Below are 144,179 nucleotides of genomic sequence, written 5' to 3' on the forward strand. Positions count from 1 at the left end.
AAGTGTTAACTTAGCTGCAAACCAAATGGCACCATATCCAATCACTTTTTATGCCATCCAAACCTGGGTTTCTCAGTTAAGAGTTCCCTGGAGGTTGACAGAGTTTTTGAAAGAGATCAGGATTTGGATGCATTTGTATGCATGAAAAGTATTCCAAGACTTCCTCTGGAATGAGAAAGGTTCGTCTAAACCAGGCATGTCCAAAGTCTGGCCCAGGGGCCAATTGTGGCCCCTGTTCAAATTTCCACTGGCCCTTCCTCCAGGCCTCCCGCCCTCCCTCCCTTGCTTCCTTCCTTCCTTCCTCTCTTCATTCCTTCCTTTCTTCTTGGGGATCAGAGAAAAGGTGCACCCCTTAGAGGCCGAGCACCTGCCTGGCTTCCCCCTTCCCTCCCTCCTTTCCTTATTCACCCCACCTTCATCCTATGTCACCACCCCACATTTTCCAAAAGGGCTGCTCCCCGCTGAGGCTCCTCTCTTGGGATGAAAAGGGGAGAGCCAGGGGGCAACTATAAGACCCCTCTCCGCCACAATCAAAACCCTCCCAACAGATGCCATACTGCCTCTGATTAAAAACTTCCAGAGAAGGAGGCTCCACCAGACCCCGAGGCAGCATATGCCACTCTCTGAAGTGACTTGAAAGCACACAGCAACAACAATCCTAATTAACTTGACTCTCTCATCAGCCAAAAGCAGGTCCACACTTCCCACTGAAAGACTAGTATGTTCACATTGCTTAAAATTATATTGTTCTTTCATTAGGTTTTTTTTTTTTTTGCACTACAAATTTAACATATGCAGTGTGCATAGGAATGCGTTCATGCTTTTTTCAAACTATAGTCTGGTCCCTCAACAGGCTGAGGAACCATGAATTGGCCCTCAGCTTTAAAAGTTTGGACACTAAACCAACAAAGAGTTCTAGAAAAGTGCAACCATTTACCATTTTTATGACATGCTAGTTGGCCTTAATATAAGCAATGCCTGACTTTGCTGTTCATTTCTGTGACACCAAGGTTGTACCATTTCTGGTGCCCTTTTCTGAGTTGAAGATCTCTATTGCCATAGTTAGAGCATGGAAAGAACCCAGAATCTATCAGATGCTTCCTGGAGGATTCTGGTAGCTGCAGTCCAAAAAGAGAGAGCACAAACATTCAAGATTCTACTTGTACTGTGAGACATCCTAAAAGTGAACCACAGTAACTCAGCAATTACGTGCTTATGTGAGCTCGGGGCTGCACTGAGAAAGGTGTTTGGGTTGTGAATATATTAGAGCTTCAGCAACGTTGCCCTTGATTGTGGATGATTCAGCTGCCTCAGCTAGACAGTCTGGTTCCAGCATCACCCCCTCTTTTTTTGTCCACCTGTGCCTATGAAGGAGTAGCCCCAGAACAGCTGCTGCCCTCATGCAACGCAATATCTAATATGACTCATCCCTCACAAAGGCCTGGATCACCATATGTCCCTTGCTTCCCATGCTACACAGAGTTCATTCAAAGCTGGATTCTGCAATAAAGCTGTTCCTCCTTGGCATTAACAATAGCTTTATCTCCTCAGTTATTAACTATGCTGGCTGAATTGTTCAGAAAGCTTCTCCTTCACTTGACCTGGTGCTTCCCAGTCTTGTGGACTCACGTAGGGATTGGACCAGTGGTTCTCAACCTTCCTAATGCTGCGACCCCTTAATACCATTCCTTATGCTGTGGTGACCCACAACTATAACATTATTTTTGTTGAGACATCATAACTGTAATTTTGCTATTGTTATGAATAGTAATGTAAGTATCTGATATGCAGGATGTATTTTCATTCATTGGACCAAAATTTGGCACAAATACCCGATATGTCCTAATTTGAATATTGGTGGGGTTGGGGGGGGTTGATTTTGTCATTTGGGAGTTGTTGCTGCTGGGATTTATAGTTAACCTACGACCAAAGAACTCCACCAATGATGGAATTGAACCAGACTTGGCACACAGAACTCCCATGATGAACAGAAAATACTGGAAGGATTTGGTGGGCATTGACCTTGAGTTTTGGAGTTGCAGTTCACCTACATCCAGAGAGCACTGTAGACTCCACACAACAATGGATCTGGACCAAACTTAGCACAAATGCACAATATGCCCAAATTTGAACACTGGTGGAGTTTGGGGGAAAATAGATCTTGACATTTGGGAGTTGTAGTTGCTGTGATTTATAGTTCACCTACAATCAAAGAGCCCCTTGAACCCTGCCAACAATACTTTCCACACAGAAGCCCCATGACCAACAGAAAATAATGGGGGGATTTGAGTTCCTAAGACCATCAGAAATATTATTTTCTGATGATCTTTGGCAGCCCCTCGGAAATCCCCCTCGCGGCCCCCACAGGGGTCCCGAGCCCCAGGTTGAGAAACTAGAAAGTCTACTCAGTGCCACCAACTCTTACAGCTTTTCCCCACAAGTTCCAAGTGATTCTCTAGTAATAATTCAGGAGACTCGCTGTAGCTGTTCTGATGTCCATTCCAGGTTTTCTTTTGGGGAGGAAAAGAATTGTGCCCACATGCCAAATAAGTTTTAAGTTGGCCTACTGAACTGTGAGTGAATGGGGAGCTGCTCATGTTAAATTGCACTGGATACTTCCTTACACAAGCATTTTAGAGGAACTGTTGGTTTCAGGACCTAGTGCCTTTTCTCCAGCCATCAGAGCAAGGGGAGAAGGAATCTCAGAGCAAAAGCACTGCTGAGAAAAGTGATGTTTGCATGTGTATTATGTGCATTGGAGCATTTTTTTTAGTGAATGAAATACTTTGTGAGCCTGGTTGATATTCAACCTATGGCTGACAGTTAATGTATCATACTTAATGGCATTACCCAGCCCCCCTTGTAAAATCACCAGGGCCTGTCTCTTGTAATATTACATGGGGTCATCCTTAGGATTAGTGTCCAGTTTTTCATTCCTAACTCTCAAGGCCTGGGAGCATCCTGACCTGGCACCCCTAGCTGTGTTAGTTCTGGTAATTACATACTGGACTGTTTTTCCCCTTGCTTGCTTGGGTGATCATTGACAAACATGATTACTTTCTTGGATGATTGTACTGTAATGGTCCAATCCAAAATGCTATCCTTTGTCTACCTTCTTATTTTGCAATAATGTGTACAAGTTAGATAGCAGGGGTGTGGAATGTTACCCACCAAGTCCATTGGGCAGCAACTCTCATGAGCCCTATCAAGAAAAGCCAATGGTAAGGGACAGTGAGAGTTGCAGTCCCATATCACCAGGAGGACCACATGTTCATGACCCCTGATTTACATTATCATTTATAGTAGAAACCAAGTCATCTTCTGGTATCACCAAGGGAAGTCTCAAAAAAGTAACAATATGGAATGACTCTGCATAAAAGTGGTAGCAGCTACCCTTCCCCACTTGAAATCGTTCAAGATTTGCCATATTTTGGGTCAATTATTAATCACAATAGTGACTTTAGTCAAGAAATCAGAAGACTAGGGCTTGAAAGAGCAGTCATGAAAAAACCAGACAAGAACCTGAAATGTAAAAATTTATCATTGAACACTAATGTTAGGATTGTTCATCCCATCGTATTTTCCATTTCTATATATGTTGTGAAAGATGAGCCATGAAGAAAGTGCATAGGAAGAGAATGAACGTATTTGCTGTGTAATGAGTTCTGTAGATACTATGATAAAAAGACAAATAAATGAGTCCTAGACAAAATCAAGCTTGAATTCTTCCTAGAAGTCTTGATGACTAAGCTGAGGATGTTCAACTTTGGACATAACATGAGAAGACATGCCAAACAATCAGGCTTAGTAAGATAGAACACAGCAGAAAAAGAGGAAGACTGCATTTCAAATAGATTGACCCAGTTAAGGAAGCCACATTGCAAGACCTGAGCAGTGTAGTTGATGATAAGAGGTCTGGGGGGGGGGGGGGTCTCATTCATAGGACTAAAATAAATTGAGGTTGACTTGACAGCAGTTAGCAACAAATAAGTATTATTATTGTTGTTGTTGTTGTTGTTATTATTATTATTATTATTATTATTATTATTATTATTATTATATACACAACAAAATTAGTACACAGCAAACAAGATCACATGTCGGACACTTCCCAAGCAGATCCTAGTAGGGTGGTTTTTTGCAATTGACAGATGGTAATTTTGTCAGTGTTGAATGTTTTCAAGTGCTGGCCAAAGTCTTCAAGATCATCACTGGGACCACCTTTACTGGCTTGTGCCAGAGTCTTTGCAGTTTGATCTTTAAATCCTCTTATTGTGTAAGCCTTTCTAGTTGCTTCTCATCAATCCTGCTGTCATCTGGGATTGCAACATATTATTATTATTATTATTATTATTATTATTATTATTATTATTATTATTCTCCACTTTATCTCCCCAAAGGGGACTCATATCTGTCCATCTGTTTCTCTATCATCTGACATCTATTTTTAACACAAGGATTCCCTATCCCCCATTAGCAGGTCCTGCTGCCACACCCTCTGCTTAGAGGAGCAGTCACTTTGAAGTAACTTCAAAGGAGATGCCAAGGCTGCAGGTTCTTTCAGTGCAGCATGACCATTTCATTGTCTCATGTTTTAAAACCTGATTGCTTGTGACCAAATAAAAAGGGCCTAGGTTTCCCTTTTTTTCCTTCTTTTTGCATTGTTGACACTGATTCTCTAGCTTAGCAATAGCACTAGAGACGTATTTTGTGGATCAGCTTATCTGATCAAGGGCATCTGCTGCACTTCCACTGCTATTACAGGAGGAACTAAAAGCTATTTACTTAATCCCCAAATGACTTCATTCCACTCTATGACCCTTCAAAGACCCACACTCTCTTAAACATTGATTGAAGAGGGCTTGGAGACATTTTACTAAGAAGTGGGGAGGCTAATCATAATGAGTGCCTCATATCTTTCGGAAAATGGTGATGCTTCCGGGATTTTAATATTTTTTCTGAGAAAGTCTTGGTTCTTTATTTCTGTGGGGTTTCTTAATATCAGGAGCGACTTGAGAAATTGCAAGGCACTTCTGGTGTGAGAGAATTGGTCATCTGCCAGGATGTTGCCCAGGGGACACCCGGATGTTTTTGATGTTTTACGATCCTTGTGGGAGGCTTCTCTCATGTCCCCACATGGGGAGCTGGAGCTGACAGAGGGAGCTCATCTGTGCTCTCTCCAAATTCGAACAAACAACCTTCATGTCAGCAACCCAACCTTCATGTCAGCAGTCCTGCCGGCACAAGGGTTTAGCCCATTGCAAGGCACTTCTGGTGTGAGAGAATAGGTCATCTGCAAAGACGTTGCCTAGGGGACACCCGGATGTTTTTGATGTTTTATGATCCTTGAGGGAGGCTTCTCTCATGTCCCCACCTGGGGAGCTGGAGCGGACAGAGGGAGCTCATCTGTGCTCTCCCCAGATTCGAACAAGCAACCTTCATGTCAGCAACCCAACCTTCAAGTCAGCAGTCCTGCCGGCACAAGGGTTTAGCCCACTGCGCCACCGGGGGCTCTATATATTTCTGTGGTAAAGATAGGGTTGTTAAATGTAATGATCCAAAGTATTTTTATTTGTTACATTTATAAGAATGTATTAGTTACATTTGTATCCCACAATTCCTCTGATCTCAAGGCAGACTTTGTGCTCCCCCCCCCCCCCCAATTTATTACCAGAAGTAATGGGTAGATTAGGCTGAGCTAGACGGAGACTGGCAAAGGTCATCCTGTGAACCTGGCTCTGCCAAGTCTCAGCCCAACACCTTAACTATTGCACCATAGCTATTGCTAGAATCAGACAGGAGTTTGCAAAACTTGCACTTTTACCTAATATGTTCCTTTGGTCCTCAAGTTGCCCTTCCATGGACTGTGTGTGCAAAGCTGAGAGCTTTACTGCATGCACAGGGAGCATGAAAATGTTCACCTGCAGCTCCTCTTTATTTTGAGATCAACCATCATTTTTTGCCCATGAGGAAAAGAGGATTGTGCATCTGCTGTGTATGTGTGTGTCTTCAAGTTAGCTCCTGACTTATAGTGACACATAAACTGAATAGGCATTTTTAAAGGAAGAAATATTCTGAGGTGGTTTTGCCAGTTCCTTCCTCTGAAATATAGCTTACAGCACCTGGTATTCACTGGTGGTCTCCCATCCAAGTACTAACCAGGGTTGACCAGTATTAACCAACCATTAACCAGGCTATAAGGTATTTAGATCTCACTATTAATCCTCTTCTGGCAAATAACTACTTCCTGGGGCTAAGTCTCATGGTGGTCTGGACATGCCATGGTGCTGGCCTTTTCTGTGACTAATACCTTAAAGCCTAAACTCACTGCCTTTTGCACCTTTTCCTGTGGTATCTGCTATGGGGTGGGGAAAACCCTCTAGTGACACTTTGCCCAGATTTCCTAAATAGGACTTATTCACTATTTGAACTCTTTAAGTGTATAGGCCTGGATTTCTTTCTGTGATGAGAATAAACAGTCTGCTCTGCTATAGAATCCCCCTTTTAAAACTTTGCTTATTCCTTATCTTCTTACAATAGATTTTGTAATCAAAGCTATTTGGCCTGACTATACATATCTGCCTGACCAATATTATTTCTACTGTTTTCCAGATGATAAATAATAGTTTCTATTCTATCAGGAACACTTTAAATTCACCAAGATTTTGGATACAGCACTAGCTAAAAAGCTAACCCGTTCCCTCTAGTCTCTCAAGGATACGTTTTAAGCAGCTTAAGTTTGACTATAAAAACAAAAATACACTTAACCTGCTCTTTACCCTACTGAATGGTTGTTTAAGGCAATGGGTTAAAGAATTACTTAAGTCTCAAATTATCATCTATTCTACTTCACAAACACCGACGTCAATATTCACCTAATCATGGCTATGAGGAGGTCCCATTATGTCCCATTATGTCTCAGCGTGCCTGATGAAGTCTCAAAGATTGTCAAAGTTTTTTTTTAAATAAAAAAAGAATAAAATGTGAAGTGGCTTTAAAACTTGGACATTATTTTTACCCATTCCTTACTGGTATGAGAGTGTTCTACTCAAGGCAAAGCATACCTTTTAACTGACCTGAATTGAAATGAACAGTCCAGATTAATTCTTTGCTCCATTTTTTCAACTGCATTTTAAATTTCTCAGGGCCCTTAAGATAATCCACAATATCTGCTTTGAACTGGGTTATCTGAGTCCATACTACAATATAATCTAGTTCAATTTGGATTATATACAGCTGTGTGGAAGGGGCCTCAGTTTCTCTTTTCACTTTGTTTTGGGTTTACTTCCATTGGTACAAACTGAATTCAAAGCACAAAACACAAATAACTCAGCAGAGGGAGGAGTGAAGGGAGGAAGGGATGTATTATTACCCTTCCCAGTAGGCTCAGGCAAAAGCAAATTCCTGCAGGCTCTCCTAGCTAGTATGTTCTTGCCTATTAATAATATTTATTTGCCATCTTGACTTCACTTTGATGTTGCATGCCCACATGTGCCCCATTTGTATCTCTGAATTGCAGACAGAGCCGGCCCTAGGTATTTTTCAAGTGTAGGCGAACAGAATTTTGGCGCCCCCCCCCCCCCCAACCAATCACTGAAAAATAAAAGCGTTGGATAAGCGAAAATGTTGGATAATAAGGAAGGATAAAGGAAAAGCCTATAAAACATCAAATTACATTATGATTTTACAAATCAGTGACAGCTAACTCCTCCCAAAAAAAGATTCTCCCAGGCAAGAAGAAGCCAGGCCTTGAAGCCACAAGGCCATTAAATGCTAATCAAGGTGATTAATTACAACATTCACACCTGCTTCAAAGAAAAGTTCTTTCTCCCACCCTGGGCCTTCTACAGATATATAAACCCCACATACCTAGCTTCCAAGTTCCTACAGACCTCACAATCTCTGAAGGCCCCAAAGGTGGGCTCGCGTGGTGCGAAGGTGGGTCCGCGCCGGCCGGAAGGCCCAGCACGGGACCGGGAGGCCCAGCGCGGCCGCCGGAAGGCCCGAAAGAGAAGGAGGCGGAGAGTGGTGCCCTCCTCCCAGGACGATGGCGCCCCCGGGATGATGGCGCCACAGGCAAGTGCCTATTGCGCCTTATGGTTGGACCGCCTCTGATTGCAGAAGAATATATGACGGCACTAGTGCAACATTATTGCATCTAAAGTCACTTAGTTATGCATTCTAAATGTTTATGTCAAAAGAAAAAAAGTTAAAAAGTTGAATATTTTGTGAATATCATGTGCCAGTTAAGTCAATTTCAGTTCTAGGTTGCAGCACAAGAAAATGCGGAAAAGTCAAAGGGTTAACATGTGAGTTAACAATTCTGCAAGGCCTTATGCTATATTATTCATACTTTTTAAAAGCATCCTAAAACTGTTCACTTCTGTTTTTAAGTGGACATATCAGTAAGATTCTTACATGGAACATGGTGCAGAATTGTATCAGGACCCCACACAGATTACATGACACTATCCTCTCCAAACATCTGCATCAGAGAAACAACATGAACAACAACAAATTAAAATGTAATTAAATCTATCTAGTGTAAACACAGATCTGATTTCTAAATGATTAAGTCATGGTCTGAAGGTAAGATTTCCGCTGTCCTTTTGAGGATCATTGGAACTATTGAAGCCTATGACAGAATGGATTTCCCATAACTGGTGACTCAAAACACACTTCCACTAGAGAATTCTATGGATGGTCTTGTGTTGGGAACCATTAGCTGTCCTCTTCGATTGTAATTCTGCATTAGTCATTCAGGAGTCAGCTGATTCATACTCAGCCAGATTCAGATTAGTACAGCATTTCCAGACAGAAGACTCCTCATTGCTATCAGTTAGAAGACACTGTGCAGCTATTGTGTCCTTGTGCCTTCACAGATTTTCCACAGTAGGCAAAAAACAAAAACAGATATTTTCCTAATTAAGTTAAACAACAAGAACAGAAAAAGAGATGGAAAAATAAAGGCTAGTTTTGGAGGATGAGAAAAATCAGAAGCCCCTATAAAATGATTCACTGAGCAGGGGAACGGCATAATAAAAGTCTTGCCTATAGCTTGTTTAATAGTCCACATGTTATCCAGCATTTCTGACATATTTCAGGGATTGCAATAAAAAGCCATAAGAAAACTAATGTAAGCGAAAAAAGTGATAGCATGGACTGATTTAAGTTTTTGCATGATTAGAGTCAAGGCCGACCCATGACTTTTTTCCTGTCTGAAATGGAAATCAAAATACAGTAGAGTCTCACTTATCCAACGTAAACGGGCCAGCAGAACGTTGGATAAGCGAATATGTTGGATAAGAAGGAGGCATTAAGGAAAAGCCTATTAAACATCAAATTAGGTTATGATTTCACAAATTAAGCACCAAAACATCATGTTATACAACAAATTTGATAGAAAAGGTAGTTCAATACACAGTAAGGTTATGTTGTAATTACTGTATTTACGAATTTAGCACCAAAATATCACGATATATTGAAAGCATTGTCTACAAAAATGCGTTGGATAATCCAGAACGTTGGATAAGCGAGTGTTGGATAAGTGAGACTCTACTGTACCTAAAATCAACCATGTCTTTGGGACACGAGGAAACAGCCCTTCTTTTCCCTGGAAGTAACAATAATAAACAATGAAATGATCAAGACTTTACTGCACTTTCATGACAGCCTTGAGAATTACTATTACAAATAGGCCTAAAAGTATACCACATACCATACTATGAACATTGTATTGCCTTGATATTGATATGCAATACTTAAAAGCAAATAAAGACAAACTTAACTTAAGGTACAATAGAGTCTCACTTATCCAACATTCTGTATTATCTAATGCAGCCTGCCTTTGGTGTTTTTGGTGTCAAATTTTCAATACACTGTAATGTTTTGGTGCTAAATACAGTAATTACTACATAATGTTATCATGCATTGAACAGCCTTTTCTGTCAATTTGTTGTGAAACATGATGTTTTGGTGCTTAATTTGTAAAATAAAGTGAGACTCTACAATGACACTGTTTTACTATATTATAAAAAACAGATTTAATGTGTAGTTGAAAGCTTTCATGGCTGGAATGACTGGGTTGCTGTGAGTTTTCCAGGCTATATGACAAAGTTCCAGAAGCATCCTCTCCTGATGTTTCACCCACATCTATGGCAGGCATCCTCAGAGGTTGTGAGGTCTGTTGGAAATTTGGTAAGGGAGGTTTATTTATCTGTGGAAGGTCCAGGGTGGGAGAAAGAACTTTTGTCTGTTGGAGGCAAGTGTGAATGTTGCAATTCATCACCTTGATCAGCATTGAATAGCCTTTCAGCTTCAAAGTCTGGCTGATTATTGCCTGGGGGAATCCTTTGTTGGGCAGTGTTAGCTAGCCCTGATTGTTTGATGTCTGGGATTCCCCTGTTTTCAGAATGTTGTTCATTAATTACTATCCTGATTTTAGAGTTGTTTAATACTGGCCAGATTTTGTTCATTTTCATGGTTTCTTCCTTTCTGTTGAAATTGTCCACATGCTTGTGGACAGGGACATAGCCAGAAAAAAATGTTGGGGTGGGGGTGGGGGGTTGAATCTTTTTTGTGTGTATGTGAATTATGAAGAGTAGTTCCATAATGCAAAATAATTTAGAAATCAGGCTCCATCGATAAACTTCAGTGGACACTCAAGACAGATAAACTTGGATACTCATGGGGATTTGGTTAATCAGTTAAAAGTCATGAGTAACCAGGTTTTTTAAAAAAAACTGAAAAAAAAGGGGGGGGAAGGTTAGGGGTTCAAACTACAGCCCTGCTTGTGGATTTCAATGGCTTCTCTGTGTAGCCTGACAATAGTGGTTGCTAGTGTGGTCCAGCATTCCTGTGTTCTCACTTGGCTAATTTCCAACAGACCTCACAACCTCTGAGGATGCCTGCCATAGATGTGGGTGAAACGTCAGGAGCGAATGCTTCTGGAACATGGCCATACAGCCTAGGACACTCACAGCAACCCAGCTTTAATTTAAATTATTATTTCTTTGATTTTTTTGCCCGTTGCATGAGATTTCTGGTTAACTGAGAGTCAGGAGCCTCCAGTGGCATAGTGGTTTAAAGCCTCGTGACTTGAAGGTTGGGTTGCTGACCTGAAGGCTGCCAGGTTCGAATCCCACCCGGGGAGAGTGTGGATGAGCTCCCTCTATCAGCTCCAGCTCCATGGGGGACATGAGAGAAGCCTCCCAGAAGGATGGTAAAAACCTCAAAACATCCAGGCGTCCCCTGGGTAACGTCCTTGCAGACGGCCAATTCTCTCACTCCAGAAGAGGCTCAAATTGCTCCTGACAGAAAAAACAAACAAACTGAGAGTCTACTCTGTGTGTGTTTGTTTTTGTATATCATCAATATCTAGATTATATATATATTCAGCCTTGAGCGAACTGAATTGGATCTCTATTTTATACTCTCAGCCTTTTCTGGTTTGGTGACTTTTTTTTGGTCTTTTGTTGTTGGCTCATCGCAAATGCCATGAAAAACAAGTCCCTTTGCAAGCTGAGGAATGTCAAAGTGTTGGCTATGTGTAGTGTGTAGAGAACATAGGAGTGATCAGAAGGGTGATGGGTGGGAGAAGGAGGTGGTCTGGGATGGAGGAGGCCACCAGGATGGGTCTGGGGTGGGGAGAAAGAGAAGTCGGGGCAGAAGAAGAGGAAGCGAGGCACCGGGCCTTGCTGGTCAGCCTTCTTGCAGCAGCCAGCCATCCTTCCTCCCCCCCCCCCTCCCCCCCCCCAGCTTTGCAGCCGGGAGACCTCTCAGTGGAGGTTGTTTGAGGGGAGGCTGCCAGATTGACAGTGCCAATGGGCAACGCACACAGCCTGCGAGAGAGGAGTCGGCCGGCGGGTGGGAGAGCGCTGGCGGAGGGTTGGTCACACGGAGATTGAATTACAGTTGAATTAGATCAGAGCTGTGGGAAACAGCACCTCCTAAACACACACAGTCTGGGCAGGCAGGGAGGGAGGGGGAGGAGGCGGCCAAGAGGGAGAGGGAGGGAGGGAAGCGCACAGAAGCCAGGGAGCTGCCTTCTCCCCCGCAGCCTTCCCAGAGCCCCTGGGATCCTTTTCCGCTTTGAGCTTGGGAAGGAAAAAATTAAAGCAGGCCAAAGGCAGGGCAGGACGTGCGGCACACAAAACCTTTGAAGGGAGGGCGGGCGGGAGGGAGGGAGGGGGGAAAGCCTCCACTGAAGGGAAACCATCACGAGGAAACAGGATGGGAAAGGACTCCCTGCTGCAAAGGTCAGCCTTCAAGGGGACCCCTTTCCAACTGGGGTGGTTTGCAGCCTTTTGCTCAGGGGCATCTACACACTGACCATTGGATGCAGTTTCAAAGTGGTATTGAAGATAATTACAAACGAAATCCTGGCGCCAGTTTGATTTCACAAACCACACCACACATTAAGAGCATTTGTTTACCCTTTTTGGGGAGTTTGTTATCTAAGGACCCCCCAGTGACAGAGTGGGTAAAACCACTGAGCTGACCAAAAGGTAGGTAAGGTAAAGGTTTTCCCCTGACGTTAAGTTCAGTCATGTCTGACTCTGGGGGTTGGTGCTCATCTCCGAAGAGCCGGCGTTTTCCGTAGACACCTCCAAGGTCATGTGGCCGGCATGACTGCATGGAGCGCCGTTACCTTCCCGTCGGAGTGGTACCTATTGATCTACTCACATTTGCATGTTTTCAAACTGCTAGGTTGGCAGAAGCTGGAGCTAACAGTGGGCACTCACTCCGCTCCCGGGATTTGAACCTGCGACCTTTCGGTCTGCAAGTTCAGCAGCTCAGTGCTTTAACACACTGTGCCACCAGGGCTCCTTTGACCAAAAGATAGGCAGTTTAAATCTGGGAAGCAGGGTGAGCTCCTGCTGTTAGCCCCAGCTTCTGTCAACCTAGCAGTTTGAAATTATGCAAATGTGAGTAGATCAATAGGTACTGCTTTGGCAGGAAGGTAACGGTGCACCATGCAGTCAAGCCAGCCACATGACCTAGGAGGCGTCTATGGACAACTTAAACTTTAACTTCAGCTTAAAAATGGAGATGAGCTCCAACCCACAAAGTCAGACACGACTAGACTTAATTTCAGGGGGAAACCTTTACCTTTACCTTATTATCTAGCTGTAGCAGTTTGAAACTAGCTTCAAATTGCATTACATGGTCCATGAGTAGAGTTTCTTTCTTTTCCCTTTCTGTCCCAACTGTTCTCCTTCATCCACTTGTGGTGCCAAAGGATTGTTTGCATTTATGCCTCCAGAATATCTCATGGATCTGTACACATGGAGGACAGTGAAAGAACAGGTAGCCAAATCCTTAACATCCTTCTGGTCAGATTACCCTTCTTTCTGCTATATCACAATGGGTGCATCTGCACTGCAGAAGGATGCACTTTGGCCCCACTTTAACTGCCATGGCTCAATGCTATGGAATCCTGGGAGCTGCGGGTTTACAAGGTCTCTAGCTTTTCCTGCCAAAGAGTGCTGGTGTCTCATTGAACTTACTATTCCACTATTCCATAGCATTGAGCAATTAAAATGATGTCAAGCTGAATTCATTCTACAGTGTAGATAGAAGCGCCCATTGAGATGCAGTAGAAAGAAAGGTCATCTGAGAAGAGGGATGTTCGGGATTTGGCTACCTGTTATTTGACTGTACAGATATTCTGGAGACAAAAATGCATACAAATGTTCGGCCTGAAAGATGTAAAGGCAGTATTATTTTGCTTCATTATTAAGTAAGCAGGGGAAGAGGGAAGCTTTGCAAGTCCACAAAGAGAGGGCAAAAAGTCAGTTGGCGTCAAAAGGCACTGGCCCAGCAGGAATGAGGACGGGATTTCCAGGAGACAGCGGGGCAGCATTTGTTTCCTCGGCTGGCACCAAAGCGCTGGCTTGGGATGAAGCGCACAATGCATGGCATTCTCTGGGGCAATTGCACCTCGGCGCCTTAGAAATGAGCGTCTCTCTTTCAGTGTCACTTTGCAAGGCACTGGGGAGGGAGAGGGAGAAAGGGAGAGAATGCACCACACAGAGTCAGAAGGAAACAAAGTTCCCTCCTGCCATTCCCCCCTCCCTTTAATCTCCTGGGTTTGTCCATGCCTTTGTGGGCAGGGATGAGAACCTGACCTCTAAACCCTTGTTAACAGCATATTGGGTTTGTTTTCTTATTATGCAACCCACTTTCAGGACAATCCTTCTTTATTTGACTTCCAGTTGCCTTAGCTTGGCAAGGATGCATTTGTTCTCCCTCCCCCAATCTTTAAAGATTCCCTTGTGCAAAAGGCTAAGGCACTGCTGTCAGGTGCAAGATTGATTCAGTTGAGCCAGTTTGACCAAACTCAATCTAAATGTGACCAGATTCAGTCTCATAAGAGTCTGAATCTACATCTAGGCTTGTTTGGTAATCATAGTTTTTAAAAGCTTGAATCAGAGAGTTGGAAGAGACTACAAGGGACATCTGGTCCAACCCCCTGCCATGCAGGAACAACCAAAGTACTCCAGACAGATGACTATACAGCTTCTGTTTAAATATGTCCAGAGAAGGAGACACACTCTAAAGCAACATATTCCACTATCAAACATCTCTGACTATCAGGAAATTCTACCTAATGTTTTTGTTGTTGTGCATGTCTATTTGCTTATAGCAGTGTTTCCCAACCTTTTTTTGACCAGTTTTTTGGCCCACTTGGACCAGGGGTGTTGATTCAGAAAATTGCATTGGATAGATAGATCATCAGCTCTAGTTTCTGATACAGAACATATGCCATCCAGTAGTCACCATCTGCTCACTCATAGAAAACCTTATTTAATAATCTAGAGCTGATGTGGTCTATCCAATGCAATGGTTAGCTCTGCAGAAAGAACAAGAAATAAAATAAATGAAATAAAATAAATAAAAAGGAAGGAAGTTTGCAGACTGAATTTTTGTTCTTGACCCACAGGTTGGGCTTACAGGTAATGCTTACTGGCATTCCCTTGCTTCATCACTGGTATCTCACTCCTGGTAACCCCCAATTCCTGATTATCAGGATTGCAAGTTCTTCTTTTAGTTAGGTCACCTGTGTTTACAAGCAGTCCAGGAAAACATTTGAGAGATGCACCTAGGCTGGTGGAAGACAGTTCCTATGTTTATTCAGAATGCATGCAGTCTGAACTTGGAAATCAGTCAAAATAATAAAATTAAGACCAGTTAAAAGTTTACCTACTAAAAAGATGAATGCATATAAACCATGTTGCACATGAAAGGCCCTTGGTCTCAACTTTCAGAAGCTTGCTGAAACAGAAAATCCTTCCCTTACTTACAAAAGGATAGCAAGGAGTATGATCACCTATCCTCTCTAGTACGGGATCTCCAAAGCTTGAAAACAGCCACAAAGAAGGCTTTCCATCTGAGATGGGCTTCTCTGGGAGATCTCATGCTATCTTTTCAGGGATGGCAATCATGCAGTCTTCTAGAGGTGGTTGGGTTGCATATTCTCACCAGCGCTACTCAGCACAGTTAGTGGCAAAGAAGTGAAGTCTAAAGTTTGTAGGGTTTTCTGATTTCGATCTCTATTTACTTGTAGGTACTACCAGTATGGACAGGATTTAGAGTCACAGAATCAAAGACTTGGAAGAGACCATCCAGCTCAACCCTTTGACATAAAGTAATATATAATCAAAGGACTTCCGCCAGATAGCCATTCAGTCCCTGCTAAAAAAAAAAATCTCCGAAGAAGGAGACTCCACCACACTCCAGGGGTCTTCTGTTAGCAAAAGGTTGTATTGTAACATTGAGCCATGGCTCCTTGTTGTCCCATGAGTCAGACTTCCATTGTGGCAGAAGTTTACATTTTTGTCTTGAATGATAACTCTTGTTGTTGACAAGCACTGTGTGCTCTTGCTAGGGTGGTCATGAAATGCAGGACTTGTGACCAAATGGGACAGAGGAACACTTTACAGGAAAGTATGACTAAACCAATTTCCACATTTACGGAGGCATTCGCCTCTCTCTGTTTCTTTGTGTGCATGGAGTTAAAGGGATAGGAAAGCCCACAGCTCAGTTTATTTAAAGTTGAGCCATGTGTAAATCGGAGATGGAATTCAGGCCTTTGATGTGAGGGAAGACTGAAATGGGGCCTGTGAGAGGAGATTATCTGCTCTATATTATAATGCTGCAAAGTCGGTTGCTTGTTTCCTTTGCAAGCAGAAAAGGATACTCCTGGAAGCATGTTTAGTCCATAACCCACCAGCGCTTGTGCACACTTGGCCTTCGAGGCTGGCAGCCTGATGACATCAGGAAAATATGAGGGTCTTCCAGCTGCTTGGCCGACTCCAGATCATATATCTCATTTGGAAAACTCAGACCAGGTGTTCCTCCTTCCTAAAAAATGCAGAATGGAAGGGTCTGGGTTGGTAACCTTGTTAGAATAGCTGCCTTATGAAAGCACCATCAGAACTGTACATAAATACAATATGGGTCTATGTTTGGGGGGGGGGGGGTTGGAAGAAAACAGGTGTGAGGAGTTCAATGATAATGGTTTAATTATAATTGCTTCCCCAAAGAATCCAGGATAACAAGGATCTTTGTTCCCTTCAGGCCAAAATCCTGTTAGTTCCAGACTATCTGACTGACTGTTTCTCCCGATATGAGCCTGGGAGCCACAGAAGAAGCCTTCTCACAATCCTGTCACCTCCACAGGTGCAGATGGTGGGAACACAAGAAAGGGCTTTCTCAGTGGCTATCCCAACATTTTGGGAATCTCTCCCTTTGGAGGCTCAAATGATTGCTCTCCTTTCTGTCCTTCTGTTGGAAGGCAAACACTTTTAGAACTGAAGGCATTTATCAAAGGCCTGTATTATTGTAAATTTCATTGTGTATTGGTATAATAATAATAAGGGATCTGCACGCATCATCCGAAAATACATCACACAGTCCTAGACACTTGGGAAGTGTTCGACTTGTGATTTTGTGATACAAAATCCAGCATATCTATCTTGTTTGCTGTGTCATAATAAAATAATAATAATAATAATAATAATAATAATAATAATAATAATAACAATAATAATAATAAATTCTACCCCGTCACCATCTTCCAAAAGGGACTTGGGTGGTTTAAAAGGCACTCGTAATGTAACAATACATATGGTGCAATAAATATAGATACATCTATATCAAAGGAAAACAGAATTCAAATCATCAGTATATAAAACAATACCACAGTAAAATCAATCAACCCTAAAATACACATTGATAAAATGTTACGGTAATTATAGACATAAAATGAATAACAACCAACCATTTAAAAATATGATTCATATTTTATGATGGGATTAATTTTACTTTTTGTATGTTTTTAATTGTAATCTTTTACATTTACAAGCAACCTTTGAATTACAGTCTTAGGAAAAAAGTGGGATATACCTGATGATGATGATGATGATGATGTAAATGGGTCATATGTGTGGATCACAATTGAACTAATGTATTTCTGAGGGAGCTCCCGATGGTGCAACGGGTTAAACTGCTGAGCTGCTGAACTTGCTGACCAAAAGGTCGGCAGTTTGAATCCGGGGAGCAGAGTGAGCTCCCACTGTTAGTCCCAGCTTCTGCCAATCTAGCAGTTCAAAAACATGCAAATGTGAGTAGGTAACAGTGCTCTATGTAGTCATGCCAGTTACATGACCTTGGAGGTGTCTACAGACAATGCTGGCTCTTCAGCTTAGAAATGGAGATGAGCACCAATCCCCAGAATCAGACACAACTAGGGGAAAACCTTTATCTTTACCTATCTCTGAGGGGAAATGATAAGAAGGGGATTTCATTCGTCAAAGCACTCCCATTTGTTTCCCCTCGAAGATAGGCCAGTTGTCAACATCTGAATTGCCTCTCACTCTGTCCCTTCCCCACCAGTAAACAACAGTATTGGTGCCTGCAAAGGACTAGATATTAGCCTATTGCCCATTCATAAAAAGGGAGGTGGACACAAATCTGTCTGGGCATAGCATTATATTCTACTTGTCTGATGCAGGATCTCAACCTAAATGATGTTACAATGCAAAACAAGTGAGAAATGAAGTTGTTTTCAGTCACTGAACAGAAAGCAGAGTGTGTTTACTGTCACAGTTGCCACTGAACCTAGTAGCACTGGGGTGGACAACTGGCATGGATTTCATGCCAACTATCTGTCCAAGTAGGCTCTGTCAGCTATGCAGAATGCAAAAGAAAAAAAATGAGGGCAGCCAGATCTTCCATTTTGTGAAAACTTGGTATTTTTTTTATACCAAATAGGACATAAGAACATGTGCTACTTATTTAACAAAGTTAATTGTCTCTTCTGGTGGCTTTCTGAACAAGAAATTTGGGTTGAAAAAGGTGCCCAGAAGGTGCTGGATGGGATGGGGGTGCAAAACCAACTATGATGGGGTGGGGCAGGGACACCTTTTACTATTATCCTGCTACTTCTCATTAGGACTTGCATCCTGTATAGGCCTTATGTACAGCATCCCTGTGTGGGATTTTTTTAGTTCCTGCTCTACTGCTGGGACTTACAAAAAACTCACTGTTATCCTCCAGGGAGATAATGTCTTCCCAGACTCTGACCTGTGGCTGCCAGGAATGATGAAGAAGGAGGTTCACAAATTGTGACACTTTCCCTCTATTCATTTCTTGTTGTGTGCTTTCAAGTAATTTCCGACTTATGGAGATCCCATCATGGGGTTCTCTTGGCAAGATTTGGTGGGGGAGTTGCCTTTGCCTCCCTCTGAGATTGAAAGTGTATGACTTGTCCAGTAGATTTTCATGGCTGAACAGTGATTTGAACCTTGGACTTTGGGGGCCCTGGTCAAACATTCAGACCATACAGGCTCTTCACTCAGCACACAGATTGCTATAAAAATAGTTTCCTGAAGGAACAAAGGATGGAAAATATTGTCATAAACCATTTGATTAATTTAGGTCCTGACTTTTTTCTTCAAAGAGCTTTGGTTTTAACAGTCTCTACTCTCTCCTGCATACTGCATATGGATATGGTGATATTTGATTGAACAGATGAGCATTTAAAAATGGCTTAAATTGGTTTTATATATTTTTCCATGGCCAAGTTTTCAAAGCAATATGATGAAGGGAGGGGAATCCTTCTCAGAAGAGAAACATATTCAACTTCTTTCTGCAGCAGGTTGCTAAAGAACAAATGGTGACAGCTGTTGGAAGGAGATCAGAAGTCTGGAATGTTAGAAGCTGATCCAGCTGGAGCGGATTAGCGAAATGTGTGGAGGTGAAGCAGTCAAAGGTGAGCCATAAATTAATTTTATTACATGCACAGTGGCGTGACAACTTACTGTACTCTCTTTCTTATGTGGAAAACAAAGGCAGACCAAGACCGAAATCCCACTGCTAGTCTCCACTGCGGTGAATGGGCTGTATCTGTGCCATTGACATAATTGTTGACTTATTGTTCATAACTTTATTCAGGGAGTCTAATGTGTTTGGGACTAAATTAGGCTAAAAGAAATCCTCATCCTGAGGTTGACATCACCAAAGGTTGGCATATTTTCTTCCTCCTGGGCAGATTCCTGGATTTTGAATTCCTATTTAGCTATGATAGAAAATCGGTAGAGGAAGTTTTTTCTTCTTCTTCTCATGACATTTGTATGTTGGGAAAAACTAACTGATGAATTGCTGTGCAGCTGTTAAAAACACAGGAACCCAGTTCCATAAAAAGCAGGCAATTTTAATCTGACCCAATGAAACATAACTGTTTACTAGTGGAGGGGTAACTATGGAATTACGACAATGTCAACCTTATTGATGGACCGCAATTATATTTTCGGTAAGCCTTAAATGGTTTTGGACCCCTTCACACTACACAGTTATAGCACTGTCATTCCAGTTTAAGTACTATGGTTTCATGAGATGAAATTCTGGGCTTTTTAGTTTGGTGAGGTACTAGGGCTGTGTGGCAGGGATGTCTAAATATTCCTCCTAAAACTGAACGTCCCAGGATTCTGTAGGATGGAGACATAGCAGTTGATGTGAAATCCTAGTGTCATAATTGTATATGTGAAATGGCCCCAAGATGTATTTTACCTCTCTTTGTTCCTGCTCTACTTAACCAAAAAGGAGAATGGCCCCTGGCTGCCCAAATGTCCTTCCAGACTATCTTAATTGACAACAGTAGCACTAACAATATTGGAGACAAAATGCAGGCCTTTGTCTTCATTGTTGCCTTGTGTGATTTTAACATCTTTGCCGGATGAAGAACCCTGAGAAGCTTTGAAAGCTTGCATAATGTATTATGTGCATTTTAGCAACTCCCTCCCCCTCCCAGAAGTATCACCGATTTGTGGGAAATAACAGCAATTGTTGTATGGTGGGAAATTCCCTGGAAAAATATTAAAACTGGAATTTCTCCTCTTCTTTACTCAAGAGATTCTCATTTGCTTCAAGGGAGAGAACAGTGGAATTTTATAGTATATCTGTAATAAATGCTTCATTTTAAAAAATCCAGAGCTACAGCATAAGTGAGGGGAAATGGCATACAGTGTTCCCTCACTTAACGCGGGGATTACGTTCCTGGACCACCCACAATAAGTGAAAATCCGCGAAGTAGGGACGCTAGGCTTCTCCTTAGGAAGGAAGTAGAAAGAGAGAGGGAGGGAGGGAGGAAGGAAGAGAAGAAGGGAAGAAAGAGGCAGGGGAACATGGCGCCGCCTCCTTCTCCTCCCAATACCGTTTGGGCTCCTTTGCCTGCACCCGACATATTTTTATTTTTTAAAAATTTTAAAATATTATTTTAGTGTTTATTAAAAAACTGAAACAGCAAGTCCGCAAAAAGCGAACTGCAAAGTAGTGAGGGAACACTGTCCACATCTTATCAGCAGTGATTCAGCTACGTCACTTCTGATCTTTGGAGCTGTGCAGCTTTTATCTCTGAGTGCTTCTATCCTTTAATTATGATCTGTCTCCATTTGCGTATTTTCTTCGTATTTTAATCCATCCCATTCCACATCCAGTTTTACAGAGCTGATCCTAGTATTAGGCTGAATAGTGCTGGCTGCTGGCTGGGAAGTGAGTGGGAAAGTGAACACTTTCCAGGTTTTTATTAGCTTTATAGGAGCTATCCAAGGTATCAAACCTAGGAACTCCTCTAAGACCTAGAAGAAAACTACTCCCTGTCATTTAGACTGAAGCGACTGTTCTAGGTGGTAGCTGGTTGGAACAAAGACCAGCTGTGAAATTTTGGAGAACAGAGCACTTGGTCACATCTGCAGCACAAGCTAAGCAAAGATGTTAATATGAATGGCTGGGTTTATCTGAAACAAAACAACATTATTCCTAATCTGAACAGCGAATGCAGCTCAAACCACCACATCACACTGGTTCCATGTCTAATTTTGGTACTCTGACTATAAATCCATCATATCATCAGAAGCATTCCTGACTATATGATTTTGGACACTAAGCAACGTTGATCCTGTTTATTTTTGGACAGAAGACCACCAGGAATTTCCAAGGCTGGCTGAAAAAGAATCCCGGGCAGCTTGTGGTAATATATAAGGTTAGATGGGCCAATACTGGGCTAGATGGATCAGTGGTCTGACTCATTACAGAACAGCTTTCTAAGTATCTGTGACAATACTAATTTTTCCTGATGGGAAGGGAAACTTTCTGTCTACTACTGGTATTAGTCTGGGAGTGTTTTATCTGGGAGCCAGCATGATATAATGGTATAGCATTGGACTAGGGTTCTGCAAGATCTACTGTAGTTCAGCCACACAAACCCAAGCGGATGACCTTGGGCAAATCACACCATCTCAGCCTTACAAGGTGGTGAGAACAAACCTCCGCTGAATCATTCTTGGGGAGAAAACCTTGTGGTAGGTTTGCTTAGGGCAAGTGTAAGTCAGAAACAACTGAAATACATTCAACAAGAAATGCCTTGTTTAGTTTCTTGTATAACAGAATTAGCATTTTTTTCTGCATGCAGACATGTACATATGCCTCTCTATGTAAACATGCATGCATATATATCTTTGGGTTCTAGTCTTAGGAGAAAAGCGGGGTATAAATCATCATCACCATCACCATCACCATCCCATCATTCCTATTGCCTCCATTTGAAGCAGTCTAGGACTGTATGTTGTTGTTGTTGTTGTTGTTGTTGTTCTGAGCCTTCACATTGTTTCTAACATATGGCAACTCTAAGGAAACCTTATCATGGGGGTGGGCTTTGTGTGTATTTGTTTCTTGGCAAAGTTTGTTCAGAAGGGTTTCCTTTACAACAGGCATGGGCAATCTTGGGCCTTACAGGTGTTTTGGACTTCAACTCCTTCTGGCTGTTAGAAATTGTGGGAGTTGAAGTCCAAAACACCCGGAGGGCCCAAGTTTTCCCATGACTGCTTTACAATGTCACCCAGTGGCTTTCCATGACTGAGCAGGGATTCAAACTTTAGTCTCCGAGTCACAGCCTTCACTCAAACCACCACACCACACTGGCTCCAGGCCTAATTATTAGACCACACAAATTATAATCATGTCCCAAACAACCAGATGTTTTAACAAGATCAATAGGAAAAAGGTGCATGAGTGGAGAAAATTTTGCATAAACCCTCCAGGGTCATGTGTCCAAAAGAAATGCAATAAATGCAAGAATCAGAAACAAGATTTAAAAAGTAATTAGGAAAAATTAATTTATTAAAAATTCCATCAGTCTGTTTGGCTGTTCTGTCAGAGGAAAGGGACAAGGTAGGAGAAACGGCTTCTTCAGTTTTCTCACTTGTGATTTGATAAAAACTATCACATTTCAGGCCCACAGTCTTTCTATTCTCTATCAAAAAAAGAGTGGGGGCAGTCCAGTTTTAATATGAATGTCTTGACTTGGCTCCAACCTTTTGCACTAACAGAGTACAGGCTTTTGTGTCTAGGATTCAGCATAACTTCATGTCAGTTCAGATCCTTCTTTTTGTTAAACAGGTATCTTTACCATAATTTGCTTGACATCTGATTTTTTTTCTTTTCTAGTAAATACCACATACTGAGTGTGCAGTCTCTACTTAATACTATATTCTGTTCCCATTTGTGGCTATTTTTCCTTTTAAGTACTAAAATTACTAGCTTTCGTAAATGCCAATAACCTTAGCCATGGTCATTTGGACAAACCTTACAATCCCTTTCATCCTGGCCTTTGTTCCATTTTTTCTTCTTCACTGGGGTTTAAACTTTTCAAAATGTGTTTTAACCTGCTTTAGGATATTCTTTCCTATTTATTGGGTTGCCAGCAACAGGCATCTCTTTTAAACTTGTTCCCTGATTTGGATAGATTTGCCACTATTTTAGATTTCAGGGCATCTCTCACTCAGAAAATGAACATATAGAATAAAAAGGAATTTAGCTTTAATCTGCTGTAAAATAACTTATAATTTATAATATTGGTGGCACTTTTGTCAGTGAACCAATCAGTCTGAACCTTAAAGCAGTAGTGAAAGACTGAATCCTCAAAACAGATTAGGTGTCTTCAATAGTTCATTTAAAATATGGATTAAAACCTGGAGTGGAATTGGTGCTCCACTGACATAGAAGCCATAGGATACTACTAATAGAAAGCTCACAAAATCAAAGCTAAATTTAGGAAATTAACAGAGTAATCTTACACAAGATAATACAGAAGTAATTTGCACTGGTTTCAATTAATCATAGTCCCATGTAAGAAGATACAGGATTTCAATCTACAGCTGCTATTCTAAACATGCAACCTATGAAATAATTCCTATTGAAGACAGTCATATTTCAGTTTAACAATGAGAAAATTCTCACTGGACATTCACACTTTTTCATTCAAATGTCCTCATGAAACTAAAAGGCAATTAATAAATGCTGAAAGTAAGAAAGAAAATAAAAGTTGGAATTAGATTAGAATTAGAAATTCTAATCCTTTTTAGAATTAGAATTAGAAAAGCCTTTTTAGCATCTCTCAGTATACAAATAAATCTTTCCAGAATCTCTCAATAATGCAGCAATGGGCAACCTGGGGCCTTTCCATCATGTAACTGTCTAAGACCACCGCCATGTATTTCGAAAACAGAAACTGCTTCCCCTGAGATATATCATCCCTTGGGATGTAAATCTTTAAATGTCTCATCCTCACATATGCTAAATAATTCGTATTCCCCCGCATTATTGCCCTGATATTTAACCTTCTGGAAGCATTGCCCAAAATTATTCTGCAAAGAAAATAATGGCCTTTTAAAGCATATAACAAGTGAACCTGAAAATAAAACATGTATTCTAAACACAGAACAGAGTGTTCTGTCCAGGAAACCCCTTTCTGCAAAGACATGAAAAAGCATATGTTATTCTTTGTAGAATAATTCCTACTCAGCACTTCGAGATGTTGACAACCAGGAGAAAATTCAACAAAACTCTCATTGGTTTACTTTTCTTCCAGAAGGGCTTTCCGGACTCTTGGGAGGTGGGAAGGAATGATTGCAAATATTCCTTCTATTTCTAATTATCTCTGATCAAGGGAAGGGTTTGGAGTTTCCTGATTGTTCTGTTTCTCTGTGTATGTCACATCCTCCCATATGCCTTCCTCCTGTGATTGGAAGACATTCTCTTCTCCAGAAGCAAACCCTGGAAGTTGTTCTTCCCAGAGAACCAGCTCTGATCTGTCCAATATGCCCTCATCACCCTGAAGGGTACACTTGGCCCTCCACATTTGTGGATCTGATATTTGCATATTTGATTATTTGCAAATTTGATAAATATGCTATCTCTAGGAATTACTAGATCCTCCAGGGCAACTCTATGGTCAACCAGAAGGTCTGCAGGAGGACCTAGAGATTCCTAGGGAGAACACTTCTCCAGGCATTCTGAACTGGAGGATTTAGATGCTTCACTTTCACAGATATCCTGCACATTTGCCCCAGGGAATGTGGAGGACTGACTTTCAGTTCTAGCAGACAACCAACTTCTGTTTGTTGTAGGCACCATTCCCCACATGCTGACACAATATATTTTCCTTTGATATTGGGAAATCAAATCCCCAAATTATGCAATATATAACATTATATAAAATAGAAACCACAAAATTTAGAGAGCCTGAGCCTTTTGTCTTGTATAAACCTTGTGTATAAATTGTCTCTGGAATGTTGTCTGGTTGCACCCAAGACCCTTGTCTAAATTTCCATAAGACGAGGGGAAATTACGCAATGGGTGTATGTCAGAGCTCTCTGGGTCCATGTCCTGTTCCCATTGATAAGATCGGGGCTATCTATGGGAAAGATCTGGCACCCATGACCCAAACTAGCTTCATCTATTAGGGTGGGCATCATCCCCATATATCCATTGTGTATTAATCCTGCTGCTAATCCAGAGCTAATCCTTAAAACCCATCAAACAGTCATTACATATTACTATATCACATTCCTTTGGGATCATGCCCATTAAATGGACTGACACTTCAAATAATCCAATGACAGTTTATTAAATTTCCCACCATACAAAGAGCGAATCAGTAAAAACTTCTGATGGAGCCCAGAGCCAACCAAGGCATGAATTGTAGCTGAATAGTTTTCAGCCAGTCAGAAGCTGGCATGGGTTTCTTGAATAACTGTCAGATAAAATAAAAATGCTCTGCATTTTCAATTTTTATGTCAGTACTTTGGAGTGCTTTCTGCTCTGATATCCTTTAGTGAGAATAAACCTTTGCTTTTGCTTTCTACCCCATCCATGCCTTATTTGGCCTTCTGGACAAGCTGGACATGTTGGGCTTCTGAACCCATGGTTTTAGCAACACCTCTGTTCTCTAAACTGCTGTCAGGCATGTTGGAAAATGTTGCTCCATTGCCAGAACTCCAGGAAGGATTGTATACCAATTTGATTGGCTTCTGGGCGTGGAATAATGAGCACGGTGGCAGCAACATCTTACCCTTTGCCTGAGGCAACAAAATGTCTTAATAGTCTCTCCAGCTATTAATCAGAGGAGGTAAAAAAACTTCATAATATATGAATAGTCCGACTTACATGCAATTTATGCAAATGGTAGGTTACTTGTAAAACTGTGTTTGGACTGGGTGGCTTCAAATTGCCGGCCGGGATTACAGAATGTAGTTCTCCCCAATACAGAAACTTTCCACTGTACTACAATCCCAATTCCAAAATCATTGTATCACCTGAGATGAAAACTCTATTTTGGTCCATCTTTCTCTTGAGTTACTTCCTGTGGTTTAAACTGGCTGCAGTCTCAACAGGAGACCAAGTTGTTGTTACTGGTGTTGTTTCTTTTCTCTTCTTACAATCAGAATATGAGGCTTTCATCTGGAGCACTATAGAGAGAGGAAGTCTTTGAAAAAATCCTCTTTGCTAAAATAAACTGAGCGTGGGTGGAGAAGTATATCTGTCTGTATCTTTAATTGTTTTCACAAGGAAGGCTGCCTCACTCTTCTGGCTTGTAGGATTTGCTGGCTAATACCAATCAACAAACTGGTGTTTCAGGAGGGGGAAGGGAGAGGAAAAGCAGAGGGATGGCTCTGCTTTCCTGGAGCCCGCCAGGAAGGGATCTCTCTGCTTTTGCATCAGTTTTCTGCCTCCCAGCTCACCACTGGCTCCAGCTAATTAGTACACATGATGGGAATAGGAAACAAAGGCCCAAACAATGCTAGCGTGGGAATACGGCATAAACGGCAATTACACCCCTCCTCGGATAAATGAATGAATGAATGAATAAATAAATAAATACAGCCCACAAAAGGCTGCAACCTGCAAGTCAGTCATTTGGGAATTATCTCATAGGCTTTGATTGGATTACAGCAGGCCTTTGGTATCTGCTGCAGTTTGGACCCAGGACAACACCCTCCACTGTGGATACAAAAAACTGTGGATGCTCAGGACCCATTATATAAAATGGTGTAGCAGATGTTTGGATTTTTAAAAAAAATTCAAGCTGTGTATAGTTGAGCATGTGGATTGTGAAGGGAATGCATTTAGGACTATGACTGACACATTTCCTCAACTCCCTTGGAGATTTCTGGCCACAGCAGGCCACAGAAGTCACATTTCCTAAATGTCCTGAAATAGGCTGGACACACCTGCCTGCCATGCCAAGGTGTCCTTTGGCTAATTCCATTTTAAGCTTTTAGATAGGCAAAAACTATGCAAATGTATTTTCTTTTAAACATTTGCCACTTTTGCTGGGGGAAAAAGGATGAAAGAGAGCAAACTTCTACAGAGACAACTGAAAGTCAATACAAGTGCTGCCAAACTACATACGAGAGCTTGCCTTCTCCCGTAGCTTCATGCAATCTCTCAGAGGAGACCCCTGGCAGATTAAACTCATTGGCTATGGTGGAGCTGCTCTGTGATGCATAACAGCCTCTGCTGACCCCAAGGGAAGTATTATTCATAATAACAATCTAGAGCATTTCTGCAAAAGTCATTATGGTGGTGTTTGAGCACAACGGATTTATAGTTTCATATTTGTGCATGAGTTCTGAGACAAGTCAAAGCAGAGCATGTTCAGAGGGGATTTTTTTTAAAAAATCTGAAATCGTCCAGCTGTTTGTTTACTTACGTTTTTTAAACCATCTGTGCTGTCCTTCCATAGAAATCCCCAAAATAAAAATCAGTATATATTTTAGACTGTGATATTCTTCTCCAACGCTTCTTCCCCATGTCATTTGAAGTACACTACGGTTGTGAGATTTTGAAGGCGAGTTGAACATTTTTCAACATTTTCAACATTCAACATTTTTCATGTTCAAACATCTTGCAAATGTTTATTGCTACAATAATTTGAGGGAATGTTGCTACTATTAAACCAGTTTAAAGCTGTTTCTTTAAGTCCAAAGCAGATATAGCCTTGCCTTAGATCCCTCTCCCATAACACTATTCCTCCCTGGAGATAAAATTCAGAGTAGTCTGTTTCAAGGAAATGAACGGGCATTATTTTTTTAAGAAACATTTTACTGTCAAAACAATTTAATGTAGTTAACCTCTGCAACATGGCATGTGATGAGCAGCACAATAGTTTTGTCTAACTTTTAAATCTAATTTCATACACCGTTCAGATAATTAGCATCCCTGACCTTACAGTGAAAACATGGGCCATAGGGATTCCCCTCCAATTTGACTCTGAACCATTCAATGGCCTAGTATACGACTGCACTATTGTCAATAACATTTTGTTGTTGCTGTTATTATTCGATTACATCCTGAGCTTCCCCCAGCACTGAAATCCAACATGGCTCACAGAAGTTAAAGAAAAAACAATGCAAGAGAGTTGCAAAAAGAGTTGCAAAGAGAGAGGTTATAACAGACATGGACAAACTTCGGCCCTCCAGGTGTTTTAGACTGCAGTAGGCTGTTAGGAATTGTGGGAGTTGTAGTCCAAAACACCTGGAAAGCTGAAGTTTGCCCATACCTGTGTTATGACATGTATAAAGTTACCATTAAAAATGTACAGTAATTAAAATCAATTAACAGAGAATTAGCAGAATAAAAAGGCCAACATTTTCTCCTGACATTCAGTCAAGTCGTGTGCAACTCTGGGGGTTGGTGCTCATCTCCATTTCTAAGCCAAAGCGCCGGCATTGTTCATAGACGCCCCCAAGGTCATGTGGCCGGCATGACTGTATAGAGTGCCGTTACCTTCCCACCAGAGCAGTAGCTATTGATCTACTCACATTTGCATGTTTTTGAACTGCTAGGTTGGCAGAAGCTGGGGCTAACAGAGGGAGCTCATCCCGGTCCCTGAATTCGAACCACCGACTTTTCAGTCAGCAAGTTTAGCAGCTCAGTAGTATAATCTGCTGTGCTACCATGGGCTGCTAATTAGCAGAATAACCCATCCTAAAATAGCACATTAATAAGCCTTATAGTCAGTTCATAAAACGCCTTTGGAAAGTTGGAGCAGAAGAGTTTGACTTCCCAATGGCATGACTAGGAGCCCATTCACACTATAAATGACCTCTGTATCTGCTGGGAATACATTACTGACCTTACAGTGAAAACAGAAAACCATAATCCACCAGAAGTCCCCTTTGGTCCCCTCTCACATTTCCACCAAATGAACCTGAGAAGGTGAAAGCATATCAAATCAACTAGCTTTAATCCCAGCAATCCTGAACATGCTGTTACCACTAGTCTGTCTGTGGTATTGTAAGGGTTGCTGTGTATTTGACCTGTTCTGTTTTGTTCTGTTCTACACAGGCCATTAAACAACCACAACTCCCTACATTCATTCGAATTTCCTGCTGGGAGAAGGAGTTCCAGAAGCTTTACCTTGTCTGGAGGAAAGTGAGTAAGCAGCCACAATGATTTCCCAGGATTTAGGATGACAGGTTGACAGGGTAATGTTTCCCCGCTGTTGCTCCTTGGGGGAATTTTTTCCCAGAGTATTCAGAGTTAACTGAGCAGACCTAAAGGTCAACAGGAGTGGGTTTCCTGTTTAGGGTGCCTCATTCAGTGTTATTTTGACTAGATCATGCATCTACTTACAGGAGAAGGAAATGGAGAACGGCAGGAAATGCATCCAAAAATAAATACCAAACCCCCAGATAATGAGCATGTAAGAAAAAGAAGCTTCTTGATGCTGATAAAAATAAATTGTGGGACAGCATTTCAGAGCTAGCATGGTGGGGTGGTTTGAGTGCTGGACAATGGGTAAATCTACAATGGAGAATCAATGCAGTTTGACATCAGTTTAACTGCTATGGATCAATGCTATAGAATTTTAGTTTGGTGAGCACTAGAACTATTTGACAGAGAAGGCTGAAAACCTTGTAAAATGACCCCGTCCCAATGATTACATAGCATTGAGCCATGGTAGTTTAAGTGGTGTCAGATTGCATTAAATCTACAGTGTAGATGCACCCTAGGATGCCAAGATGGAATCTATACAAACTAAATAATTTGTTCTTACCTCAGTCCCAGTCACATTCCTCTTCTTACTATATTCCTGTAATGTAACAGCAAACCATTTATATTAAGAGAAAATTACAAACAAGAGGGGTCAAGAATGCAGAGCATAAAAAACAAGCCAAGAGACACAGATAATATTTGGGGAAGTGTTATCCTCCTTGCCCAAACACCAGACGGCTTGGGTTTCCCTGTGGGGATCTTTCATAATTCCCAAAAGAGGGGCAACCAGACTACATCCACACTGTGCCTACTATTCAGTCATTCTTGCAACAGAGCAGAATGAGTCATTTACTCTCAAACTGGTTACTGAATCATATCAAGAAAGAGCGACATTAAAGGATTATTTCCAGTATAAAAATAATTCCCAATGATTCTACAGCAGAACAACATTGGGAGAGCCATGGTGGAATTAATTCACCACGGCAATGGCATAACTGTATCTTCTGATGATCACATAAATATAGAAACCATACAGCTTTCCAGACACTCTTGGATTGCAAGGGATGCAAATCTAGATGGCTGCATGATTTCGTCTCTAAGGATCAGGAAGTAGAACACCCCTTTAAGCAACACATACATTGTTGTGGGTTTGCTTTATTTTTAGAACTGTTATTCCATGTGCACCACTTTCCTCACAGTAAAAAAAATAAACAAATTGACTTTTTGCTTGGACCCTGGATCAGTTTTGGTTCCTTTACATCCATTTATGAATCTGCCTACAGGTTCTTCCACATAGCCCTATAACCCAGAATATCAAGGCAGAATAACCCACAATATCTGCTTTGAACTGGGTTATCGGAGTCCACACTGCCATATACCCCAGTTTAAAGCAGATAATGTGGGATGTGTGAAAGGGGTCTATGTTCAGTAACTACGACAACCCAGAGGCTCATAGAGTTAAAGGGACCACAAGGGCCAGCTAATCCAGTGCACTGTCATGTAGGCATAGATGGCTATAATGCACACCCTGAGAGATGGCCAAACACCAGTGCAAGCCCCAGTTTAGTGATACACACACTAGGGAAAGAGCTATTCCTACTGTTTCATCAAATTAATATATTTCCAGAACTTTCCTAAACTCAGATTCTCTTCATATTGTTAAGATTGCCTGATAGATAGTGCCATTTACATATTCAAAAACTCTGGATGTGTTTAGTTTCCCTCTCATTTCCCAAAGTGCACATTTATCCGTTTTTAAATGTCTCATCTCTCCTCACTAGTTGCACTACTGTACTGCACCAAGGGGCCCATATCTCTGTATTTTCTTCCTGTTGTGGAGAATTGTTCTGTATAACAATACTACTGAAAATGCTGGCTCATGGACCAGTGCTGATCCATGAACATACCTGCTATATCCTTGAATACTGCTTTTGATCATTTGGATCCCTGTGTTTTCTGAAGGGAATTGTGCAGGCATGCTATTACACTACAATAATAATAATAATAACAACAATAATAATAATAATAATAGGTTTTTTCTTGGTTTTTTTATGGCTCACGAACGGGACCCTGAAGAAGGAGACAGAAGGCCTGATCCTTGCAGCCCAGGAGCAAGCCATCAGAACAAATGCAATTAAGGCCAAGATCGAAAAATCAGCTGATGACCCAAAATGCAGACTGTGCAAGGAAACCGATGAAACCATTGATCATCTCCTCAGCTGCTGTAAGAAAATCACACAGACAGACTACAAACAGAGGCACAACTACGTGGCCCAAATGATTCATTGGAACTTATGCCTCAAGTACCACCTCCCAGCAGCAAAGAACTGGTGGGATCACAAACCTGCAAAAGTATTGGAAAATGAGCACGCAAAGATACTGTGGGACTTCCGAATCCAGACTGACAAAGTTCTGGAACACAATACACCAGACATCACAGTTGTGGGGGAAAAAAGGTTTGGATCATTGATGTCGCCATCCCAGGTGACAGTCGCATTGACGAAAAACAACAGGAAAAACTCAGCCGCTATCAGGACCTCAAGATTGAATTTCAGAGAGACTGGCAGAAACCAGTGCAGGTGGTCCCGGTGTGATGGGCACACTGGGTGCCGTGCCAAAAGATCTCAGCCAGCATCTGGAAACCATAGAAATTGACAAAATTACGATCTGCCAACTGCAAAAGGCCACCCTGCTGGGATCTGTGCACATCATCCAAAAATATATCACACAGTCATAGACACTTGGGAAGTGTTCGACTTGTGATTTTGTGATATGAAATCCAGCATATCTATCTTGTTTGCTGTGTCATAATAAAATAATAGGTTTTATTCATACTCCGTCCCCTCTTTCCGAAGGGACTCAGATTCTATGTTGTTGCTGTGTGTCTACAAGTTGTTTCCAACTTCTATAAACCCTAAATTGATCCTTTCACGGGGTGTCCTTGGCAAGATTGGTTCAGAGGGGCTTTGTCTTGCCTTCCTTTGAGGCTGAGAGTGTGTGACTTGGTGAAGGTCACCTAGTTTGTTTCCCTGCCCAACCCTGTTTTTTGTTCCCTATAGAACCCCCTTTAAAAAAAGAAAACCCTTTCCAGTTGTTTTCACCTTTGGAAATAAAGAATTATTTCTGACCTTGGAAGGGGTGTATGTGTGTCAGGTGTTAAAATGAACAATCATGCCCTTTAAGGTAGCTTCCTCTGTCCTTGTGCTTACCTAAAGGTCCCAGGTAATCCTTCCATTCAATACCCCATGTGATTCATCTGCAAGTACTTAAACAGCATGCCTGCATGTTAGTTGTCCCAATGAATTCCTTTTGAACTGCTTAAAAAGAGTATAAAGAATCTCAAAGGTCCCCTAAGGTCAAGTAGAGCACAAAGCACAGAAACCAGATGTGTACACTTAAACTGATAATTGCAGTTCCCATATAGATATTAGGACTTGAGGGACCTGTAACTTTCCAGGTTTAAAGAAACTACTATTCTGATGATTCTTCATGTTGTTTGGCTGGAGAAATTTGTGGCTCAAAATGTGGAGATCCAGATGTGCTGTATGTGACATTAAAACCATACATGCCCAACTCATTTAGGATTTCTAGAAATTAAGCATATTTACGTCAAAACAAGGAGCCCCTGATAGCAAAGTGGGTTAAACCCTTGTGCCGGCAGGACTGCTGACTGACAGGTTAGTGATCTGAGTCTGGGGAGAGTGGGTGAGCTCCCTCTGTCAGCTCCAGCTTCCCATGTGGGGACATGAGAGAAGCCTCCCACAAGGATAGTAAAACATCAAAAATCCGGACATCCCCTGGGTAACGTCCTTGAAGACGGCCAATTCTCTCAAACCAGAAGTGACTTGCAGTTTATCAAGACGCTCCTGACATGAAAAAAAAAGTCAAAACATGACTATCAGTGTGGCTGGTGACTTCTAGGTCCATGAAACGGTAAATACATCCCAGATTTAGGTATATGCATGCACAAATAGTTTTTGTATCTTGGAAAGTTCATTTAAGGTTCAAACGAAAACTCAAAGCAAGTTCAGCATCCCTTGGGCATGGAAGCTATCAACTGCCATTCTTGCCAGCCCTGTCGGCTAAATGCCGACAGGGATAGTATTACAGGGCCAAGGAAATTGCTGGACTAAAAAAAAGAAAAGAAACAAAAGAACCAAACTTATAATTGTCATTGTGGGGGAGGTGTGTGGGAATGGGGACATCCCTCAATATGAATTTTGCTCTTTCCCATGTCAACTTTTCTTCAGTGCCCAAATCTCTAGCATTGCAGTGAAACACTGGCAACTATTCACACCGAAAATACTCACATTTGCTAGTTTTGCATTCCCTTGGTTTGCTTTGCCTGCCTCTTTTTAGATGCATATGTATGTCTTATTAACAACAAGCTGCTACAGATATGTGTATCGGAAGATTACTTTACTCTAGAATTCTTGCAAGTTGACAGTGACACCACTTTAACTGCCATATTGCAACGCCATGGAATCACAGGAGTTGTAGTTTTACAAGATTTTTAGCCTTGGATTGCTGTGAGTTTTCTGGGCTGTATGACCATGTTCCAGAAGCATTCTCTCCTGATGTTTCACCCACATCTATGGCAGGCATCCTTAGAGGTTGTGAGGTGTTGGAAACTAGGTAGGTGAAGTTTATTTATCTGTGGAATGTTCAGGGTGGTAGAAAGAACTCTTGTCTGTTGCAGGCCAGTGTGGATGTTGCAATTAATCACCTTGATTAGCACTGAAAAGCATTGCAGATTCAATGCCTGGCTGATTCCTGCCTGGGGGGAATCCTTTTTTTGAGAGGTGTTAGCTGGCCCTGATTGTTTCCTCTCTGGAATTCCTGTTTTCAGAGTGTTGCTCTTTATTTACTGTTCTGATTTTAGAATTTTTAAAATACTGGTAACCAGATTATGTTCATTTTCATGGTTTTTAGGAGAATTCCTTCCTTACTTGGGCGATCCCTCGTAGCTTGAGGATGATGGACCTCCAAGTGTGGTGTCTTGGCAGTGGATGTGTGGGTGGCTGAGGAGACCTATTCTTGTCAGGGAAATTCCAGACATGAAATAATCAAGGCCAGCTAACACCTCCCAACAAAGGATTCCCACAGGAAGGAATCAGCCAGGTTTTGAAGTTGCAAGGCTTTTCAATGCTAATCAAGGTGATGAATTGCAACATTTACACTTGCCTCCAACAGACAAGAGTTCTTTCTCCCACCCTGGATCTTCCACAGGTATATAAACCTCCCTTGCCTTGTTTCCAATATATCTCACAACCTCTGCGAATGCCTGCCATAGATGTGGGCGAAACGTCAGGAGAGAATGCTTCTGGAACATGGCCGTACAGCCTGGAAAACTCAAAGCAATCCAAACTACTGTACTTCCTCCTTTACGGGTTTGAAACTGCATTAAATGATCAGTGCAGATACAGTAGCAGAAATTTCCCCTCCTTTTGTGAGCTGCCAGTAAAATACATGTACACGTGTTCTTGGTTGACTGGACTCTATCCGGATCCCGCAGGGAGAGCTGGAGGAGCCAGGGGGCCCTTTCTCTCCCCGCCCCAAACCGGAGCCGCGGCTCTTTGTGCGTCCGTCGAGACAAGCCCAGAGCCGCCTTTCCCCGCTCCGCCCGGCGCCCAGGGGAGGTTCACACGCGGCGGCCGCCGCTCCCGCACACCCCGCGCAGCAGCAGCAGCACCAGCGCCGCCGCCTCCTTCCCTCCTTGGCCGCCGGCCGGGCACAGAGCGACTTTCCCACGGCCGCCGGGCCACGCGTGCGCCGCTCCCCGCTCCCCGCTTGGCCCCGCGCCCAGACGAGGCGCGGTGGGAGAGCAGCCCCACCGCTTCGAACGTTCAGGCGGCCTCCCCCAGGCGCGTCGTAGCCAATCGGGAGCGGCGGGGGCTGAAAGACTCCTCCCCTTCTCCTCGGGTCGGACGCCGATTGGTTCCCGGCGGAGGGGGCTTAGCCAACCACGAAGCCTGCCGCTGCAAATGGCTATGCGGAGTCCTCCGTGGCCGGGAGCGCCTGGCGCGCCTCTTCGCCCGCTCCTCCTCCGGGTAAGAGGCGACGGCGAGTGGGGCTGCTCTCCCGAGGCCAGAGGCAGGAGGAAGGGCAGGGGCCTCGCCACCCACCCGCTCCTCCACCCGCGCCCCACGCGCCTCACGGCCACTCCCAGTGGCTTCCCCGTGTTATTCCGGATCGTGGCCCCGGGACCCGGGAGCATGAAGCGGACTCACCCGGATTACAGCTCGTCGGACAGCGAGGAGCTCGACGAGCCCATCGAGGTGGAGAAGGAGAGCGCCGACGAGAATGGGTGAGCCGCGCCTGAGTGGAAATCCCCCCAAATCCGGCATTCCCAGCCTGGGGGACACAGTTCACTCTCGGTGGGTTGTTGTGAGTTTTCCGGGCTGTATGGCCATGTTCCAGAAGCATTCTCTCCTGACGTTCCGCCCGCATCTATGGCAGGCATCCTCAGAGGTTGTGCGGCCTGTTGGAAACTAGGCAAGTGGGGTTTATATATCTGTGGAATGTCCCGGGTGGGAGAAAGAACTCTTGCCTGTTGGAGGCAGGTGTGAATGTTGCAATTGACCACCTTGATTAGCATCGAATAGCCTTGCAGCTTCAAGGTCTGGCTTCTTACTGCCTGGGGGAATCCTTTGTTGGGAGGCGTTAAGGAACATGAAAGGCACTGCAGACTAACTCAACCAGAGCTGCCAGCCCTAGCAGAGCGCTTGATGAACCAACCAATATTATTTGAGGACACCGAAATGCTGGACCACTTTAACAATCACCATGTCAGACTATGTAGAGAAGCCACTGAAATCCACAAGCATGTGCACAGTTTCAACAGAAAGAAGGAAACCATGAAAATGAACGAAATCTGGCTACCAGTTTTACAAAAAACTCTAAAATCAAGACAGTAAATAAAGAACAACAGTCAGAGAACATAGGAATTCCAGACAAGGAACAATCAGGGCCAGTTAACACCTCCCAACAAAGGATCCCCCCCCCAGGTAGGAATCAGCCAGACCTTGAAACTGAAAGGCCATTCAGTACTAATCAAGGTGGCCAATTGCAACATTAACACTTGCCTCAGGCAGACAAGCTTTCTCCGACCCTGGACATTATTCCACAGATATATATACACCCCACTTGACTAGTCTCCATCAGACCTCACAACCTCTGAGGATGCCTGCCATAGATATGGGTGAAACGTCAGGAGAGAATGCTTCTGAAACATGGCCATACAGCCTGGAAAACTCACAACAACCCAACTCAAAATATTGTTTCTTTGGGGGTTTTTGCTGGTTGCTAAGAGAGTGCCGGTTGCTTGGGTTCTGGTTAACGGAGAGTCTACTGTGTTGTGTAAAGCTACCTTAAAGTGATACAGTGTGAATCAAGAAATGATCGTTGAGACTTGCATCCCATCTTCAAGATACCTTGTTATGCATATAGATGCAAATATAGGTATTCTAAAATCCAGAAAGATCCAAAATCCAAAACACTTATGGACCCAAGTATTTTAGATAAGCAACACTCAACTTGTACTTCTAGATGACTTGGATTCAGTGGTGTGTTAACACATTGGTAAATTCAACTGCTTTATTGCGTCTGCTCTAGTTGAGATTAACAGTAGGATCCAGGCTGTTATGCACGCCATAATCATCAGTTCTGTTTTCCTTCATATTAGAGGAAACCCAATTGAAACCCTCATAAATATAAATATGAAAAGGATTGCACAGAGTGTTCCTAATATCACTGTGCTCTGTATCTTGCCTCCACTTGAGAATCAATTCTGTTTAGTTTATTTCTTAGTGAAGATGGGAGTCAAATATGCTTGCAGGTTGCAGCCCTCTTTGAATTGAGTATGTGTATCCTTGGTCAGACCAGAATAGCTTGGGATGGACTAGTTAGTGCCGGACGGAGTCATAGTATGGTTGCAGGAAGATGCTCTGCACATGCTCAAGGCAACCTCTTTTTAAGATGCAGAATTTTATTACCTTCCTAGAGGTAGTAGAGATAGATGGCAGTGGGAAAATGGGTCTGCTTCCTGGCAATGAAGAAAGCACTTTAGGACCTGTTTCCTATGTTGCATTTGTGGTACTGTCTTCATCTGGGAATTGCTGGCAACAGAAGACTCTGAATATTTCCTTGGCCCTGTTCAATAGACATCTTTCCCCTTGCTGCCTGTTCTGTTAGGATCTCTGCACTGACCCTTTCCTCACTTTTTGCTGATTTCAGAAATTTGAGCTCTGCTCCGGGTTCAATGTCTCCGACCACTACTTCTCAGATCCTGGCTAGGAAAAGGCGCCGAGGAGTAAGTCTTATTTTGTTTTGCTGAAACTTTCCTCTTTCTTTCCCTTTGAAAAAAATGTTTTCCTTGGGAGGGAAGTCAAATATCCTTTTTTTCCTTCTAGATTATTGAGAAACGACGCAGGGATCGTATCAACAACAGCTTATCTGAGCTGAGGAGGCTAGTGCCTAGTGCTTTTGAAAAACAGGTAATTTTTTTTAGGGGAGTTGAAGAAAGTAGATGGTATTGGGGTGCTTGCAATGCACTTGGACCATACAGGCAAGTCCTTGAGTTAAAAACATCAGACTTATAAACAACTCACAGTTATGAACAGGGGTGGGACAACAGGAAGTGAGAGAAATCTACTCCTTGGAAGTAGATTTCACTCCTGGAAGAGTTCTCATGGGGAAAAGGGGTCTCCACTGAAACATTCCCACCAATCTTTGTTTCCACAACAATCCAAATTTTCCAAAAATTCAATTATCACAAGGAGAGAAAGTGAGGTGCAATTTTTTGAACAGGGCACAGACAGCAAAACAAACACCACATGGTTGTTAACTCTTTCCTATGTTATCCAAAGCTAATATATATAGTTTTTTTGGCTGGAGTTACCTTTAAGAAATGTACATGATCTGACTTACAAATAAATTCAATTGAAGAATAGACCTGTTGAATCTATCTTGTTTGTAACTTGGGAATTGCTGTGTTGGGTTACCTCCCTCCCCACTTTTTCATTTTCTGTTTGGCTATTTTTGTACTCATGTTCATCTCTCCAATCTTAGGGATCAGCCAAACTGGAGAAGGCTGAAATCTTGCAAATGACTGTGGATCATCTAAAAATGTTGCACACAGCAGGAGGGAAAGGTAATGTTTCCTATTTGGTGTGGCACTTAGTTCTGCATGTTGACTTTTGGGATTCTTTTGGAAAATGGCTCTTTATAAACTAAAGTAACAGCTTTCTTGAAGGAGGAGATAGCAATAGACATGGGCATGTGTCAACTTTTTAATGGGCGATCAGAGAAAAGTTAAGAGTTGCGCATGCCCAGTATATGTGCAGTATGTAGCAACTGGTGGCTCTCATGCAGTTGGGACAATGAGTCCACATTCACTTTCCATTCCAACTTCAAAAGAGCCAAATCTATTTTGGGGCTAATGTTCAGCACCTTGAATAATTCCATTATAGATAGGATGAAAAACCATAATAGATTCAGGTCGCTTCCACACAGCTGAATAAAATCCCACATTTTGTGCTTTGAACTGGAATATATGGCAGTGGTCAGAGCAGATATTGTGGGATTTTCTGCCTTGATATTCTGGGTTATATGGCTGTGTGGAAGAGCCCTCACTGCTTCTCATACATTGGAGATAGCAGTCACTGTTAGCTGAAACGCTCACTAATGGTTGATGAAGAACAACAAAAACTAGAATTGCTGTGTGAGAGAGAGAACACAAATAAAATGGAAAATCCTGGAAGTTAACATAGCTGGGTTGTTAGAACTTTGAAAAGGGGCACCCAACCTGTTGCAGTTTCAATTTATAATGCCAGAATGGTAAAGGATCAGGAAGATATATTAGAAATGTAGCTCCATTATGTATATTTTTTGCTTGCTAAAGTTGGGAAATCACAGCCTGCTTCCTCCAGAGCAATTTGTAATAAGCTAAGAATTTTATTCCAAGTATATATAGCTTAGGTTTTACTGTAAGTGTATATAGTGCTTCCCGTGTATTTTTCACAGGTTAGAATGATCTGTAAGGTGAACACATTCTCAGCCACATCTATAATGTGTTTCCTGAGGAGTTGCAACTGATACTATTCTTTTCCCCATAGGGGACTGTAACATATTGAGAGATGTAAGAATAATAAAAAAGAAAGTGTATATATTTTCATGGCTTGAGGACTGAATCTCTAAAAATCTCAGGAAGGCTCTGTAATATGATACAGAGGCCCCATGTGTAATCTCTGGCATTTTAGGTGAGGCTAGAAAAGAATCCAGACTGGAAAGTGTTGCTCAGTGTTAATGTCAAGAACACTTGAAAGGATGGGTAAATGGTCTTACTCAGTGTAAGCCCACTTCCTAAGAGAGAGAGAGAGAGAGAGATGTGTTCTTATGGAAGGATTCATTCTTTGCATACAGAACAGTGCAATTCCCAGTATATCCACTTAATAGACAGTCAAGGCTGAGAAAGACCTGTAGTAGCCTGACAGTTTAGAAAGTTACTGCCAAGTTTCAGAGCAGGGTGACTGGGAGAGGAGAAGAAGATCTGTTGGACTACAGCGGCCTGAACCTCCAAGCAATGACCATGATGCCTGCGGATTTCAGGAGTTCAGTTCCCAAATAATTCTGTAGTCTACACTCTGCTATTCAGTTAGAACAGAATTGTTCTAACTGAAGCTGTGATCTGACTTAATTCAAGGTGGTCTCATCTGAATGAACAGTTTGCTGTTATGTAGTGTTCTTTTTTAAAATTAATGATCTGTGGGGACAAACCGAATGGTATCAATGGGGGGAAGTTTGTTGACTTGCTTCCTTTGTTGGATTTGGGTTCAATTTCTGGTTAGAAATGGGAACCCTAAAAATCATAGAGTTGAAAGAGAGCACAAGGACTGTATGATACAACTCTATTTGACCCTGTTCACCCATTTCTCTGAATGACTTTGGATCTCAGGCCAAAAAGATGCTTCTCACCAACCGTTGACTTGTCAGATGGGGAGAGTTATAGCTACCCAACAGAGGAAGATGGTCAAGAGATAATGATAGAACTTATATATCCATCTTGAAGGCATCCTTTTCTTGTTCTTTTCTCCTAGGCTATTTTGATGCTCATGCTCTTGCTATGGACTATCGGAGTCTAGGTTTTCGAGAGTGCTTGGCCGAAGTAGCCCGCTACCTGAGCATAATTGAGGGCCTGGACACCGCTGATCCTCTCCGCGTCCGCCTTGTGTCTCACCTGAATAATTATGCCTCCCAGCGGGAAGCAGCAAGCAGCACACACCCAGCACTTGGACAGATCCCGTGGGGCAGTGCCTTTGGACATCACCCCCACATCTCCCACTCGTTGCTCCTGCCTCAGAACGGGCACACGGGCACAAATGGGTCTGCCTCTTCTCCAGAAGGCCACCATCCCACCAGAAGCTCTGCTCCACATGCCGAGTCATCTTCGCTGAGAGCGCCCCCTAATGGCAGCATAGGGCCGATGCTTCCCGTGGTCACGTCTGCTTCTAAACTCTCCCCTCCTTTGCTATCTTCCATGGCTTCTTTGTCTGCATTTCCTTTTTCTTTCAGCTCCTTCCATCTCCTGTCTCCTAGTGCTCTCAGTCCATCCACGTCAGTGCAGCCAGCCAACCTTGGCAAACCCTACAGACCTTGGGGGACTGAGATTGGTGCCTTCTAGCAGGGTGGAGCGGGTTCGCATGCGTGTAAATATCCAGCTGAGCTGGAGCATTTCCAACTTCAGTCTTGAACTCTCTTAACCCTTTGATGTAAAAGGTACAATTTCACTTTTAACAGAGTGTACAGAAAGAGAGACAGAGCAAAAGAGTATTTTCACTGTTTGTTTTAGCATATTTTAAAAACAAATTCCAGACATTTATCGAGATCTTTACATCACAATAGACTATTACTTTTTTTCAAATAGAGTTGTGGTGACTGGTTTGTTATGTTAGTGGTATTTTTCTCGAGCGACCCAATTTATTGAGAATCTTGGCTTTCTAAAATAATAATAATAGTAGACTCTTTTAAAAAAAAGAGCAATGGAGCCTTAACCATTTTTTTCCCTGTTTTTGTCTTCTTGTGATTCTGATGTGTTTTTCATGGAGGAAAATCTTTTAAAAACTGTATTTTCAGTTTTGTGTTTTGGAGCAAAAGCGTTGACAAATCAGCTGGACCTGCTTTATATAAGAGGTGGGAATACATATCCTTTCTGTGACTAGTGCAGTAGTTAATCTTGATTTTGCTTCCCTCTCTGTTCTGTAATGGGAGCAGATCTGTTTCCTGTGCCAAATTGATGTTCTCTGCCATGGGGATGGAAATGCCTGCAATGATCACAGAAAGGTGACAATTAATGTCCTAATTCTAGGAGTGTGTTCACGTTTACTCCAGATTTTGACACACTGGGCTGCATTTAAGTTTAGCAATACAGTCCTGTGTCTACTCTGAAGTAAGTCCTGTTGTTTTTAGTAGACCTATACCTATGGCCCCTTCCACACAGCTGTATAAAATCCACATTGAACTAGATTATATGGCAGTATGAACTCAGATAACCCAGTTCAAAGCAGATAATGTGGATTATTTGCCTTGATTATCTGGGTTATATGGCTGTGTGGAAGGGCTTTAAGTACAGGACTGTAACATAAATTAACACAACCCCCATGTATGTATATAGATCACTGGGAGGTCAGTTGATCATCATTAACTTACCCATTGGTTTCATTGGAAACTATATTAAACTTAGTTTCAACCTGTTTCCTCTTATTGTCCTGTACTTCATTTAGTTTTAATTTTAGGATACATTGTGAGTGAGGGCTACCAGGTTTCAGTCCAGGCAACAGGGGTTGTATCCAATCTGAGTTTGATGTAATTGGTCCCACTGAAATCAGTGGGTTTTAAATTAGGCCAAGACATAATTTTTCACATTACTTTCAATAAGTATCTTATTCGGTTTGTCTCCCAAGTTTTCTACATCTTTCCTTTTAAACATACAACATCAAGTACCTGTCTTCTGCAAATTCTTGATTGAACATGGAAATGAAATCTTATCCACAAGAATGTGAGAATGGAGGTGGTTGAATTATATAGGGAGCCCTATGTGTGGAGGAAGTCAACTTCTTTGCCTCCAGCTTTGTTGGTACATTTGAAATGCATATTCTGAGGGCTGCAAGTTAGTACTCTTCAGTAAAGCACAAACATGCACAACTGTTGGATTCTCAAACAGATTTTCATCATTATCATCTCTCTCTCCTACCCTCTCGTTTCCCCTCCAATATGCTTCAAATGGTTCCTGAATTATCTTGAATGGATTGGGATCACTCAAGGGCGGAGAGAGATTCTGCCCCATCAGAGGTGGACTCAATTGGATATAACCTTTTTTGTAACCAAAAATAAAAGATTGTGAATCACCTTATAACGTGCCATTATTTTCCCAATTGTGATCCCCTTTTACATAATTATTTTTTAATATTTAGGATTTTATCTTGGAGTAATCCACTACGTGCAACAAAATGTCTAGGATAATGCAAAGGTGATACCTCGATTTGGACAGGGTTCTTGTATATATGTTTTGGGCTTGTTTTTGAAAAACGTACTCTAAAGATGTTCCCATCAGATTGTGATCAGTTTTGTATTTTGTTTCTAATAAAAGGATGAGGACAACAAAACTGAATACTAGGTTTCTCTGGCGATACAAAAGTAAAGAATATGCAGTTTTCAACAACTTATGATAGACAACCATGTGTTTCTGCTTCCTTAAATGTGTTACTGTTTAGTAAACAATATGTCTTATTCTAATTATTCTGTTAAATTCTGATATTTTCTTATGAATCCATCTTTCAAGATATGTGAGAATTAAGATTCCCTTTAAAAATAATATGATCGTCCAGTTCTGTAATTGAAAAATCATTATTTGCTGTATACTATTCACACACATTTATTTATTTATTACAATATTTATATCCTGCCCTACTCACCCAATAGGGGACTCAGGGCGGCTTACAATAAAACACATATATAAAATTGTACAATACATTGTGAATCAATTAAAAAGTTACTAAATTACATCAGACATTCATAAAAACACTTATAAAATACAGATGGGCATGTTTGAGTCTAAAAAACTGGGTCTGTCAATTGAGTTCCAGCATACATAATAATAATTAGTGCTGCTAATTGTTATTCGAAAGCCTGGCCCCACAGCCAAGTTTTAACTTTCCTACAGAAAGATAGGAGGGAGGGAGCCTGCCTGACTTCACTGGGGAGGGCGTTCCATAGGCGGGGAGCCACTACTGAAAAGGCCCTGTCTCTCGTCCCCGCCAGCTTGGGGACTAGCTTGGGGACCCGGCAGTTATTTGAGAAAGGCATTGTTTGCCTGTCTTCCAAGTGTAGTCTAAATCCAATGTCAGCTGGGTTCAGTGGGTGCGGGTGAACTAAAATTCCCATATGCAAGTCACATCGTCCATGGTCCATCTGACTCCAAACAGCGCTAGGAGGTAGAGTGGGTTATGGGGGCTCTATGTGCCAAGTTTGGTCTTGATCAGTCATTGGTGGGGGTCATGGTGGTCTCGGGAAGTGAGTGAAGATACTGCAAGTCCCATAATCCATGGTCCAAACTGTTCCAAAATGCACCAGGATATAGATATAGATTGTGATGCCCCATCAGCACTGACTATTTAATGCAGTGTCAAACCAGTATTGAAGAAAGTGGTTTCACTGTGCAGATGATTACATAGGAAATCCTTGAACCAGCTTGAGGCCTGAATAGTGATCACACACACCACAGAGCACTGATGCGCATTTAGGACTTCCTTTTGTGTACTTTTGTGGGTGTTTGCTATCTGGCCCACAACTGTATTAAAAGGCTAGTGTCAATGGGACCTCAGAAGTACGTTTGAGCATACAGGATGATCCCACCTACATCTGATAAAATATGACCTCCCTATGATTTGAACCGGCATCCTTCAGGTCAGCAACCCAACCTTCAAGTCGGCAGTCCTGCCAGCACAAGGGTTGCAGGCAATATGGCTATCTTCAAACAGAAGATAATTTTAAAGAGAAGATTGTCCTCCATAAAGAGTTCTTTTGCTTGAAGTACTTCAAGCACTAAAGTTTAGGCACTGTAACTGGATCCTTGAAGCTCATAGTTAACAGTTAATATCCACCTTTCACATCCAGATAGGAGTGTGAGTAGGCAGACAATGTTTCCCATTGATAAGATTTATATTTTTATTAGTGATTCCAATTATTGTGTGTGCAACAAGTGCATGATACAGTTGCATTTCAAAGGTAACTTTGAATCAAAGAATCATAGAGTTGGAAGAGACCTCATGGGCCATCCAGTCCAACCCCCTGCCAAGAAGCAGGAAAATCGCATTCAAAGCACCCCCGACAGATAACCATCCAGCCTCTGCTTAAAAGCCTCCAAAGAAGGAGCCTCCACAATGCATACAATGAATGACTTCATTGTGTGCAATGAATAACAGATTTAGCTATTTTGAATGTATGCTTTAACTATATTTTTAAGTCATTGAGTGGATTTTTCAAGTATCACACCAATCTATCAATTCCATGTTTAAGATAATGGAAACATATCGAGCAGCTTAATTAATTAATTAATTAATTAAAAACATTTTTACCCCACCTTTCTCACCCGAGGGGACTCAAGGTGGCTTACAACACCTGGCAAGATTCAGTGCCAAACAATCAATAAAATTAACAACACATTTAAAACCATTAACAGTAATCAGTAAAAATACATTATACATACATTAAAAAGCATTAAATAATAAATCTACCTGCCTCCAATTTTCTTGGTAATATCAGTAGTTAAGATTTACTAGTATGTGAGCGCACATTGCAAATAATTATATGTAGAAAACAACTTCTCAGACTTTGACTTATACATATACATGAGCAAACATCCTCTTTTTTCCCATTGGGAGCAAGAGCACCCTATTTTCAGAAAAATGCATCCAACCTTTTGCTATGCTTCTTAATTCTTCTACCGTGTGATCTTAGCCTTTGTGAAGAAAGATTAAGTTTCAGCTCCAGGTGTTTTCTTACTACTTGAACTCTCAGAAGCTGTAAAACCTTTTGCTCAGAGAAAGAAGAATTTAACCACATCTGTACTGATCAATTTTGAAACTGGGTATAAGGAAGCAATTGGACAAATCCTTGAGAGGTAACAAGAAAAGTCATTCAAAGCAGCTGCCTTAAAGTTTATTAATCATAAAGTGTGGGTGAATTAAAGTTGAAACAGTTTATTAATGTATAACACTTGATAAAAGCACAGATGTGATCTTAGTTGGAAACTGGGCAGAAAAAAAATCTTTCTGGTGCAATTGGTCTTGATCATATTAATAGGATCTGTGCTCAAGTCTGTAGGATTGGGGATTTAATGGTAGATAATGGAACTGCTTTCTCCCTTTCCCATGCATAGCTGATATTCTGAGAAAGACAATTTCAGCGCCACATAAGAGGCAACACAAGTGCTAATTAGAGCAGGGACATATGCTATGCACACTCTTTAGAAAACTTCGAAAGTATAATGAGCTGTGATCCTTCTCGGCTTCCACCTCTGATCTCATTGTTCTTAGAGGGAGCAAGCTGTAGGACTTGAGGGCACTCAAAGGGTGAACACTTGTGTTTATAGTGTAACAAGCAGCCCTGCACTAGGCTAATTATCTTCTCCTATTGCCCAGGGCATGAAAGACAGTTATTCTTCTTGTCCATTGTATTGGCAACTCAGGTTCTCACTGCTAACCTAAGTGACATGTCCTGCTCAATCTAATTCCAGGGCAAGGGTACCTCTGATCTCAAGCTACTTGCTAGAATGCTGGAGGCCAAGGGGAGGAAAATGCCAGATAAATACAACCAAACACTAGCATATGGCCATTAGTGAGTTTCCTGAGAGGCAGTGAAGATTGTGTAGAGAGTTTACTTTGCTCTCCCAGTTGTATCCTATGTGTGCTCAGCTTTATACAATGACTCATGGCCTTTTATGTGCTGCTCCAAAGGCAGTTGTGATAAATGGGGAGAAAAGCTTCCACTCACAGTTCTCTGGAGAAAAATGGGACTGGGGGGAGGGGGATAAATGAACAAAAATATTATTAGCTAATGTTTGCTCTGTGGTTTAAAAAAAGCAAGCTGCTGAAATGATATTCAGACAGTTGAAGCAACATCGTTAGTTCTCTCTTCTGAATCTAGATAGTATCATGAATTGAGAAATATTTATATCTGTATTGCAAAAAGTTTTAACACCATCACCAGTCTTCAATTACTAAAATGTGCAGATGGCTACTATGAATTTGGCCTAAGTAACTTTCAGGTTGCTTAATCTCACATTTAATGTGATTGGATGTGTAGAGCAGATCAATTGAAACCAACGAGACTTACCTCAGTCATGGAGATATTAACTGACATAATCTCTCATTGATTTCAATGGCTTTTCCCTAATGATAACTAAGGGTGCATCTATACTGTAGAATTGATAAAGTTCAATACTACTTTAACTGCCATGGTTCAATGGTATGGAATCATGAGAGTTGTAATTTAGTGAAGCACCAGCACTATTTGGCAGAGAAGGCTAAATACTTTGCACCCTCTATCAAGCTACCACTGGTAAGCTTACAATTTGCACCCTCCCCCAATGTTGTTGTTATATGTCTTCAAGTCATTTCCACATTATGATGATCCTAAGATAAATGTTCCTTGACAACATTTGCTCAAAGGGTTTTTTCCCCCTTGCCTTTCTCTTAGATTGAGATAATATGACTTGTCCAAGGTCACCCAGTGGGTTTCCATGGTTAAGTGGGATTTGGCCCCTGATCTTTATCACCATAGTTCAACTCTCAGATGTCGACACCACACTGTCCCTTTAAAATCTATAGTGAGTAGCAAGTGGGCCATGGACTACTAAGAAACCTATGTACAAAGCAAAGCCCTCTTAGGAATTATCACTCAGAAGGATACTAAATGATCAAGCATGAAAACATCAAGACAGCAGTTGTTAAGCCTTCCCAGAAATAATAAAGACTGTCTGCAACCTCTCTTTTGTGCATTTATTGGGAGTAAATTATACTGTACAATTGCAGGGACTTTATAAATACCCATTGCATTTGTAAAAGTTTTCATGTTTAAGAATGCTTCTGTGATCATGGATTAGAGAAGTAATTTGCCTTTCTTCTGCAAGTATCTGCAAGTAGGTCAAATGAACGGGAACCTGTCTGGCAATTTTGACTCCCCCCCCCCCAACCAAAAAACAACAACTAGTTACAGGATCCTCGAGTTCACATACAGTGTTTCGGGGGAAATGTAGCCAGCATTCTTGTGTGTTAAAAATAGTTGTTCTTTGTATTAATTTGTTAAGGAAAACATCAATTAAGTTTGAACAATGTCCTTTACATCATATTGATGCCTTGCTGTCTGTAGAGTCTCTCTTTGAATTTTCTTTGGGCATTATTGCATCGTCTTTTTAAAGGAAGCTATCAACAACAAGAGGAAATCCCGTACTAGTACTGAATGGTCCTTATTCAAAAGCAACTTCCCTTCTGGTGGGAAGCATATGTAGTCAGCACAACACTTCATGAAAGAGATGGATTACTAAAGAAGGAGCTGGTCAGATTTTCAGTCGGGTGTGGGGGAAATGCACTGTTATTGTGTATAAGTATTGCCCCATAGTTATTTTCAGTGAAAGTTATTCTCCCATTGGTATCTTCCCTACCAAAAGATCAGCATTAAGGACTAGGAGGAGGAAGCTGGACTTCCTTAAAAACCATAACTCATGCATTTAATTTCATCATCATCATTATTGTTGTTCCTTGCCAGCAAGGCGATTTATGGTGATCCTGTAAACGAGAGATTTCCAAGAGCTCCAGTCTTCAATCACCCGGCTCTGGTCTCACAAACTCAGGGCTGTGGCTTCCCCAACTGAAGCCAGGTTTAGTGTATTTTTTTTCTTTTCCTCTGGAGCCTTTCACTTTACTGAACATTAGAGTCTCCATAATTATTACATTCCTGCATTAAAAATTTTAGGGTTCCTAGAACAGTATAAGGATTAAAAACTATGTTGCCATTAATGCTGAACTTATGGCTATAAAATATTATAACATTAATGATGGACATTAAATTGCTATAATTTAATAACTGCCATTGGGTTAAAATCCAGAAGGGGGAGGCCAACCACATTGATAGCCCTGATTACAAGGGACATGCGAGAAGACCTTCTCAGTAGCTCTCTCAGGTTCGGGAATTACCTCTTCAGAGAGGCTGGACTGGCACTTTTCATGGTATTCTGCTACAGGCAGGCAAGTTTTTCTTTTTAGATAGAGCTTTGATAACTAACTGCCCATGAGAAAAGGGCATTTTAAGTAGTTGGCATTCTGTATTGCCTTTCAGCACCATAGCCTAGAGTTACAGATCCATAACTGCTCCATATTCATTAACATTAAATAGTCACAATCATGGTACTAAATATCCTCCAAAACTTATTTCACTAGATAGCAACCTCACCAAGAAATGGACATCTGGACAACTGGGGCACAGGAATACATATACACTTTCACCCACTTCCCCCCAATGGGTAAGGCAGTGACAAAGAATGAAGATAGGGGTCTTTCTTCTAAATGTAACACCCTTGCTCTCTGACAGGAATGTAAATATTATGTTATTATGTTATTATTATGTTCTTGTGTCCCAATTGAACAGATCCTCATCTCTTGGTAGACTTGCTACATGGTAAGGTATGTTGGGGGGCGGCTTGGGTCAGAAGACATTGGAGTAGAACCCCCATATCCACAGAGAGTACATTCCTGAACTTCATGGATGGTAGCAAATCCTATTATTTTGGATGGAACAAACTATAAAGGTATTGAGAAGAAAGTGTAGTTTGTACACCAGGCATAAGCAAATATAGTCCCTTCTACACAGTTGTATAAAATGCACATTATCTGCTTTGAACTGGATTATATGGCAGTGTAGAGTAAGACAACCCAGTTCAAAGCAGACAATATGGACTTTCTGCTTTGATAACTAGGATTATCTGGCAGTGTAGAAGGGGTCTAAGTGAAATCATGGGTAAGTGAACCTGCATACATTAGTTTCATGGACAGGAAGGTCACATTGTATTTACGTAAAGCATCCATGCAACAGTACATACTCATACATCACTAAGTGAAAGAGAATACTGTCAAATGTTATCAAAACATTTAGTTATTTAATTTTTAATCTTCTAATTGTCTGGTTTGCTTTTTAAAAAAATCTTATTTTGGAATTGTTTTTAATTTTATTTAAAAGCCAAAATCCATTAGTTCAGTTACAAATATACAGTCTGGAGGTAAACATTGTGGCTGTTTTATACTCACTACCCCTTCGTTAGATGACCAATGGGGCCATGAAAGCCCTTCCAATGCCCTTCAGGGGACTAGGGGACATTTTCACCACATTTGGGCAAAATATCCTTTCTTTGTGGGATGTGTGGCAGGGGGTACAGCCCTCCAATGTCTCTTGGGGGCCAACACATCCCTCAAGCCTTTGACAACTGCCTATTCATTTGCTAGACTACGGTTTCTTAATTCCTTCTTTCCTGTTCACAGTTATCTTTTTTGCACTGCAGTGCAAGGAATAACTTGAACCTACTGCTGCTGAGTTTTCAATAAAAGGAAGAAGAAACTATCATGTTCTAGAGATATGCCCTATTAGTTGTTCAGGCTGTCATACTTAAATATAATTATTTCACCAAATGGCCTAGCCTCCGGTGGCGCAATGAGCTGCTGTTTTGAAGATTGGGTTGCTGATCTGAAGATGGAGCCCCGATGGCATAGTGGATTAAAGCCTTGTGACTTGAAGGTTGGGTTGCTGATCTGAAAACTGCCAGGTTCGAATCCAACCCGGGGAGAGCGCGGATGAGCTCCCTCTGTCAGCTCCAGCTCCATGCAGGGACATGAGAGAAGCCTCTCACAAGGATGATAAAAACATCAAAACATCCGGGCGTCCCCTGGGCAATGTCCTTGCAGACGTCCAATTCTCTCACACCAGAAGTGACTTGCAGTTTCTCAAGTCGCTCCTGACACACAAAAAAAATATCTGAAGATATTTCTGAAAATATCTGAGATATATCTGAAAATATCTGAGGATGAGCTCCCTCTGTCAGCTCCAGCTCCATGTGAGAACATGAGAGAAGCCTCCCAAAAGGATGGTAAAAAATTGCAGCGACTTGCAGCTTCTCAAGTCACTCTTGACACGAAGAAAAAAAAACCCAAATGGCTGGCTCACATCTCGGTCCACACTGACTCTAAAGCTCAATGGCTGGATTTGAACTTTGGTTGAGGGACCCTCATCCTCACTTCATAATTTCAGCTTGTCTACTCAGTATCCAAACTTGCCATGCTACTTTCGCTGTGTGGACTGCCTTATGGTAAGTCCTTTAAGATTTATGGAGAATAATTTCCCAACAATTTAATACACTACCAGTCAGTTTTTGAAAACAATAGCCCAATTTGGAAAATAAATTGCTAAGAAGTACAAGACAAATGCAGTTGAAGTTTCTCCTCCAAAGTACCCTTGAAAGATTCTATAGATTTTTTTTAAAACCCTGTAATGGAGGATTTTGTTTTTGTCCCAGAGTATGATGTATAGCTTTTGAATTCAATATCAGAAGGATTGGCTTTTGTACAGTTTCTTGTGTGTGACTTAAACAGGTTTTAGCAGTCAGCCTCCTGTGGTTTAAAGCAGTATCTTACACTTTAATGATGCCTGAGCAGTTTAAACGAAGTGTTATACTGTTATTTATGCTACCTTATCCCCTTGTGTCTTTCCCTGAACCTATCTGTTTCTGTGCTGAAGTAGCATACCTGAATTCTTAGGCACTAGTTTTCTTTAAAACAGGAGAAAGCTTTAGGCAAACAAAATGACACATATTTGGGTCACCCCTCACCTTTTCCTTTCTCTCTCCTCCTTTTCTCTAGTGGCCATTAAGACCCTCTTGTCACAGAAGGGTTTCAAATAAAGGAAACCCCTTTCTGACTGGCTGATTGCTTACAACTGTTTGAGTGTGTATACTCCAATGCTATAGGCTATGGGACTCAGCCAGCATGATAAACACTAGTGCTTTGTACAAAGGGAGTGGGGCTGGAATTGTGTTTGCAAGACTGTGAGCCCAAAGCAACAGTGAGAATTCTGAAGCTGCTGCTGGATTTTTAAAGCAAAGGGGATCAGGCAAGGGGAATGCAACTTCTGTTCTCATCTTACCAGCTTCTTATAATGGCTACACAGCATGAGAACAACCTGATGTCAACACTTGCTCTGAGTAAGGTTTGTGAGAGCACTATTCAGCTGCTAGATACAATGGATCAGGATATTGCATCCTGTTCTGACCTCAGAGCAATCAACTTGTCAGGGAAGGCAGTAGTGATACTGCAGTGATCCTAAGTGAAAGTCATCGTTTATTTTGTGTTTGTTCAGTCTATCCCTTCACCACTGGTATCATTCATAGCAGTGCTCAGCTTGGCAATGACTGGCGAACCTGAGGAGAAGAAGGGGGAAAATGTGATCCTGATCTGAATTTGTGTAGGGAAACTATATAGTCACCAATATGATCTCAGTGCAGTATATTACAAATAGATGTGATCCAAGGCAGCTCTGGGGCTGAATACTCTGAACTGTGCCTGATTTATTTTGCTGGTGTAGACAACTATGGAGTTTCTATAGCCCATAAGAATCTTCCTGAGCATTTCTAATCCACCATCCACATCCTTAAATTTGTGTGAAAATCTGATTTTTATGTCGTACCATGATAAGGCCATTTTAATAGTAGTCCCATAGGTGTAGAAACACCCCCCTCCCAAGAAGCCATTGTTGCATCTTTAGAGGAAATCCTTTCTGTTCTCTAAAGGTTTTTAAGGATAATCCTATACTGGAGTCAGGCCCGTAGCCAGGATTTTGATTACCGGTGGGGGGGGGGGGGAGGGGGTGGCTGAGTCTGAGTGAGAGAGAATCTACTCTAGCAAACCTTTTATATCGTTATCTTAATATCCCCGTGCATATGGAATATATTGAGCATGGTGATTAACAAAATATTTTGAATACTTTTTGACTTATTTTTTACTTTACAGCAGCAGTCTACTTTTCTTCTCCCTGGCCATTTTGTCAATTACTTTTTCTGGTTTGATAGTGATGCCCCGATGAATGGGGATCTGGACTAAACTTGGCACACAGAGCCAATGCACCCAACTGTGCATAGATGCAGGGATTGGGGAAAGATTGCCCTTTTTCAAATGGGAGTCCAGGAAGGCAGCCGACGGGCTCGACGCACTCCACTCCCAGCCACGAGTGTGGTGAGACTTCAATGCACAGTCGCGAAGGCCTGCCAAGTGCATGAGTGCGAAGGCCTATTGTGGCCTCTGAATAGTCTGTGATGCGGTGGCATCCTCTTTGGCGCCTGGGCTGTCGGTGCATTGCCCTTCCTCTCTCGGCACCGAAGGCTGAAACCAGGGGCACCAAAAAGGAAAGAGAGTGCGCCGAGGCCCCAGGCGTGGACAAGGATGCCACCGTGCCACATACCAGTAAGGCCTTCTCATGGACCACCCTGAGAATTTTGTTTTGGGGGGGGGGGGGGCTGAAGCCTCTCAAGCCACTCCTCCAGCTACATGCCTGACTGGGGTATATTTCAACATTTGAAAGAAATTCAGCAGTTTATTACTGTTCTATTATTTTACTTTGAAAGACAATCCTTTATTTTTTATTAAAAGATCCCCAAACTAAGGCCCATAGGCTGGATGCAACCCTCCAAGGTCATTTACCTGGCCCCCACCCTCAGTTTTAGATTTAGGCACACAACAACAATCCTAATTAACTTGACTATTTCATTGGCCAGAAGCAGGCCCACACTTCCCATTGAAATCCTGATAGGTTTATGTTGGTTAAAATTGTTTTTATTTTTAAATATTGTATTGTTCTTTCATTGTTGTTGTTTTGGGGTTTTTTTGCACTACAAATAAGACATGTGCAGTGTGCATAGGAATTTGTTCTTTTTTTTTTCAAATGATAATTCGGCTCTTCAACAGTCTGAAGGATTATGAACTGGCCCTCTGCTTAAAAATTCGAGGACCCCTGGTCTGGAGAGTCTTCAAGGAATATATCTGTTATGGTTGAGCCTCATGGCTCTACTACTGGGAGACGTGGGCGTAAGACTCCTCGAGAGTCAGATACTCTCGAGGAGCGAGAAAGGAAGCGGCTGCGAGATATCTTTGCAGAACCATCTGACGAGGATTCTTTTGAGGGGTTTACTGAGAGAATGGAGGAAGAGATGGTTAGCTCGGAAGAGGATGACATGGAATGGACTCGTGTAAGGGAGGATTTGGGTGCCACTGGCAATGATAGTATGGAAGGCGATTGGGGACCTTCAGGATTAGACCCGTGGACAAGCTGGAGGGATGGGACGGGATCCACAGCTGGGGATGCTGTGGGGCGTAGTCAAAGGTGTTCCAGTTCTGATGAGGAAAGTGATGAGGAAACGCCCGGGCTAAGGAGAACAGCTGATAGCGATGAGGACTTGTAACTGGCATAAAATGGGGCTTGGGAGCAATAGCAAATTGCGTTGGGCAAGGTAATCTGGACGAACGCTTGGGATCTGTGTGGGAAGTTTTCCTGAAGACGGGTGTGTTTCGTTTGCTGACTACGTAAGTTATCCTGGACATTGGGCTCAGACGGCGGGAGGAATTGTGTGGGGTTTTGTTGTGCAACCTCTGCTTAATCTTAATAGCTTTGACCTTCCGTCGTCTTCTTGACGGACGCCATTGTGATGACCCATGGGCCTTGTAGTCCTGCTCAGGACATTGTAATTCCTGATGAAGATGAAAACTTGGGTTTTTTACCTTCCCAGTCTGAACTGGATTCCTCTCAGCCAGATCTTTCCCAGGCAGATCTGGGAACCTTGCACCTGCAAGAAAGTTGTCTCCCAGAAGTATGTCAAACAAGCCCAGAGCCTACTTCTCCCGTGTTCTTGCGCCGGGAGTTTTGTAAACAACAGAGAAGTTTGGAATCAGCTTCGCGCAGGAGTGCGAGGATTGCAGCTAAGAATGTGGCCAATTAAGACTGCTTCTCGTGAGAATCTTTGGGGAGTCTCACATCTGGTCTCAGAGTTTAGCTTTCGGTTCTGATTCCCAGAGAACTGCTTCGGCGGGAAAGTTAGACTCTATTTAGGTGTTTTACCCGCGTAGTAACTTCGCGGAGTCAATTCGTCAGCCTACGGAGCGAGTTGTGTCTGGACAGCGCGCTCCGATTCAAGCCTCGCTCCTGCTCAAGCCTTGCCTTGCTATCCAGCCTTCGCCTTGCTTCCCAGCCTTTGTTTATCTACGGACTTTGCCTTGTTTCCCAGGATCAATCCTTGCCTTGTTCCACGGATTTTATCAAGTTATTCCACGGACCTTGTTCTTGTTCTTAGTTACCTTGTTCCACGTTCAAGCCTTGTTTCAAGTATCAAGTTAATTCCTAGCCTCGCTCAAGTTTCATGGACTAAAGGACCTTGTCATCTCCCCTCACTTTGCTTGGCAAAGTGAGTGTTTCGGTTATTGGATTACAACTTTGGACCTTAATATTTCTTATTGGACATTGCTTTTTTGGACTAATTCTGACCTTTCCTGAAAGGTCTAATTCTGGACTATTTTCTACACTTGTTTTTATTAACTTTATATATTCCTTCAATAAAGATATAGATAGATTCTGGCCTCTGTGTATGGTTATTGGTGCTCTGCAGCCTGGGTCGTGACAGCCATCTGCTTACTCTGGACTTACGGACTACGGCCTCGGATTCTCCTACCTGTGTCTATCGTTGGAACTGGTGAACTACAAACGTCTGCATCTGCCTTATGACCTTCGGAACGGATTGGGACTTCGCTGACTGCTTCTGCCCTCGTCTGCTGTGTTTGTATCGGGAATTTGCCTGCTGTGTGGAGGAGTAACCTCTAAGTTACTCAAACATAGCTCTTGGCAGCAGAGAAGCATCTGCTGCCAATTAGTTGCATTCCTTTGAACTTTTTGTTCACCAGCTTCTGTTTGTTTATTCCCAGGTTGAAGCAAGCTGTTTTGATTTAACCCGGATTAAACTCCGGTTTAATCCGGTTTATCTTTTGAACGTTTTTCTTGTCTCTTTTTACTTTTAAGGCCAGTGTTTGCCTAGCCCTTGTCTTTTACGGGCATTTTTGGTTCTGTAACTCCAATAAACTTTGTTATCTTTTATCTTGTGGCGTTCTGTCTTTGACAGATTGCCCAACGCCATAAAAAAAAAAGTTTTTCTGTAGAAGTTAATTACGTCAAGAAGACGATGGAGGAGTTAAAGGCTCGTTTTGATCAATTACAGGCTGCTTTTTACGCTGCGCAAGCAGCACAGCCAGCTAAAGGACATGTTATGACTCCCGAACGCTTTGATGGGTCTAGGAGCAAACTGCCAACTTTTTTGGCACAAATTAAACTTTATTTTCCCAGCTTAGTGCACAAGCTTTTCCTACGGACACTAGCAAGGTGGCATTTATTTTGAGTTTGTTGACTGGTCCTGCAGGACAATGGGCCACTAATTTGATTTTGGGAAATGACCCAGTCAAGGACAATTTGAGTGATTTCAAAAAACTACTAACTGACACTTTTGGGGATCCCCTCCGTACGGAGAATGCTAGTTGGGCTCTGTATCGGTTGAAACAGGGAAAGGGGACTGTTTTGGATTATTTAAATAAGTTTAATTCGTACCGTCATCAGTTAGACTGGGGGGAAAATGCATTTATGCTTTTGTTTACTGCTGGTTTAAATGATTACCTCCAGGACGAATTGGCACGCTTGGAGCCAGCGGAAAATTGGGATGCCTTAATATCTAAAGTGTTGCGTTTGGACGCCAGGTTCGAGTCCCGTAAACAATCTAGAGCAATGTGTGCGCCACCTATGTTTGAATCTAAGGCACCTGTGGTAAAAGGGGACGAGCCTATGGAACTCGGGGTGTTTAAAAAACTGTCTATAGCAGAAAAGAACCGTAGGAGACAACTGGGGTTGTGTTTGTATTGTGGAAATGCTGGGCATTTCGCCAGAAATTGTAATGTAAAACCTTCCCAGCTTTCGGGAAAAGGCCAGCCCTAGTGTGACGTGAGTCCAACGCATTAGGGCTTTTAAAGCAGTCAACTGAGGGGAAGAAACATGTCTTTGTACCCATTTCGTTATCTGTTGGGGGAAAAGAACTTGTTTCTACTTTGGCACTGCTGGACTCAGGGGCTACGGTCTCATATGTGGATATTGAATTTGCTAGGAAGCATGGCATTCCTGTAGTGCGTAAAGCATGCGACGTATGGGTGGAAGGAGCGGATGGGAGACTATTGGAGACTGGGGTGGTTAACCATGAGACCTCAGAAATAATGTGGGAAGTACAGGGAGTAACGGGAACGTTTGTTTGGGATATTACGAGCTTACCCAGATACGATGTGATCCTGGGAATGGATTGGCTAGCTTTAGTAAATCCACAAGTGGACTGGGTGATGCGTAAGATAACTTTTAGGAGGCAGGAATGTTTTACTCTAAACCCTACTCAGCCTGATATGGAGGGAGTGCCTGCTGAGTATGGGGAATTCTCAGACGTATTCTGTAAAAAGGAAGCGGATAAGCTACCGCCGCATAGACCATACGATTGCGCCATTAGACTAGCGGAAGGTGCAAAATTGCCAGCAGGAAGGTTGTACGCCTTGACAGTACCAGAAAGGCAAGCTTTAAGAGAGTTCCTCGATGAGAACTTAGCTAAGGGGTTCATTCGCCCATCTAGCTCTCCAACTGCTGCTCCTGTGTTCTTTGTTGCCAAAAAGACAGGGGACCTCAGGTTGGTTTGTGATTACCGGGTCCTTAACAAACACACCATTCGGGATAGGTACCCGCTACCTTTAATCTCGGAATTACTATCGAGGGTGCAAGGGGCTAAGGTTTTTACCAAGCTTGACCTGCGGGGGGCGTATAACTTGATTAGAATACGGGAAGGTGATGAATGGAAGACGGCATTTAACACGTGTTTCGGATGCCACGAGTTCCGTGTAATGCCTTTCGGACTTTGCAATGCGCCTGCGGTCTTCCAGAGGTTCATAAACGATGTATTTAGAGACTTAATTGACCAATTTGTGGTGATTTATTTGGATGATATCTTAATTTTTTCTAAGGATGAAAGAGAACATCGTCAGCATGTTAAGCAGGTACTACATCGTCTGCGGGCTAATGGGCTTTTCGCTAAGGCTTCTAAATGCGTTTTTCATGTACCTGAAGTTGAGTTCCTAGGTCATGTAGTTTCAGGAAGGGAACTCAAAATGGATCCACATAAAGTTGACGCAGTCAACTCATGGCAAGAGCTCAAGACTAAGAAAGATGTTCAGAGGTTCTTAGGATTCGCTAATTACTACCGGGAGTTTATCCCAAACTTTGCCAAACTCACGGTACCTTTAACGCAGCTCCTGCGTAAGAAACAGCCATTTGTGTGGGGGCGGGAAGCTCACGATGCGTTTTTACAATTAAAGTCTAGCTTTCAGGCAGACAATATACTAATACATCCAGATGTGGACAAACCGTTCGTAGTAGAAGCAGACGCTTCTAGCTACGCGTTGGGGGCTGTATTGTCTCAAAGAGATTCATCAGGGACTTTGCGTCCCTGTGGATTTTACTCTCGGCAACTAACACCATTTGAGCAAAACTATACCATATGGGAGAAAGAATTATTGGCGATCAAGGTGGCGTTTGAGGTGTGGCGGCACTGGCTAGAGGGGGCGCGGCACCAAATCGTGGTCAGGTCTGATCACAAGAATTTGGAACATTTGCAAACGGCCAAGAAGTTAAACCAACGTCAAATCCGATGGGCTTTGTTTTTCTCCAGGTTTAATTTCAAAGTTCAATTCGTGGAAGGAAAGGCAAACTTGCGGGCCGATGCATTGTCCCGCAAGCCTGAGTTTAAGACTAATGAGCAGGTAGTGTGCCAGACCATTTTGCCTACTGCCTCTTTATGTGTTGTGGAAAATGAGATCGGGTTACATGATCAAATAATAGAGGCTCAGAAAGAAGATGTTTGGACTCAAGAGCAACTGATGCTGTTGTCAGCAGGGAATCGTACAATACTGCCTCACTTGCAAGATCAGAATGGAGTATTGGTACGCAGGGGACAGGTCTATGTACCGGTGGGGGCACTCAGGTTGGAGGTTATTAGAGCCCACCATGACGAACCCATGGCTGGGCATTTTGGCAGATTTAAGACCGTGCAGCTCATCACCAGGAACTACTGGTGGCCCAAGATGCGGCAAGACATTCTTCGCTTTTGTGATAGCTGCGCTGTTTGCCAGCAGAGTAAGACGCCTGTTGGGCGCCCTAGAGGGTTGTTGTCATCTCTGCCTGTTCCTGAGAGACCATGGCAAATTATTTCCATGGATTTCATTTCTGATTTGCCTAAGTCTGGGGGTTACACATGTATTTGGGTGGTGGTGGATTTATTTTCTAAACTGGCTCATTTTATTCCTTGTTCGACCATTCCGGCGGCCCCTACATTGGCTTTATTGTTTACCAAACACATTTATCGTTTGCACGGAGCTCCTGAGGTGATTATTTCTGATAGGGCTCCACAATTTGTGTCACGCTTTTGGAGACACTTCCATGAGTGTTTAGGTACTAAATTGAACGTCTCCTCAGCGTTTCATCCACAAACGGATGGTCAATCGGAAAGGGTTAATGGGTTGTTGGAGCAATATTTACGTTGTTTTTGTTTAGATCAACCCACTGCTTGGGTAAAATGGCTACCGGTGGCTGAGTTCGCCTACAACAACGCTGTGCACACGTCTAGTCAGCATACTCCATTTGAACTGACTTATGGTTTTCACCCGCGGGGAGGTGTGGCGCCGTCAACCAATGTGGTTTCCTCTGACCCGGTGTACCGTTCCTCTGAAATGGCTGCGTTGCATGATGTTGCCCGTCGTTTACTATTGGAAGCCAAGGCAACGCAAAAGACTCAGGCCGACCGTCATAGGCAGGCAGGGGAAGAGTTGGAAGAAGGAGATTTAGTGTGGTTATCTTCTAAGTACATTAAACAGGCTGGGGGAAAGTTTGCGCCACGGTATTTGGGACCCTTTCCTATTGTTAAAAAGATTTCTTCCGTAGCATTTCGTTTGCGTTTACCTTCTACTTTTAAAATCCATCCAGTTTTCCATCGTTCTCTGTTAAAGTTAGATACCTCCAGTCGTCGTGGTGCTGTAGCGGAGGACATCACTGCCGTCTCTCCGCCTTCGGAGGAGGAGGCCTTTGTGAGAGGGGATAGTGTTATGGTTGAGCCTCATGGCTCTACTACTGGGAGACGTGGGCGTAAGACTCCTCGAGAGTCAGATACTCTCGAGGAGCGAGAAAGGAAGCGGCTGCGAGATATCTTTGCAGAACCATCTGACGAGGATTCTTTTGAGGGGTTTACTGAGAGAATGGAGGAAGAGATGGTTAGCTCGGAAGAGGATGACATGGAATGGACTCGTGTAAGGGAGGATTTGGGTGCCACTGGCAATGATAGTATGGAAGGCGATTGGGGACCTTCAGGATTAGACCCGTGGACAAGCTGGAGGGATGGGACGGGATCCACAGCTGGGGATGCTGTGGGGCGTAGTCAAAGGTGTTCCAGTTCTGATGAGGAAAGTGATGAGGAAACGCCCGGGCTAAGGAGAACAGCTGATAGCGATGAGGACTTGTAACTAGCATAAAATGGGGTTTGGGAGCAATAGCAAATTGCGTTGGGCAAGGTAATCTGGACGAACGCTTGGGATCTGTGTGGGAAGTTTTCCTGAAGACGGGTGTGTTTCGTTTGCTGACTACGTAAGTTATCCTGGACATTGGGCTCAGACGGCGGGAGGAATTGTGTGGGGTTTTGTTGTGCAACCTCTGCTTAATCTTAATAGCTTTGACCTTCCGTCGTCTTCTTGACGGACGCCATCTGCTTACTCTGGACTTACGGACTACGGCCTCGGATTCTCCTACCTGTGTCTATCGTTGGAACTGGTGAACTACAAACGTCTGCATCTGCCTTACGACCTTCGGAACGGATTGGGACTTCGCTGACTGCTTCTGCCCTCGTCTGCTGTGTTTGTATCGGGAATTTGCCTGCTGTGTGGAGGAGTAACCTCTAAGTTACTCAAACATAGCTCTTGGCAGCAGAGAAGCATCTGCTGCCAATTAGTTGCATTCCTTTGAACTTTTTGTTCACCAGCTTCTGTTTGTTTATTCCCAGGTTGAAGCAAGCTGTTTTGATTTAACCCGGATTAAACTCCGGTTTAATCCGGTTTATCTTTTGAACGTTTTTCTTGTCTCTTTTTACTTTTAAGGCCAGTGTTTGCCTAGCCCTTGTCTTTTACGGGCATTTTTGGTTCTGTAACTCCAATAAACTTTGTTATCTTTTATCTTGTGGCGTTCTGTCTTTGACAATATCTGTGTGTCTTTTGCACCACACATATGTCTCAGAAGGTCAGAAGGTGTGCCGTACAAAAGGCACACCAAGGTACATGGCAAACTTGGATATTTGTAATATGATGAGTTCATATTCAGACAGCTCACCAGAGGTGATTTATATGATGGCGAACACATACTCATTTCAGAAAGGGAGAGAGTACTTAGAAAAAATGTGGACAGAATGGCAGGATCCACCTGCCACTGTTGCTATGAGCTGACCCAGGCTGACAATGTGTTGCAATTATGGATCTGTAACTACTCTATATCCAGTAAGACAATGTAGTCTTACTGAATACAGTAAGTGCTCTACAAACCTGTCTTAACAGCCTTCAGTTGCATTGAGTAAAGGAGGCCTGTTCAGAAAGTAACTGGGAGGTGAGGAAGGTGATGTTTCCAATTCACTCCCACAGCAAACTAGACTGGTTTCTGTTCACAGTCCCTACAAAGTCTCTAATTTAGGCAATACATGGACCATGAAAATCTCCAAATACTCAATTTTTGGGCAGCAGCAACTGGAAATGGCAGAGTTATGTTCCCTTGTTGGGCAGCTAATTAGATTTTCTCATCAAACCTCTCAAAGAAGTGATCTCTAGTGCAAAGGGGAATTGTGACAGGGATTCTGCTTCTGATTATTGCATGGGAGATTGCTCACCAGAGGGATGGGTGGAACAGTAAGTTAGTTGCTTCCAAATCATCTTGGAAATAGATTCCTGAATTGCAGTCACTATAGCCTGGTAAATGGGATTGGGTTGAGAGGTTAGGCCAAAATACATAACACAAGTATATAATTACAGTAGTTAATGCACTGTAAGTGCCTTAGTGAATTCTGGCCAATGTACTGACTGCCTTTTTCTTTCACACTCATTTTCTTGCAAAGCTTTCCAAGCATGAAAAAAGAGAAGCACTGATGAATAATGAACAACATATAAAAATGAACAATGGGAATGAATAAGTGGGCACAGACATAAAAAAGGAGGCGAATATGGGATAAAAGGCAATTTTGACAAAACACCATGAATCATAGAATCACAGAATCGTCGAGTTGGAAGAGACCTCATGGGCCATCCAATCCAACCCCCTGCAAGAAGCAGGAAAATCTCATTCAAAGCACCCCTGATAGATGGCCATCCAGCCTCTGCTTCAAAGCCTCCAAAGAAGGAGCCTCCACCACACTCGGGGGGGGGGGGGGCAGAGAATTCCACTGCCAAACAGCTCTCACAGTGAAGAAGTTCTTCCTAATGTTCAAGTGGAATCTACTTTCCTGTAGTTTGAAGCCATGAGCCAAAGAAATAGCAATATTCTGGAAAGCATGGCAGTTGATGGACTGTGGGCGTATTATAATATTCATCTCCAGGATGGATATTAATACATAGTTAGAAATATGTGATCGACACAAAACAGACTCACATGTTTTAAGGTATTTTGTATTTGAGGTCATAATAATTGAAAGTGTACAAAAGATAAAGAAAACTTTCCAAAGGTGTCTTTCTTGAATGAAGCACTAATCTCATAAAACACACACACGACCTTGCAGTATGTTGCCAGACTAGTATCAGTCTGCCAACATATGATAACATGGGGACGAAGAGGGAAAGGAGGGATAGAACAGAAACATTGAAGGAACAGCTGTCCAGAACAGATGCCTTTCCCTTCCATGCATGGGTCCAGCCCATATATGAGATGTAACTCATCTTGACAACAAATCTAAACAGGAAAGCGGTTCTTGCAAACAGTTGATTTTGTTGAAATTATTCACATCACAGATAAATGTGAGTTGATCCATCACGTGGCTTTTCACAGCAACTCTTATTTCAGCTTCAGTTCTCTCAAACTACATTACCTGAGAAAGAACTTTTCCAGTATGTGTTAAACTCAAGCCCAGCTGTGCCATGTTGTTACTAGTAGGTCACCAAGCATGCATTGAACACACTACAGCACACAAAGTTTAATGAGCTTCAGTGCAGTGCTTCATTGTTGTTCTGGTCTCTGAGAGGGGCTTTGAATGACAGGTTTATTTTGTTCTCTACTGGTTCTTTTATTAGAGCACCGCTGAAGCTTTATTTCTAACTGCATGAGCAGTAAAGTAGTTCAGACAGTGTTTAATGGGATGCCTGCTTTTCGATGATAGGAAGACAGGAAAATAAATTAATGGACGTAGGGAAGGTTTAAGAATCCTATGCTGATTTGCATGCTATATTGAACAAAAAACACAATTTTTTTGGACTTCCCAGAATCTTCCACTAAGCATAGTCAATAGACCAGACCAAGCATTAATTTGAGGGGCACATGCCCTATGCTACACAAATCCTGTGGCCCCTTGTCATACACAACTATCTACAAAGTGAGGTAAGAAAAAAATATTCTGGAATTACATTTTTATAAAATTTCTGAAAACCTGTGAGTGTGGGAGATGACTGATCACCTTCCCATTTGCATGTCTTTTTGCTACTGATGTGCCTGGTATTTGCTCATGAATATAACATGTGAAAAAGCATGTATATTTAAATCAAGTGTGCAGAGACTGAAAATATGGGGTCATTTCCTAGAACTACCGAGTGGCTGCATAATCTTGCATTTGATCTTATGTTGGTAAGTCTTTTTGATTATATAGAAGACTTTGCATGGTGTTACAGGCAGGATAGATGGGAAGAGGAACCCATGGAGAAGAGTGTTATTGCATTAATATGCTTTCTGGAAGCTTCCCATGTGTTTCTAATTGGTTAGCGTGGGAAAAGAATGTGGATCTATTAACATATGTTTGTCACATTAAGCATTGCTGTTTTTAGGTATGTACTTAAGCTGCTCAGGACAGTCCGATTGTGCTCATCCATATCTATTAATGTGAGTGTTAAACTTGTTCTTCTTTTACAAGGAGGAGGGGAATTCCAAAGTGGTACAAAGTTTATTTTTAGTTAATGATATACTTTATTCGATTGTCATTTCATATTTCTTTGTAATATATTGAGGATTCTGGAGACAAACATACTTCTGGAGAGCACATCTATTAATACTTCCTTTGGTCAAACCACAAAAGGACAGTCAGAACATAAGAATGATTCAGATTTAATCTGTTACTACTGTCTGTACTTAACAATTCTTTCTTCTGCCTTATTGCCTATCATTTCTCTTTCCACTTGTTTAATGATCCAGTGTTGCCCTCTGGTGCCGAGAAAGGATTTTACAAATTTTTAATCAGAAAAGACTCACTGTGTCTGTTGTTGAAGGCTTTCATGGCCGGGATCACAGGGTTGTTGTATGTTTTCCAGGCTGTATGGCCATGTTACGGAACATGGCCATACAGCCCGGATAACATACAACCACTCACTTTGTCTGTCTGTCTGTTTTCAAATGGCTATTAATACACACAACACTGATCACGTGACTGCTTTTATTAGCAAAATCCAGATCCTTAAATAGCTTCAGTTTTCTGTAAGATGGGCTGGCTCATAAATTGGTCAGTGGCTAAAATTGCCTTTCCTGGCTGGGTAATGCTTAGATATGCTGAACTATAGAAAAATCAGCAGTGCTCTGCTAAATTAGCCCATTGTTCTTTTTATAGCGCAATATTACCACCTCAAACTGGCATAAGCTTTCCAGGCTTCAGGCAAGAATTATTCATGGTCTTTCCTTGGAAAAACTGGTGTCTCCCATTCAAGCACCAATGAAGCATAGATCTGTTTAGCTTCTAACTCATTGGTTCCCAGTCTTTTTTTGACCAGGGCCCACTTGAACAGGGACCACTTTGACCAGGGACCACTCTCCAACATTAGTATCAAAAGGGTTACGAATCCGTTTTTGGTCAAGTTTAGATTCGGTTTGCTTATTTGGGGTGCTGATTCAGAAAACTTCATTGGGTAGACCATATCAGCTCAAGTTTCTGTTACTGAACATATGCCATCCTATAGTCTCCATCTGCTCACCCAGAGAAATCATATTTAAAAATTTAGAGTTGATGTGGCCTATCCAATGCAATTTTCTGAGCCAGGACCCCAAGTAACTCCAAGAATGGGCCTAAAAATGAAGACACAAAGAAAAAATTCTGCTCTTTGGAAAGGAGTGGAAATAAAATAAGTAAAATAAAATAAAATAAAATAAAGAGGAAGGAGATTTGGGGACCAGGTTTTCGTTCTCATGGCCCACTGCTGGGCCACAGCCCATGTTCTAAATGATATCTCCCCCCACAATATTTCACAGAGGGAAACTGGGATGCACATGGCCAAGCATTATCAGAGTACAGTCAAGATGCCAAAGGTTATTAATGAGAAAGAACACACATGCTAAGAGAAGCTATGGCAAATATATTATTTTGCATGGCAAACCACTTTACTATATGAGTCACCTATTGAATCTAAAATGAGTGCATGTTTGCCATCTCATTGTCATTTGTGAGAATTAAACCTGTCAGAAGGTGAAATCAAATGATATGTTTAGCTCGTTTTAAGAACTGTGCCCTCAGGTGGTGAAAGGCATCTCTCTGTTATAGCATTTGCTTGTCCGATCCTATATATTTTGTGATTGTTCTCTCGAAGAATATACAGTTGATCAATAAGGCAGATATTTTGAGATAATCTTATTGTGGGAAAGCATTATCGGAAATGATATTCCCTTTTATAGCCAGTATCCTGCCAGTGGCCCATGCAAGCATATATCCACCTTACACTTACGCAGGTTTTTGTTAGGCCAGCTTTTTTTTCCGTGTCAGGAGCAACTTGAGAAACCAGTCGCTTCTGGTCATTGAAGATGTTGGTATTATCTTACTCTTTCTGCAATGTTCAAAGCTTCCATAGGATTCATTACTTCACTGATGCAGAGCAGAGGGGATTGGGGAACTGGAGCAGAACTGATAATATCATGCATTGAGATCTATAAAGGACCCCTCCAGGTCTCAGTGGAAGCAATCCATGTTCTGTGTCTGGCTGTTGTAACATGACCATTGAATGCACTGGACATGGTGAGGCAGTTCTTTGGAATCTCAAATTTGTCTCTATGAATCTTTTAATTTTGCATTTGCCCACCTTAATCTTCTATGTGTCTTTCCCGCACTAGCTTGTCATTTACTGCCTGCTGTCTTGACATTGCCCACGGTTATTCTTGTTAGATATATGTGGAAGAAAGGTGGTCTGGGTCACCACAAGAAAGGCAGAAAATTGTCTGGGAGACCTTTGAGGTAGGAACAGATCACAGGATTGCTAGCCGCTTTCACAGTAGGCAGGGAATGCTTAGGGCATTACAGCAATGTCAGCTTGTTCAAGTGCATGAAAAGGCAGCACTAAGTGATTTTCATCATGACAAAGGTAGAGAGGTTGCACTGGGCTCTGGTCAAAATTACAGAATCAGGTTCCAAAATGAACTGGGAACCCCATGCATAACCTAGTGAATAATGAATGTACCCTTCATAGAGCTTACTGGTAGTTTCCTTCTCATTCTACACATCTTTCTCATCCTTTACTGTGTTTACGGTGCTTATTTTAATCTTTTTTTTTCTGTGCATGTTAATATATGTATTGCATAGAAATACATGTTAATTTATGTATTTTACATAATTTTTATAATGATGTGTTTTTAATTGTGTTGTTATTCGCCTCAAGCATCAAGGTGAGGTGGACAAGAAATAAAATGACGACGACGACGATGATGATGATGATGATGATGGAAACCCAATCACTTTGGGTAGAAGTCTGACCAGTATGCAGTGTCTGGCAAAAAGACAGACCTGATTTGAAATCATAGTATCTCTGCAACCACAAAACACCCATGAATGAAACTCTTAGCACTTGAAAAGGTGGGTCTTAGGGTTTCAAATGATTACTGCTAGATGTCTTTCCCAGCACACAAATAGCCCTAGTTATTCTCAAGATTTTCCACTCACAGTGTTATTTTTTTTAGATTTGTTTCTGGCTCAGAATGGTTTGCAAAACTTGATAACTTGATAACTCATTAAACCGTTTGTTTTTGGAATTGCATCCATCATTTTGAAACACCCTGTATAACTTCATTTTGGTCAATACAATTTTATCTGAACAAAATGCAAATCAAAAGCCTTTTAAATAAAATGAAATATAATAAATTTAAGAAATTAAATTAAATAGCAAGATGCAAAGAAAGAGGCTTTTGTTTGTGCATATCTACCAGTAAATCTATATTCTCATCAGTTATAACAATGTACTTATTTAATCTATAAGCCTCCCTTTCTGCCAGAGCAGGCATTCAAGAAATGGTCTTTTAGAAACAACTCAAAAGCAAATAGATACGAATAGATTAAAAACACAACAAAAGACAACAAATCCAGCCAGTAAAAGCCCTCTCAACAGCAGAACATGCCAAGTTTGTTTAGAGCTTAGAAAACTTACATTTCTTTCAGCTAAAATATGTGTAGGGCCAAAAAGTAACTTTTTAAAGCCCGCCTTTCTAGAATAAAAAGACATCTGACTGCCAGCAGAAGACCAAAGTGGCTAATAGAAATGATATTGACCCAGATAGCTCACTCTTTTGACACCAATGAGAAATGATCCATGTCCTTTGCTCCTTGATATCCATTACACTGGGAGGAGAATTCAGGTAAGAAAACAAGGCCACTCTTTTTTTCAGTTCACAGAACCCCAATTCTTTATTAATCACAGCTTGCTCACAATGACATACAGAAAAGTAGCACTAATGAAGAGTAGAATATGCAGGCAGCAATTTCCAGAGGGGTTCAAGACAACTTCTGACTGGCAGCAATTTGGGGGCGAATATAAGTGTTGATTTTGGCGAGACTGGACTTGGCACAAGCACCCTGGCTAGTCACCCCTGCTGCTTTCCTGTCCTCCTCACTCTAGGCATCTTTTAAAAACCAGGCAGAACAGACGAACACTGGAGAGGTCAGCAGGATTACAACCAGCTGATTGAGTCCCGATGAAAAATACTACACACAGCATCATACACCATATTAAAACAGAGCAGCTTAAGGCTGGAAGCCTACCCGCAAAGATCCACCTCTTGGTCCCCACCGATTTCAGCCACTGCAGACAGGACTATGGCCTAAGATAAACAGAACAGGTCACACTATCTATACCTATCAGCTCCTTGACTTGAATTAAAGAATTTCTCAAGCAGTGAATTTTAAACTGGCAAACCCGAGTCATTTGGGAACAGAAATGTTTTAAAAGTAGTATCTATTTTGGCCCAGATAGAATGGCTCATTCTTGATTTCATGTGAGAAAGAAAGAAAATCCGAAATTGCTACTGTTTACTTTTTTTTTGTCAATGGCATTTGTTTTGAAAGACAGAAACATTTTTTTCCTTTTGTAGATAGAAGAAATGCTTACCGTGAATACCATTTGCAATGCTAGGTGTATTTATTGAGATATAAGTCCCTCTGGGTTCAGCAAGGAAGACATCAATAAATAGCCCTCCTCTGCATGAATACCCAGGTGTAAATTCCATTTAACTCAGTGGGACTTTTGTAGAGACACATAGCAAAAGTGCAATGCACCTTTTCTTTTGGTAAAGTATAGAACCACGGCTATCTCAAAATTATGATTGCTTAATGTTCTAAGGCTGTATTTCCAAGACCAGTGTCAAGCCACAATGCCTATACATTTGCTTGTTATCGAAAGGAAGCATTATATTGATTTGCAAAGCTTTCTAGGACATTAGGCAATGACTGGACTTTAGCACCATAGACCTTCTTACTGACTTGGTTGTTCAGCTGGAATGAATATCGCTCAGTTTGGATTTTTGCTGCAGGGAACTTCATAGCAAAGTTCTAACAAATTCAACTGAACGGAAAGAAAGACAACATCAAAAGCCTGTTACAGGACATGTAAAGATTATGAAATAACTTGCATAATGCAATACTTGTATTTTTTAACAAAAATGTAAGTATTTACAAAATAAGATCCAAGTTTTATTTTTTAAACATCAAGCAAATCATTCTGCAAAGTCTGCATTGTTTTAATTTTTTTGTTTTGTTTTTATTGATTCATTTTTTTTAAACCATGTCATACATTTCCCATACTAGTATCTCATGATCTGTAATAATATAAGCAGAGGAGTTTGGGGGATGATGGGAACTGATCCCACTCTCTCTGCTGCTGGGCTCAGCCAGACAGTTCCACCTGGAGCTCCTTGTTTCGACGGACCTCTGCAGCGTGCCTCTCCTGTGGGATGGGGTGGGGAGGAAGGAGAGTCAAGAACAAATTTAACATTATCCCTGCTGTCATTTCCCAGAAAAACACAGCAAAATGAAAACTGGAAAAAGAAGCACATTTGGTATTCATGTATCTTAGTGTAGAAAGGGCAGAGCCTGAGAAACTTCATAGAATCATAAAATAATAGGGCTGGAAGAGACCACATGGGCCATCTAGTCCAACCCCCTGCCATGCAGGAAAAGCACAAAGTATCCCTGACAAATGGCCATCCAGCTTCTGTTTAAAAAATGCCAAGGAAGGAGCTTCCACCACACTCCGAGGCAGAAAGTTCCACTGTTGAACAGCTCGGATAGTCAGGAAGTTCTTCCTAATGTTCAGGTGGAATCTCATTTCCTATAATTTGAACCCATTGCTCCTAGTCCTAGTTTCAAGGGCAGCAGAAAAGTCTGCTCCCTCTTCCTTATGACACCCTTTCACATATTGTATTTATATGTGGCTATCATGTCTCCTCCCAACCTTTTCTTTGCAGGATAAACATACCCAGTTTTTTAAGACGTTCCTCATAGGGCATAGTCTCCAGACCTTTGATCATTTTAGTCGCCCTTCTCTGGACACCTTCCAGCTTGTTAATATCTCTTTTGAACTGTGGTGCCCAGAATTGGACACAGTATTCCAGGTGAGGTCTCACCAAAGCAGAATACAAAGGCACCATGACTTCCCTCGATCTAGACTTCTTGTTTAGACAGCTACTCCTAGAATCATCCAACCAGCTTATTTATTATTTATTTATTTACAGCATTTATATTCCGCCCTTCTCACCCCGAAGGGGACTCAGGGCGGATCACATTACACATATAGGCAAACATTCAATGCCTTTTAACATAGAACAAAGACAAGACAAACATAGGCTCCGAGCGGGCCTCGAACCCATGACCTCCTGGTCAGAGTGATTCATTGCAGCTGGTTGCAGCTGGCTTGCTCTCCAGCCTGCGCCACAGCCCGGGTCCATGTCTACTTTGTTGTTGTGTCCCTTCAAGTTGTTTTTGACTTATGGTGACCGTAAGGGGAATCTATGATCAGATTTTCTGGGTCTGAGAGTGTGTGACACATCCAAGATCACCCAGTCAGTCTCCATGTCTGAGTGGGGAACCTGCTCTTCAGAGTCCAATGCTCAAACCATTACAACACACTTAACAAATACACAGAAATCCCTTCCCAAACTTTATGTGAAATGCATAAATGTTGGCAAATAGAATCCACCTGTACAGGAAAGCATCTCCCTTCCTTCTCTCATCTAGGTCTTGCATTTCATCAAATATTTGTAATCCTGGGTGTTCTGGAAAATGTCTGAACAGACTAGGGCCTCTCCCACAGTGTCTAGTTTGTATACATCTATCAATTCTTTTAGACTGACACTCTTAGAAATGGCCCAGTTGGTTTAAGACTTCTAGGAACTAAAGTAAAAAAATAGATAAATTCAATTGGGCAAAATTGGGATGGGCCAATATCTTGTTCTGATGCCATGCCAAACTGTTACAGGTTTGTTATTTTTTTTGCTTCACCTAAAAGGAAGTGACAACTCATCTGATCTCAGCTGAGTGCATGTCTGTTACGTTGGATTCCTTTTACACCACTTTTGAGTCAAACAGGGCAGCAGACATTTTGCCCAGGCTTAGCTATCTTTGCCTGATGCTCATTTCTGCTTTTATACTTAGGTGTGCACATCTAAAAGCAAGTTATACTGAGGATGGGCATTTGCCCCAGAGGCATGTGTGCTCTCCCAGCCTCTCTAATCCCATATTGTGTTGTATTTGCTGTTAGCTGCCTTGGGTCCCTATATTAGAAGAAAAGTGGAATAAAAATAAAATAAAAATAAATAAATCCCAGAGGGAAAAGTGCTCCAGAAATGGCAAATTGCACTCCTTTATACCTTTGGGTGCCCAATTTGCTATTTGCATGTGATTTCCCTTTCCCAAGCTGCCTTTTAGGGCACAAAATGTTTATCTAGTTACTTAAAAAAGCTTTTTTTGGGTCAAAAATAGGTCAGAGAAAGTTAGGTTTCACAGAAATCTCAATACACACCCCCAAGGCTACATGGGTATGACTAGACACCTCTCCCACAAGATTGGGCTTTGGAGGGAAAGCACGATCAGGCAAGATCCACAATAGGGTTTAATTGGTTCCAAGACCAACAGAGGTTACCCATTTCTGAACTACTCCTTCTCCCTGCCCACCCTGTCTCAGCTTGGTTACCTTCTCCTGAAGACGTTCAACAAGGGCAGCAAGGTTAGCTTCACGGTTTTCTTTGATCTGTTCCATTTTCATTACCAGTTTTTCCTCTGCCATTTTGCTGAAGTTGTTGTTCTCCTCCAGAGCCTTCTGAAGAACTTCTCGTTCATGTTCTCTCTTTTCTGCCAGTTGTTTCAGCACCTGGGCCTCCTGGGACTATGGCATGTGGAAATAAAAGAGATCAACAGCTGTGCCCAGTTTGAAATAGCATTCAGGCATTTGAAAGAATAGAATTTACATGGCTTTTATCTCAAGGGATTGTATCCACTGGTGCAGCTATGGGAAGCGTGGGTTTGGACAAAATGAGGGCATTGCCCTCTATATGAATTCTGTCCACACTAAATGCACCAAGTTCTGAAGAACAACATGAACCCAGACATAGTCAGAGGCCTAATTCTGAGCTTGAAACAATGGTATTATGTTAAACAGTATAAGAACTCTGCTGCAGCCTATGACAAATGAATTGCTGCTTTCAGAGGTTTTGGAAGAGCTAATTCACACTTGTTCTTACAAAGGTGAACAAAGTCTTACAAAAACTTTGTTTTTTATCTGAGTACATATTTTAAACTAAGAGATTTCAAGGGAGTGTGTATCTTTTGGGCAACTGAAATTTCAGCTTTAAAGAAACAACCATCCTCTGCTAACCAGATATATTTTTGCAGAAGCATGTTTTTATCCTTGGCAGTTTAAAGACATTAGTTTTTCAGTTGAACAGCTGAATTACCTGTATGCCATTACATGAATGCTTATGAATATCACTTGCTCAAAGGGTTGACTTCTAACAAGGTCATGCTTTTCTTGATTAGTGGTTTTCTAAAAGTGGCCTCCACATGTTCATGGACATTCACATTTGCTAAACGGCTATATCATCATTTTTACCTTTTCAATAAGGCTATGATTGCCATTTATTTCTAAAAGGATATGTATCCAGAGATTGAGTGTAGTTATTTCCAATAAAGGGGATTTCCAATAAAGGGGAACCCCGGGGACATATTTTGCTCATCTCTGCTATAGATCTTTCAATAATTTATTAGATTGGTGCTGATGAACCAATATTCTGCCATAATTTTTTTTAGGGGCAATGGTTTGAGTGTTGGACCAAGATTCTGAAGAACCAGAGTTTTTAATCCCTGCTCATCCCTGGAAAACCACTGAATGACCTTGAACAAGTTATATTTTCTCAGCCTTAGAGGAAAGCAAGTCAAACCACATATGAAGAAATCTTGGCCAAAAAAAACCATGATAGGTTTAAGAGTCAGTAACAACTTGAAGACATACAACAACAAAATTTCCTCTAAACATCTTATGATGTGAGCTTTTTAATAAATATGTGCTTGGGAACAAGTTGTATATTTACATTAATCTCAGGTTATTTTAACAGCATGTTTATATGCAGAGGCGGTCCAACCATAAGGCGAAATAGGCATTTGCCTGTGGCGCCATCGTCCCGGGGGCACCATCGTCCTGGGAGGAGGGCACCACTCTCCACCTCCTTCTCTTTCGGGCCTTCCAGCAGCCGCGCTGGGCCTTCCGGCCAACGCAGACCCACCTTCGCACCACGCAAGCCCACCTTTGGGGCCTTCAGAGATTGTGAGGTCTGTAGGAACTTGGAAGCTAGGTATGTGGGGTTTATATATCTGTAGAAGGTCCAGGGTGGGAGAAAGAACTTTTCTTTGAAGCAGGTGTGAATGTTGTAATTAATCACCTTGATTAGCATTTAATGGCCCTGTGGCTTCAAGGCCTGGCTTCTTCTTGCCTGGGAGAATCTTTTTTTGGGAGGAGTTAGCTGTCCCTGATTGTTTACTGTCTGGATTTCTTCTGTTTTCAGAGTGTTGTTCTTTATTTATTGTCCTGATTTTAGAGGGTTTTTTTTAATACTGAGGGCTATCTGGCTTATCTAAGTCCACACTGCCCTATATCCCTGTTCAATGTTTAGTGCTAAATTTGCAAATATAGTAATTCCTACATAACATTACCATGTATTGAACTGCTTTTTCTATTGATTTGTTGTAAAACATGATGTTTTGGTGCTTAATTTTTAAAATCATAATGTAATTTGATGTTTTATAGGCTTTTCCTTTATACTTCCTTATTATCCAACATTTTCGCTTATCCAATGCTTTTATTTTTCAGTGATTGGTTTGGGGGGGCGCCAAAATTCTGTTCGCCTACACTTGAAAAATACCTAGGGCCGGCTCTGTTTATATGGCATGAAAGAAGTCTGAAAAGTTAAAATTCCCTTAAAATGGCCTCAGGAAATCAAAACTTTAATTTGTCCCAGTATTTTGGGCATTGGTTTTGTTTTGTTTTAAAAATCTGGCTTCAAACCTCTAAGTTACGGGAAACTGTCTTTCTTAACAATTATTTTAAACTAATGAGAAATCATAGCCTAATTTTTGAGTTTTAGAAAGCTCTGCTTTAGGATGTTGATAGACCAAATGTTTTTAAGAGGAAGGGCAAAGATGGCACAGTAAACGGCATAATGGACTTCCCTTCTGATGATTAAGACTTGTACTTGTAGATAATTAATGCCAAATTAGACATGATGGTGGCACAGTGCATTAAAGCACTGAGCTGCTGAACTTGCGGACCAAAAGGTCCCAGGTTCAAATCCCAGGAACAGAATGAGCACTCGCTGTTAGCCCCAGCTCCTGCCAACCTTGCAGTTCGAAAACATGCAAATGTGAGTAGATTAATAGGTACCGCTCCGATGGGAAGATAATGGCGTTCCATGCAATCATGCCGGCCACATGACCTTGGAGATGTCTATGGACAATGCAGGCTCTTCAGTTTAGAAATGGTGATGAGCACCAACCCCCAGAGTCAGTTACGACTGGACCTAACGTCAGGGGAAAACCTTTACCTTTACCTTAGACATGATGCTAATTATGTGCCTTCAGCTAACGTACATGGTTTCTTTTGTCATTCAAATAATAGTTGCAGGGAAATCTAGGTACCCTTGGGACCAGAGTTTAGAAGTATTATTTTTCTGGATTACAACTCCCAGAACCCTCCAGACATCATGGCCACTGGGTCACAACTTGGGTGCTTTGGTCCTCTAGAGCAAGGGTTCTCAAACTTTTTCAGCCACAGAGCCCACAAGAGTTTTTCATGGAGCCCCAAGAAATGTTATACTGTATATATATATATAAAATGTATACATATCAGGCATGGTCAAACTTTTTGATCAACCCCCTTCTGCCATGCAGGAAAAGCACAATCAAAGCACCCCCTGAGCAGTGGGAAGGAAATAGGGTTTTGGAAGCAAGGAAGGATCTGGGTGGCAAGGAAAGCTAGGAATAAAGGCTTTTGGTGGCAAGAGGGCGGAGGGGGAAAAGGCTTTTGGTGATGAGGGAGGTGCGGGGAGGAGAAGGAGCAGGAAAGTGGAGGGAAAGCATGGAGGGGAGGAGGAGGAAGGAGGAGGAAACTGCGGTGGAGTCCCTCAGTATGTTTCGTGAAGTCCCAAGGGCTCCACAGAGCACACTTTGGGAACCACGGCTCTAGAGAAAAACAGATATGACAAGTACACCAAAAAGTTTTCTCAGACTGTCTTATTTTAAGACCTTGTTTTTCTTTGGCATTCACAGACCAGACAAGGAGGACTGGGAAATGCTGCTCACCTCCTGTATCAAGACTTTTTGCCATAATTATGTGGGAACCTCTTTTGCATGTAATCCTCCTGGTAAGTAACATTAACCAGTATGAAATACATGGTGTTCAGCGAATAGCTGACAGCATGAATATTTAATATATTAATCATTATCCTCCATTCTATGGGATGCTAAGCAGCAGGGATTTACCCAATTATATTTCACACAAATGCAAAGTCATTAATAGGTTTACATCAATTTCTGTGCCATAATCCGAAAACTATTAGGAATATGCTTCCCTTTGGAATATAATTTTCATATTAATGTCCTGATTAAAGATGATTCCACTGTGCAACTTGATTTTGGGTTTTAAGACCTTGGAAGCTGGTACTGGTAGCCATGTTAGCTCCCTCCTTCACTAGTAAATAACATTTGCTGCTCACTTATTAGATAAGAGATTATTCTGTTCATTCTGTTGTTCATGCTCAGGAAGTAACAGTCACACTTCTTCCTGCTTTGGCCACTGTGCTTTTGGATTTAAATAAATTATTTTTGCAATTATGATGCCTGAGAAATGATAGGCATATCAGAATTCCATGCTAGTATACAGATCATTGTAGTTGTGTGTATGTGAGGTCAGGCTGTCTGTCAACTTATGGTGCCCACATGAATTTCATAGGATTTTCTTGGGCAAGGAATATTCAGAAGAGCCTGTTCCTTTATCTCAAATACAGCCTACAGCATCTGGTATTCTTTGGTGGTTCTCCATCCAAATACTAATCAAAGCTGACCATGCTTAGCTTTCAGAATCAGTGAGAGGCTTCCATGACTCCAATCCACCCACCTTCCTTGTTTCTTACTGATTGCCAAAGATATAAAGGGATTCTGTCCACTGCACACTTGTTGTCCCTCTACATTTGTGGGTTTAACTTTTGTGGATTTGATTATTCACAGATTTGATCAATATGGCCTTTCTATGAATCTCTAGGTCCTCCAGCATGACTCTATGCCAACCTCCACTGGAAGTTGAGCATAGAGTTGTGTTCGAGGATCTAGAGCAGGGGTCCCCAAACTAAGGCCCGGGGGCCGGATGCGGCCCTCCAAGGCCATTTACCTGGCCCCCACCCTCAGTTTTAGACTTAGGCTCGCCCAAAGTCTGAAATGACTTGAAGGCACAACAACAACAATCCTACTTGATTATCTCATTGGCCAGAAGCAGGCCCACACTTCCCACTGAAATCCTGATAAGTCTACAGTATGTTGGTTAAAATTATTTTTATTTTTAAATATTGTATTGTTCTTTCATTTACTAATATTGTAAATGAATAACATGGTAATAATATATTGTGTATACACATAATATTGATAATAATATTATAATGTAATACAATATAATATTTATTTATTTATTACAGTATTTCTACCCCGCCCTTCTCACCCAATAGGGGACTCAGGGCGGCTAATACAATATAATAATATTGTATAATATAATAATATTAATTATATATTATATATTAAATGTAATATTACTAATAATATTACGGTATAATGGTATAGTACAATATAGTAATATATAATGTTAATATTGTGCTATGCTAATAATATAATATATTGTATGTACATACAACTTGAGTCCCCTTTGGGGTGAGAGAGGGTGGGGTATAAATGTAGTAAATAAATAATAAGTAATTGTTGCTGGGTTGTTGTTGTTGTTGTTGTTGTTTTTTGCACTACAAATAAGACATGTGCAGTGAGCATAGGAATTTGTTCCTTTGTTCCATGAATCGGCCCTCCACTTAAAAAGTTTGAGGACCCCTGATCTAGAGCAATGGTTTCCAAAGTGGGCACTACCGCCCCCTGGTGGGTGCTGTAGTGATCCAGGGGGGCAATGATGGCCACAGGTGCATTTGGGGCGATGAATAACTGTAAGGGGGCAGTGAAAGCATAAAAGAAAGAAGAGAAGATTTTAAAAAATTGATTTATGTAACGCTTAATTTTTCTTCAAACAACGTACTGTACGTTGGCTCGGTTCCCGCATACTCCCTCACTTGCATTGAGGCACTGCTACTTTTCACATTGTGCCACTAAATTAATATTAATATTAATATTAATTTCCAAGGGGCGCTGAGTAATGTTTTTTTCTGGAAAGGGGGCGGTAGGCCAAATAAGTTTGGGAACCACTGATCTAGAGATTCCTAGATGTTCCCTTTGACCATAGAGGCACACTGGAAGACCTAGACATTTCTAGAGAGGTGTTTTCTCAGGTAAAAACATTAGCAGATTTTCATTCGGAGGTTTTCCTCCTTTCAGGGGGGGTCCTGTGCCCCTAGCCCCAGCAAATATGGACTGTACCTTATGGCAAACAAAGACTGTTTTTATTCCAGCATCCTCCAAATTCCCATGATAAGTCTTCTGCCCACCATCATTTTCTACTCATATTTATCCACACAGCTATTCCCCCTGAAATCATGTGGTAAGTCATTTTCAAAGGTGCTTTTAACCTGCCATAACTCGTGATAAAGGCCTAACATGTTGTTATTATTATTATTTTTTGCCAGGCTTGGCAAGAGGTGCTCAGTGATGGTTGCAGATTTCTTGTCACAAAGGTGGTAAACCTGTTCTGGGTTTTAGTACAAAAAGCAACACAAACAAATAAGTAAAGCAAGTTATTAGCCAGGAAAGAGAGAAATGCTCTAGTCTCCCTGCCAATAACCAAACCTGATGCAGCCGTGATGCTCTTGCCTGAAAGTAAAAAGTAAGTAAAAGTAAATGTTTATTTGTATACCGCCCTCTCTCCCGAAAGGGACTCAGGGCGGTTTCCAATATAACTTTCCATATGTGAATGGGGAACTTATTTTCAGGATTCCCAGTCATGTGTACGGGTTGTACAAATAAAGAATGCGATTTTACTTACTGGTTGTATAATTTAAAATCATGCTAGCACAGCTAGATTAGAGTTGGACAGGAGCAAAATATGAGTGACTGGGGCATAAGGAACTGAATACTGGAGCAGGATTCTGGAGAACAGAGTTTGAATCCCTATTTGGTTGTGGAAATCCACTGGGTGAACTGGGTGAATCATACTCTCATGGCCTCAGAGAAAAGGAAGGGGAAAGCCCCTCTGAATAAAATCCTGAATCAAAAGTCCTATGATAACTTTTCATTTGGATCTCTATAAATTGGGAACGACTTAAAGTTACATATTGTGCAGAATATAGTGAGTAATTGTAGGGTTGTATGGAGTTAGAGATTCACTTTCATAATGTCCTGAACAGCTGTGCAATGTTAAAGCTAGTTTAACACAAGGAGCCTGATCTCCTGTCTCTGCCAGGACCCCAATCTCCTTCTCCCAGTCTCACTCAGAGATGAAGAAGACTGACTGACAGGGAGGAAGGAACAGCCTCACATTCCTTGCTGCTCTGCCTCCATCACATGTTTGGTCCAGCAAGGTCATGGGCGTCTTCAAATGCCCACCTGCGCTTTAAGCTTCGCTCAGCTGCAGGTGGGGCTTAGTACAAATTTTAATAGTGTCCCCATTATCTTTCTCAACACACACTTAATAGAACAGGAATGTTGAGCTTGTAATAGATACACAACAATTTTCCATTTTAGTAGTCTGGATAAGAGGAATAACCTGAAGGACATCTTCTCCCTCTGTACTGTTTTGCTCCTAAATAAAGTGGTTAGATACCTTTCTCCTCTCCTCTGCAGCTTCCAGCTTTTTCTGGATCTCATCGAGGGACAGATCTTTCTTCTTTGGAGAGGCTAAGGTTCGTGGTGCTTCAGAGACTGGAGAAGGTGGCTTTAAGATCAGTTCAAAAGCTTGGCCAGAGGCACGTTTGTTGATCTGTTTAACTTCCATATCTGCAAAGATCAAGTTAAAATATATACAGAAATAGATCGATAGGCCTGTCATAGCAATACCAGGTTATCTTTAATGGGAGCAAGAAACTGAAGAAGCTGCAATCCAAAAAAAGTAATTTTACTATGCTGTAGAGGGGAATATGTTGAGCAAAAGTAGAAGCTCTGGTAAGATGAAACCATATAATAAATATAAGGGAAATTTCTGCAATGAATTAAAACAATTTAAAAACTAGCTATTCAGTTTGAGAGCTGCCAAGCTGAATTAAATCTGTCTTGCATTAGAACATAGATTTTTTTTTTAAATGATGCTTGTATTGGAACAGTAATAAGATCAAACATTCACAGTGATAAATTGTGGGACAATTTGGAGAAGAGGAGGGACAAAGGAGTGTGATATTTCCTAAAAAAATAACAATTAGTTAATCTGAGAACCAAAGAAGACCTTTGTAAGGGTAATCCAAACAATCCTTTGCTAAAGCAAATGTTACCCACTAACTGTTTCTTACCATCATATGTGCATATGTTCAGGTTGCGCGGTTCCGGGTAAAAACAGGAACAGATCAAAGACAGCATAGAGAGTTCCTTCATCTTCTCCTTGTAGGCTGAAATGAAAAAGACTGTTTTAGTATCTTCCACTTTTGCATATTACTGGCTTGTGTGTGTATGCTTTCAACGTGCTTGTCAATTAATGGATTTTTCATAGAGCTTTCTTAGGCAAGGAATATTAAGAGATGGCTTTGCCTGTTCCTTCCTCTGAAATATAGCCTACAGCACTGGGATTCATTACAAGTTTTCCTTAGAAGAAGTAGCCAAGCTTACCTTCCAAGATCAGACAAAATCGCATGCCTTTAGGATATTTAGACTTTCTCTTCCTAGTTTAAAGAATACTTAATTCCAGTAAAAACTGAATTTGCAAAATGATTTTTTAGATTGCAAAACTATCTGACAAAGGGAAAGGCCTTTCCTATAATTTCTTATATATTTAAGGAATATTTGATTTTTTTTCTCTTTCATACAAGTAACACGTGTTCACAGTCCCCATGCCACCAGAACATATGGTATGAAGGACAGAATCCTTGTCTTTCCTGCTGATGTGAACTCAAACACCTGTTTTGTTTTGTTTTCCTGCTTATGTAGGTTTTTCTTATTGAAATCAATCTACAGCTCTTTGCTGTATTTTGATGCCAATCAATGGAGGAAAAATTGAATAAGCAATGCACATCCAGCAGCACTTGGGAAGCCAAGCTTCAACATTATAATGCCAGTAGTGGGTAATTAATTTTAAATAATAACCTAATTTACACCTATTTTATGAGGTTTTTATTTGCATTTGTCATGGCATAGAATTTAAAAGTAACCCCTTTGAGATTTTATTATATAATAAACAAATACATAATAAAACGATGGAAGGGAAATCCTGATAGAGCAGTTTGTATGGATGCTCTTTCCCTACCCTACATGAAACTTCCAAGAGGAGTAATTTCTGTTTAGCCCCTAACACTCTGCCTTGAGGCACATGTCTGTGTTTTATCTGTCTGCATGCTGTCAGAATTATTAATAAGATGCGCCTTGGCTGGAACTCAAAACAAATGTTTGGAGCATGTACTTTTTCATTGTTCCTCTTCTGAATGGCAGCCTGTTCTTCTCTTTCTTTACTGACGTTCAACACATTATTTCCAAAACTCTCCTCTTTTTAAGAAGTTTTGCTAGGTAATATACGGAGATTAATTTAGGGTGAATCTACACTGTAGAATTAATGCACTTTCACTGCAATGGCTCAATGCTAGGAAATAATGGAAGTTGTAGTTTGGTGAGGCATAAGAGAAGACTAAAGACATTGGAAAACTACAATTCCCATGATTTAACAGAAGACGTCAACCACACATTTTTGTTTGGAATGTAAGATATATTGAAATATTTTCTAGTCTTTGCCCAACAGAAACATGTATATTTTATATCTATGGGTTATTTACCCTGGAATGGGAGAGAATTTGCTCTGTGGCATTTAAATGATGCATAGGGCCATCTTGCCCCACTTAACATGGTTTTCCCATGTGTGGGATAAAGTCAGGAAATGTTTTGGAGCCTGCGCCACATGCTCAGGCTGTGGCGCAGGCTGGTGAGCAGCCAGCTGCAACAAATCACTCTGACCAAGAGGTCATGAGTTCGAGGCCAGCTCGGAGCCTGCGTTTGTCTCTGTCTTTGTTTTATGTTAAGGCATTGAATGTTTGCCTTGTATGTGTAATGTGATCCACCCTGAGTCCCCTTCGGGGTGAGAAGGGCGGAATATAAATACTGTAAATAAATAAATAAACTTCATTGATACTCTGAGTAGCCCTTTGCGGTGCCATTCCACTTTCCCTAGGCTCTGTGGGATGTCTTTTATCTGTGTCTTTTTTGTCAGCTTAGCAATGGCCATGGAGCTTCAAAGGGCTTATGGCCATTGCTTGGCACTTTTGTTCCATGGCCATCACTAAGCCAAACAAAAATGTGTTTGACCCAATTGGCTAATCTAGACTCCATCCTGCTCCCACAGTGGAAGGGAAACAGACAGCGGACGCTATGAATGTATTGTAAGTCAAAGAAAAAATGCAAAATAGTTGTACTAACTTTAATATAATTCATTAAAAGGACATAAGTAGATTTGTGTGAAGAGTAAACATTATGTTTTTCATATACAGGAGGAAAGGATGCGTGTATATACTGGTAGAGATCCTACACCAAGGTGATGGAGAATAACTTTATGGTCACAGAGTTACTCAATGCCTCCTCATTAGTAAATTGCAATGTCACATGCACATTACATCTAGGTGCAAAATGTGCATCAACATAAGAGACTCATATCCATGTGAAATGACATCACATGTGCAATTTTTACTTCTGAAACCTCAGTTTGAATACAACCATTCTTCCTTACATAAAAATGTCCAACTACTTCCATAGGATACTTGCATAGGGATAGGATATCAATAGGATGCTTGCCCACATATGCTATCATGTGTTACTCACAAATTATCTCATCCTGATAATACTTTCTATCAGAAAGAACAAAGAGCCAACTACCATGAGGCTTTCACAATTTTATTGTGAAGTATTTCCAACTGCTTCCATAGGATACTTGCATAGCGATAAGATATCAATAGGATGCTTACCCACATATGCTATCATGTGTTACTCACAAATTATCTCATCCTGATAATACTTTATATCAAAAAGAAGAAAGAGCAAACTACCACGAGGCTTTCTGCATTTTAGGGCTTTTATTGTGAAATATTTGTGTAAAAAACATGAGACAAGGATGTTCTGCATGAGAGCCAACATTTCTGTGCTGAAATGTGTGTCTATTGTGGAAAAATGTTTTTTACACAAATTATTGTTTTACAAAAGCAATCACAAAATGTACAACCATGTGTGCTACAGAACAAAAACTTTTGCATCAAGAGTTAAATCCTGAGCACAGATGGCACATCTATTTTGTACAGTACATGTATTAAAGACACAAGTACAACTTTCTCATCTAAGAGTGAAACTAACATGTGCCTGTTCCCTCCTTTTCTGTTTATAGAATAGCATAATAGCATAATGCAGCTTCAATTTTTTTTAATACAGAGGAGACAATGAGTAAGAGGCACTACAATTTAGAAGACAAAAATGTAATATGCATGTTGGCATCTATTTTATTGTCACAGCATTTCTTGCAATATCTGTGCAGAAAAGGTTGGTAGCTGTACTTGGGTATATCCACCACTCTTGCCAAACACTTTTCAGAAGAAATGCAGTGCATTCTCAGTATCCACTGGGATTTGGTTCCACCCCCTTAATAGATAGCATAGCCTGTGGATGCTCAAGTCCCATTATATACAATAGTTTAGTAAAATGGCGTCCCCTGTATAAAATCGTGAACAGTAAGCTTTGCTTTGTGGAATTTCTCAAACACTTAGCTTAAATCCGGCTGGTTCAATGAGCTCATAATTGTAAGCACTGGATTGGCTGGTTGACTTTACAGAACTCCAGATGGACAGAGAAAAGTGCAAGTCTTCGTAAGAGGTCTAAGAGCAATTCAATGAATTTGTTTTTTGAGATGAAATAAGGCCTTATTCTGCCTCATCATCTGATTTTTAAAAAACTAATTAGTATTGCTATGTAGCATTACATTTCAAGGCCTGTGACATTCAGAATGGGTGTGATTAACACATGACTTGTATAATTAAAGTTGTTCATAATCTTTGATGATTTTGTGGGCGACTGGGAATTATTAAATTTCTTTAGCAAAGTACATATAAAGAATGATATTGTGGCTACTTTTTTGTAATAAATAAATTTATTGAATGTTTATTCACTGGTAAGTATTCCCATTCTTTTTTTGGGGTAAACATGCCTTCAAAATTTTAAAAGTCATTCCATTTCACAGAAATTAAACAGGACTAGAAATGGAAATGTTCTCTTATTAAAACTACATTTTCAGGCTCTGGGTTCTGTGTTTGAAGTGATTTAATAGTCAAGTTATTTCAGTATCTGCATTCTTAATTTGTTACAGACATACAGTGATACTTTTTGTTGTCTGGTAAGCTTTCAAGTTTGTGCCTGAGCTCCTGACCCTGAATCTAATTTAATCTTCTGCCTTAGGAGAGACAACAAAAGAGGAAAAGGAGTCCAGTTCGATGGAGCATGAGATACAGGGCATATGAGGGTCACATTTCCTTTAATGTGCCAGAACTGTATTTACACTGATTTCATGGTAATTCTACTGACAGTCTCTCAAAGTTTGAAGGTCAAGTGATTTGGATACACTGAGCACTGTCAAGTTTCCATCACCCATGTTGCCCTTAGCATCAAATTGAGAGGCAAAGGACACATTACACAAGTTATACTGGAACAGCATGCAGCTGACTTCAATAGTTGGGGTAGTTAGTTATACACCATTTTGTTCTATTTGCAAACAAAGCATTTACTTGTATGATTCTTATCTCCCTAATGAAGGCATCATGATCAGATTTGCACATGATACTAAATTAAGATGGATAGTTAATACCCCAAAGGATAGGATAAGAATTCAAAATGATCTTAACAGTTTAGAAGGCTGGCTCAAAACTAACAAAATTAATTTCAGAAGGGAGGAATATAAGGTACTACACTTAAGCAGAAAAAACCCCCCAAAATATAGGATGTGACACCTGTATATAAAAGGGATCTAGGAATCTTAGTAGGCCACAAGCTGACATGTCAGTAGTGTGATGTGGCAGCTAAATTAGCCAATGTGATTCTATGCTGCATCAATAAGATTAAATGTCTGGATAGTTCCACTCTATTTTGATTTGGTCAGACATTACCAGGAAGATTTTGTCCAGTTCTGGGCATCACAATTCAAGAAGGATATTGATGAGCTGGAACATGTAAAGAGGGAGATAGTTACCAAAATGGTAAAATGGTTTGAAAACTATTTCCTATGAGGAGCAGCTTAGGAAGCTGGGTATGTTTGGCCTGGAGAAGGTTAAGAGGAGATATAAAAGGTAAAGATAAAGGTTTCCCCCTGACGTTAGGTCCAGTCATATCTGACTCTGGGGGTTGGTGCTCATCTCCATTTCTAAGCCGAAGAGCCGGCGTTGTCCGTAGACACCTCCAAGGTCATGTGGCCAGCATGACTGCATGGAGCGGCGTTACCTTCCCGCCAGAGTGGTACCTATTGATCTACTCACATTGGCATGTTTTTGAACTGCTAGGTTGGCAGAAGCTGGAGCTAACAGCAAGTGCTCACTCCGCTCCCGGGATTTGAATCTGCAACCTTTAGGTCTGCAAGTTCAGCAGCTCAGTGCTTTAACACACTTCACCACCAGGGCTCAAAAAGAGGAGATATAGCCATGTTTAAATATTTGAAAAGATCTCATACTGAGGAGGGAGCCAGATTATTTTTTGTTCCTCCAGAGACTAGCTAGAACACAGAGCAATTGATACAAACTACAGGAAAAGACATCCCATTCAGACAGTAGAAAAACCATGGCAACTTCCATTTCTATAATTCTAATTTACATTACTGCTGTAACCTGATGGGGAACAATACCACTCCTATGTCATTGTAACATAACAGGTAAAGTTGCTTTTATTTTTATAGATGTATTCTTCTCTAAATGGTAAAGGAGAATGCAAGTAATTAATCTCTCCTTAAATTCAAATCCCAAGTTCCCAATCCATCCTTGGAGTGGCAGGCAAGGGAAGAAGGAGGTCGATAGGTTATCTCTCTGAACTGGACCTCTTCACCTTTAACTGTTTAACTGTTAGTCCCTTATGGGGTTATGGGTGGGATGTAAATATATATAAAGAAGAAGGCAATCATTTCCATTCAGGAGCCAAGAGGCCATTTCCATGCCAGAATTCACAACCCTCATTAGTCAGTCTGGTGGTGGATTGACACATCCCCTCACATGTGCCTTATTTTTAAACTTGTTTGTGCCCTGTTGCAATGTCTCACAGCCACACAGTCTGACTTGCATCATGTTTGGTCCCACCTACTGCCTGCCCAGCTTCTCAATATTCTAAAGGCACGAGACCCCATCTGATCTTGGAAGCTAAGCAGGGTGAACTCTGGTTAGTACTTGGATGGAGGATCATCAATGGACACCAGAGGCTGTAGGCTATATATTAGAGGAAGGAACTGGCAAAACCACCTTTGAGTCTTCCTTGCCTAAGGGCCCCTTCACACAGGACTCCTAATGCAGGAGGACTCGCGGCTTCTTCCCTGTGTGGAACTGGCCAAAGAAAACACTTTGAAAGTCATGGGATTGCCATAAATTGACAGACAACTTAAAAGCATGCATATGTGCACCCACCCACACTCTGTCTAGCCATTTTAGGCACTGTAGGCATAATCAAGTAGTCACTGGAAAAAAAAAACACATTCATTATCCTATTTGTTCCTAATATTCTCCATAGCCCTATCTTTGGACACATCTTTCCTGCATGGTAGGGGGTTGGACTAGATGGCCCATGTGGTCTCTTCCAACTCTATTATTCTATGATTCTATGACATTTACACTGTAGAATTAATGCTGTTTGAAATTATTTTAACTGCCATGGCTCAATGCTATGAAATCACAAGCCATTGGGTTTTATGAGGTCTTTAGCTCTCACTGCCAAATACTGTTGGTGCCTTACCAAACTTTTACACAAAAAATATACAGAGATAATTGAAGGATATCAATGAAAGAACGAGAGCAATTTCTCTCTGTAGTCAGCCATCCTTGCATCCCATTGATGGCTATTTTTAAAAAATCTCCAAATGAGTGTTTGACTAGCTGCATCCTTGACATGATAATTTATGTTGCTGTGTATAGATTGGGCATTCCTTTATCCAGAATTCTGAAATACAAATACTCCAAAATCCAAAACCATGCAATAACTACAGCTTTGCTTTCTGATTACCAAGAAGGGCAGCAGAGAGGTGCCACCATGAGCCAAAAGCAGCAGAAAGGCAAATGGAAGATAAACACATATGTAGTTGTTTGAATTCAATATTCACTGTGTTACTCCCCCCCCCCCCCACAAACATTTCCCCTTTTTCTTTCTGCAGTATCAGTTCATGTTTCTCTTGTCAGTAGCACAAAAAAGTATAGGAGGTATGGCAGTTCCATTAATGCTTATGGAACAGCTACCTGAATTAGGGTCTTTCCATACAACCATATAACCCATAATATAAGGCAGGAAATCCCATAATATCTGCTTTGAACTGGAATATATGGCAGTGTGGACTCAGATAACCCATTTCAAAGCAGATATTGTGGGATTTCCTGCCTTATATTCTGGGTTATATGGCTGTGTGGAAGGGCCCTAAGTAGCATTAGTGCAAGGAGCATCTAGCTCAATGAAGGTTACAACAGTAATGTCTTTTAGAATTAAATAATTGGGAGACGGGACCCAAGTCTAAACATGAAATTCATTTCTGTTTCATATACTCTTCATACACATAACCTGAATGTTATTTTAAACAATATTTTAAATAATTGTGTGCATGAAACAAAGTTTGTATATGCTGAACTATCAGAAGGCAAACCACTCATGTGGACAATATTCTAATATTTTGGAAGTCTGGATGACAGATCTCCAACCTTTATTAAAATATTGCATCTGACATTTATTAAGGGGTGCAAATAATGTTTCTATAAATCATAAAAACTGTGCAGTAGTGATAAGATAGCATGGATGCATCCCAGTGACTCAATAGTCTAACTCTAAATGGAGGCCGCAGGAGCTTAATGAATTCCTTGTGTCACATTATCCATGCTTAAGCACTCAGTCTAAGTGAATACTTGTGGGCAATTACTGTGTGTGTTTTCTAGACCATTACAAGTCTAGAAAAAAATGGTAATGATAAAATGCATTGTATATAAAATGCATATAGTTAGCACAATTTTGTTATTCTTGAGGCATGCTGAGGAGTTTTAGAAGCCAAACTTCCCATTTTCCCTGTTATTATAGCACCACAAAGTCCATTTTAATGATGACTGGTTGGACTAAGATATACAAAAGCAGTCTAACTGCTAACTAACCTAGATAAAGAACTGAAATTACTTGTATTTTACAGTGCCTTTTAAAGCCAGATTACTCTGAAATAAATTCTAATTTTGAGAAAATAATCCCTATAATCTCCAAGTGTCATTTTTAGTAATTTGCATAAAATGGTAATAATTATGCTCAATGCTATTTTTCTTCTGTGCAAATGCTATTATATTCTGACATAACTGCATTGATATAAGAGCACAAAGAGAGATAAAAAAAGAAGTCCTGAATTTATTTTTTGATTGCCCTAGGACATCCCTACAAAACCCTTCTTCCTAGCCTTCCAAATTGTTAGGTCAGAAAGCATATCCACACATTTGGCTTTTATATGCAAACAAGATGTAAAAGCTCATCATTGTAATTCTAAATGCCACTGAAATACGGTTCCTCAGATAGGTCCCCTGTTTGGCCTGAGGCAATGATACACAAACCATGCAAATGCATGTGCTACAAGTGCAGTGTGCTAAATCATGACAACATTCAAGTTTGGACTACAGCCAGTCCTCCACACCTGTGGGTTTAACTTTTGCGGATTTGATTATTAGCAGATTTGACTAATATGGTCTCTCTAAAAATCTTTACATCTTCTAATGTGACCCAATGGTCAACTTCCAGTGAGCCATGCTGGAGGACATAGAGGTTCCTAGAGATGGGTTCTCTAATGGCCCTTAAAGGGAGGCCCTATATCACAGATTCTGATCCCAGGTTTTTTGCTTTAAACTGAATTATATGAGTCCTCACTACCAGGTAATCTGCGATAAACAGAAAACCTGGGATCATATCCTGGAATATAGGCCTGTCTGGAACAGCCTTTCAATTAAAAAGGTAATTTTTAATCCAGTTTTTCTACTTTCGTGGTGGTTCTGCACAACTAACCGCAATCCCCACTAAGGTGGAGGATCTACTGTAGTGCAATAAATATCTGAAGAATAAAGCAGTGCACATCTAAAGCCATGTAGAGATGGAGAAGGTTGACAGTGAAATGCTAAGAACCAGAATGGTTCTTGTATACACGTTCATATTGCTGCTATCTTGTTTTCACAGGCTTTGCATATTAACAAATTCTTTAAAGTGGAATGATAATGCTTTTGTTATCTATTAGTACATCTATACATATTTATATTCCTGCACAAAGTAGGCTTTATAGATTTTTGAAGCACTAAAAATGTTCAGGGATAAGGAATTAACTTAATATATGGGTAGAAATAGTCAGGATTATTTTTTGATAGCACTACAAGAATCACAAAGCATTACATGCCTCAGTGAGATATAACAAGTTTTAAAGATATAGATTTTTGTAGAATTTTATAAATCTGCATAACTTCTTTCACTACATATGATACTGGAACATGAAATAGATAGTCTGTTAAATTTCATAGTGGCAATCCAAGCAAAGGAAGAGAAGTTTGGATTGCCTTTCATCAGACACATTTCTTGCTGATATCGCTCTTGGAGAACAGAGCTAGCTTGATGGGGAAACTAACTTGTTCCCATATCAAAGAATGCTTGGGAGGCAATGTGTATAGTGGTTTAGGGATTGAGATAGGATTTATGGAGACCAGAGTTTGAATCTTCACTCAGCCATGGAAACCCACTGGGTGACCTTAGGTGAGTCACATTCAGACTCAAAGGAAAGCAGCAGCATGTCTCTTCTGAATAAAACTTATCCATGATTGTTGTTGGTTGGAGTCGGATTGAAGACGGAACATAACAGTAACATAGGAGGAACCTTTTGCTCCTTTTCATCCCAGTGGCTGGGGATCCTAATGGGGTGAAATTTATCCTGTCCCATATGGCTTTTTTCTGCACAGTGATTTCATTTGTTGTGCAGATAACATTCTTCAGTTGAGGATATGCCATTGTCTGAACCAACCAACTAACCAACCAAACTAACTAACTAACTAACATACAAACAAAGACCCAGCTGGATTTTCTTGTGCAGAGAAATCCTGAATGACATAAGGTATGTTATCCTTGTTGCAGGTTCCCAGTCACTGAGAATTCCCTTTCCATCACTGGACTGATTCACTTTCAATATTTGTCCCATCACTAGTTTGTGACCTTTCTTCAGAGCAAGCCACTGTAAGTGGGTCCCTTTTGAAGACTGCATGTGCCAATACAGCAAAGTTGACCTTCTAGGCCTCCCCACTTTCAATATCTAACTCTTGTGATCCCTCAGAGGAAGGCATTTATAATGTTATGGGAGTCCAGCCCTGACATCTACTGGGCAACTGTTTGTTTTCATTTTAAAAGCCATCTTACAGCTATGGGCAAAAGTGAAGCTGAATTTAAGAATATTATTCTGAAGCAATGATGGGCAAATTCTAATTGTATGGGAGCAATTCTATTACATATTAAATATCTGTTGCCTCGTGATGGCAGAGAAATGACTTTTCTTCAAGGATATGCCAGCACAACACTCTTTGCCAAATTCTATAAACTGACATAGTTTCAAATATAGCTTGAGTGGCATATGGTATGGTTGCCATCTGATGACCAGTCTACAGAGATATTAATCAGCAAGAAGCTACCGCAGTGATTAAACCTTTAAAAAGTATTCAAATTAATTTGCTGCTGTTGTGGTCCTTCAAGTTTTTTTCTGATTTATGATGACCCCAAGGCAACCCTATTGTGGGGTCTTCTAAGCATAATTTGCTCAGAGAGGGTTTGCCATGGCCACCTTTTCAGGCAGATAGATTGTGCTTTGTCCAAAGTCATCATATTATTCAATTATTGATACTTGCTTTTGAAGTGAACAAAAAAATTATGGATTAGGCCACAAAAAAGCAATCTGATACCACTTTACCAGCATGGCCCTATTCTAGGATTTGTAGTTTCATAATGTACTTGAAATTCTTATTCCAAAGAGCTCCAAGTATCTCACTGAATTATAGTTCCCATGATTCCATCAAACTGCTACAATTGTGGTGTGTGTGGGTACATTCCTGGTTGGTATTTTGGTACCAGTGTTCAATAATGTATTTCTCTGTGCCATTTTTATTGTCTTCAATGCCCACAGTATGCACTTAGAGCTGTTTTGATCATTCTGGTCTTTCCAGGGAACCCTAAGAATCGTAGTTTTTCGGATTATCATTTTTAACAGCCCCCAATTGTATTATTGGAAATACATGCTTTGTTCACAATAAAATGTAATACAATAGTACAATTGCTTTTCCTCTTGATCTTCTCTGTTGGCTTCCTCTTTTTTTGAGTAATTATATTGGACTACCGCTGATTTCTGAGCCTGAATATATTGCACAAGATTTCCCTAGCCTAAAATGATACATTTTAATATATTGGGTTTATGGTTCCGTCCCCTTGATCTGGTCATGTAAGTGTGATTTATTGTTATAATTGTATTATTTTACTTTGTTTAATAATGTGTATTATGTTGTTATGTAATGTTTTTGTTGCTTTTATGACTGTAAACCGCCCTGAGTCCCATCCGGGAGATAGGGCGGTATATAAATAAAGTTTTATTATTATTATTTCCTGGGGAGGAGATGTTACTACTTTGAAATAAATGATAAATATCTTCCAAGATAACATTGGTAGATATTCTTAATGTTGTTTCTAGATATTTTTAATGTGAAATTACTCCTGTTTCAAACTTATTTGAAGTCCTTGATGAATAGTTCTGTGTCTTTTTGTTTTAAAATAAAATTTAAAAATGGTTCCTAGTCCTTTCCTATGAATTGTAGTTCTGTGATGAAGTGATTCTTTAACAAGGAAGGGGATTCTTCTTACTGTAAAAGGCAGTAATCTCTCTGGAGTCACAATCCCTCCAGGGCCACCGCTCAGCAGTGACTGGGGGCATTCTTTGTCAGCTGGGACTGGTGGCTTCTGTGTCTTTGGGCCAATGAATATGTTTTCCAATTCAAGCTGAGATCCCAACTTGTACTGCTTAAAGTGGCAGCTTACTGACCAGTGTCATTCTGGAAACCATCAGCTACCATTGCATGCTGAGTCATGATGAAATTATGGGAAGACAATAATAAGAAAATATTGTGTGTGGGGGGGGGGGGGGGAAGGGTCTGCCACAATATGTAGTTTGGAGAAGTTCTTCTTTGAAGGACCTAGTTAAGGTGCTGAACTTATTGTGGGGTTAATGCTTTGATAACATAAAACTCAGTTGAAAGCTACATCCCTACTGCAGTAGAAGCCAACAGCCACATGGTTTTCTCTCCTTTTCTCTCTTTTGCCCTCTGTTTCTCTCTCATTTCTTTTCAAAATGTAAACACCTTTTCTCACCATATTTCTCCCTTTCTTTCCTGTCTCAAGATGGTGCTGGTGGGTGGAGAAAAATGGATCAATCTTCCCTCTGCCAAGCAGCAGAAAATGACACTACCCCTTTGCATTGAGATAAAAGTGCTTCTGGCAAAAGTGTTCATAGGACATGCTCTTTAATTCAAATGGCTTCCCATAATATGAGCATGTGACTTCTAATGCTATGCAAACTGTATTATAGGTAGATAAAGGTAAAAGTTTTCCCCTGACTTAAGTCTAATCGTGTCCAAATCTGGAGGTTGGTGCTCATCTCCATTTCTAAGATGGAGAGCCGGCATTGTCCATAGACCCCTCCAAGGTCATGTGGCTGGCATGACTGTATGGTGCGCCATTACTTTCACGCCAGAGCGATACCTATTGATTTACTCACATTTACATGTTTTTGAACTGCTAGGTAGGCAGAAGCTGCAGCTAAAAGCGGGAGCTCATCCCCTCTCCCTGGATTCAAACCAGCGACCTTTAGGTCAGCAAGTTCAGCAGCTCAACAGTTTAATCTGCTGTGCCACCAGAGGCTTCGTTGTATTATAGGTAGATTATATTTTAAATATTGATCCATATCCATCCTTGGTTCTTGGCTGATATGTCTTTTCTTTATTTGTCTTTCCTGTGAATATAACTCCATTTCAAAATTGGAATTTCATGTATTGTAAAGTTCCACCATTGTGGAAGTATAATATGTCTACCACCCCCCTTGCCACAGGAATAATCTCTGCCCATTTAACTGCATGACCATTTAGTGGTTGGTGGACACTGGGAAAAAGTTGAGATCACACAGTGTCTCTTTAGACAACATTTGTTACTCAAGGATTATGACTACTATAGGCCATCAGAGTCAAATAAAAGGGCCCAGGATCAAATGAAACCTGAATTTCAGTTAAAAATGAAAATGGCTGATGAACTTTAGGCATAGTACAAAAAAACATGACTCACCAGAAATATAAAAAATGTTTTGAAAAAACTGAAGGTATCAGGAAAAAAGTGGACTACAAAACAGATGGGGTTGACTAGTAAAGGAAGCTGCCACCCTGAGTTTGCAAGACCTGAGAAGAGCTATTAATAACAAAATATTTGGAAGTCTCCTATTCACAGAGCCATCATACTGTAAGTCAAAGTCACCTTGATGGTACATAACAATAACAACAATTGGCATATCATATATTGGAGAGTAGGGGAGGGGTGGCTTTTAAGAAGAAGAACAAGATGGTGTCATATTTATTCACATATATAGATTTTCTTTGAAGGGTAATTGCTTTGAGTTTACATAGAAATAGATTCATTTTGTGTCATTTATCAGCACTAACACAGTATTTTGCCTTCCTGGAAGAATGTATTTTAAGAAGAGTTAAAAATGAAGGAAGGAAAGACACAAATGATGTTAGACTCAGTTGCCAGCATTTCTCACCATTTACTAGGTTGACTAGGGATTCTGGAACATATAGTCCAACAACAATATACATGATTCCTACCCCTGTGAAGACTAATACTGGATAGACCCAGGTTCAGGTTCCTGCTTTTGTCTCTTTCTATACTTTTACTAATCTTCTAGAGCACATGTGTTAAACTCAAGGCCTGTAGGCCAAATCTGGCCCTCCATGTTATTTTACGTGGCCCTCCAAATGCTGGACTACAACTCCTATATTCCTCATCATTAACTAGATCTGATGGGAGTTATGATAAAGAAATACCTGGAGCTTTGGAGTTTGCTCTGCTTGAATTTAGATACAAGACTTGTGCATATGAAGTCTGACTTCAAAATATATTTTAATCTTTCCTCAACCTCAGAGCCAAATAGCACCAACCACTATGTAAAAAAAATTCCTCTGTGTCTATGAATTTCCCATCCATGGATTCAATGGCCCTTTGAAGGCAACCATAAGGCTGATGTGGCCCTTAATGAAAATGAGTTTAACATCTCTGTTCTAGGGTCTTTGGTCTTCCGGGTGCATTTGATAGATTGGTTTTGAAATGGTCACTAAAATACAGTAGCCTCTCAAAATACCTATTCCTGGTAAAGACGAAAATGGCAATTATTAATTTGTAAATGTGGATCAAGATAGCTTTTGTCTTTTGGTCTTTCTTTTAGAGCATGGCAATGAGCTTGGAAAGCTACTTACTTGACTTACTAGGTTAGGATTATTTTCAGATGTCTATTAATTGAGTGGTAGTAGATTAATGGAATAATTGACTTTTCTGGGTGGTGAGGGAAGAGCTCTAAATGCATTTAGGTCAAATTCTGCTCCAAGTTTATTACTAGTATCAGCACTTTTCCATGGAATTCTGTACAAATTGGATGCTGAAGCATTGGGAGAGTTATGGCCTTAGATGTTTCCCCACATCAAGGCTACTAAAATCATACATAAATTGACATGAATACTGTTGGTAGACAGCACACAATCCATTAGCCTGCATCTGTGTAAGACAATAAAAATGGTTGTGTTTTAAAAAAACAATGGAGAGTTATGTTCCATTGGGGATCATTTGTCAAGACTTGGGACCTGAAAGGCAGTAATGGATGGGGACTCAAATTGGAATGGGAAGAGTCAGAATGAATAAAAGCATCCCCATTTATCTCTATCTCTGCCAATCTCTTCTCTCTGTGTATTTCTGATACCATCCTGGCTCCTCCTTTGTTTCTCCCCATTCCTTTCTTCCCAACAGTAGGACAAACCACTCCCTTCAGAGATCTTAGTGGATTGCTTGCAAAGGACTTTTGCAATTTTTCTTAGAGAACCATATCTAATAGGATGGAAATGGTCCTTCCCTAGGCTCTGCACGCAACCATTCTATGCAGATATTCCTGGGAATAAGTTGCATTGTATTGCAAACCATTTGTCAGGCCATACTGAAGTTTTTAATATTTGGAAGAATCTCTAGCCAGTTAAACTGTTTTAAGTTCCATTTATTTAAGTGTGAGAATGCTTAAAATGTTAAATCAGTGGGACTTCAAACATGGGATGAATCTACACTGCAGAATTAATGCAGTTTTACACCACCTTTTCTACCATGGCTCAATGCTATGGAATCATGAGAGCTGCAGTTTTACAAGGTGTTTAGCCTTCTATGGCACAGTGCTGGTGCCTCACTAACTTGGCATGGCATTATAGAATCATAGAGTTGGAAGAGACTTCCTGGGCCATCCAGTCCAACTCACTGTCATGGAGCAAGAAAATTGCATTCAAAGCACCCCTGACAGATGACCCTCCAGCCTCTGCTTAAAAGCCTCCAAAGAAGGAGCCTCAATCACACTCCGGGGCAGAGAGTTCCACTGCTAAACAGCTTTCACAGTGAGTAAGTTCTTCCTAATGTTCAGGTGGAATCTCCTTTTCTGTAGTTTGAAGCCATTGTTCCGCTTCTTAGTCTCCAGGGCAGCAGAAAACAGGCCTGTTCCCTCCTCCCTATGACTTTTCCCTCGCATTTTATATTCTTCTTAAAATAAACTTTCCGTGTTCTGGGATTGTGTATCTGAGATTTATTCAAAAGAACAAAAACCACGACTTTATGGATATTCATAACATGTCCCTAAGCTGTAAGGAGAGGCATCTAATAAATAGAAAATATTGTTGTGTTGCTGTTATTGTTGTTGTTCCATAAACATATGACAAAAAACAACTAGGTTTTGCTACATATTATAGACAATAACATTACAAACTGCCAAAACCAACAACAAAAGGCCAGAGATCAATCAGAAAACTACAAAATAATATTTATCAAATGAACTAGGTTCCCAGTAAATCACAAATCATTAACCTTATTTTTAATACTTTCCTCTTTCATAAACAAAGACAACCTGAACCAGTTACAATAAACACAAACTGATCAAAGGAACACCCCATAAAAACGAGAATAAAGCACTACAATTTAATAAATCAGAATTAGCCCATAGCCATCTTAATTGGTGGATTAAGAGAAATTGATTTTTCCATCTCTGGGTAACTAAGGGCAGCCTTTTCAAAGGGAGTGTTCCAGAACCAGCTTACCACTGTAAATGCTAATGCCTAACTAATGACTTTTACATTAGCACAATCCTGTTCATCCTACAATTTAGAGGGGAAATGGATGATTTTCAGAATCTGACTGCAAGTCATAACACTGAGGTCCAAAATGTAATTTTTTTCAAGTTCTGTAGTGACTCATACCTAACAGTAAGATTCTCTAAACAAAGGGTAACTAACTTTCCAAAAAAGCAGCTAAATTGTTCATCGAATTGTTCCAAAGAACATATGGCGTCTAAATAATAAAAGATGACAGGGTAAAACATTGAAACAGGCATTCCCTGTTGTATTCTGCTTGGTGAGATTTATAAAAGCATCTGTCCAGCTGCACTCATCTCATCCAGCAGTCTGCACCTTCATTGAGCTAGGTTCTTCCCCCTTAGATATAAAAGGGAGTGCACATTTGTATCATCCTATTGACTTGGGGCAAATTCTAGGGGGCCTTTCACACTATATACAGCACTGTGATTTCATCCTATGGAATTCTGGGATTTGTAGTTTAGGAAGGATTTTTAGAGTTCTAGCATCCCACCAAAGCCAGGATTCTTTCTTTCTTTCTATCTAGTTGCAGTAGTTAAGGTGGAATCATAGTGCTACATGTGGTGTATAAACAGGCCCCATTTCTGATCATAGTACAGGAATTAAGTCAATGAACAAAACTTGGTTGAGCTGCAAGGCTCAGAATTCATATTTTCACCACTGAGCTGGTTTTGCTAATCTGTTACATGCATGAAAGAACACTGGCATGTTTCAACAATAATATAAATTTGTTGTGAAGTCTATACTTAGTTCATTGTGTATTAGTAATCCTCTGATATACTGATTTTTCTGTGACACCTTCCTAAAAATACACAAAACAATGAATGACATGAGAGCTCTTTCTCTGTGTTTTCTCCAGAAAATCAGCTTCATCTTCCTGCTTTAAGATATTTTCTGGCAATTTGTATTCCCTATAAAGCCTTTATGCTTTTAACAGCTGCATTAAAGGTCTAAAACTGAACAGACAATACTCTTCCCATCACAATATATGTTCGTAGATAAGACATTGAAACTCAGTGAAGACATAACATGGCAGCCGTACCCTTTTCATCCACATTGTGGGAAGGAAGAAATGGAGGATTATTGTGCAGAATCAGTCTCGTGTACCCAAGCTTGCCAGTTGGCACACAACAGCCATATAGAATTTAAAGAGGAAGAAGAGAAGAAAGGCGCTGATTACAAGGCGAGGCGATTAATGATCTTTGGTTCATTTCAGAAGCATCTTGTATTTGGTTTGGCTGGCAAATTAGTCTTGGTAAGGAAGGGTGGAATAATAGGGTGCCAGGGCTGGATTCATCATTGGGTGCATTTAAGGATCACCACCCACAATTTGCCTGCATTTAAGCTTACATGCTATGGTTCAGACAAGTAAGAGCCATTTTTTCTGGCCATGGCAACAGAATTATGATCAGGAGCCTCCTGCAGAAATAATCAATCACTGACTGCGAGGAGAAGAGAGGAGAAAAATACCAGACCAGCATTGCAGGGCTGGCCAGACTCTTTTGGCTCCTGTCTGACTGACTGCCTTTGCACAAACAGCAATCTCATGCCTTTCTCTTCTGAATAACAAAGCCCTCTCTGCCACCAGGTGAGCATTGTTTCCCAATGGAGGAGAGCACCTTAAGCCCAAAAGAAGTAGGGTGTCCCATGAAAGTCAAGGATCTTTTATGGACTAAGGTAGCAAAATGGGAAGAAATGACCAAGAGGCTGGTCAGCCTCAGGAACAAAGGAAACAGTCAGACTTTGAAGCTGCCAGGCTATTCAGTGCTAATCAAGATGGCCAATTGCTACATTGGGCAGACAAGAGTTCTTTCTTCCACCCTGGACCTTCCACAGATATATAAACCTCCCTTGCCAAGTTTCCAACAGACCTCACAACCTCTGAGGATGCCTGCCATAAATGTGGGCAAAATGTCAGGAGAGAATGCTTCTGGAACATGGCCAGACACCAAAAACTCACAGCAAACCAGTGATTCTGGCCATGAAAGCCTTCGACAACACAATAAAGCTTTTGTTTCCAAAGAGGGAAGTCAAGGGTCTAAATATAATAGTAAGAATAACCAGTGGAAGGGATTTCCCCACAGTGCCCTATGCATAATGGTGTATCTGAAATATGGGTTTTGAACTCTTCCTTGCCGCTCCCAGTTTCCAGACACCTTTTCCCTCCCTTTGTTTGCAAAAAATAGGATTTTTTTTAATCCTTTCAAGGTGTGTGGGTAACCAACCTAGTCCTCTTTGTAACTGCCCCAGGCAATAACCTTTTCCCTACCACAAATACAGTTTGTGTTGTCAAAGGCTTTCATGGCCACAATCACTGTGAGTTTTCCAGGCTGTATGGCCATGGTCTAGAAGCATTTTCTCCTGACATTTTGCCTGCATCTATGGCAGGCATCCTCAGAGGTTGTTAGAACCTAGGCAAGGGGGGGGGGTTATATGTGTGGAATGTCCAGGGTGGGAGAAAGAACTCTTGTTTGATGGAGCCAGGTGTGAATGTTTTAATTGGCCACCTTGATTTGCATTGAGTAGCCTTGCAGCTTCAAAGTCTGGCTGTTCACTGCCTGGGAGAATCCTTTGTTGGGAGGTGTTAGCTGGGCCTGATTGATTCATGTCTGGAATCCCCCTGTTTTCAGAGTGTTGTTCTTTATTTACTGTCGTGGTTTTGAAGTTTTTAAAAATACTTGTAGCCAGATTTTGTTTGCTCCTTTCTGTTGAAATTCCCCACATGCTTGTGGAGTTCAATGTCTTGTCTGTGTTGTCTGACATGGTGGTTGTTAGAGTGGTCCAGCATTTCTGTGTTCTCAAATAAGCCTTTGGCAACACATGGAAGAGATTTCCCCATAGTGTCCCTGTGAATAATACCAAAGGTAGTACCAGTGATGTATATGAGTTTTGATCTCTTCCTTGTCTCGCCAGACATCTTCCCTCCCCCCTTTTTTGTAAAAAAAAAATTATTGGATTTTACCAATAATCCCTTCAAGGTGTGTGGGTAACCAACCCAGTCCTCTTTGTAACTGCCCCGGGCAATAACCTTTTATCAGGTTTATTGCAGATTCAGGAGGAAAACTCCCGCCTAGTGAGATAGAAACAGGAAAGGAAAAACAAGGCTGAGAAATCGAGGGGATGCCAGCCATTGTCTTCTTCCAGGGGGCATTTTCTGATCTGAGATTCATTTGCCCCCTTGGGGTAAATCTCAAAGGCTGCTGGGGGGTCTGAGCTGTCACTCCGACTCCGGAGGAGGCCTTGGGGACGCCGCAAAGGTCCTTTTCTGGAGGGAGAGAGAGAGAGGGAAAGAGGCAGAGAGAGGAAGGGAGGGAGGCAGGGGTGTGGCTGCTGCCAGGAGCCTGCACCAAGGGAGGGAGGGAGAGAGGGAGAGGGGAAAAACCCCAACTTTCCCTCTATCCAGACAAAATAACCATTAAATCGCGGCTGGGCTCCGAAGCAGGGTGGATGGGGAGATATACAAAGGGGTGGGGTCCTTATAGGGATGGAAAGGAGGAGGAAGAGGTCCCAAAGCCGGTGACCTACTTCGGGGGTCTCTTGAGCTGCATCCTTCTCCAGGTGGTGCAAGATCAAGGCGGAGGGAGGAGAAAGGACACCAAGAAAGGAGCCCAAACAAACCATCAAGATGAATGACGGATAATAGAACGAGAATAAGAGCCCTAACACTCTGGCAGAGAGGAGAAAGGAGGGTTTTCTTGGCTGCCCCGCAGTCGAAAGGGCGTGTGTGTGTGTGTGGACTTTCCTGGCGTGGCTGGAGGAAGGCGTTGGCTCTGCATTGTGCGGGGCGGATGCTGCTGCTGCTGCTGCTGTGAAAGTAAGGGTGGCGTGGCGTGGCGTGGCGTGGGGCGGCGCAATCTCTGCCGCAGGTGCGCCTCGGTCGGAAACGCCCGGCGCCACGGACACAAAGGAAGCCCACGCCGCCCACTCCCCACCCGACACGGAAAGAAACAAACAAACAACACCCAACACCTGCCCTAACCATCCATATTTCTTTCTCCCTTTTTGCGGACACAAAGGAACTGTAAGGCGGGCACTCTTCTTCTCACAAATCCCCTTTTGCTTCTCGCAAAAAACCCCACGTTTCTAGTATTTCATGCCCTTCTCCTTGGTATCCACCTGCTCAGCTTTGCGGGAGGCACTGCTGCAGGATTTGGGGCCCTTCTGGGAAACGGTGCCACGGAAACCATAACCCTACTCCCCCCCACCAAAAAAACCCACAACCAGAAAAGGAGGACAAGATTTTTTTTGTGCTATTGAAGGCTTTAATGGCCAGAATCACTGGGTTGCTGTGAGTTGTTTTCCGGGCTGTACAGCCATATTCCAGAAGCACAGTACATTATTTGAGAACACAGACATGCTGGACCTCTCTAACAAACACCATGTCAGACCACACAGAAAAGCCATTGAAATCCACAAGCATGTGGGCAGTTTCAACAGAAAGGAGGAAACTAGGAAAATGAACAAAATCTGGCTACCAGTATTTTAAAAAACTCTAGAATCAGGACGATAAATAAAGAACAACACCTAAAAACAGAGGAATACCATACATGAAACATTGAGGGCCAGCTAACACCTCCGAACAAAGGATTCCCCCAGGCAGGAATGAAGCTTGTGAGGCCATTAATGCTAATCAAGGTGATTAATTGCAACATTCACACTTGCCTCTAACAGACAAGAGTTCTTTCTCCCACCCTGGACCTTCCACAGATATATAAACCTCTCTTGCCTAGTTTCCAACATACCTCACAACCTCTATGGATGCCTGTCATAAATGTCAGGAGAGAAAGCTTCTGGAACATGGCCATACAGCCCGTTCCAGAACCCAGTGTTTTGCTTTTGCTTTGTGTATGGCAGAGGTGGGAAAGGTAACCAATCTACAAGGTAGAACCTATTTCATTGCCACATGCCCATCGTTCTAGTTATCACTGCAGGTCTCTAGAAGAGTGTTGTTTACTAAATGAAGCCCTGGACAAGGATTTAGTGCTAAACGATCCATTCAAATTGCAAAATCACTCCCAAAGAATCCCTTTAAGGTGTCTCCCAAGCTTAAGAGTTCGAATTATTATCCAGCGATTTTGCTTCTGCGTTAAAATAACAACAAAGCTAAGTGATCCAATAATCGTAATGAAGATGACAGTGGGAAAATGAATGTGCGCTCTCCTCCTTGTTGCCTGAATGCAGCACCAAGGACAGCGGGAGGCTGGCACTCAAGAAATGCGGCAGTCAAGCCAGGCTGGATGGTGCAAGACGAAGGCGACAAGACCCGCTCGGTCCTTACCCATCGCAGTTTTCGCCATGGTCGGGTGTGGGGTGCGGATGCTGCTCCGAGGGGCGAAGGCAGAGAGAGAGGTCGGTCCGGCGACGGCAGAGGAGAGAGCGAGAGAGAGAGAGAGAGAAAGAGAGAGAGAGAGAAGGAAGGAAGGGGCGGCGAGCGAGCAGACTAAGGCACTGAGTCAGCACAGAGGGCTGAGCGAAAGCAGGAGCCCCAGGCAGGAGCCGGAATAATGATCACTCCTCAAGCCAAGCAGATTGGCTCCAGAGCTCCCCTGACATGACTCCTGCAGAGCCGGAATCTGCCAGAATTAAATATTGATCTGCCCCTGGTGCCCAAGTATAAAGGGCCAGGACGCAGTTTGAAGTGGGAATGGGCTCCGGACGGTGGCTTCCCCCCTTGACTTGGGCTTGGGTAGTACATTCCATGTCAAATGCTCAACGCCTGGCATGAAAAGCCCATTGGTCTTGAAAACTCTAGCTGTTGCCATCTGTAAAACATGCAGGGAGGGCGGTTGAACATGCTTTGTGGTACTAATAAGGCAAAGCAGGGGGAGAAAATGTATACATATATTAGATATACATGCAGGTAAACACACTTTGTTCCCCTGCCTTGTCTAAAGGAAGATATATATATTCCTTTATGCAGGGATGGCATCTTTGTGGTACCAATAAGACAAGCCAGGGAGAGAAAGTGTGTGTTCATGTATAATAATAAAACTTTATTTATTTACCACCCTATCTCCCGGATGGGACTCAGGGCGGTTTACAGTCATAAAAGCAACACAACATTACATAACGACATAACACACATTATTAAACAAGGTAAAATAATACAATTATAACAATAAATCACACTTACATGACCAGATCAAGGGGACATATATGCACACTTTTGCCTAAAACATGCAGGGGGGGCGGTTGAACATGCTCTGTGGTACTAATAAGACAAGCCAGGGAGAGAAAGTGTGTGTTCATGTATATATACACATATATGCACATTTTCTCACTTTGCCTTGTCTTATTAGTACCACAAAGCATGTTCAACCACCCTCCTCGCATGTTTTAAATGTATATCTATTTCTATCTATACACACATACACATGCACATACATACATTTATTTATTTTATTTTATTTACCCTATTTATATCCCACCTTTCTCAACCCTGAAGGGGACTCAAGGTGGCTTCACACATAGGCAACTATTCAATCCCATAAACAACATATAGTTAAAACATTTGAATTAGGAATTAAAATTAATACACATTAAAACATTTAAAAACACTGCATTCACTGTTAAAAATCATGCCGCCCACAATCATAATCTGGAGCCATTTCAGTAGTCATTGCACATAATCCATATCTATTATTGTGCTATAGTTATTTTGCAAAGGCTTGATCCCAAAACCACATTTTCACTTTCCTTCTGAAGGCCTTGAGGGAGGGGGGCTATATATATATATATATATATATATATATATATATATATATATATATATATATATATGTGTGTGTGTGTGTGTGTGTGTGTGTGTGTGTGTGTACACACACACTTATTTCACACTGCATCCAATGTTGTATCCATTCATATTTGGGGTTTCTGTCTTTGTATTTGCATGTCTGCCTTTGAGTGAGGCCTTTTGTACAAAGAGTCACTGACTCTTGAGTAGACATTACAGGATCTCAGTATATCAATGCACCATCTCATTTCATGACTTTTTTCCTCAACCCCATCTTGGTAGACATAACATGGCAGGCAAAGAAGCATGGTAAGAAAAGACATTTGGAGGTTTGCTATCCACAACACAGAACAGTCCGTCAGGTGACGTATGATGAGTTTTCAGGTTAATATTGACAATTTCATTCATCCATGTATTCCTTTGATGCTTATAAAAGAGGGTGAATTTTTTAAAAAATAAATAAAACCAAGGTCAGTAAAAGAACCAGGTGATTTCTTTACTACACAGTGACAACAATGAAAGATATATTTTATTGAGACATAAACTTAATGATAGAAAAAAAATTAACATTGTATGTAATTGACCTATCCTCCATTTTACTAATGTGCAGAAACTATGAGCTTGGAGGCGTTGTGTTAATAATAGTTTTTAAAAAGAAAGAAGGAAAATGGTAAGTGCTCCCCTGCAATTTAATCCTGTCATAAATTAAAGGGCAGTTGTTGCTGACTTTTTTCACCATTCAAGCCCTGCACAGTAAGACAATGAAAGCGACAAGCAGAAGACTAGCAAAATATACATGTACATATAAGCTATGTAGTCATTATAATATGAATTGCAGGTATAATGTATTTGAACTGGTCCAGGTATAATGTGTTTGAATTGGCTTCTTTCTCTTTAACACACACATTTGTATAACTGCTGTGAATAATCTGAATTCAGTTTCTGCTCTTATGTCCTTCTGTAGTTCAGTGAATGAGAAAGATCTGTTGCCACAATCAAACATGGATGTAATTTCAGTATGGGTCTATGGCCACAGTTATTGTTGTGGAGGTGGTGTATCTTTCAACAGCTTTAAGCGGACTTGGAAAACACGAACATAGTCTTAGGAGGGGATTTTAATGGGAGGATGGGAAAATCAAATGAGGATCTAGCGCAGCATTTTGGGCTTTATCTAGAGAACCAGTTCTCGCTTGGCAGAAACTCAAGAGACGTGAGAATTAATAAGAATGGGCTGGAATTATTCTTACTAGCCTATAAGCATTTTTTATTAATTATGAATGGTAGCTATTTAGAGGAGTCATCTGGTCTATACACTTACCACTCAGCAAGACGGGGAAGTGTTCTAGATTACTTTATAATCTCAACTGGGTTGTTACCAGCAGTTAAAACCTTTAAAGTGGACATGCGCCCAGAAAGTGACCATCACCCAATCAAATTACTTATAAAAACAGAAGTAGAGCAGGACAGTGCGTCAAATAATTATCCGCTGGACCTGGTCTCCACGGGTCCCAGACGACTCAAATGGTCAGGGCCCATGTGCGAAAAGATGTTAGACCTACTTACCGGACCGACTCTCGAAACTTGTAGAGACAAGATACTCAAAAGCACTATCGACCCAATAGAAGGTTATCAACAAATTATTACCTCCCTCAAACCCCATCTGATTCACTCAGATCCAGCTAAAGACATCAAGCACAGCAAAGGAAGTTGGTTCGATGCAGAATGCAGGAGCCAAAAAAAGACCCTGGTCCGGGCCATTAGAGCAGCCAATAAAAATGGGACCGAACAATCCTATAAAAGTCTGAGTGTAATCCGTTCACAGTATAAATCCCTACTAAAAAAGAAGAAATTCGAATTCAACAGGCAAAATTGGTGCAAACTGGACCTGGCAATTAGGCAAAAGGATGAGGGCAAATTCTGGAACATGGTACATTCTGGGCTAAGGTCCATGCAACCCCACTTAGATTCCCAAATTTCAGCTCCTACATGGGAAGCCTATTTTGGAGAGGTATTTGACGACCCGGAGGCAGCGGGAGAGGTATCCGAACCTTTTGACGCTTCTGCTTGGCCACCAGTTTCTTCTGAGGAAATGGAAGGCCTACTTCAAAAATTAAAAGCTGGAAAAGCTCCAGGAGAGGACATGCTCCCCCCAGAACTGTTCAAATGTAACATCTCCTGGTGGGCCCCCATCTTGGCCAAACTGTTCACACATATCAACCAGACAGGAATCATTCCGAGCGGGTGGAAAACCAGTATAATTGTTCCACTATATAAAAAAGGTAATAGGACGGACCCCCACAATTATAGACCAATTAGTCTGTTGGATGTAGTATCAAAAATCTATGGTAGCTTTCTGTTAAACAAATTACAGAGTTGGGCGGAGGAAAATAATATTATTGCGGAAGAACAGGCTGGATTCCGTCAAGGCAGAAGCACAATAGATCAATGCTTTGTGCTGTCGCACTTAATCCAAAATAGTCTGAGGAAACCAAAGGGTTGCCTTTACACAGCATTTGTGGATTTCACCTCAGCTTTTGATTTAATTGATAGACAACGTCTGTGGGCAAAGTTGGCAAAAACGAATGTGGACAGACGACTGCTGTTATTATTGCACCAGCTATACTCGGGAACTGATCTAAGAGTGAGGTTAGGGCTATCAGGCAAGCTATCGAACAACATTGAAACCAAAAGAGGAGTGAGGCAAGGCTGCTTGCTTGCACCTTTTTTGTTTATCTTCTACGTGAATAACTTAGTGGCCGAGTTGAGCTCTCCTGAATATTTTCCCCCAGCAGTAGGTAACAGGAGAATCCAAATCCTATTATATGCGGATGATATGGTGCTACTCTCATCGACGCAAATAGGTCTCAGGAGACTTTTGAGGTCACTAAGTAGGATTTGTAAACAAGAGAAGCTGACAATCAATCACTCAAAAACCAAAGTGATGGTATTCTCCAAAAGGAAGCAAAGTCACACCTGGAAATTGGATGGTCACTCAATAGAGCAGTGTGATAGTTTTAAATATCTGGGCTTACACTTCGCATACAACGGTAAATGGAAGAACCATATAGAGGCAGCCAAATTATCTGCCTGGAGGTCAGCGAAAGCAATCCTAGCCTTTGGAAAAACAAAGGGAGGTTCACTGGTTTGTCCCACAGTAAAGATTTTTGCCGCTAAAATTTTACCCCAACTGTTATATGGAGCGGAAATTTGGGGGCAAGGTAACACAGAACAGGTTGAATGCATCCAGAACAAGTTTGCAAGAGCTCTTTTAGCCCTTCCCTCGGGGACCCCAGCCGCCTTGTTAAGACTGGAATTAGATCTTCCCTCACTCAAGGCCAGAATGCACAAGCTAAACATCTCGTATGGGAAGAGATTGCTAGGAATGGAGGAGGAGAGCATAGCAAAGCAATGCTTGAGGGAACAGTTTAAACGGGGAGGTTGGGTGCAATCCTGGCTAGTCTTGCTCCATCAATATTTTGACGGGTCAATAACAACTTTAATGCAGCTAGACAAGAAGGCGATTAGGGACAATATCTTTGAGAAGGATGCAGCCGACAATTTAGAGATTAGTAAAAAGCAAAGTTTTTCTATATGGTATCCCAGACTAAAGAGTGACCAATACTGCCAACAATACCTTCAAGACCTAACGTCAGCTGAGTTGAGGAAAGCCTTTACAGCCCTGCGTTTCCAAACAATGCCCTCAAACTGGCTAGAAGGGAGATACAGAGGGATCCCTCATGCCCAAAGGCTTTGCATTTGTGGCGCCGGGGAAAAAGAAGATCTAACTCACTATCTATTGCACTGCCCTTTGTATAATGATCCCAGAAAAAATCTCCTGGGAACACTCCTTGAAGAAAGGGCAGCATGGCAAGAATCTGCCGTGATTGGTGCCTTACTAGCAGATTATGATAAAAATATAACACTAAAAGTAGCTACATTTGCAATCGCTGCCCAAAAGATCAGAGATAGAGTAGCAAAAACCTCGCCGGAGACCAGATAGGGAAAGGGAGATGGTTAAGGAGGTCACAGACTAGACGCTGTTATTGCTAGGTTTCTGCCAGCAAAATTTTAATGTACTAGTTTTTAAATCTTGAACGGGTTTTGCTTTACATTGGAATGTGTTTATAAAGGTTGTATGTTATTGATGTCATGGCCTATGGCTAGTGCAATAAACTTTATTGATTGATTGAACAGCTTTAAGTAGGTGACCTTAAGAGGAAAGTACAATGGAGAATTTTGGAAATATTTGTTTGAGACGTGGGAGTGGGTACCATTTCTTCCTCTGAGGATGACTTGTTCAAGGTCACCCAGTGGGTCTCTATGACCGAGCAGGGATTCACACCGATGTCTGCTGCAGTTCTAGTCCAGCACTCCAACCACTACACCACCCCAGCTCCAAAGGGCAGAATGGAGGAACATTTTGACCTTGTGGGACTAATCTGGTAGGAACTGCATGGTGAGACTGAACACAAAAGAGGTGGGTGGTGTCCCTATCCTTTGTGTCACCAACTATTTCCTCCACCTCTCTTTTTCTAACACACACTTCTCTTTCTGTTCAAAATCCTGTTATTCGTCCCAACTAATGTTAATTCATTCAATCTATGAGGAATGCTGAGAAATGTTTCATTGAATGAGTGGTTGATGCAGGTTTTTATAGGGCCTTCTCCCTTGAGCTATACATGTCAACAATGTTTATTTCATTCTAGTGCAATGGGCAGGGCTTTGCATTAAGCTGTTAAATCTGTTTAAATAATTTTGTTATTTTTATTTCATAGAATCTTAGAGTTGGAAAAGACCACAAGGACCATCCAGTCCAGCCTCCTGCCATGCAGGAACACCCAATCAAAGCAGCTCCAACAGATGGCCACCCAACCTCTGTTTAAAATCTTCCAAGGAAGGAGCTTCTAGCACACTCTGAGGCAGCACATCCCACTGCTGAACAGCTCTTAGCATCAGGAGTTCTTTCTAATATTTAAGGTTGGTAAAGGTTTTCCCCTGACGTTAAGTCCAGTCATGTCTGACTCTGGGGTGTGATGCTCATCTCCATTTCTAAGCCAAAGAGCTGGCATTGTCCATAGACACCTCCAAGGTCATGTGGCTGGCATGACTGCATGGAGCGCTGTTACCTTCCCGCCAGAGCGGTACCTATTGATCTACTCACATTGGCATGTTTTCGAACTGCTAGGTTGGCAGGAATATTCTAATATTTATGTTGAATATTTTTTTCCTGCAATTTGGATCTCCATTGTGCCCATGTCTCTCAAGCAGCAGAAAACAAGCCTTGCCCTCTCTTCAATGTGACATCCTTTCAAATAATTAAACATAGCTCGCATGTCTCCTCTCAGGTTTCTCTTCTTTAAGCTAAACATATCCAGCTCTTTAAGCTGTCCTTCCTAGGGCTTGGTTTCTAAAATCTTTGAACATTTTGATTGTCCTTTTTTGGACATATTCTTGAATTGTGTTGCCTAGAACTGGACACAGTATTCCAGATGACCAAAGAAGAATACAGGAGCCTCCACAAGATTTCTCATTGTTTAATTCTGTAAAGTCCTCATTTAGTTAGAGGAGATTAGCATTTTATGTATAGTTTGCAGGTTTAGTCAAGATAGCCTCTTCCTCCTTGTATTTGAAACCTCCCTCCCCCTGTCCCTTTAAGACTCCTCTCAGGGGTGGAGCCTTGGCCAAGGCCCTTCTGGCTCTTTGAGGAGTCAGGCAGTGTGGTATTGGAAGGTGAAGAGTAAGGAAGGTGGAAGAACCACAAAGCAGAACCTCACGTCCTATGCAAGTCAGTCACATCGAAGCTATGCAAGTTATACAAGTCATAGAAGTTGCATCAAAGCTACATAAAAGCAAAGACACAAAAATAAAGCCACATCAGAGATATAACAGATTGAGATCCAATTGAAGCAGACACCTTCCAAAATAAATAGCTGTTGCGGGGGCAGAATAGGCACTATGACTTCCCTCAATCTCATCACTATATTCCTTTTGATGCAGTCTAGAATCACATTACTGTATCACACTGTTGACTCATGCTCAGCTTGTGGTCTACTAAGACTCCTAGATCCCTTTCACATGTACTGTTTTCAAGTCAGGTGTCACACATCTATATATATGCATTTCATGTTTATTGCCAAAGTGTAGTACCATACATTTCTCCCTACCACTATTAATGCAGAGTTGGATATAAATAGCATAATGAATAATGTAAAAACATTACACTAATACAGACTGTGTGGTTTTGGAGTTATACATTCCATCCATGGCATTTGGGACCAACATAAAATTCCAAATACTGCTTACAGTTAGGTCCACCAATAATTAGTCTGATAGTTACTGAGATTGGTATGGCCATAACTAGGCTAGAGTTTGAACATAATTAGTCATAAATAACCAACACCTTTCCCCAGTAGCAGAAAATGTATTTGTCATTGCAACCTAATGAGAGAATGTAAGACTAAGGGACAGCAGCACTCCCTTTTGCAATTTATTGGCAATGTTAATTGCTTTTACCTTTTACAGATAGAGTAGAGAAGGAATATAGTTCAAGAACTGGTTTGTACTTCTGCCTTTTCTCTGTTGGGGGTGTTGAGATAACAGTGTGGTGGATAAAAAGAGAGTGCACTTTTTAATATCAAGCATAGCCCCAGGCTTGCTGAATAGTAAATTCTCAATGTAATAATTCCCCTTTTCACAGACCTGCTTCTTTGAGCATATAAAAATCTAGGTGAAGTGAGAGGTTTCTGAGTCAAAATGCAAAAGCAGAATGGAAGAGTCGTAATTATTGGTTTGTGACAACATTAAATGTGGGCTTGGATTTTGATACTCAAGAAGCTCTGGAGCTGGAGCTGTCCTTGGTCCTGAAACATCATGCTGCTTTTCAAATCATTACAGGGTAGATCAAGCCACTTAAATAAATTGTTCCAGGCATAGGGCAGTTTGCCTCACCACTGTGATGTCTAAAACTGGGGAGAAAATGATGAATCAGGGTGTGATTTGTGGATGATGGTGTGTACATACATTGTTTCATTGTTTGCTATTTTGTCTCAAATAAACTGGAAGATTCCTTCAGCACCGTAGCACTTCAAAGCTATTCAGCTCCCATCCTTGCCTTCAGTTGGCTTGAAGGATGGATATGTATCCTAAAACCAGTTGGCTGAAGGATAGCAGATAGATGGATTGTAGAAGAAATGGACCAAATGTAGCATACTCGATTAATGTAACTCCCCAGGATGCAAGGCTCACTCTAACAGTATGTTCAGATGACCATAAACAAATCCCTGATCATTTAACTTAAAAGAGATTTTTTCTTAAAGTATGATAAAAGCCACTCACTGAGTGGCACTCAGGGGTGGGAGTTTGGGGAAGGGATTTTCAAATGAATCTTTCTTTGTGGCCTTTTATTTGAGGAGGGTTATACAACCTCATAAGGGCCAGCATGTTGTAGTGGTTTGCATATTGGACTATGACTCTGGAGACCAGAGCTTGACTACTTGCTCAGCTATGAAAACCCACTGAATGACATTGAGCAAGTCACACTCTCACAGAGGAAGGTAAAGGCAATCTTCTCAAAATAATCTTGCCAAGAAAACTCTCTGAAAGGCTTTCCTCAGTGTCACATAAATACACCTAAAAAGTCTTATTGGCTTATAAATCAGAAATGACTTGAAAGCTCATTTTTATTGTTTATTCATTCAGTCGCTTCTGACTCTTCGTGACCTCATGGACCAGTCCATGCCAGAGCTCCCTGTTGGCCGTCGCTGCTCCCAGTTCCTTCAAGGTCAAGCCAGTCACTTCAAGGATACTATTCATCCATCTTGCCCTTGTTCGACCCCTCTTCCTTTTTCCTTCCTTTTCCCCAAGCATCATTATCTTCTCCAAGCTTTCCTGTCTTCTCATTATGTGGCACTTTATCTTTGCCTCTAATATCCTTCCTTCCAGTGAGCAGCCGGGCATTATTTCCTGGAGTATGGACTGGTTAGGTCTTCTTGCAATCCAAGGCACTCTCAGAATTTTCCTCCAACACCAAAGTTCAAAAGCGTCTATCTTCCTTTGCTCAGGCTTCCTTATGGTCCAGCTCTCGCATCCAGTGGTTACTATGGGGAATACCATTGCTTTCACTATGCGTACCTTCGTTGCCAGTGTGATGTCTCTACTCTTCACTATTTTATCGAAGTTGGTCATTGCTCTCCTCCCAAGAAGCAAATGTCTTCTGATTTCCTGGCTCCAGTCTGCATCTGCAGTAATCTTTGCGGCTAGAAATACGAAGTCTGTCACTGCCCCCATGTTTTCTCCCTCTATTTGCCAGTTATCAATCAGTGTGGTTGCCATAATCTTGGATTTTGTGATGTTTAACTGCAACCCAGTTTTTGCACTTTCTTCTTTCACCTTGATTATAAGGCTCCTCAGTTTCTCCTCACTTTCAGCCATCAAAGCTCATAGCAACTGCAATTCCAGTTTTGGAGCCCAAATGTGTTAAATCACTGAATTCCATAGTCAGTAATGCATTTTGTGAAAATTTATTTCCATATGCTTCCAACCATCTTCCTTATAAGAATGCAATAGGAAAGATTATGGATAGTAGGTAACTGTAAGAACAACTCTATTTGCAGATATTCATGTGATAACATAAGAAATGCATGGCAGTTCCGATGCAGTTTCTTTGTTGTCTGGGATGTTTTTGGGAAGACTGTAAAGGGCAAATTGAACAAAAAGAGAGGAAGGTTTTTGCTTATTATGGATTGCTGCACAGATTGTGAATTTCCATACTTGAAAAGAAAATGTGTCAATGTAACAGGACACCTTATTAACTTGTCACCCAGATAAAAAAGATGCCTGCCCCCAGACAGAAAGAGAAAGGAAGTTGACTATATGCCATAGAGATTTCCATTGCCAAAAACTGGGTTCAAGAAATAACATGACACTCAGTGTCATGTTCAACTTGTAGCTTACAGTTATTTATAGAAGGTTGTTATCAGGCTGCCTGGGGAGCACTCTTTGCTATGTAGCCTTTATATAGTGAATCATACAGAGAAAGGGAGAATAAAACATTAAGATAGGAATTCCTAATGGCCTTTTGAAAAAAATGTTCACTTTTAATGATTATTCAGATGTTTCCAAAGTGAAGGGCTAATCTTAAATAGAAACAGGTAGAATATGTTGTTGTTTTACAAAAGGGCATTTTGTATTCAAGTTTAAAATAATACGGTATGTAATGCTGTCTAAGGGTACAATCATGACAGCTGCAGTTTTGCAATGTCTTTAGCCTTCTTTGCCAAAAGGTGCTGATGCCTCAACAAACTACAGCATTCCATATTATTGAGACATGGTAGTTAAAGTGGTATTAAACTGCATTAATTTTACAATGTAGGTGCATCCTAAGTTATCAAATGTTTATTGAATATAGTGAAAAAATAGTGCTGATTGTATGGTATATTATGCAACCGGATAAGGTCAAGAGTTTTTTTAAAAAGCCCTCATCTTGCTAATATATTTATCTTAGCATCTGGAATAAATTCATGTGGTCTTAAACATATTACATTGAGTTAATTACTGCTTGATGGAACAGACAGGGAACAAAATATGTGATTCGGCCAAATGACCTGAAGGTTAGGAGCAGGCCTAGTTTTTTCTTCTTCACATTTTAGCCTTAGGATGCTGGGTTCAAATCTTCAGGGCATGTTTATCAAAAGGGGGCGGGGAAAGAAATAGGACTATACTTTTGAAAACACTGAGCATTGTTGGAAAGAAAAGGTTAAACTGCATGGGCCTCTGTCTAGATCCACCCTTTTCCAACCTTGTGCCCTCCAGATGTGTTGGATATTATTTGTTCAGCATCTGAGGTTGATGGGATCTGTGGTCAAACATATCTGGAAATCTACAACTTGGTGGAGTCTCGCTCAATTAGTACAACTCCTTTAACACAATTACACCCCCAGACTTCTTTTAAATAATATATTCTTGTTTATACAAAAACGTGTCTGAGCTGCATTTCTAAATTAAAATAACCAAATAGATAAAAACAATAATTAAAAATTAAATCAAAGCACTGAGAAGTCAAACAAATGTGCCTATGGGAGTGTTTGCATATCTTTAGTAAATGGCATGCATCAGATTGGGTTGAGATACAGTAAAATCTTGGGATGAAAGAGAAGCAAAAAACAATAGCTCTATTGTATGCACAAAGTCACAATGTCATGGTCTTATGCAAATTAATATCAATAAACCAAGGCTTCACACAACTGAGATACAGATAATATGATTGGCACAGCAAGATTATCTCCATTTTATGTCTAACAATAAGTCAAGGAATACAGTTTCCTTGTGCTTGGAGGATCACACCTATTGGTTCAAAAGAAATACAGGCTGAGGTGTAAGATAGACTTGTGCACAGATCTGTTTTAGCCATTTTCCTTTGGCTTCTACAGCTTTTTTGGCTTCTCTGGACAGCCATAACACCAAGGACTCAGCCATCATGTTTTCTTGCCCGAAATGGCCCATGTGGCTGCTGGGTGCTGCTTCTTCCCTTCAATTTGGGAGCACATGGTACATGCTTCTAACTCCATTCCTCAAACCAGGCCCTCTTGAAAGGAAGAAAGGAAAGGATCCCAGGAACAGAAAGCGGAGTCTCGTAAGTTTCCCATTGCCGTCAATGGGCTGGATCTTCTTGGATCTTTTGGCTGTCTAACCAAAAACAGATTTTTCCATTAGCCAATTTTTGGGAGACTCCCAAAAATGCATCAACAAAATTTGGATACCAAGAATGGATCACCCTCCAGATGAATTGCAAAAGCCTAGTGTGAGCTGTTTAAGACAATGCAGTATAACAAGCTCTCCTGCTTTCTAACCTAGTGGCCAGAGTGCTTTGAAGAGATCTCTTGAATTCTGCACAGCTTTCATCTAGATGTGTGGGTTTGGACATGTATCTACAGGGACCATATAACCCCATGGTGGAATCGGCCTTGTGTCATTCATATGACACATAAACATTTCTTATTCTCAACTAAAGACAAGACTGCTAAATGCAATCCTGGAATGCTATTGCTTATGTTTGCAAGAACGTTTGCAAAACTAGAAGAGGGTTAGGATAGGGATCTCTCTCTTTCTTCTCCAGGTCATGTGGGTGCCCTTGCAAGTATCAATAAAGGCACCCTAGGATGAACACGAGCTCTTCTGAGTTCTGTGGCCACTGTGACAATGTTAGCAGAACCACTGAGATAAGGGTTGCCATCTAGCAGAGTTGACCCAGGTTTGATCTCACTGAACAGTCAGAATTCTATCCTGCAGCTGCAGTAGAATAGAGGCCTACAGTAAAGTCACCCGTAGTGCTGATGCGAAGTACTGCACTTTGCCCAGCCTCAGGGTTTCCTGCCCATGTAGATACACCTTAAAATCCCAATCTACTACCCTAAATATGTCTCTGCAAGAAGCACACAGTACAGATCAGAGTAATCCCTGGAATTTGCTTTCCACAATATATTATTACAATTTTATATTATCTTTCCTAGCTCCCTGTTTGTTTCCAGGTGTGGTCAAAATGGTTATTCTTCTTAATGCCTTGAAAAAGCTTATAGTTTTTTTTGGATACAGTACAGTGTTACTTATCCAACATAAACGGGCCGGCAGAACATTGAATAAGTGAAAATGTTGGATAATAAGGAGAAATGAAGAAAAAGCCTATTGAACATCAAATTACATTACGATTTTACAAATTAAGCACCAAAACATTATGTTTTACAACAAATTGACAAAAAAGCAGTTCAATACATGGTAATGTTACGTAGTAATTACTGTATTTATGAATTTAGTGCCAAAACATTGCAATGTATTGAAAACATTGACTATAAAACTTTGACTACTAAAAGGCAGACTATGTTGGATAATACAGAAAGTTGGATAAGCGAAGGTTGGAAAAGTGAGACCCTACTGTATTTGAAAGCCTTCAATGAACCACAAGAGCATACCCTTTCCCATTTTTTTCCTGAAGCACACACATCTTTTTGAAAGACACTGTTTTGGCTTGCCACCCCTATTATATCAAAATACCTACTTTCTTTTAAATAGAAAAAATAATCTGATTATGTACATTTCACTATCTTGGTGGTTATCGTCTAATAGGATTCTTTTTTTTATCCCTTTAGAAGATATTGAAAATAACCTTGAAAACACAGTTCTGCTCATTTTGACTTTTAGCCTGTCTAAAACTCATTAACCTTCTTTATCATGAACTTGTAGGTCACATGATTTTAGATCTCACTTTTGGAGCAGTTCAAGGTGCCTTAACTGATGTATGACTTACTTTCTGAAGATACTTTTACTCCCATATACTCCCAGCTAAGCAGGGGGGGATTAAATCGTAAAAAGGGCAATGGCAGGGGGAAAGGATTAACCAACTTTTCACAGAGCATCTCATTGCTGATCTTCAAAGGTATCAGGAAGTTCTATGATTGCTAGTTATTCTCTAACAAATACATCTGATTTCATTTATGCATTCATTCTTAGAAATAGTAAATTACTGTACTACAGATTATTAACACTGATTCAGAATGTATGAATTGATTTCTGGGCTGACAAATTGAAAAATGTAAATAGATCCAGAAACAACATCTTTATTAAGTCCAGATAAAATGTTGCAATGATGTACACAAGCTTTTATGTTCTTAACATTTTTTGTTGGAAATGATTTTAAAAATGGAGTCTGCGCTTTGTAATATAATGTTCTCAAACTGGAATGAGCAAAGTGTTACACTGTGTGTTTTGCTGAGCATCCTGTCTTGAAAGTAACTCTTGTGATCAAAAATCCTCTTCCCCTCTTATGATATTTTTATTTATCCCGCTAAAAGCACAATGCACAGGTTTTGCATTTTTTCATAATAGAAAAGAGATTGTCATCCATGCCTGAATGCAATGTTAAAGGAGCAATTTCATAAAAACAAAACAAAACTATACTGGCTGTGATTCTGCATCACAGTCATTGGTGCACAATTTTGCCATGAGGGAGCTATGTTGCTGGCAAGAAAGGCAGTAATCATCATCATCATCATCATCATCATCATCATCATCATCATCATCATCATCATTTCTAGACTGCCCCTCTCCCCAAAGGGACTCAGGGCAGTTTGCAGACACAAGACAAAAAGGCAAACATTCAATGCCTCAAATGAGTACAGACACATCAAAGTAATACAAGATAATGCACAGTAACAACAGTAAACTTACAATAAAAAAATAAGCATCAAGATGAAATAATAAAAAGCAATCCAATAAGACATAGTAAACTAAAACATGAGTAAAACATTACAACGTATACCCTAAAAGCAATTGAGATACAATTACATTAAAAGATGGGGAGAGATCACAGAGAAGGCTTCTTCTCTCGTTCCCACCAACTGAGGTGACTGAGAGGAGGGCCTCCTCCGCTGACCGCAATGCACGGGATGGTCTGTATAGGGAGATGCGATTAGACAAATAGCCTGGACCCAAACTGTTTGTTAGAGAACTGCAACTATATTAGAGAACTGCAAGGATGCCCAGCAGTCCCGAATCACATCAGGCACTGTGCAAGTTGTCCTGTTATGCAATGACAGATCATGCTGCACAATGAGAGACTGCAAAAGGTGGGAAAATGTTTCCAGCCTAACAGAGAGCACCCGAGATTTCCCACTGCCTCCAGTTTGGGATATTCGTGGCTCTGTTGGAGCCCATAGATCTGTTGGATCCATTGCCTCATCTCCTTATGCAAGAACAACCTGCTGACAAAATGCCATGCTATTGCACATGTGATGGTTGTGGAGTGGTTGTGCTGCTTGCCCTGTTTGTGCAATGGTCCCATGACACACCGATAGCAATGCTCCCTTCTGGAGAACATGACCATTTCATAGCAGTGCATTTCCAAACCATACAAGTGTATGTCATTTAGTGATCTCATGTTCCCAGCAGGTCATCAGCTACTGTTTGTGTGCCTTTTTAAAAACTGGAGAGAGCTAGAAGTTAAAATTTTTAAATTAAAAACTAAAATGTATTACAGTACATCTTTCAGTGAGAGAGAAAACCAGGCTCCAGTGAATTATTCTGACAGACTTCTTTATACCTTCATGTAAATTTAATGTAACCCCCCTCCACGAAATTAGAACCTAATTGAGTACTAGTAGTCCATTGTAGAACACAATTTCTTCTGTTGCTTCTGAAGGCTTAGATCTGAATGCAGTAATAATGACCGAGAGGAAAGAAACTGCTGCTACAAATCATAATAAAAGAGATTCTTATTAAAATCAAAAAAAGTTGATAAAAGACAGCAAGCTGTTATTAATATAAACCACTTCGAAGCAACCAATTAAAACAGTAAATCACCACTGGTAAAATGAGAAGAAAAAAACCCAACAACCCCAAGCCACGCTGTCCATCACCAGAGTTTATATGATGCAAAAACAATTATATTGCAGTTCTGTGAAGATTCTCATTTCAGGTTGGAAATAAAGAATGTCAAAAGCTGTCTTGTTTAATTATTCACTCCCTCATGTTTAATTATTGCACTGACAGAACTTAGCACTGCATTCCAACTCGTTAGCTGAACATCATTGATTAAGGAGAAATGTGCCATCTGATTTCTTTTTCATTATCTTCCTTGGCTTACTAGGCTTGGGCCACAGCTGCATCAAGACCTTACAGCTGAGGCTTCCTGAAGTCAGTGGCCTGAACTTAGAGCAGTGGGCCCCCAGGTGTTTTGGCCTACAACTCCCAGAAATCCCAGCCAGTTTACCAGCTGTTAGGATTTCTGAGTGTTGAAGGCCAAAACATCTTGGAACCCACAGGTCGAGAACAACTGGCTTAGAGGGTAAGAGTAGACCTTGAAAAACTCTATTTTGGCACTGCTTTGGACTAGGACTCAAAATGGCTCTTCCAACTAAGACTGAGGTGCCTGAGCCATACATGAAAGTAACTGCCCTAAGCAAAAAGTGGTCCAGTTTTGCCTGGGGATGCTTAGCACTCCTTAGGATACTTTTGGGGAGCTCAAGCCTCTCCTGACTCATTGTTCTGAGATGAATTAGTCATGTCATTGAATATTATCTTGCTTAACCAATAGATTGAAATGGAAAGATATGATGTTGCTCATTTCTTAGATCTTTGCAGTGGTGCTAGTAGTTTATTCTTTTGTGGATGATGACTTACAATTTCCCTGCTTGAAGCATTTACAGTCTGGGAATTTGCTTCGTTCACCTTCCTTTTTGATGAACTGGGTGATACAGTATTTCTGATATGTGAGACACACTTGCAATGCTTTTGCAATGTGTAAGTTTGACTATTGTGACAGCTTATATATGAAGTTTGAAATACAGTAGAGTCTCACTTATCCAACACTCGCTTATCCAATGTTCTGGATGATCCAATGCATTTTTGTAGTCAATGTTTTCAATATAGCGTGATATTTTGGTGCTAAATTCATAAATACAGTAATTACTACATAGCATTACTGCGTATTGAACTACTTTTTCTGCCAAATTTGTTGTCTAACATGATGTTTTGGTGCTTCATTTGTAAAATCATAACTTAATTTGATGTTTAATAGGCTTTTCTTTAATGCCTCCTTATTATCCAACATATTTGCTTATCCAACATTCTGCCGGCCTGTTTATGTTGGATAAGTGAGACTCTACTGTAGTAAAAATAGTTTGGAAATAGAACATCTGATGCATTATTGCCTCCACTTTTAGAACATCTGTTACCAGTGGGAGATATTATGTTGGGTAGGTGAATGGGACTGAGCACCTTGACTGGAACATCTTTGATTAACTCTCTTGTAACTATTTCAATATTCGAATCCGTCAATCATTTCAATTATTTTAGTTCTTAATATTTTAAAATGATTTTTTCCTACCTAATTTATTTGCTGTTTTACAAATTAGGTTTTTACAACGCCTACACATTGTTTTTTGGTTTCTTTTTGTGAGGAAAGATGAATAAAACAGAATTTTGTAAAAACAACAGCAGCCCAACCAATACCTAAAATGCAATATTTCTGTGTTGTCGAAGGCTTTCATGGCCAGGATCATAGGGTTGTTGTATGTTTTCCGGGCTGTATGGCCATGTTCCAGAAGTATTCTCTCCTGAAGTTTTGCCCATATCTATGGCAGGCATCCTCAGAGGATGCCTGCCATAGATGTGGGCGAAACGCCAGGAGAGAATACTTCTGGAACATGGCCATACAGCCCGGAAAACATACAACAACCCTGCAATATTTCTATCTTTATTTCAACAAAACGATTTAGCAAATCTGAATTCTGGCATGATTAATCTATTTAGCATACAATCTATTTAGAGTACAATGCTGTAATATCTATTCAGATGTAAGTACCATTTAGTTCAGTGTGAGTAATGCATTGTAGCCAAATGTCCTTTATATGCCATTGGAGAAAATTGCCAAGTTGAAAAGTATCTGGCAGCTGGAACAGTTCCTCACCATGTTTGTTGATGAATACTTCTTGTTCTCCCTGAATGACAAATAGGAATATAATTTAGCTAACCATGTGTTACCTAAATAATATTTAGAAAGAAAGCAAATACAATTTAAATATAAAATAAATTAAAAACACATCAGCAAAAGGAAGAACAACAGCCATGCTGTTAAAAGCCTCCTTCCACAGCAGCCCATTGACAAAGGCCATTCCGAATGAAATGCCTTGAAAAGATCTCAGGGTATATCTGTATTGTAAATTTAATGCTTGACAACACTTTAACCTGCCATAACTCAATATGATGGAATCAAGGGAGTTGTAGTTTGGCTGGGCAGCAGCACTATTAGACAGAAGGTTAAAGACCCTTGCAAAACTACAACTCCCATGATTCCGTAGCACTGACCCATGGCAGTTAAAGTGACGTCTAATTACACGAAATCTCCAATGTAGTTGCACATCCTATGAAGTCATTTATGACCTGCCTCTCAAAAAAAGAACAACTTTTTCTGTTTCTTTTTTTCTGTCCCAAATGTTAGATTTAATCTTTTTCTCTAGCTCAGCTTAGCATTTGATCAGTGTAAAGTTTAATAATATATCCAATCAAAAGGTTATTTTATTATATGGCATTTCCAGATTTTCAAATTAACAAAGATCATGCATAAAATAGGCTTTAGGTATCACCTAAAACTATAACTGTATGGAAAAACTGTATTTGAAGAAGACTTTTGCAAAATTACTGAAATAATAGAAGGGGAAAGTAGTCATGCAATTTAATGATATTTTTTCAAGTTGACATTTATTTATTAGCCTTAGTTTTATTTTACTGTTAGTACCTCTTTCCTATTTGTTGATTTTGTGGAAATGAAAAAGAAAAGAGGCAATATGCATATAACCTGGGAAATATCAATCACATCCCTTGAATAATACAAGCTGGAAACTCTAGCCATAAATTACAGCCCTGAAATTATCTGTTCCACAAACTCAATGCAAAATGAGTTCAAATCACTACAATACATTTCACCTGCTATTGAAGACATTTCAAAACCTCCAACTGCATCTCTTCATAGCAATGGCTGGTTTCTCTCATATTTCATTGATCAAACTGTTTTTGAACATTTCAAAATATGGGTCTTATTAATTAAAGCCTTAAATAATTTGAGACCGGGGATAACTGGCTTATCCCATGTGTTTCTGCTTGGATGTTACAATCTTCTTCTGAGGTTCCTCAAGAATCTGCAGTTTTTGATGATCCCAAGGAATACCTTCTGCAAAAAAGTGGCTGTTTTTACTACAATGTCTCTGAACAAAATAATTATCTGTCTATCTATCTATCTATCTATCTATCTATCTATCTATCTATCTATCTATGTTCCACAAGAAACTCATCTTTGGTTGACTACAATGTCATCACAAAACCAGGGGCAGCCATTTTTGTTTGCTTTTGGCTCTTCAGATTTTCTGCTTTATGTTTTTAATAGAGTGGGATGCTGGTGTATATGCTCTCCTGTTATTTTAATATCTTATATTACTATTCTTTATATTGAGAACTACTGTAACAGACCTAGAAATCCAGGAAAAAATATATTTTGGGTAGTCATGTTGGCCATGCCTCAAAATCCAACAAAATCCGAACTCTACTAGCAGCAATTGGGTCAACTCCAAAGCATAAAATACATTATGCAAACCTTTGAAGCTTCACTGACTTCTTCAGGCAAAACTATTAAAATCTTACAGGAAAAATTTTGTGCTGACATTAGAGTCACAAACTTAGATTCTGTCTGTGATGTTTTCAGTTAAGATGGTACTAAAGGATTTCAGTGCAGGTAGAGTTCTTTCCTTTTATTGATCATATGCAGATTAGACACAAAGAGCAATAAAAAGCAGGTAATAAACATTCAACTATATTAGCAACAACCTACACTTCTCTTAATATCCAGATGTCTGTGTTCTGTATGAAGCAAACTGCTCCTTTCTTATAGAATGTGGAATTTCTCTAGCAGTCTCAATATCTTACTGTTTGCTGCAACAGACCTGTGGATTATCATTTTGTGATGATAAATCTCTGGTTCAATTGTGACAGCACAGCCATGGAACTGACAGAAGATTGTTTGTTTAACAAGAGCAGCAAATAAATCCTTCTCTTTCTGGCTCCTGAAACAAAGAAAACCTGTGGGGGAAGGGATTCAAGGGTGCTCTTTTTTGTGTAATTCGAAACTGATAGAACAAATCTTAGAGCTGAGCATGTGCTCAGACATACATTTAATCCTTCTTTATTTTTAAGCATATATCTATCTCATTAAAACCTGTGTACCACTATGTATTTCTTTGCTTCAGTTACTTGAGGGATATAGTAAAAATAAATAAAGATCCACAAACCTAAAGTTTGCCCAGGTAGATATTTTCTGTAGTGAAAATATCCTTACAAATAGGAAACCCACTGGGCTTTCCACAATCCATGGGCCCTGTACCACAGCTGCCTTCAAAATACAGTGGCTCCTACTGAGTTTGCCATCACCACATTTCCTCCCAAGATTCAGTGACAAATATTTCCACTCTCTTTGGTGTCCAAGATAACTAGAAAGTCTTCATGTACTATGGAATCCTGCTTCTTTTCTGGGCCAAAAGTATTTTTACCTTTCTAGAAAGGATAGAGAATGTGATAAATTTTTTTGCATGAACTCCAAATGCTGTTGGTTCAGTTTTCCTGGCAGTGGCAGCACTGTGAGTGTCTATGCTGGTGGGAACTGGAAGCAGAAACTGTAAAAGGGTATTAGGTCTATATATGGACCTGTAGCCCCTTATCAAAGAAAGGATGAGATGATCATATCCAACCAAATGAGTCAAAATTTAGTCCTGCCTTTAGAAAAGCTATCATAAGTGCTTGAATTTTATGTCTAAGATAGGTAGTTTTGGACTTCTGCACATGAGACTAATGCATTCACCTATGTCAATATTCAGTAGAGCTTGCTCTGGATTTATTAGAATGTGGCTTTTATATGAGCTCTAGCAAGGCCTGAAATGTTCTATAAAGCTGAGAGTGGAAGACAAGGAAATCACAGAGCTATATTTACAAAAGCTCAATATCTCTCAAACATAAGTATTCCTCTATTTCTGCCAAGACATATGGCAAGCTATAATTGAACTGGGGTCTTCAAAACAACAGTGAAATGACATGCATACATTCTGTGCAGGGTTGTCATCAGGGATCGACGTCAGTAACACCAGTCAAAGCCCACACTCCACTAGAAGACCGATGGTCAATCCTTGAAACCTCATGGTCATGCTGCCACTTCCGTTTGTTGCCTGTGTATTTGTTGCTACTCTTCTTTGCTCTGTGACTCTCCTTCCTAAAATGAGCAGGCAACATGGAGGATGGGGGTAAGGAGAAAGAAAATGTACTTCTGAACAAGGAACCTGTTTTGAGAAGGTGTGGGCTGGGCCTAGGCTAGTTTAGAGGGAAGACCTATTCAGACATTGCTTGGGAGAATCAGGTAGGTGTGGCAAAATCTGTTATCCTGCAATTTGAATCCATTGCTCTCTTCCTGGTCTCCAGAGCAGGTGGAAACAAGCTCTCCTCCTCCTCAATATGACATCCTTTCAAATATTTAAACATAATTACTATATCAGCTCTCAGGTTTCTCTTCTTCAACCTAAACATACTCCCTAATTTACTCCGCATGCAATTGGCTTCCAAACCTTTGATCGTTTTGATTGCCCTGCTCTGGACACTTTCCAGCTTGTCAATATCCTTCCTGAATTGCGGTGTCCAGAACTGGATGCAGTATTCTTGGTGAAGTCTGACCAAAGCAGAATAGAGTGGTACTATGATTTCCCCCAATCTAAACATGATGTTCCTATTGAAGCAACCTTGAATTGCATTAACCTTTTATCTGGTACACTAGACTGTTGATGCATGTTTAGTTTCTGGTGTACCAGGACTCCTCAATTTCTTTCACATATAGGCCCCTTCCACACAGCTATATACAATCCACATTGAAGAGGCAGTGTGGACGCGGATAATCCAGTTCAAAGCAGATATTGAGGATTATCTGCCTTGATATTCTGGGTTTTATGGCTGTGTGGAAGGGCCCATAATTTTCTTTTAAATCAATCTAGTTAGGATCAACCAACAGGGTTGCAAGATATGGCTGGCTTCCCATTAGGGACAACCTCATATGTAAGTTTATATTACCCATTTGAATGTTCTTTTTTGACCACAGTACGGGTTGGTATGCCCCTCCTTCCTTTTTAATGCCCAAGATCTGCAGCTACACACTCTAATTACCTGCACATTTCTCAGTCAGGCTTATCAAAAATAGTGAGACAGGTTTTTTTTTAAAAAAAACAAACAAAACAAACAAACAAGATGACTGATCTGTTTTGCAACAGCAATGTCATGCTTATGCAATGCTCTCTCTTAACTGTATTGGTCATTTACATAGCACAATTCAAGCATTTAGTATTAACTGGGTGGCTGGAGTGAGAGCTAGTCAGACATTTCCAGAATCTTTTTAGCTACTTTCTACCCTAAATTTTAAAGATAGTGTTCAAGATGCTGAACATTCTTTAAAAATAATTTTAGTACCTTGGATAGCTCCATCAAAGTATAGAGTTCGTTAATTAAAAAGAGGATAGTCCTTCTTCTTGCCTCTTTATGATTATCTTATATAAAGCAGTAAACCCAAGGCACATTTTATTTCGTTGCATAATAGCAACACATCCTTTTTTCAGCAAAAAGGCATACAGATGTGACCATTATACTGTGAAATATGGTATTATCTATTGCAAACAGTAAAAAGGACTAGAGAGGATATCTATTCGATGCACAGTTGGATTAGGAAGATGGTAGTGATTCCAGTCAGCAGCAGCAAAAATGACTTGGAATGGAGCTTGGAAATATGACCTTGAACTTGGTATCATTCAGAGAATTCAAGGAAAGAATTGGCATCAGCCTTGTTGCTAGGTATCATTCATAATTTCATGTGAAATGCTCAAGTGAATAATGCAAAATGCTGCATTAACTAAATGACCACTTCATAATATTATTTATGTGCTGCTGACCTGCTACAAAATATTAGCTGAAGTGGAGAGATGATGTCTGTGAGTTTTACATTGTTACATAGATAAATAGAGTGATTCAGAAACTAAATTTCATTATGGCCCTAACACTTGTCTCCCTGCCTCCCCACCTTTGAGCTGAATTCAGCTGTGGAAATAATCTTATTACAGATAATCCATCTTTACAGCCATCCTCTTTGCAGGATAATCTTGTCTGCTTTTCTCTGTGATCCATTAACTAACTGGATTCGTTTCCTTAATACCTTTGCTGTCTATTCTGTTTAAAGATTACTCTTCTTGGAACTTCTTAATAGATAGCTATGTTCTGGCACATCCAAAAAATATGGAATAAGAGGAATCATGGTTAGCAGGGTAGGACAAAACCATTTCTTTATCAAAAGAGGGCATTGGAAGGTATATATACTGAGGTTGTCTTTCCAAAGATTCTGGTGCTGCTGGATCTTTTGAGTTCGGAATACAACCGATTCCTGGAAGGAAAGGCCAAAGTACACCTGAAGTTTGTCACTCATTTAGCCTCAGAGGATGGAACTGGCAAAGCCACCTTTGAATATTCCTTGTCCAAGAAAACCATGAAAGTAATGGGATCATCTTAAAAAAATGTGCATTTTTAAAAAAATGCCACCAGTACAGGAATGGTCATGCTATTTTAATCTTCATCTAAATAGACAGGAAAGGTGGGGGATACTTCTTATTTGCATGAAAAACCCCCTGATTTTGTGGACTGTTGTCAAATGAAGAATATGGTAGAAAAAAACATTGTATTCATCAAGTCCTGTTTCATCAAACCATGCAAAACAAAACTGCATAGTTCTATTATTCCTACCTATGTTCCTCCAGTTAATATACTATTAGAAATTCTGTTTAAACCTTCTTTCAGAAAGGCATCTCAGCTGATGTGACTTTTTCTGATGTGTGACATATGCTAGCCTAACTAACTTTTTTTTCCATGAAGCAGACAATTAAAATAAATGTTGCTACAAATGGTATGGAAAAGGGACAAAAATTCAATGTACACTCAAGAACTGGGTGACAAAACATTGCAATTTTATGGCATTTTATGCATAGATGAACACACATCCTAGACCTACTATTTCTTACATAGTTTTGTCCACTTGACTTCTTTGGAGGCTTGGTATTCCTTAGCATCCTTCATTATTTAGTACTTCCATGTGAGTTTATTTGTGCATTTCTTTTTGGGTTTGTAAAATAGTCATTCCATGAGCAATTAAGACCACTCATATATATTGCAGAACTCTTAATAGTGTTCCTGTTTTTCAGTGTGTCTGTTTAACTTCCATTATTTTTTCATGAAGCTTGACAATAATTACAAAAAAAATGTAATGGTCTCTGGACCTCTGGACCATATTAATTACAGGATCAGCTTAATCTGCAAGATTTTGAAAAGTGGACTATAGCAAATGTAAGTTTCAGGTTCAGAATCTAGAAAAAAGAATGTAATGGACGAATGGCCAATGTGCAACCCATAGTTACAGCAATGGGTGTCAATTGAGCTGAAGATGCATTAGTGTTGAGGAGAGTCCACAGGGCAGAAATCAAGAAGCCCAAAGAGAAAAATGCAATGAGTTTTAGTGCAGTGATTCTTACCACTGGATCACAGATGATGCTGGATTGCACCACCCATCATGACAGGATTGCCATTAGTTGAGGTCAATTTGAAGCATCTCTTCTAGGATGACCTAGAATATTTTTGATAAGATCTAGCATGATTAAAATGATTGGTGCCCATTCATACCATGAAGCCCTGTCATTAAGGCAGTTTGTTAATGGTCTTTACAGAGTAAATACCATGTTTTCTTGAGTCTAACACTTCCCTTTTTGGCTAAATCACATTGCTAAAATTGAGGTATGCATTAGATTTGATGATGCACTAGTATCAAGCACCTAAACCTATCTGCACTGTTGGACAAGAGAGCGCAGCTTCGGACTGAGTAGAGAAAGACAGCAGTGGCCATGAAAAGGCTGGTGAGAAACTTATGCTGGTCCTGAAAGATAGGTGGAAAGGCCTCAAAGGGTCATGCGGCTTCCTACTAGCTTTTCACAGCCACCACCATCTTACATTACATTCAACAGGAAATCTTTTTTTTTTTGGTAATGTACACCTTCAAAATTGAGGTGTGCATTACATTCAGTGGTGCATTATATGGCTTTAAAATGTGCAAAGTAATTGGTGCTTGTATTATAGAAGAGTAAGTAGAGGTGTGTGATTTGTAATTTATCATCATAGTCACAAATTCATAGTTAGCCTTTAAAGATCACCACTGGACAGAAGAAAAAATGCTTTGACATACTTCTGGGCCTTTAACAGAGGCTTGATATGGGAAAATGAGCAGACATGGAATTAAATATCATCACAAGGTAACTCATGAAGATAACACTGTTATCAAAAGGACTATAGATAGATTACCATTTCAAAATGGGGGATCCATGATGTACTAAGTAGGATGTTGTTTTCTCAGAGTATTTCCAAATGGATCTAGCATACTGGTGGCTGGATTGGGCCTGAGATTGGGCCTGCAGAGGGACTTCTCCAGCTTCCACAGAGGCAGGACGGCAGAGTTGAACACAGTTTGGTGTCACTCAGTGGCCATTCTGAATGTCTTACTTTTGTCCCATCCCTGTGTCAAAGCAATTTCCAGCCATGACATGTGACCTACCTTTTCCCACTGGTTGTGCTGATGTAACAGGCTGTCAAAGGGAGAAGGGATTTCCACCCCATGGGAGCATGGGATAGCATTCAGGATAGCTGTGGCCAATTGCTATTGGAAACTGGCCCACTGTGCTCACTGGCCCTAAGTCAGAAAGCCCTAATTCTTGGGCTTTCCTGAAACTTTTGATAATGCAGGATAAGTCTGCATTAATGTGGCTTTGCTCCACATTACCATGGATTATACACATATAGCACAAAAATAGGACTACAGAGGGGAAGATAAAAGGAAATGTTTACATGATATCTGAAGATTACAGAAAATGTTGTGTGTAAGGCACTGCATAATATGTCCACATGGACCAGTCTGTTGTGTTACTGATTGCAGAATTTACACACAGCTGCATTTCTGAAATGAGATGTTGGCTGGGAAACGTCCCAAAGCTCAATTTCTCCAACAATTACGCTTTTCTTTTTACTTTGTTCCTGAAACCATTCTTCCCCTTAGGACTGGAGGGCAGTTGGGACTGAGATAACATAATTCTGTCAGTGTCAACTGCTGATGATTCACCTGAGAGCCTCTTTACGACTGTCTGCTAGTAGTCTTCTTTGCATCTCAATGGCCTTTGGTCATTGACAGATGCCACATGCCACGCACCATTGTTTTGGAGTAATGTTCTTTATGCTAATTGATAGATTAATTAGCCATAAAATGATGTTGCTTATGTCTGACAATTTGCCTTGTTAAATGGTTAAAATATGGTCAGAGATTAGCAAGGGTCCTTGTTAACATTTTACAGTCCTCACTTTCCTTTTGTCTTTCATCATCAAAGCTGATCTCATAGACTGCTTTCATTGAGGCTGATATGAGTTGAGTAAAGCTTGAGAAAACAGCAGTGCAGACTGGGGGATTGTGGAAGATGCAATTCACCTTCCCCAGCCTTTCAGTGCTGGTGGTCTTTGCTTCTTCCAGCACACTGACATTTGTCTGCCTGTCTTCCCAAGAGATTTGCAGGATTTTTCAGAAGCTGGAATCATTCTAGGAGTTGAGTGTGACATCTGTAGATGGTCAACATTTCACAGGCCTATAACAGAGTTGAGAGGACAGTGGCTTTATAAATAAGCAGCTTAGTATCCCTACGGATGTCCCAATTCTCAAACACTCTCTGCTTTATTCAGAAAAAAGCTGCACTCGCAGAGCTCAGGCAGTATTGTATTTCAGGGTCGATGTTGATTTTTGGCTGTCAAGGTAGCGGAAATGGTCAACGTTTTCTAATGTTACACCATTAAGCTGTACTTATGGTATTGCAGAGGGATTGGTTGGTGAATGCTGAAAGAGCACTTTGGTTTTCTTGATGGTCAGTGAGAAGCTGAGCTTCTTGTATGCTTCTGCAAAGGTGTTTAGGTGGCTTGTAAATCTTCTTCTGAATGAGCACACACTACACTATCATCAGCTTATTGGAAATCTATAACAGATGTTGTTGTGACCTTGGTTTTGACTTTCAGTTTGCTGTGATTAAATAGTTTGCCATCTTCCAATAGATGATTTCCATGCCAGTGGGAAGCTTTTCATCAACAGGATGAAGTATCAAGGTTGGGCATTAGCACATTCCTGTTTGATCCCTGATTCCACCTTAAAGGGGTCATTTTAGGAGTCATTGCTATCCAAGACTGTTGCCATCATATCATGGACCTGAAGGATGTTCACAAATTTGTCAGGGCATCCATTTTTTTGGAGGATGGTCCCGAGAGCACTGTGGTTCACTGTGTCAAATGTCTATGCAAGATCAATTTTGTTCCCTGCATTTTTCTTGGAGCTGTCGTGCAGTGAAGATCATAATTACTGTTCCTCTGGAGGGGCGGAAGACATTCTGGGAGAATGTCTTCTGAGATAGGTAGAAGGCGGTTTGCAATGAGTTTTGTTAGGATTTTCCTAGCAGAGGTTAGAAGGGAGATACCTTGATATATTCCACAATCTGTTCTTTCCCTCTTTTTGAAAAGGATGATGATGGTCGCATCCTTGAAGTCTGCTGGGATTTTCTCAGTCATCCACAGTTTTTCACTGAGCTGGTGTTGTTGCATCAGCTCAAATCCACGCTCTTTAAAGATTTCAGCAGGGATCCCATCAGGTCTTCTGGCTTTGTTATTTTTTAGTTGGCTGATGGCTTTGCTGACTTCCTCCAAACTAGGCAGTGCTGAAAGCTCATCCCTGTACTGTTGTTGCAGGATTTGTGAGAGAATCTCTTCAGCCATGTTGCAGCTGCACTTAAGGAGGTTGTAGTAGTGCTTTTTAGAAAAACCCAGATTATCACAGTCCTGCCCTCATCACCACTCGCTGGTCGCCATGGGACTTTTGTTGATTTGGTTTTATTTTTCTTGGAGGATGCCTGTGCATGAGTTTTTTTTTTGTGTGAAGGTCGGTGCTCAACTGATCAACACATAGTCTTTACAGAATGAGGGTCCCAACCAGTGGCATGGTTAACACAATGACAGTGGCTTCTCAATATTTTGTAGCCTTCTTCTGCCGTCACAGCCATTGTAACACGTACCATATTGTCCTCCACTTGATTCGCCATTGAGGTCTTCGGATTGTGCTTGGTTTGGAGCCTCCTCTGTGGCCCCTCCTGGGACTACAGAACTTCAACAGTTATGCCCGGATGTTCATTGGAACACAAAATGACAATCTATTGAGTGGGGTGTAAATGTTCTATGTAGAAACTGAAATCAAGGCCATTTTGTTCCCTTCTCTGAGAAGTTTTTGAATTCAAGTTCATTGGGCTTTCATTGTTGCTTTTTGTAACATTGTGAGTGATACAGCTTCATTGGCAGATGAATTATAAATTACCAGTATATTAGATGTGAAAATTTATCCAATTAGACCTGAGCAATAATGTGGAATAGTATGAGCTGTAACAAAAAAAAGTACTTCAAGTATATTGTTTCCCCCAAATCCAATGTCTCTTTCAGAATGGAGAGAAAAAGAGGAAAAATAATTACCAAAATTTCATTTTGTGGATTAGTGGTTGGAAGAGCATACTGTAAAAAGAATGAAAACAATAAGTCAGATATTATTGTCTTGTGTTGTCCTTAACTATTGCTGCTTATTACAAGCCACATGAAAAATAGCATGAACTTCCCATAGGTTTTAAAACTGTTGAGTTAGTGATACTTCTTGATCAGTAGCAAAAGTTGTTTTCAATATTAACAATTTTGAATCGGTATATAGCTGACAGGTAAATCTGGGATTATAGTGGTGATATTATGCTTAATGATCTGACAAACATCCAGTCTTTTGATTAACAAACACAAGACTTCTAAATATCTGCACATTTTTGAAATATGTACAAACAATGAAGATAATGACAAATAATACAGGTCAAATAGTGCAGATTTATTTGTTGACAAACTAATTCTCCAGCAGTATGAGCTAACTAGGCTAAAGGAGAATAACTTCCTTTTGACATGTAAGGTATCCTTTATCCGAAATGCTTGGGACCAGAACTGGTTTGGATTTGTGAACCATGGATAGACCACCCCCCCCCCCAGATTTTGGAATCCCTACCATATATATACATCATGTGATAGCTTTGAAATGGGACTCAAGTTTCAACATGAAATTAATGAATGTTTCAGGTATTTTAGACACAATACTTGTTGAAAATTGTGTATGAAACATCGGAAAATAAAGGTGTAACTCTCTCAGTCACACATGTGAACAATATCACATTTTGGAGTGTTTCAAAATTCTGGATAAATGTTGTTCAACATGTAATCACTGGGCTGTGTTGGAACAACATAGAGACAGCCTACTTTGATTCTTGTCCCACTTGGAGCTGTCCATGGTTCTGACCCTCCTGTTTTAGTTCTGCATTTGTGTTGATATCTAAGCCACACTGACTTTATGAAACTGAAATGTGCCTTTTGAGTGTGACAGTACTGTGACTCTGAACCACTAATCCACCAAATGAAAATTTGACTAGAATAACATAAGGATCAGGAAGTGATGGGTTGAGCCAACAGATACAGTGCTGAATTAGAAGGGCTGGATTTGGGACAAAATTTCTGAAATTAAGCACCTCTGGACTGAAGCCTAAGTTATACATTTTTGGATTAAGACCCAGGACCTGACCTTATGTCCTGCTATTCTACTGTTTATTTTGGGAAAGCAGATTGCTAGCAAAACTGCTTCTCCCTCACAACAATAGATGGGTCTTCATGGCTATTTGCTGCTTTTTTTTAAAAAAAGAAAAGAGTAATAGTAGCTATATGCGGTCATTACCTGTTTCAGTGATACTCGCAGGAACACCACAGCAAGCGAGAGTCCAAATGTGGAAGGCTAAAACCCGGAACCTCAACCCATGGCTGATACTGAATGAGAGATTCCCCCTGGGCACATAGCAGACTGGGTGACTTGGAAGGCGCTGAACAGACTGCGCTCTGGCACCACGAATTGCAGAGCTAACCTTAAGAAATGGGGCTACAAAGTGGAGTCCACGACATGTGAGTGTGAAGTACAGCAAACCACAGACCACCTATTACAAGGCAGTCTGAGCCCTGCCATCTGCACAATGGAGGACCTTCTTATAGCAACACAAGTGGCACTCCAAGTGATCAGCTACTGGACAAAGGACATTTAGTATAATGCCATTTTTTTTTAGCTTTGTTTGTCTTTTCAAATACATTACAACTGTACCCTTGGTTTGCTTCTGACACGATAAATAAATTTTTAGTGTGGCCGGCACCTACATCATTGGGGAATAAAAGTCAAACAGCCTATAGCAGCAGCTGTGTTAGAGGCCTCAGAAGCCAAACAACAAAAACAACAAACAATAAGGAGAGAGAAAAGGGTAATGCAGGTCCAAGGGCTGTATCATGGAGAGAGATTGTGAAGAAGGAAAAAAAGCATAACACAAAGCATGGCATAGATTATAGTTTTAATGCCAAATAAGGCAAAAGGAGACAGATGGCACCCAAGTGATTCTGGTGGAACCCTGGAATTCCAATAGCCAACATAGAATAAGTGTTCTAATGAATACTTCCTTCCTTTGAAGGAGCCATTATTTCTAAGGAAAACAAGAGACTGATTAAACTTTGCTTTAGCCCCAGGAAACACTATTACCTCAAATTACTTCTCTTTCTAGTTTTAGATCACCACTATTTTTACAGCTACATTCTGGTCCTGAAATTAAAATTTGCTACCTCCTGTCAGTCTTGCTTGAATCAATTCCTGCTGTTTCTCTCTGTGTGGGATTTGTGCCTTGGGATTATGAAATGCCATACTGCATAAAGGATTGCAGTTTCTTAAATCTTGTGAGCTTTTTGCAGTCTAGACATAAACTTGCTACTCTGTCTTGCTCGGGCCTGACTCTTGATCCTCCATATAATATGTGGGATTTGTTTACGGAGAGTTCTTAATTTCCTTATGCAGTCTCCTATATTGTTACTGCTTATTTGTTTAAAACTGACTAAGCACTGGGTGATCTGCATCAAATGAATGGCTTGCTTCTTGAGATTGCTGTGCAATCATCTCCCTTTATAGCTGGCTATACACGTAAATGGTTTCCTACCACTAGGCATAGATCATAAAATCCAGACAAGCAAGCTGACAAGAAACCCAAAGCAAAACTATTTTTTTTTCATTTTGGAAGATTTTTAGCTGTTGTGGATTGGAAGAAATAAAGCCCAAGCACCTCATTTTGTTGGCAAGAGATGGCAAGAAGAAAATAAACCCATTTGAACTGTGGTGCTGGATAAGGCTTCAACAGACACGACTAACAGCTTAAAGGACAAATGAGTGATTCTTAGAGCAAATCAAGCCTGAAATTCTCTCTGGATAAGAAAATTACTGAACTTGGCCTTTTGAAATTTGGACAATGAGACTCAATGGAAAAGACAACAGTCCTTGGTGATATGGATGGCACTAGGAAAAGAGGAAAACCACATTACAGGTGGACTAATTTAGTCAAGGGTGAGCTCCTATCTGTCAACTCCAGCTTACCATGCAGGGACACGAGAGAAGCCTCCCACAGGATGGTAAAACATCTGGGCAATTGCAGATGGCCAACTCTGTCACACCAGAAGCGACTTGCAGTTTCTCAAGTCACTCCAGTCATGAAAAAAAAAAAATAGTCAAAGCATCCATGGACCTAGGTTTGCTTGACCTGAGTAGAGCAGTTGATTATTGTGGAGGCCTTTCAAGTTTTACTACTGTGAATAGTTTAATTCCCTGTTAATGTTCACTTTTGTATGTTTTAACATTATTGTTCACTCGAAATGTTAAGCTGCCTTCATTCCCAATTTTGGTCAGAAAGCAAGCTACTATTACCATCACTACTTATACAGTTATCATAACTCCGAGTTGATTTGACAGAAAACAACAATAACAGAGCATTATTTTAAGGCCTTGGTTTCCATAATAAGATAATCTCTTTACAATGTAACCACATGGTGAGCAATTGTTTCACTCCAATTTCGGTGAGGTTCAGAAATAGAGTGGGGGGGGGGGGGCGTAGAAGAACAAACAGAGTCAAAAATCTGCAACTAGGGGTTGTAGTTTCCTCACCTCTGCCTTGTAGAAAAGTACACTCCATGTTGCTGAATGTGAGGAACTTCTGACAGTGTAACACATACTCATATCTAAATATGTAGTTACTAAATATCACAGAATACATCATGACCAAAGATTGCAAAATAAATTTCATATATCACAGCATGACAAAAATAAGATAAATCAGAATATTGTCTCTTTTGCTCTCATTCATGTCTCTTCCTCCACCCCCATCCTTGTAGATGCAATCCCAGAACAGAAATTCAAATGATGTGGTGGTGGTTTCTTGCAATTGCAGCTAAGACCCTTGGGATGGCATTCTATTTGCTATATAATTTAAATTTAAATTAGCAGTTGGCTAAGGTCTTCATTAATGCAAGAAGAAACCTAGTAGTCTATCCATGGTTCAGTGAATAGATAAAGCTGACTGGATTAGAGTAGAGGTATAGTTCATCCTCCTTTTAAATCAGACATAGGCAGCATTTTTTCCTAAGAAGGGTTATTGCTCCATGAGAAAAGTCAATTGGAGGCTATATCTAATTAAGATGGTGGGGAGAAGCAGAGCCCACAGTAGTTGGTGTTTACAGCACTAGAGAATGGCACAATACCTTCTTACATTTGCTCACATATACATACACATGCACACACTGAGTAAAAATCTGGTCAGGGAGCAAGAGTGGGCTTGTGGTCCAGAGAATCAGAGAGTGCTAAGAACCACTTTGAATTGGGCCATTTACTGTACTCTTTGCTACTTTACATTGTATTCAATCTCACCGTAAGCCACTGTGGTGCAATGGGTTAAACCCTTGTGCTGGCTGGAGTGCTGACCTAAAGATTGGGTTGCTGACCTGAAGGTTGCTGGTTTGAATCCGCGAGATGGGGTGAGCTCCTGTCTGTCAGCTCTAGCTTGCAGGGACATGAGAGAAGCCTCCCAGCAGGATGAGAACACATCCAGGGATCCCCTGGGCAATGTCTCTGTAGATGGCCAATTCTCTTATACCAGAAGCGACTTGCAGTATGTTCTCATGTCACTTCTGACATGATAAAAAAAAAATCTCACTGGGAGGATGGAGGATTAATAGGGAATGCCACTGCCAGACTGGAAGTGTTGGAGATATTGATTTTTGTATTTATTTTTTTGACTAGAATGGACTTTTATATGTGCATGTTTCATTGAGAGTCATTTCCCCCCATCAAGTTTCATGGCCAATAATAAAGGACTGTTTGTGATTGGGCAGACCCTTATTCATTTCAGTGTTCACCCTGTACTATTGGCCCATTCAGAAGTTTTGCCACTATATACTTTTTGCCATTCTGAATTAACACAGCTGTTCAGAAAAAAAATAACAGACACAGCTTTATTTGGTGGTTAAACTGATGGAAACTTTTTCAGCAATAACAGCTGAAGTTTCATATCGGGTTAACATGAAATCCCTAAAGAAATATGTTAGCAAATTGGGGTCAGGATTCACTGAGATGTGTGCATAAACAGAAAAAATTATAATGATTTAGGTCTTGCAACAGGAGGAAAATTATCTGTATTTCCATTTTTTTCAGACTCTGGATTGGGATTGTTCCAGATCAGTCTGGATCAGAACAATTTGAAATGCCATATCAGACCTTGATTCAGATCAAGGATATATATAGATGTAATTATGAGATATAAACAAGTCAAAACATAAAAGATTAAACACCAGAGTTTAAAATGCACAGCATCCTCTCAGTAAATAACTTCGGCAGCAACCAAGGTCAGTTGCCAAAGGCAACCATCAATTGTTGTGCGATGGGTTTTTTTTTGGTAAATGACCATGTTCTTTGTTCTTTAAGTAAAATGAAACCTGAATAAATTAGTAACCAACAGGGTAGTTTCTGGGCTGCTGAGGTTCACATGAAATGTGCTGTATTCCTTTGGTTTCTGTTCTCAAATAATTGAAAGGGCATGAATAGAACTGAAAAGGGGAAAAATATTATTGTTTCCATGGTAGAGAAACACTTGTTACCTATGCTTCTCCCATCCTGACAGAGTTCTCATATAAATATTGTGAAAAAGCAGTACTTGAATCATTCTAAAATCAAGACACACTTCCCAAAGCATTTTGGACTACAACTTCTATGATTCTCCAGTCAGCACAATGTTCATGTTCACCGGGGAACTCTGGAAACTTTAGTCAGGAAATGTAGCTTCTCTGAGCCATGCTTTTTGTCAAACTGTAGCACCATGTCCACCTCTTATATAGGAGGCTAGAGCATTCTGAGAATAAGTTTAAATGTATTCAGATTCCTTACCAAATTCCTGGAGTTGAGTTAGAGGTACTTTTCAATCCCACTTTCTGTAATGTTTTCTAAGGAGCTGATGCCTGTCCTTTGAAATAGCTTTGTATAGTAATAGGAAGAAGAGAAATAAGAAGAGGAAAAAGAAGAAATAATAAACTACACATTGAAAGTCACCATGATATAGCAATTTGAATGTTGTATTAAGACTCTGGGTGACCAGAATTAAAAAACCTTGCACAGCTATAGACACTGGCTGGATACTTTGAGCAAGTTATAAGAAAATCCCATGAAAAGCTCACTTTAGGGTCACTGTAAGGTGAAAATAACCCAAGAGTCAAAACAACCAACTACATGATACTAACAGTAACAATTGTAGGTGCAGTTCAGTTGACTCTGAAATTATACAGGTATTTTAAGAAAATAGCTCAGTAATAATTCATGTAGAAAAAAACACACAACCACCTTCTAGTAGTTTGAAAATTAATCAGTAAGTTCTTTCTTCAGATATTGGGCATGTCAGTCATTGAGAAAGAGAAAATGATGATGACATACCAGTTTCTCATTTCTGTTTGTAAACATGCATGTTTATTAGTTACGATTATGTTCATTGCTTAGGTTTCTGGCAGGACTTCAAACCCAGGTCTGAAGCAGGGCTTTTCCTGCTCCCAGGGAAGAGAATGAATGGGAGGTTGACAGGAATGGCGCACAGTCAATTCCTAGTCTGTGCAAGTAACACAGAATGAATTTCCTCTATGCTGTTTTGCGTAACTAAAATTTATAGCTTGCATGACTGAAGCAGCACTTTTTAAAAACAGTAAGAGTCTGAGAGGAGAGATAATTACAGCATGCATGATTTGCAGACAGTTTGCTCAGAAATATTTTCAATAAAATATATGGTTTGACTGCCAAGATGTATGTTGGTTTTATGATTTTCAGCAGCTTTGTCATACCAAATTCCCTCCCAGTTTTCCTTATTTAACAATTGTGGTTAGATTTCTAATATTTAAACACAGAAGGCATACTCAAGTGTTACTTACCTGATGTGAATCAACATGAAAAGTGGGGAACATCTAGCCCTACTCTTTTGTCATTTTTCTCTTGTGGAAAGGGGCTGATCTATATAGGTGAAGTTCTTCTGTTCAGTTGAGGAAACTTCAAATGTATAAGGTTTTCACAGCCAGAATCACTGGGGTGTTGTGTGGCTTCCAGGCTATATGACCGTGTTCTAGTAGTATTTTCTCCTGACATTTCGTCTGCATCTTCAGAGGATCCTGCCACAGATGCAGGTGAAATGTCAGGAGAAAACGCTGCTAGAATATGGCCATACAGCTGAAAACCACACAACACCCCAGATTTCAAATGATTTTCCAATATCCTCAATCATGTGGAGAGCCTCCATGCAAAAAGGAACTTTTCCTTTTCAGAAGCTGTTACTTTGCACATAAGGAAAGCAGCAATGGAGCGGGTGGATGGACCTAAATGTCTCCCTCTTTATGTGTTAATTCAAATTGGTGAGAAACACCTAAACTATAGTGGAAGCAAATTTTGCTAATGAGTGGAATATAGGATCAGGCTGGCAATGAATCCTTTGGGAAAATATGGGAAAAGTTATGTAGGAAAATGAGAAAATGAAAGGAACTTTTCTAAAAACTCTGAATAATAATATTCCTCTCTCCCCTACTTAATGAAGTTGAAAATCTGGCATTTTGTATGGATTTAGGCTTTTTATTTTTAGTACAAAAACACGAACAATCTGGACACTTTGTTGAAAATGCAGTTCATACAACTCCCATCCAGAATATTTTTATGATCCTGATTGAAACCCTGTGCTGATTTTCTGAAAGTTTCCCCCCAATCCTGGCTGCCTTTCAGAATAATTCACATGCACTTTGCTGAATATGTAGTAATGCATATTTTCTTGGTAAATAACCTATTCACTTTTTCATTTTGTGAGTGTAGTGTTGAGTAGACTTTCAGCTCTATGCCTCCATCCTGTTATTGGCATTGCTTGATCCTAAACCTATGTTTTTCTCTGCAAATAAACTTACAGCACATCCAATGTGTGTTTACTCAGAGGTAGGTTGTGCTACAATGTGTTTTACTTAAGGTTGATAACATCGTTGTATTTAATTTTTGGAACAGAATTTACCAAAACTTGTAAAAAATGAATGTGAAAACAAGCAAGACCAACATATGTTCTCATCCCTTAGGGAAGGGATTATAAAAAATCTGTAAAATTCAAATATGAGGAAAAGTGAAATGACACATTCACCCACTCCCCTAGGAAAGGGAAAATGTTTTTACTGCAGATCATTTGAATTTGAATGTTCCAAAATTCACATATAGAAGAAAGCAAAATGAACAGGCTTGCCTACAACTTGTTTTAACATACCTAGTAATTATATTTAGAAATAAAGCCCAATAGTTCCATGCAGTCAGAACAGGATTAAAATTTGTCCTTGTGTCCTTAAGCACTACACACAGGTGGACTACTGCCACAAAGAGAATTGTGTGATTGAAGTAGACTACGTTTTTGTCCCAGATATACATAAATGTAGAAGTCAGACATGTGGAATCATTTATTTAATAGTAGCTACTAGTCCATAGTTACCGTATATTTTAAATGATGTACAAATTGGGATTTAAGATTACAAATTGGGGCTCGTTTTCAAATGGTCTTTTTAGTCATCACAACCATTTTTCCTTTAATAAAATTACCATCTTGAGAATGCTTTGAAAGTTGGCTTGTGAGTGTTCAATTTTTTAACTGATATGAATCTAAAAACAGTTATTTATGAGCATATTAATGCACAGTCATAGTTTATGGACCATTAGCAATGAAGTTATTTTACAAGGAGGCAGCAATAATTCATTATCAATATCACAAATGTTCCAATCTTGAACAGATAAAAAGATTTAGAAGAAAGTCTGGATGAAAGGGAAAAAAGAAACATTTATGAAACAAAGGCTGCGAGGCTGCTGAATAGTCTTGTAAGAGAAATAATGGAGACTCATCATGTGTTGCATTTAAAGTAAGGCTTAATGTAGTACTCAAGCACACACTGCAGGTGCAGATAATTTCCTGGCTACAGATGAAACAAATAATGTAACAGTCTTGCTGGGGATAAAAAAACAGCAAAAACCAAGCATAGGAAGATGCAGTTAGAACAAAGATAGCTTTTTTTGTGTGCAAATTAGTTTATTTAATATAAAAATGTTATGCTGAGGCAAATCAGTATGACGTTAAGATAGAGCAATGACAAATGTTAAATGCCAGCAGAGACTCATTGGGGTATAGTGCAGTGGTTCTCAACTTGTCGGTCCCCAGGTGTTTTGGCCTATAACTCCCAAAAATCCCAGCCAGTTTACCAGCTGTTAGGATTTCTGGGAGTTGAAGGCCAAAACATCTGGGGACCTGCAGGTTGAGAATCACTGGTATAGTGGTTTGAGTGCTGGGCTAAAATTTCAGGACAGCAGTGTGACCTCAAGTTGTCCTCACTCAACTAATAAAACCCACTGGGAATGGCACTTTCTCAAACTAAGAGAAAGACAGTAGCAAGAAAACCCATAATAGGCCATCTTAAGTTGGAAACAACTTGAAGGCACACTGCAACAATCAAGCAATGCATATGACTAGAATGACTTGTATGAATGGTTAGGGGAAGAGAATGACCTTTTGCCATTTTGTATTATTTCAATGTGTCTTTTTCTTTGTCTGCATATGCATCTAGATGACCATGAAAACACTATATAATGCCAAGAATTGGAGTACCTGGTTGAAGAGAATCCTGCAGATATATTTCTCAGTGATGTGAGGATTTCATGAGGGGCCATAGAGGATTTTGAGAGAGGAAGAACCACCCCAGAAAGAGAGAGATTAGCTGCTAAGATTAGCCCAAGCTTTCTAGACATAAGGCAGCGCAATGATTGTAATATGCAAGAAAGTGTTAAACTCATACAGAATGGAGTCATCTGAGTTGATTCAGCCGGGACTGGTGGTAATTGCCTGTGAGTCCTACATAATTTTTACACAGGCAGTGGAAGGCTCATTTACATTTGAGTTTCTGGGTGAGAGACAGGTGCATGGATAACCTGTGTATGGGAGGAAAGGTCTTTGAATTTCTACTCATCAAAGCTGCTTTGTTTTGTGCTATCATTAGATTATTACAGTGTATGTCAGCTTCTAACCCACATTTTACTGCTTTAGCATTTAGATTGCCTTACTGTCTTACTGCTTTGGCATTTTAATAACATGGCCCTTTATTAGATTAACACAAAGCTGTTTTTGAGCACTTTGCTTTACTGCCTAGCACTTTACTGTTCTGGCACTTTATTGCTTTAGTCTGCAATTGAAGACATGATTGTTATGGTCTTCTGTATGCTGTTTTTATCTCTTCATATTTATCAGATTGTGGTGTCGTTACGATGTGACTGGTCAATGAGGTCATCAAGAAGCGACAACCATCTCAGCCGTCACAGGGAGAGACGTGTCACTTTGATTTGGGGAAGAAGAGTCATCCAAAAGATGATCTTGCTTTGGGTCCTTCCTAAAGCTAGAAGATTTTGGATCATCCTCTATTGGGAGTGGGCAGATTCTGAAATGTTGTCAGGACCCAGGCTGCAGAGCACCAATAACCATGCGCAGAGACCAGAATCTATCTAATATCTTTATTATAGAAATATATAAAGTCAATAAAAACAAGTGAAGAATATAGTTCAGAAGCAGACCTTTCAGATGAGGTCAAATATAGTCCAGAAATGTATTGTCCAATATAAGATATTAGAGTTCAAAGTTATAATCCACTTGACTGAAACACACACTTTGCCAAGCAAAGTGTAGGGAAATGACAGAGTCTTTAAAGTCCAATGTAGCTTGACAACAAGGCTGGAAAATAAACTTGATTCTTGGCTAGATCAAAGACTTGAAACGAGGCAAACATGAAGCATGAATAAGGTCCGTGGCAAAACGTGAAACAAGGCAGGCTTGAAACTTGATCCGGAAAGCAAGGAACTGGGGTACGAAGTCCACACACGATCTCTCTCCTCAAGCTGATCAATTGACTCCGCAAAGTTCCCCTTGCGACCAGCACCTATATCGGGTCTCGTTTTCCCGCCAACTGTCACGACCCAGGCTACAGAGCACCAATAACCATACGCAGAGGCCAGATTCTATCTAATATCTTTATTAAGGAAATATATAAAGTTAGTAAAAGCAAATGTAAAAGATAGTCCAGAAGCAGACCTTTCAGGAAAGGTCAAAATTAGTCCAAGGAAATAATGTCCAATATGAAATATTAAGGTCCAAAGTTGTAATCCAATAACCGAAACACTCACTTTGCCAAGCAAAGTGAGGGGAGATGACAAGGTCCTTTAGTCCATAAACTTGAGCAAGGCTAGGAAATAACTTGATACTTGAAACAAGGCTTAAAACGTGGAACAAGGTAACTAGGAACAAGAACAAGGTCCGTGGAAAAACTTGGTAAAATCCGTGGTACAAGGCAAGGATTGGTCCTGGGAAACAAGGCAAAGTCCGTAGGTAAACAAAGGCTGGGAAGCAAGGCGAAGGCTGGATAGCAAGGCAAGGCTTGAGCGAGAGCGAGGCTTGAAGCGGAGCGCGCTGTCCAGACACAACCCGCTCCGTAGGCTGACGAATTGACTCCGCGAAGTTACTACGCGGGTAAAACACCTAAATAGAGTCTCACTTTCCCGCCGAAGCAGTTCTCTGGGAATCAGAACCGAAAGCCAAACTCTGAGACCAGATGTGAGACTCCCCAAAGATTCTCACGAGAAGCAGTCTTAATTGGCCACATTCTTAGCTGCAATCCTCGCACTCCTGCGCGAAGCTGATTCCAAACTTCTCTGTTGTTTACAAAACTCCCGGCGCAAGAACACGGGAGAAGTAGGCTCTGGGGTTGTTTGACATACTTCTGGGAGACAACTTTCTTGCAGGTGCAAGGTTCCCAGATCTGCCTGGGAAAGATCTGGCTGAGAGGAATCCAGTTCAGACTGGGAAGGTAAAAAACCCAAGTTTTCATCTTCATCAGGAATTACAATGTCCTGAGCAGGACTACAAGGCCCATGGATCATCACACTATCCCCCTCCTCAAGGCCCCTCCCAAACTGGGACTCTCTCCCCGAAGCGCGAGGCCGCGGTTTGGTGGGATAGGTCTGATGAAAGCGACGGGTTAGATCAGGAGCGTGAACTGTGGAGGCGTCTTCCCAAGAGCGCTCCTCAGGGCCAAAACCCACCCAGTCAATGAGATATTGCAGGCGGCGGCGGTGAAAGCGAGAATCCAAAATGTCCTCAACCTCGAACTCCTCCTCCCCATTCATCAAAACAGGAGGGGGGGCCGGTTGGTCTGTATCAGGACGCACACCATCCGCCGGAAGGAGCAGGGAACGGTGAAACACTGGGTGAATGCGCATTGAACGCGGAAGTTGGAGTTTGAAAGTCACGGGGTTTAATTGCGCCACCACTGGATAGGGGCCAATGAAACGGGCATCTAACTTCCGGCAAGGGCGGTGGGAGGGCAGAAAGCGAGTGGACAGGAAAACCCGATCTCCTACCTTAATTTCGGGGCCCGGCTGGCGATGTTTGTCAGCGTGGCGTTTATAGTCCTCCTTGGCTTGGTCCAGTTGCTGGAGCAAAAGTTGTTGTACCGCTGTGAGTTCCTGCAGCCAATCCTCTGCTGCGGGAACTTCTGAAGTTTCAATGACAGGGGGAAAGAAACGTGGGTGGAAGCCGTAGTTTGCAAAGAACGGCGTTTCTTTTGTAGAAGCTTGAACTCCATTGTTATAAGCAAACTCTGACAGTGGTAACAGAGAAGCCCAATTGTCCTGTTGGTAGTTTACATAACAGCGAAGATACTGCTCCAAGGTGGCATTGGTGCGCTCCGTTTGCCCATCTGTTTGAGGATGATGAGCTGAAGATAAGCGAGAGTCTATGTCCAATAGTTTTTGTAGTGCCTTCCAAAAACGAGAGGTGAATTGAGAACCACGGTCTGTGACTAAACTCTTGGGCAATCCATGTAGTCTGAAAACATGTTGGAGGAATAGATCTGCAGTCTCTTTGGCCGTGGGAAGACCTTCACAGGGTATGAAATGGGCTAACTTGGTGAAAAGGTCCACCACCACTAGGATCGTGGTGAATCCACAGGAAGGTGGTAGGTCAGTGATGAAATCCGCAGAAATTATTTCCCATGGGCGAGATGGGGTAGGAAGGGGATGTAGAAGCCCTGAGGGTTTCTCCCTTCTTATCTTGGAGCGCTGGCATACTGGGCAGGTGTTGACATATTTTTCCACATCTTTGCGGATCTTGGGCCACCAAAAATCCCTTAGGATCAGATGCATGGTTTTAAATAGTCCGAAATGCCCTGCTGGTTTGCAGTCATGACACAGACGAAGCGCTTTTTCCCTGCCCGGTCCGGGTGGGATATAAACATGATTTCTATAGCAAAGTAGTCCATCTTTAAGCGAAAAGGGAAAATGCAGACCTTGACGAAGTTGGTCCTGCGCCCAGGCATCTGCTTGCTGACTAGCCCTGATTTCTTGAGCACAGATGGGTCCTGGAGTAGAGGAAGTTGAACCAATGGGAGTGGATTTGGTGTTCCCCACCGTGAGCGTGGCAAAATTCTCGGGTTGTAGTAGTTGGGATTCAAAGGTCTCTTTGCGTCCTGCAGCGTATTCCGGTTTACGTGACAGGGCGTCTGCTTGCTTGGTTTGGGCTGGGGTCACATAATGGATCTGGAAGTTGAAACGTTCAAAGAATAAAGCCCAACGTTGCTGCCTCTGATTTAGTTTGCGGGCAGTTCTTAGATGTTCTAGATTACGATGATCAGTGTGGACTTCAATGGGAAATTTGGCCCCTTCTAGCCAATGTCTCCAAGTTTCAAAGGCTGCCTTTATGGCCAGTAGTTCTTTTTCCCAAATGGTGTAATTCCTCTCTGGTGTGGTTAGTTGACGAGAGTAAAAGGCACAGGGATGGAGGTGATCTCCCACCGGTTGTAAGAGTACAGCCCCAATTGCCACATCAGAGGCGTCCGCTTGCACCACAAAAGGGGTTCCAGGATTTGGGTGCTGTAGAATTGGCTGGGAGGTGAATAGTTTCTTTAGTTGCTGGAACCCTTTCTCTGCTTGATCAGTCCAGCGGAAAGGCTGCTTTCCACGGATGCAGCTAGTGATGGGGTCGGACCAGCGGGCAAAATCTGGAATGAACTTGCGGTAATAGTTCGCGAACCCCAAGAAACGCTGCACCTCTTTCTTGTTAGTTGGCGCCCGCCATTCCAATACTGCTGAAACCTTGGCTGGATCCATGGAAAGCCCTAGAGGCGAGATGCGGTAACCAAGGAAATCTACCTCTTGTAGATCAAAGGCGCATTTTTCCAGCTTGGCATAAAGTCCATGATCCCGCAATCGTTGTAACACCATTTTGACGTGGTTCTCATGTTCTGATTGTGATCTAGAAAACACCAAAAAATCGTCCAGGTAGATTATCAAGAACCTGTCTAGATAGTCCTGAAAAATGTCATTGACAAAATGCTGGAACGTTGCGGGAGCTCCGCATAAACCGAAATTCATAACTCGGGACTCGAATAATCCGAATTTGGTCTGGAAGGCGGTCTTCCACTCGTCCCCTTCCCTGATGCGAACTAAGTTGTAAGCCCCCCGAAGATCCAGCTTGGTGTAAACCTTGGCTCCTCGAAGCCGGTCCAGTAGATCCGAGATTAAGGGCAGGGGATAGCTGTTCCGCTTGGTGATATTGTTCAATGCTCTGTAGTCCACCACCAAGCGTAGTTCCCCTGACTTCTTCTTCACAAACATCACTGGGGAGGCGGCTGGGGATTGAGAGGGTCTGATGAATCCCTTGCGAAGGTTTGT

The 144,179-nt window shown here is 40.9% G+C and overlaps 2 protein-coding genes and 1 long non-coding RNA gene across 3 annotated transcripts; 2 read left to right on the top strand and 1 right to left on the bottom strand.

Annotated features, from left to right (window-relative positions):
* The first annotated feature begins 17,345 nt into the window (after positions 1-17,345).
* On the top strand, positions 17,346-32,172 carry LOC134298836 (uncharacterized). Its single transcript, XR_010005939.1, has 2 exons — positions 17,346-19,276; positions 29,191-32,172. It is a non-coding gene; the product is annotated as an uncharacterized LOC134298836 (long non-coding RNA).
* Positions 32,173-35,315: 3,143 nt separating this feature from the next.
* On the top strand, positions 35,316-43,001 carry hey1 (hes related family bHLH transcription factor with YRPW motif 1). The gene is made up of 5 exons (XM_003219554.4): positions 35,316-35,647; positions 37,576-37,651; positions 37,752-37,835; positions 38,410-38,491; positions 40,437-43,001. Exons 1-5 carry the CDS (start codon positions 35,325-35,327, stop codon positions 41,018-41,020), a joined length of 1,149 nt encoding a protein of 382 aa, XP_003219602.2. The 5' UTR covers positions 35,316-35,324; the 3' UTR covers positions 41,021-43,001.
* A 24,387-nt stretch (positions 43,002-67,388) lies between these two features.
* Positions 67,389-101,098, bottom strand: stmn2 (stathmin 2). The gene is made up of 5 exons (XM_003219556.4): positions 100,832-101,098; positions 79,192-79,287; positions 78,513-78,685; positions 71,196-71,387; positions 67,389-68,951 (listed from the first exon to the last, which is right to left on the bottom strand). The coding sequence occupies exons 1-5, from the start codon at positions 100,848-100,850 to the stop codon at positions 68,892-68,894; spliced, it is 540 nt and encodes a 179-aa protein (XP_003219604.2). The 5' UTR covers positions 100,851-101,098; the 3' UTR covers positions 67,389-68,891.
* Between the last annotated feature and the right edge of the window lie 43,081 nt (positions 101,099-144,179).

The sequence above is a fragment of the Anolis carolinensis genome, chromosome 4 (genome assembly GCF_035594765.1).
Source record: "Anolis carolinensis isolate JA03-04 chromosome 4, rAnoCar3.1.pri, whole genome shotgun sequence".
NCBI classification, from domain to species: domain Eukaryota; kingdom Metazoa; phylum Chordata; class Lepidosauria; order Squamata; family Dactyloidae; genus Anolis; species Anolis carolinensis.

Coding starts and splice junctions, on each gene's coding strand:
- hey1 (XM_003219554.4), top strand. CDS start 35,325: ATGGCTATGCGGAGTCCTCCGTGGCCGGGAGCGCCTGGCGCGCCTCTT. Junction 35,648..37,575: donor GAGAGCGCCGACGAGAATGG/GTGAGCCGCGCC, acceptor TGCTGATTTCAG/AAATTTGAGCTCTGCTCCGG. Junction 38,492..40,436: donor GCACACAGCAGGAGGGAAAG/GTAATGTTTCCT, acceptor CTTTTCTCCTAG/GCTATTTTGATGCTCATGCT.
- stmn2 (XM_003219556.4), bottom strand. Junction 71,388..78,512: donor CTGCAGAGGAGAGGAGAAAG/GTATCTAACCAC, acceptor CACATGCCATAG/TCCCAGGAGGCCCAGGTGCT. Junction 68,952..71,195: donor TTGAACGTCTTCAGGAGAAG/GTAACCAAGCTG, acceptor CCCATCCCACAG/GAGAGGCACGCTGCAGAGGT.